The sequence below is a fragment of the Taudactylus pleione genome, unplaced genomic scaffold (assembly GCF_031769625.1).
Source record: "Taudactylus pleione unplaced genomic scaffold, aTauple2 ptg000179l, whole genome shotgun sequence".
NCBI classification, from domain to species: domain Eukaryota; kingdom Metazoa; phylum Chordata; class Amphibia; order Anura; family Myobatrachidae; genus Taudactylus; species Taudactylus pleione.
This window is the reverse complement of record NW_028284581.1, coordinates 9,813,471-9,957,649: the sequence shown is the minus strand read 5'-3', so window position 1 is coordinate 9,957,649 and position 144,179 is coordinate 9,813,471. Positions and strand designations below refer to the sequence as shown.

At 43.2% G+C, this 144,179-nt stretch overlaps 1 protein-coding gene and 3 pseudogenes across 1 annotated transcript; all 4 read left to right on the top strand.

Annotated features, from left to right (window-relative positions):
* Positions 1-9,968: 9,968 nt before the first annotated feature.
* LOC148519898 (uncharacterized) lies at positions 9,969-17,128 on the top strand. Its single transcript, XM_088475826.1, has 2 exons — positions 9,969-10,873; positions 17,104-17,128. The coding sequence occupies exons 1-2, from the start codon at positions 9,969-9,971 to the stop codon at positions 17,126-17,128; spliced, it is 930 nt and encodes a 309-aa protein (XP_088331952.1).
* Positions 17,129-24,701: 7,573 nt separating this feature from the next.
* LOC148519897 (5S ribosomal RNA) lies at positions 24,702-24,819 on the top strand (annotated as a pseudogene).
* Positions 24,820-33,595: 8,776 nt separating this feature from the next.
* Positions 33,596-128,519, top strand: LOC148519896 (uncharacterized; annotated as a pseudogene).
* Positions 128,520-128,573: 54 nt separating this feature from the next.
* LOC148519895 (Y-box-binding protein 1 pseudogene) lies at positions 128,574-129,398 on the top strand (annotated as a pseudogene).
* The last annotated feature ends 14,781 nt before the right edge of the window (positions 129,399-144,179 follow it).

The following is a 144,179-nucleotide window of genomic DNA, read 5'->3' as shown; positions in this document are numbered from 1 at the left end:
CTAGAAATTGTTAGGTAAGGAAACTAAACATGTAAGTAATATCTGGCATATATTTGTGTAATGTTACTGCAGAATTCTTAATTGTTACTTATCTATATACACCCAACACATAACCACTAAGAGCCTAAGAAGCTTGCCTAGACACCTGGTAGACCTATTGTACCCAGCATTGAGTCCTTGCTCAGTTTGTAGCTTATTGTTCCCAGATAGCCTTGTATCTCTAGCTGTTGGTACAGATCTCTTGGTAAGGGGGATATTCAATTAGTAGCAATGGGCGTAATTTGCAACCATTTTCCAGCAGTTTATTGATTAAAATGCAAATCTTAAAAGTAATTTATTTTATAGTATGTAACAGTATGCAACTGTTAAATATTTTATAAAGTTGTTTAATGTTAAATGTATGCTTTACATGTTTTTTTATTGTATAAATTGTTGTTTGAATGCATACCAGAATGCAATGAATATGTCTGTATACAAATCATTACGAATAGTATGCTCCAATAAATACAAACTGAAATGTCTATATTCCTTTCCCAGTGGACCACAATGTGAAAGATTCCATTTAAAAGGACTTTCAAGTATTTGGATCACATATTGAACCATATGCACCATATTTGCATGCAAGTTGCAATGCATGCATTAACCCTATAGTATAGAAGCAATAGGAGATACCAATAGGAGTAGCTTAAAGTTTTTTGGACTGTATGTGTCGCATCCAGTCGTCGATTTTGCCTAGGAGCTTGAGGGCTGCAGCCCCCCCATCAAAATCTGCCACCTCAGTGTAGTCAGTGCAGTCTGTGACTGCACTGGCTGCACTGTGACTGGTAGTGGCTTCCTATTAGAAGTGCTACCTGCCAGTCACATATACTGTACAACAGGCATTCTCAGGGGGAGGTGTCTCCTCCCCCTGGGACTGCCAGTCCGGTCTGCTACTAGCAGAGAGCGGCTTCCAGTAGGAAGCCGCTTCTCTTCTTTTCCACCAGCCCTACCCAGCTCCATGGGGCTGCAGATGATGCAGCCCTTTGCAAGCCAGTGATATGCGCATGTGTGGAGCGGCACCCTGCTACTACTGCGCTTGCGCAGGTCACAGCACCTGTCAGTTTGATTATGCTGCAGGTGCCGAGACTAGCCAGGGTGAGTGGTTTTCAGCGGCGGCAGCCCCCCTCATCTAAGAGGGTAGGAGCCGCCACTGGTCGCTTCTGGTTGTGATGCATGCATCTACCTCCAGAAAAGCAAAGAGAACATGTGGAAATTATGAGGAATGGAGAGCACCAGTGATGCTTAACACATGAGTAAATAAATGCTTCAATATTGGTCAGGAACCTCACAAAGTAGCAATAAGGGATACACTCACCAACTATCTTTTGATAAAGATATAATTTTATTGAAATGCGTAAAGAAATACGGGTGAGAGCAGCATCAAAGGCATTCTGGAGAAGAAAATCTAGTGGCTGTCAACAGAGATTGGGGGGACCCCATGAATAAACTCTAATTTTATTTGGCGTGCCTCTTGATTGTCTCTGGTAGAAGTTCCAACTTTAATAATACATGCTTACATGCTGTATTTGTTGAATATAAAATGTGAGTCCAATATATTGATTGACATCATATTAAAACCAAAATACAGTGTTACAGTAGATGTTTCTTGTATTTTCTTTATTGCATAAATACCTTCATTTTGGAGGAATTTGATGAGAAGAAGATTTATCGGATAGACTTTCATAAATTTGTGCTCAAGTAAGGGTATTCAATATGTGCAGTGGACCCTTGTGATGCTAGATAGTTAACTGATAAGCTAAACACGTTATAATTTGAAGTAAGGTTTTTTATTTCACAAGGATGTTGGTGCATGGGAATATTTATTGAAAGGAACTTTATCTGGGATCACTTTTGGCTTAATGTTGTTCTAGTTATGAAAATGCACTATTTATTTTATTTTTAAAAGTTTATTTTTGTTATAATTTCAAACACAGCACTGGAGGAGTAATATATACATATAAAGAATTGTTCAATGCTGATGTAAGTGCAAACCGTTTTTACTTTATCTAGCTGAAATGTAAGGATGCGCTGATTTTTTTTAACACTATTTTTATACTATTTTGTATATTGGCATAGCAAAGTCCATGAGGCAGACCCGATGACAGGGGACTACAAAGGGGACACCTGTCCCCGGCTCCAAAGTTCAGAGGGGCCCCTGGTTAAGAAGGGGCACAAAGCCAAAATCCATAAGGACCATGGTACCAAATGCTATTTGATGTAGAGAAATGTATGTGTTAAAAACAAATTTCAGCAGATGATGTTAACTTTGAGAAGGATGCATGTAAATTATTGGTCCATTTTAGTAAGAGTGGTGACAATCTACTTGTAAGTATATACATTCAACAATCCAGTTGTCAGTATATACATTCAAGAGGTTTGCAGGATGCAGCATCATCATTTAATAGGAGTAATAGAGAATATTAGCTGTTTATACCCAATGTAAAGCACAGATTAGAGCAATTTCATCTATTATGATAATCCTCCTAGTTTCATTATATATTGTTAAAACTATTAAGGTTATGATTTATTATAATAAGTTGATTTTTATACATTTGTATTCTGATGAAAGATTTATTAAACTGAAACATTGATTACAGCAGAATGCGTACAGTAGGTGTTTGCATCACTAAATATTTTTTTTTTTAAATCTAACCACAATATTTAGGCAAGCAAATGTACATGTAGGGGTAAATTTACTAAGAACCATGTTGGTCCTGATTTCATCTATTTTTAAACATGGATAGTATCGATCGAAAACAGCCTTTTTTTTTCCGAAAAAATTTGGGAATTTACCATGCTTCCGTGTTTGACAGGATTGTGTTGTCCGATGATGTATTTGATTAATCCTGTCCATGTTTAATCCCTGAATTTCCTTCCTTTGTTTCCCTACCAAACAAGCAGCTTGCACATATCAGAAAAATATGTGCAGGCTGCTTGTGTGTGTAATATAAATATTAAATTTTTTTTTTAAATAGACATAGGGTTCTCCCACCAAAAAAAAGACATAACCAGCACCGGGCTGCTCACCCAGTCCTGGTTCTTAAAAATACAAGGAAAAAAATGAGTAGGGTTCCCCCATATTTTAGGAACCAGCACCTAGCTGCTGGCCAGTCCTGGTTTTAAAAATAGGGGGAAAAAATATGTAAGGGTCCACCTATATTTAAAACCAACACCATACCAAAAGCCTACAGGTGTGTAATGCCACAGCCAGGGGACCCTATCACCAGGTCTCCCCGGCAAAAGCATTCACACCCCAAGCTGGTCACCCCAAGCTGTGGATTGCAGGGGAGGTGGGGAGCCCCCAATTAAATGGGTCCCCTTCTCCTAATCACCCCATTCTTAGTCCAAAGCTCAGGGCTTTTTCCCGCACCTCTGGACTGTGGGTATGGGGGTATTAGTAGTGTAAAAATAGAGAAACTATTGTAGTTTGCAGTGGAACTACAGGTGCCAGCATGCCTGCCCTTTGGCACTTGTAGAACTACAAGTGCCAGCAGGCAGCCAGCACCCATACCCCCACTGTAAAATAAATAACTAAATAGCCACAACACTCACATACCATGTCAAGTATGACTTTATTACATACACCTACCTATCCCACTTACACCTACTTACCTGCTGCCCGACGATTGGTCCACTTCTCCAAATCCAATAGGAGTACCTGGAAAAAAGATAATTAGCTAAGATACATGTTGGTCACAGCCAATGAGCGGCTGCTACATATAAAGTGGCCTCTGACTGGCTGGCAGCCCATGGGATTTCAGATGACTGCCTTCATCTGTCATTTTGCGAGGTATAGGTATGTGTGGTATACCTATACTTGTCCGGCATGGAATGGTATTCATTTTGTTTTTGGCATGTATCGTGGATGCTATTGAGACCAGAGCCGGGAAAGAAGATGAGTATGTGATCTTTTTTCCAGGTAGTCCCATTGGATTTCTACTTGGAGAAGAGGACCGATCATTGGGCAGCAGGTAAGTATGTGTGATTGGGATAGGTAGGTATATGTAATAAAGTTATACTTGACAATGTGTGTGAATGTTCTGGTTATTAAACTATTTATTTTTCATTGGGGGTACAGGTGCCAGCTGCCTGCTGGCACTTGTAGTTGCACAAGTGCCAAAGAGCAGGCATGCTGGCACCTATAAGCAAGCATGCTGGTTCCACTATAAAATACAATAGTTTATCTAATTTTATATTACTATTACCCCTATACCCACAGCCCAGGGGTGAGTGGAAGAGGCCCGGGTTTCAGACTATGCCTAAGGTGCTCTGGAGGAGGGGGACTTTATTGGGGGTCCAGCTTGGGGTGATCATGATTTGGCCATGGAGACCTGGTGATAGACTCCCCTGGATGTGGCATTACACCCCAGTAGGTTTTTGGTCTGGTGCTGGTTTTAAATATAGGGGGACCCCTACACAATTTTTCCCCCTATTTTTAAAACCAGGACTGGCCAGCAGCCTGGTGCTGGTTACTAAAAAATGGGGGAACCCTGCATGTTTTTCACCCATATTTTGAGGAACCAGGACCTGGTGAGCAGCCCAGGGATGGTTATGTCTTTTGGAGGGATCCTATTTCTTTTTTTATTATTTTTAACCATTTACACACTGTTTCCATGCTGAAACATACACAAATCACAGTTATCTGTGTATGTTTCAGGGAAACTTGCAGTTCAGGAGGTGGTGCAACTTCTATTTACTCCCCGATTTGCATGCACAAATGGCCAAATAGAACAAAACAAATAATGGTAAATTCATGTGTTATGCTGAGTGAATGAAAAGTACATTCAAACTGAGTTGATTGTGTTTTAATTTTTTAGTGCAAAAATGGCTGAATTTGTGAGATTAATACGGCTGAATTCACCCCTCTAAATAAAAAAATCACACAATTTTAACATTGTGTTTGTAAATAATGAAATTTACACCTGAGAGTGCAATCTTGGACCAACAGAAATCTTAGTAAATTTACCCATAATCTTTTATACATACTCGTATGGCTATAAAATAAGCCAGAGTTGCATTGCAAAAGCACAAGCAATGTATTACAGTAGGAAATATGCTACAGGAATTAGTAAGATTGGCCATACCTAGACGTTCTAGTCACTACGTATTAAGCTGAACAAATGAGGAAGCATTTTAAAAATGAAATGTAAATATCCCCTAGAGAAAATTCTACTACAAAAATAATCATGGTGGATCAAATATCTGAACAATCTCCAACCTATTTAATTATTATTATTTATTTTTATCTGTTAGGGATGCGTATAATTGAATCAGTGTTCTATAAAGTTGTGCTGGCTCTTAGTGGGTACAATGAGGCAGGAATATTTCACTTGTACTGTAGCATAAACATGCGTCCTAACAGGGGTGGACTGGGCCGACAAGACACCGGGCCGGTTCCTGTTGGGCTGGCCCCTGTGATCCCTCTAGTGGCCTCAGCCCTTCCTTCACTCACCCCTGCTCAACTACTAGTGGCCGGGCTTGCACAATTGTAGCAAAGCTCCGATGGGCAGCTCACTGAAGTAAACAAAAAAATGGCCACCAGAGAAGCTGCTGCAATATGCCCAGCCGCAGCAGCTCCTCCAACAAGCCTTTGCGGAGCCTTTGCCACTGAGGGCTCTGCCTACAGGCTGTCTGCAGCCCATCCCCTCTTCGGCATCTGGCATCTGCAGCACTCTGCCTTGCCCTGCACACACACAGCAGACAGCACAGGAGGACTCAGGAGCCCGCACTGACCTGCCAAGCTTTCTTGCACCAGAGCTGCCTGCCATAGCCCACATCTAAGCCCCGCCCCTCCCAACATTTGTTCCTGCCCCCTTTTCAAAGAATCACAAATCGGGCCAGTAGCCTGGACCTCCCCCAGAGCCCTCCTTTCTCTCCTCCTCCCAACCTGACCTGGCTCTCTTCCGCACCTGACATAGCTCTACTCCCTACCTGACCTGGCTCTCCTTCCCACCTGACCTGGCTCTCATTCCCCTCCATACCTGACCTGGCTCTCCTCCACTCCTGACCTGGCTCTCCTCCCCTGCCCACCTGACCTGGCTCTCCTCCCTATCTCCCTGACCTGGCTCTCCTCCCCTCCCCACCTGACCTGGATCTCCTCCGCTCCCCACCTGACCTGGCTCTCCTCCCCTCCCCCCCTGACCTGGCTATCTGAATAAAGGCAGTCTCCAGTGCCGATGGAGTCCAGCTGAAGAGGAGAAATTGATAAGGAGTAGAGAATACAGGAGAAGCAAATAGTTGCAGAAAAAAGGTAAATGTTTTATTCTAAATGTTTATAATATATCTATTTAATAAGGTAATATGTATATGTGTATTCGTTTAATAAAATAATATATTTAATATTTTAAATTAAATATACAAAGTGTATATTTAATTCAAAATACTAAATATAGTATTTATTATTATTTATTATTGATGCGGTCATATTCCCAACTGTGGGGATTTCGGTGGTCAGAATGCCATCCAGGAGAGGCACTGACGCTGCCTTTTCCATTTCCCGGGTGCCTGCCGAGACTTTGTTACCAACGGGCACCCAGCAGCTCTTTCCCTGAAGCAGCAGCTGGAGGCTGGAGCTCACTCCTGAGCTCCACCTTCCTGCTCCCACAGTGGGTGAAGGGAGATATGTCATGACATCTCTACCATATTGCCCAGCACGAAGACTGGACGCGGTAGTTAGACAGTGGCAGACACAGGTGCGGGGCTTCAGGTAAATATAGTGATGTGTGTGTGTCTGTGACTTTATGTGTAAGGGGCACCACTACTGTGGGCACTGCGTAAGAGGAACTACTACTGTGGCCACTGTGTAAGGGGCACTACTACAGTGGGCATTGCATAGGGGGCACTATTACTTTAGGCAACATTGCAAAAGGGACACTATTACTACAGGGTGCATTGCAAAATGGGCACTATTACTACCGGGGGGCATTGCAAAAGGGGCACCACTACTACTGTGGGCATTGCAAGAGGGGCACTACTAATGTGGAAATTGCATATCAACATCGACAGCCTCCCCATTTGTAGCGAGCCCCGGAGCGAGATAATTTCTCTCTTGCTCCGGGGCTTGCGCACACGCATTGTGCACGTCACATGTGCACAATGCCCCACCATCGACCCACTTGCGAGCGCATAGCGCTTGCGAGCGGGTCTGAATCAGGCCCTATGTGAATAAGATTGTGCTACTGTGTGGTTTAATTTGAATTGGGGATACTATTGTGTGATCCCACCCCCTTTTGTAAGATCATGCCCCTTTGTGCACTATGTGCCTACGGTGCACACTGTCCCATTGTAGAAAACTGGAAGGAAGGGTGCAAATCTAATAGTTTATAGGATGGCGCCAAACATCCTAGCACCTACCCTTCACAGAAATAAAGAGTATGTTCACTGACTATATAGACAACACCAATATGACAAACATGACTTTAAAAAAAAAATGATGAAATTCAAAATTAGAACTTGCAAAGCAGCATGCGGATTTCCCATTGATGATCTCCATCGATGATGCCATTGGTGCCGTGGCTGAAGCCATGACTCAGTGGGTCACTCAGTTGGTGAGTTTCATCAGAGTCAGAGCTAAGGCCCTGATTCAGAGCCGGACGCTCTGACAGAGCGCTCGCTCTGAATCAGGGCCATCTTTCCTGATTTTAGAGTGGCCTCCTGGCCGCTCGCATAGCTGTGGGTGACAACCCACAGCTATAGCGAGTGGCCAAAAAAAGGTCACGATGGTCAAGACCACCACGACCATCGGGCTTGCGATGAGACCCTTGTGGTAGGGTCTCATTGCCGCAAGCCCTGGAGTGCTTTTGGCTCTATCAGAGCCAAAAGCACTCCCACTGACATCACTTGTGATGTCAGTGGGGCCGGCCCCAGATGGTAGGCATTCCCATGGGAACGTGGAAGGCTGTGCTGGGATCACGTGTTTGATCCCAGCATCAGCCGAGGTGCAGGGGCAGGCAGGGGGGATGTATCCTCTGCGGGACACATCCGTTGCCGGCGCTGGGACAGTAATGTCCCTAGCGTCGGTGCAGATACCGCGGGCACCTGGTGAAGGGACCGCCTGGTCCCTTTCACCAGTGCCGGCGGTACTTTGGCGCCGGGAGAAGCTTGGCTCCGGGCACAAGCTCAGCGGAGCTTGGCGCCCGGCAGCCAAGAAGCGGCGGGTAGCCGGCGCTGGGAGAGAGTACCTGCTCCCAGCGGCGGTCAGGCATTGGGCGCGGCGGGCATTTGGATCTGGCCGCGAGCCAAACCTGGCTCGCGGGCCAGCAACCAATCAGAGGCGGACGCGATGAGCCAATCGCACCTCGCCGCATCATAGCCCCGCCCACTCACGCCGTCTTGTATTAGACGGTGCCCAGCGGGAAAGTTCAGTTCGGCGGCGGAGAGGGAGGAGAGAAGACCTCCCGAAGAGCAGCAGTTCGGCGCGTGAACAGGGGCGTGGAAGAGGCCAGAAGACGCCGCTGTCAAGAGAGAAGACAGGCGGCGCCGGCTGGAAGAAGAGAAGAAGAGGCGGCGCCGCTGGCCAGGACTGGCCAGCGGCCGAAGAATGCGGCTGAGGACCGGAAAGGACTGTGGGGGAGGAAAGTAAAAGAGCGTCACGAAGTTCCCCCCCGCAGCCTCTTCCAATGTAGCAGGTAGGCCCTCCGTGAGGCCCACCATATACCCCCTCCCTAGACCGCCAGGATTGTCGGGCGCTAGGCCCATGGAGCATTGTCGGGCACTAGGCCCGTGGGCAATTAGTCAGGCACAAGGCCCGGGGGACAGTAGCGGGCATTAGGCCCCATAAAAGGATTGGCCCGTAATAAGGTGTGAGAGGCCTGGGTACTAGGCCCAGGCCACTAAATGATCGAGTAGGCGGGCACCAGGCCCGTGGCCATAAATCAGGCGTAGGCCTGTACCCATACAGGAGGGCACTAGGCCCTATATCTGAGCCCCAATAAAAGTGGTCTGGACATTAGGCCCAGGCCACTACCAGTGACTACCGTTAGGCAGGCCACTAGGCCTGAGCTGCAAAATAGAGCGGGACTCTGGGCAGTAGGCCCAAGTCCCTTGAGTACCCTGCAGTAGGCAGGCATAAGCCCTGAGCCGCTGGTAAGACCCTAGGCATTAGGTCCAGGGCCCTGAGCCCATTAGGTAGCCCCTGCATAGATGATTAGAGGTGTGAGCAGTGGTGGAGAGCTGTACGGCTTCCACCCATGAGGTAGTGGTTTCCCCAGTCACCAAGAAGAGGAGCTGGCCAGCTCTGGATAGGTAGCAGACATTTAAAGAGACAGTACCGTGTTTTACTCTTGTATATTTGGTCTGGGATTGGTGTTCCGTGCAGGGGCAAAAGTTTAGTTGTTGTTATATCTGTCGCACTACACACACCGTAGGTTGAGGGTGATGCCGTTTAGTATGTGTAGCTGCTTGACATAGGTTTAGGCCCTGCACGGCTGTGTTGTGTATCTCCTTACAGGGACCTGTAGGCGAGTGAGCGGACAAAGAGCAAGAGTGGACACGGTGAGAAATATCTGTGTGTACTGTCTCTCCCTGTTTGTTTGTCACTATCTATCTCTCCTTCCTTCTGGGCGGACGGTGAACCTTGCAACCCGGTGCAAGGACGGATCTTCACCTGGTGCGTGAGTACCGATAGGTGTAAATTCGGGATCTGAGGCCAAAAGTGCCAATGATGATCTTCACTTAAAACCTGAATTTATCCCCCAGTTCGGTAGGGCGCGTCGGTCGATGTGAGGAAGGACGGTACTCACCTCGTCTCCTTCCCCCTAGGTCATCGTGTCCGTGTTCTATTCGGAGGTTCCAGGACCGTCTGCTCAACACACGGCCTGAAGGTGAGAGGGTGCGACGCAAGGTAAGTAACAGATGTACACCTGCACGGCAGCAGGCATTGCACCGCACCGCCTCTCACATTTGGCGTAGTCGGCAGGATCACGGACACGATGTGGACCACCGGCAAGAGGACCCCCTTACGGACAGCTCCGGAGTGGAACCATCCCCGGGCATATGAGGACAAGAGAGACTGGATTACGGTGTCGGGAGAAGACATCATGAAGATGGTGCAGCGGTCGGTACTGCGCGGCAAGGAAGAGCGCCGGGAGAATGGGCCAAAGAACTCCGCTGTGACCCCCTGCAAGACGTGTCAGCGGCTGGGACATGATGCCAGCAAATGTCCCTGGCGTGAATTTAGGGCAAGAGAAGAGGAAGAAATGTCCCCGTTGGAGATCACACAGATGGCCCAGCAAGCGGTCCAGAGATGTGGTCAGAAGAACTCGGTGAAGAAGAGACTCTGGTGTATGCTCTGCGGAACCTACGGGCATGAGCATAATAGCTGTCCACGTGATGAAGAGTGGCACCAGGAGGATGAAGAATTCCGGTGTGAAGGATGTGGAGATCCAGAGCATGAGCTTCGAGACTGTCCGTGGGACGAAAATCAGATGATCTTGGATGGCAGAGCCCAGAATTGGACAGAAGAAGCCAGGGAAGTGGAGCAGAAGAGCCTGCTGGAAGTACGTTCGCAGGTGCCCATTGTTCCTGAGCAGGAGCCGAAGGGTAGAGACCCCTTTGTGATGAAGATGGCAACAGCACCCCCGTGCTGGAAGTGTCGGAAGCAGGGACACTTGGCCCATGAGTGTCCCTGGGAAGATGCAGTGGCACTGTTATGCCCCGAAGAGGTCCCAGTGAAGAAGAATCCTTGCCCGCAGAGGACGGATGTGGATGACTGGGAAGTGAAGATGCCGCGCTATAAAGAAGAGCATGAAGAGCCAGTGGCAAAGAAGTCTAGGATCTCCCCATGCTGGAAGAGTCTGAGACCTGGATACCCGGAGATGTCAGCGGAAGAGATGGAGTACGCTGAAGAAGGAAAGTGTCGCTTGCTGCAGGAGTCTGTGGAGAAGAGTCCAGACTCATGGAAAATGTCGGCGGAGACCAGGGAGGAAGAGGATGCCCCGGAGGAATCGACTATTGGGTGGTGGTTAGTGCCACACCCTGAATTCAGTGAAGATGCCCCAGACAAGTTGGAAGAAGAGTGGGTGGCTGCGGCACCCTTAGAAGAAAATTCCCCATGGTGGCCCATCGTGAGTGGCACTTCCGAGTTGCCACTCCCACAGAGGATCCGCAGAGTGAAGTCAGGAGGTACGAAGATGGAGAGCCCGGAGCCAGTGGAGAAGGAATGTGGGGTCATGGTCGGTCCCGGCTGGGCCCTTGAACAGATCCTTGCTGGAGGGACCATAGAATACCCTGACCCGCGGACGATGGAGATGGAAGAAGACTTTGTAGGGACTACAAAGGAAAAAGGGGGGGGAAATGTGGAAGGCTGTGCTGGGATCACGTGTTTGATCCCAGCATCAGCCGAGGTGCCGGGGCAGGCAGGGGGGATGTGTTCTCTGCGGGACACATCCGTTGCCGGCGCTGGGACAGTAATGTCCCTAGCGTCGGTGCAGATACCGCGGGCGGCTGAGGACCGGAGAGGACTGTGGAGGAGGAAAGTAAAAGAGCATCACGAAGTTCCCCCCCGCAGCCTCTTCCAATGTAGCAGGTAGGCCCTCCGTGAGGCCCACCATATACCCCCCACCCTAGACCGCCAGGATTGTCGGGCGCTAGGCCCATGGAGCATTGTCGGGCACTAGGCCTGTGGGCAATTAGTTGGGCACAAGGCCCGGGGGACAGTAGCGGGCATTAGGCCCCATAAAAGGATTGGCCCATAATAAGGTGTGAGTGGCCTGGGTACTAGGCCCAGGCCACTAAATGATCGAGTAGGCGGGCACCAGGCCCGTGGCCATAAATCAAGTGTAGGCCTGTACCCATACAGGAGGGCACTAGGCCCTATATCTGAGCCCCAATAAAAGTGGTCTGGACATTAGGCCCAGGCCACTACCAGAGACTACCGTTAGGCAGGCCACTAGGCCTGAGCTGCAAAATAGAGCGGGACTCTGGGCAGTAGGCCCAAGTCCCTTGAGTACCCTGCAGTAGGCAGGCATAAGCCCTGAGCCGCTGGTAAGACCCTGGGCGTTAGGTCCAGGGCCCTGAGCCCATTAGGTAGCCCCCGCATAGATGATTAGAGGTGTGAGCAGTGGTGGAGAGCTGTACGGCTTCCACCCATGAGGTAGTGGTTTCCCCAGTCACCAAGAAGAGGAGCTGGCCAGCTCTGGATAGGTAGCAGACATTTAAAGAGACAGTACCGTGTTTTACTCTTGTATATTTGGTCTGGGATTGGTGTTCCGTGCAGGGGCAAAAGTTTAGTTGTTGTTATATCTGTCACACTACACACACCGTAGGTTGAGGGTGATGCCGTTTAGTATGTGTAGTTGCTTGACATAGGTTTAGGCCCTGCACGGCTGTGTTGTGTATCTCCTTACAGGGACCTGTAGGCGAGTGAGCGGACGAAGAGCAAGAGTGGACACAGTGAGAAATATCTGTGTGTACTGTCTCTCCCTGTTTGTTTGTCACTATCTATCTCTCCTTCATTCTGGGCGGACGGTGAACCTTGCAACCCGGTGCAAGGACGGATCTTCACCTGGTGCGTGAGTACCGATAGGTGAAAATTCAGGATCTGAGGCCAAAAGTGCCAATGATGATCTTCACTTAAAACCTGAATTTATCCCCCGGTTCGGTAGGGCGCGTCGGTCGACGTGAGGAAGGACGGTACTCACCTCGTCTCCTTCCCCCTAGGTCATCGTGTCCGTGTTCTATTCGGAGGTTCCAGGACCGTCTGCTCAACACACGGCCTGAAGGTGAGAGGGTGCAATGCAAGGTAAGTAACAGACATACACCTGCACGGCAGCAGGCATTGCACCGCACCCGCCTCTCACAGGAACGCCTCCATCTGGCCAGCCACGCCATCGGCACACCCACCAAAGGGGGCATGCCATCACTCACCATCGACAGAACTCCCCCTTTGTAGCAATACCCATAGTGACGGCTTGCCCGTTGCTATCTGGGTCTCGTGCAAGCGTGCAACAGAGCCGGGTCCGTCATGCGCATGCGCACTGGCCCAAAATCGACCCACTTGCGAGCGCTCAGCGCTTAGCTCAGGTCTGAATCAGGCCCTAAGTTCCATCCTAATCAGTGGAAAACCATTAATGGTCAATGGCCATCCCTAATGCTACAGTAGTTGCCATTTGTATAGTCATCAGTGGCAGCTACCAATCAGAGTGCACTTTTGCTTAACTTTGCCTAGGTAAGAACACATCCCATTCTGCCTCTCCAGATCTAAGTGTAGGTAAGGTCTAAGGGGGTCATTCAGACCCGGTCGTTAGCGCCGATGCGCTCGGACCAGGTCGATGGCCCCCCACAGAGCATGCGCACGACGGCACTGGCACCGTCGTGCGCATGCATGAGACCCGCTACGACCGTCAGTGCTGGTCGTAACGGGTCTTGATCCAAAGGGGGTGAGTTGTCGATGTTGATTGACAGCTTGCCCCGTTTAGAAGGCGGGCCGGGGGGGTGGCAGCCCAAACGGGTGCGTTCCCATGGGTATGCCTACCATTTGGGGGCGGCCCCACTGACATCACTAGTGATGTCAGTGGAGAGCTTCCGGCTCAGACAGAGCCGAAAGCTCTCCGGGGCTTACGACAAGGTAGACCCTACCCTAGGGTCTCGTCATAAGCCCCGATGGTCACGATGGTCTTGACCATCGCGACCATCACCTTAGGTGGTCGTAAGGCTGTGGGTGTTAACCCACAGCCTTACAACCACAAAGGAGGACGTCTTGAAAATTCAAGATGTCCTGCCCTCATTCAGACCAACCGCACGCTCTGTGCGACCGGCTCTGAATGAGGTCCTAAATGTGTTTGACTCTTAATTATTGCATTTGTGTACACTCATCTACTGAACATATGCAGAGTAAATTCACGGAAGATATGCTGGCAAACTGACATATGTTCAACACGGCATCAGCCCAATTGTGTGTTGTAATGCATTATTAAAATAAATTATTTAAAATAATCAAATTGACTAAATATTTTGCACTTGTTGGGAAGCATGTACAGTACTTATATAAATACTGTATATCTTTGTTAAGTAATCCCAATTGGAAACACAAAACATTGACAGGATTAATATTGCTCAGCTATTCAGTTTTTGTTACATTTCCTATGTTGTACAAAGACATCTAGCAATAGCAACAGCTAGCTGCTGACTAGATAAATAAAAACATAAGGGGCACCTAAAACCCATATTTTAAGTCACAGCAATTAATGCCAACAAGATCTTATTACCTATAAATTAGCTGTAATAAAATAATAATAATAATAATAACTTTTTATATAGGACCTTTATACCAATAACACTCAACTCTCTTTACATTATGCAGAGAGCCATCTTGTAAGGGAGAAATTCAATTATCTGAGAGACTCATACACTAAGGAGTATGTTTACTAAAGTGCTGGTTTTTAGAAGTGGAATTGTTACTCATAGCAACCATTCAGATTCAACTTATCATTTATTTAGCACATTCTAGTAGATAATAGCTACAATCTGATTGGGCGCTATGGGCAACAACTCCACTTAAAAAAAACCCACTTTACTTAATATACCCCTAATAGTACACCTGTTATTTTGCAGGAAATAAGCAAATTTTTGCTTACATCCCAGATAGTTGAGGGCAGAAAAAAAACAAGGTTTTCCTCCCATATTAACCCAAATATGCACTCAGCTGCACATCACATGAGAATCAGAAAGAATCACATAGCCTATTGCTTCTAAATTCCTTACCACAGACACACTAGGATCCATTTTGTCTGAATTATTAAACTACAAGTACTAATTACCAATATGTTTTTGGAGTAACTGGAGTACTCAATGTTATCACCGGGAAAATAGACAAACTCCATACAGTTGGGGCACTAGCTGAAACTAAACCCTTAATCCAACTTAGTGAGCCCGGAATTCTAACCCCTGTGCCACCATTGAGAAATTAGAATTTAGGCTGTATGCCATAGGTGCTGTGTTCAAATTATCGAAGTGCATATTTCAAAGTGTGATTCGAATTCATGCAAAAATTTGGCATTTTGCCATGGTTAAACCAAAGAAGAACAGAAGAAGAACATGCTCTCAGCCATCTCTGCTTCAGAAGAACAGCTTTGAGACAACAATTGTGAGCTAGCTGACACTTCAAAACAAAAACCTACTGTCTGCATACAGGGACGCCGAAAGGGGAGGAGCGGGTACAGATTACCCGGGCCCCAGGGCATGGCAGGGGGCCCGTGCCGCTGGAAGCACACTGTGATTTTTTTATCAACTTTTTTTTTTTTTAATAGTCCCTTCTCAAACCAACCATCGCTGTCAGCGGGCACCGGGTGGGCGCTGTCAGTGGATGTCATCATCTTGCGAGGCTCTCATCACCAGAAGGCAGCACAGCTCCATTCGGCAGCGGCGGGTGGGGCCTGAGGGGATTGCACAGATAGAAGAGGTGAGCGTTGGGCACGGTGCGGGCATCCATGTTTGTGTGGTGCAGGGAGGCAGCACTCAACTGACAAGGGAGAGGGTGACTGGTGTGGGACAGGCTGCACTGAAGAGAAGAGCCTGACTGTCCTTGCTGTGCTGTGAGCCTGTGTGTGAGTCTCAGAGTATATATATGTGTGTGTGTGTGTGTATGTATATATATGTGTATGTGTGTATGTATATATATACATATATGTATATATATATACATATATATATAAAAATGAAAAAAGAAAGCACCTACTAGTGTCCAAAAATAAACCACAAGTGAGACCAGAAGTGAGGATAAATACACTACTTATCTGTTGTGGAATTCTTCGGTCATATGACCATTAAGAGAGATATGTAGAAAAAACAAAAAAACAAAACAGTGTGTATTGTACCGCACTGTATGTTATTATATAGCACACAACAAAAACTTAAGTTAGACCCTTTTTTTTTATGGAAAACAGTCTTTTCCCAAATATAGCTCAAGCAAGTGGTCATAGTAAATTTTTCAATGTAATAGAAAAAGTTTTTAATAACACAGTGACATAAAATGGTAAAAAAACACAGGTTCAAGAAAAATAAAAATTATATGCTTATCTATCCATTTAAGGAGGATTGAGGTACAGCAAAGCCCAAGGTACAGCAAGCCCAACACGTTTCGTCTCTAGGACTTCATCAAGTGGATGTAAACTATATGATAAGAAGCTGTATTTATACCTTGGTAAGATTGAAAATGAGAATCACACGTGTAGAGCAATTGTGATGTCACTTCCTGTGACTAAATCTTGTCAGGACTAAATAAAGTTAAAAATGGGATATTATATATACCTATGAAATCATCTAAGGTAGCTGGTATATATACAAGTATAAATAGATTAAAAATAAAACAGAATAAATACAAATAAATGTGAATTGACCATTAGGCATTCCACTTCTGGTATCGGACTGCCGGTGGAACGCAGGTGGCACGCAAACACGTCATTTCCAGCATCAAACATTCCAGAGGGACGTTAATAACATCCAGAATCTATCACATAGAACATGAGGACACTAAAAAATAATCTATACAAAGTAAAGAGTCAATCAAAAGTGTTCAATGGGCAGTATTGAGCCACCCGTGGAACGCAAGCTCACGTATATCCACGTCATATCCTATGACAGGTGGCACGCAAACACATCATTTCCGGCATCAAATATTCCGGGGGGACATAAAATAAATCCAAAATCTATCGCATAGAACATGAGGACACTAAAACATAGTCTGTACAAGATAAAGAGTCAATCAAAAGTGTTTCAGCGGGCAGTACTAAGCCACCTGTGGAACGCAAGCTCACGTGTGTCCATGTCCTATGACAGATCCTTGAGGAGGCGGATCCACGATCATTCCTCGTCATTTCCGGCATCCGATATTTGAGTGGAACACAGAAAATTTTCCAAAGTAGATCGCTGGTGGAATGCCACCGCCATCTTTGACGGAAAACCCCATTCCCTGTACTGGATCTTGTCCGTTCCGGCATCGAATCACATATTGATGCAAAATACTTATTCTAATCTTTTATATCAGAGTTGGTTCGAGAATTCCACCATAATGCATAAAACAGTAAAGTACTTCTTTAAATGCATGACTGTCTCTTTTTCTTTGTGCAGATCACAAAATTACTTAAAGGCATAGGACTTCCATATTTCCTTTTTAAAAGGATAAGGGTTACCTAAAAACAAGCAACACATTAGAATAAAATTAGGACTATAAATATATGTATAAAATGATACCACTAGTACATAAATAGTAAATTATGTAAAACAGACTAAAACCAGAATAGAAAGGCAGCAATAAAAAGTAAATAATAAAAAAATTTCATAAAAAAGGTGCTATCTCAAAATATTCATTAAAACCAAGAGGAGAGACAGTCTGTTGCTCATACATCCAGAACATCTCTCTTTTAGATAATTTATTCAAAATATCACCTCCTCTTTCACCCGGTTTTACTAATTCAATAGCTTTAAAAGTCAAGAATTCTGGGTCAGAGCGATGTTCATCCAAAAAGTGTTTAGATACTGCATGACTGGTGACTTTATTTTTTATATTTCGCACATGTTCTTGAATGCGCAATTTTAGATTTCTCTTAGTTTTTCCAATATATTTAAGTCTGCATGGACATTCTAACAGATAAATCACCATGGTCGAATTACAGTTCATGAAGTCTTTGATCACAAACTCTTTGGAATTATTAAAGTTCATGAATTTCTTCCTATTCGGATGAAGATATTTGCAGATGTTACAATTGCCACATTTAAAACACCCTTTACATTTCATAAAAGAATTTGAATCTGATGATGGATTTTTCCTATACAAACTAGGAGCTAGAATATCTTTTAGGTTCTTATTTTTCCTGTATACAATTTTAGGTTTAGATGGTAAAATCCCCTTAAGGATTGGATCCATCAATAGCACGTTCCAATGTTTGTTTAGGGATGTTCTAATAAGGTTCTCTTGACAGTTATATGTTGTGATAAAGGGGATGATGGATTCTTCTTTCTTTGGCAACTGTTTTTTGAGTAGTTCTGTTCTGTCTGTCTCAAGAGTCTTTTTTAATGCCTGGTTTATTACAGATTCTGGATATTGTCTTTCCTTAAATCTTTTTGCATAAATATCTAGTTGCAGATCACAATCCTCTTGAGTACTGCAGTTCTACTTAATTCGATGGAATTGCGAATAGGGGATATTAGTTCTCCATGTTTTAGCGTGACAACTTTTGAAATGCAAATAACTGTTTGTATCGACTTCTTTTATGTAATTGCAGGTATGGATTTCATCACCTTTGGCCGAGAGAGTAAGATCCAAAAAATTAATCTTGACTGTATTCAACTGGTATGTAAATGTTAAATTATATTCATTATTTGATATCCAATTAAAAAATTCTAAAAAAGTAGCCTCATCACCTTCCCAGATACTCAAAATGTCATCTATATATCTTTTAAAAAGAATCAAATGACTTAAAAAAGGATTATTAGAATGAATAAAATCTTCTTCCCAGCTACCCATAAGTAAATTTGCAAAACTGGGTGCAAAAATAGTCCCCATTGCCGTCCCGCATATCTGTAAATAAAATTGTATCCTGAAATTTAAAATAATTGTGGCAAAGAATAAAACCAATAAAATCACAGATTGCTTCTTTATGTATACTGGATAGGCCTAAATCTTCTACAGGCCTCAATACCCTTTTCATGTTTGATACATGTATAGAGACTTTGAACATCAATCGTGATCCAATAATATGATTCTTTCCACTTAAATTGGGACAATATATTTAGCACACTATTGGTGTCTTTTAGAAAGGATGGCAATTGAGTAACATATTTTTGAAGAAAAATGTCAATATACTCAGACATATGAGATGTCAGGGAATCGATGCCCGCAATTATGGGTCTTCCCGGTGGATTAATAAGGGATTTATGAATCTTAGGTAGGAAGTAGAAAATTGCTATTACTGGGGTGAAAATCATTAAATACTGGAATTCTTCTTTTTGAAGTACATTGTTATGAAGGTATTGGATGAGTTTGTTTCTAAGTTCTTCAATAAAGTCATTGGTTGGATCCTGTGACAATTTTTTATATGATGTTTCATCATTCAGTAGTCTATAAGCTTCCTCTTCATACTCTTTTTTATCCAATATTACCACACTTCCAACTTTGTCCGCCTGTTTTATAATGATCTCTTCATTTTCTTGTAAGTGTTTCAGTGCTTCTTTCTCAGAATTTTTTAAATTAGAATAGACAAATGGTTTTATCTCTTTATCACATAGATCTTTTTTCACAAGATCATAGAATACACCTATGTGATTGCCCTTCGAATCTAATGGATAGAAATTGGACTTTCACTTTAATCCTGATTTTAATGTTGTAGGGGTCTCCATCTTAGTATCTTTATTTAAATCTTTCTTGGCAAAATGTCTTTTAAGTGTTAAAGATCTTGTGAATTTGTTTAAATCGATAAAAGTTTCAAATTGGTTCATTTGTCTACTAGGGGCGAACTTGAGACCTTTTTGGAGTAAGGAAATTTCGGCGGTTTTCAAGGGATATTTAGATAAATTAAAGACACCGTTTAAAGAGGGATCCATTACTGGAGGTAGCGCCTTTTGTTGTGCCTTCCTTCTGCCTCCTCTGGTTCCTCTTCTTCTGGGAGGATTCTTTTCATAGGGGATGCCATTTTGAATCTTTCTCGAAAAAAAGTTGTTCTTGTTGGATTTTGTCTCTCTACAATTGGGTCTGGTGATAAAAAATCCGAGCTACTATTTGAGTCCAACCGTTGTAGAGCTGAAAATCTGTTCTTTGTATTGATATCTCTTGTAAAAGGTGAATATGATGAATCATTAAGATGTAATCTCTTTGGTTTCATATGGAATTTCTTTCTCTGATGTGGTGCAATTCTCCAATTTCTATTAGCATTTGTTGTAAATTGTGGGTTTCTCTCTTTTTGAAACCTACTCCAGTTGGTAACTTTATTGTTTAAATAGTCTTGTTTGTCTCAAAGAAATTTTTTCTGTTTACCTTCTACAACCTCCTCCTCAATTTTTTCCAATTTTTTAGTAAGAATAATATAATTTTCTTTAAAATTTTGTTTCTTCTTATGTGGTATTAGAAGTACTTCTTTGGCTTTGGGATCTTCTTCTATTTTGATCAATGTTTTCTTCTTCTCTGAGATAATCAGTTTCATTAGAGTAACCGAACAGTTATTCAGGATTTCATCCAAGGTATCAATGAATACTTGATCGTCCTACCCAAATGTTGGTCTTTTGTTTATTCTTAGCCCTCTGGGGATCCTGTTAACTGAAATATATTGTTCAAGGCCTTTAACTTCCCACCATGCTTTAATCTCTTTAATTAATAGTTTCTCCACATCCCAGAAGAGCGTGTCTATATCATCAATATTAGTCGTGATATTTGGTGCATTAAAGCCTTCTTCATTGAAGATTTTTTGACAGAGGTCAATCCTTTTCTCAAACCCTCTGTTTTTAAACATTGTGTCAAAAAAAAACAGGCAGCCTCTGGTTTTAGTCTGTTTTACATAATTTACTATTTATGTACTAGTGGTTTCATTTTATACATATATTTATAGTCCTAATTGTATTCTAATATGTTGCTTGTTTTTAGGTAACCCTTATCTTTTTAAAAAGGAAATATGGAAGTCCTATGCCTTTAAGTAATTTTGTGATCTGCACAAAGAAAAAGAGACAGTCATGCATTTAAATGCCGGAAATGACGAGGAATGATCGTGGATCCGCCTCCTCAAGGATCTGTCATAGGACGTGGACACACGTGAGCTTGCGTTCCATGGGTGGCTTAGTACTGCCTGCTGAAACACTTCTGATTGACTCTCTATCTTGTACAGACTATGTTTTAGTGTCCTCATGTTCTATGCGATAGATTTTGGATTTATTTTATGTCCCCCCGGAATATTTGATGCCGGAAATGATGTGTTTGTGTGCCACCTGTCATAGGATATGATGTGGATACATGTGAGCTTGCGTTCCACGGGTGGCTCAATACTGCCCATTGAACACTTTTGATTGACTCTTTACTTTGTATAGATTATGTTTTAGTGTTCTCATGTTCTATGTGATAGATTCTGGATGTTATTAATGTCCCTCCGGAGTATTTGATGCCGGAAATGACGTGTTTGCGTACCACCTGCGTTCCACCGGCTGTCTGATACCGGAAGTGGAATGCCTAATGGTCAATTCTCATTTATTTCTATTTATTCTGTTTTATTTTTAATCTATTTGTACTTGTATATATACCAGCTACCTTAGATGATTTCATAGGTATATATAATATCCCATTTTTAACTATATTTAGTCCTGATAAGATTTAGTCACAGGAAGTGACATCACAATTGCTCTACACGTGTGATTCTCATTTCATATAGTTTACATCCCCTTGATGAAGTCCTAGAGATGAAACGCGTTGGGATTTCTGTACCTTGGGCTTTGCTGTACCTCAATCCTCCTTAAATGGATAGATAAGCATATCATTTTTATTTTTCTTGTACGTGTGTTTTTTTACCATTTTATGTCACTGTGTTATTAAAAACTTTTTCTATTACATTGAAAAACTTACTATGACCTCTTGCTTGAGCTATATTTGGGAAAAGACTGTTTTCCATATAAAAAAGGGTCTAACTTAAGTTTTCATTGTGTGCTATATAATAACATACAGTGCGGTACAATACACACTATGTTGTTGTTTTTTTGTTTTTTCTACATATCTCTCTTAATGGTCATATGACCGAAGAATTCCACACCAGATAAGTAGTGTATTTATCCTCACTTCTGGTCTCACTTGTGGTTTATTTTTGGACACTAGTAGGCGCTTTCTTTTTTCATTTTTTTATATTCACTTTGGGTACCAATCCCTATCACTAATTGGGAGCAGTCACTTAATTATTATTTAAGGTGTGTCACCCATAGATTAATAATTAATCTTCCTCTTTTTGATGCAATTAATTATTTGGAGTGTCACTTTACAAATCAGTGCGCCCCTATATTCCATACACTATATATATATATATATATATATATATTTATTAAATATATATATTTTACACACATATTACATATATACTTATAGAAATATGATATATACGTGTATATTTGTATAATAAGTATAAATGATATATCACATACATATTTAGAATATATCACTTTTATATAATAAGTATTTATATAAACATGTGTAAAATTTGTGTATAACATATATATATATATATATATATATATGCAAGGTCCAGTGCATGCTGCTGAAATAGTTAAATACAGTGGGATGGTGGCACAGATTAGTAATGCTGTTTCTCATGAAGGCACAATAAAGGCCTGAAACATATCTTGTAATGTTGCAGTGAGTCTATTTCTAATCTGGAGTGCCACCATCCTACTGTATTGAGATATATATATAAGAAAATTAATATCCGGCACTCATATGCTCCTTGAAAACGCGCGCCGGTGCCCTCCTGAATCACCAGCCCTATGGAAGGATGGAAACACGAATATCTTAAGATGCCTGAGTGCCGCCCATTTTGCTATATATATATATCCACACCCCCTCCATGGGGGGGCCTGGGAAGTTACTGTACCGGGGCCCAGGATTTCTCTTGGCAGCCCTGTCTTCATAACCTGGCCACTCCCCACTGAACTCCCGACTTGGACACTGCAACAACTTACCATCTTGCTAGACAGTATATGAACTGACCTCTTGCTTTCATAAACAGATGTGACTTCTTCCAGCTTTCCCACTTTGACTGCAAATGTATGCACACTTTGCACCATGTGACTTGCTGTACACGTGTGCACCATGATATGCCAGCCTGGGGCTTGGTTTGCACTATGCAATTGTATGGATTACGGGTGTGAATGCAGCATGCATACCCAACTGCGGAGGCATGACTCACACCCAGGGCCGCCATCAGTGGTGGACTGTCGGGACTGAAGTCCCGGGCCCAGACACTCAGGGGGCCTGCCCATCCACTTCTACCCCCTGCCGCTGCCCAAGCCCAGGTAAGTCCTCCTGCCCAGCCCCTTACACAGCCCCGGCCAGACATTCCGGGGGCCCACCTGCCGCTAACACCTGCCGTTGCACAATGGTAGAAGCCGGACTCTCTGGGGGCCCTGCCCGCTCCTAGTACCGCACCACCTGCCAACGTCGTACATCAGTCAACATTATTAACTGTGTCACAGCAGGAACTGCCACTGCTCTACTGTCTTGCTCAGCAGCGCAACGGCAGTTCCTGCTGTGATACAGTTCCTCATACTTGAAGGACTGCTGGGAGCGCAACGCTGACCTCGTGACGTCACATCGCGCTCCCTGCCAAAGAGAAGAGCCTCCGGCCATGTGGGAGACCCAGACCAGCTGACAGAGGAAGAAAAAAGATTCTGCACAGAACTATTTCTTAGAGTAAATTAAGGGAGGAGGTGAACAAGCCCTCTGCAGGGCGAAATGCGCATCCTCATCGTTATTTACACATTGTTGGACTTCCAGCCAGTGCACGGGCTGGACGCCTCAGAGACTGGGATGCAGGAGTGGTATTGTATTCATTTACACGTTGTTATAGCAGGACCTCTTTGTCCTTGAACCCGCTTCATTGCGGGGATCTGTATACAGGAGGCTTACTTATTTATTCATACACTGACACAGTAGGAACTTTTGTGTCCTAGGACCTATCTTTACTGCCCATTTATCGATTCATATGGGATCTCTTTATGCCACTTGCTGATCACAGCTTTAATAATATATGTGTGTATATATACTCCAGAGATCATCTGTCAACTGTGACCATTTTTTATATTCTACATGTTCTGTCAATTCTGTCTCTGTCATACTTACAGGGTCACTTGTTAAACTGGTACTTTTGTTGACTGGCTGTGATTTATTTTTCTATCTTTTCCTGTGTATCTTATTTCTAAGCCATTCTATAGCAATACATTTCTTCATATCTCTCTCACTTTGGAGAGATAATGTGTATCACCTAGGATTATTTTATCACTTCCCCTTTTTTTAGATATACACTAGTCAGTTTGACCTATAAATCTTTTTCTTCTACTGGTGGATTCAATTACGTTAATTGACTAATTGATGTATGTGCAATAGGACCCTTTGGTCCAGGATTTGATGTATATGTGTTGTGATTTTTCACTAATGTTTTTTTCTTATCTAATTACCAATTTATGTGGACCTTTATTATTTAGCCCACAATAATTTTTACAGAGACAGTGAGTTCTGATTCTTTACATTCTTTGATGGTCTGAGAAGACATAGGTTGTGTCATTTTATTCTGGCTCATTATAGCAATTATAAGCATCAGGTGGTGACATATATATGTTTCCACCTAGTTGGCATATACAATACTGCTCCCAGTTTGACTGATCATGTTATTACAGCTTACCTCAAGATATTACAGTTCATCACAAGATATTCTGCCGGACTAACTGTATATGTCCTTTATACAGCTTCAATATATGCATAAATGTTTATGATTTACCTTCTTATTGAATAAAAGGGGTTTAGAAGCACATCATATTATCTGCATATTAAGTCTGGCAATTTCCTTTGACTGATTTATATGGTACATTTAAGGTTTGCCTGTGCATTCCTTCTTTGTAAGCTGTCATTAACCAATAAATGGACTATCAACAATACTAGTCCTACATATATATTGCTTTGACCTGGTAACTATGCAATTTTCCCAAAATATATCTACAGCCATACAATACGTGATTGCCCAAACTCGTCTGATCTTGGAAGCTAAACTGTATTTGGCCTAGTTAGTACCTGGTAGGGTGACCCCCAGGGAATACCAGGTGCTGTAGTTTAAGATACACATTTGGGAGTGATTTTTTATAAGGACAAGCAATGTAAAAGTCTATATTATTATTTTTGTAATATACCCAATTTCTGAGTGTGTAATGAATTATTAATTCGCCTTCAAACTTCATTATGATTCATGAAGTTTGTTTCTCTATGATGGACTCATACCATCTGAATTTCTGAATAAACAATATGGTACATGTTTATTATTTTATTGTTACTAATAAAAGTTATGTCTTAATTTAATTAGAATTAATAATTAACAGTGCCCCAGACAATAGCCATACTTTTTTCTTTTTTGTTGTTTTTTTTCAGCTGACAGAGGATCAAGCAAAAGGTTAGAGAGGGGGACATAGGGCCTGATTCAGACCCACTCGCGAGCAGCTGTCTGCTCACAAGTGGGTCGATGTTATGGACTGAGCATGCGCACGACGGAGGGAGCTCCGTTGTGCGCATGCGCCAGACGCGACGAGCGAAGGAAAGTCCTTCGCTCGTTGTGTCTGATCAAAGGGGGTGTGCTGTCGATGTTGATTGACAGCACGCCCCCTTTGGTAGGCGTGCCGGGGGCGTGCCACCCTGATGGGGGCGTTCCCATGGGAACGCCTCCTGTCAGAAGCCGGCCCACTGACATCACTATTGATGTCAGTGGAAGTGATTTTGGCTCTGATAGAGCCAAAATCACTCCGGAGCTTGCGGTTGAAAACCTCAACCGCAGGCTCCGGCTCGCAATTTCGATGGTCACGATGGTCACGACCATCGCGGCCATCAAAATGCACACTCGTATAGCCTGTGGGTGGTGACCCACAGCTATACGAGCGTCCAGGAGGACGCTCCATTTTCATGGAGGCCGGCCCTCATTCAGAGCGTGCGCTCTGCTCAGAGCGTACGGCTCTGAATGAGGGCCATAGAAGGCTAGAATTACAAAGGGGGCTGAAAGGGGGCAGAAGGCTGGAAAGACAAGGGTGCTGAATGGGGGCAGGTGGCTTGAAGAACTAGGGGATGGAAAGGGGGCAGAAGGCTTGAAAGACAGGGAGGAAAGTGGGCAAGGATCTGGAGATGACACAGGACAGAGAGGCTGGAATGACACAGGGATCTGGAGGAGAGGCTGGACAGGAAGCTGGAATGTTGCAGGAATCTGGAGGTGACACAGGAAGCAGGAGGCTGGAGATGACATGGGGTATGTAGCTGGAAAGACAAGGGGATAGATGGGACATGGAGCAGGATGCTGGAGGGGACACAAGTGTCGAGTCTGGTTGAACCTTTGTTGTATGATAATGACATTAGTTATATTCCTACACAAACAGGCATTTTCTGGACAATGGGATTTCCTACATGAATAGTGAATACAGAGTGAAGACAGGAATACGTCTGCTCAGGGAGGATCAATTTCTTCAGAGGTTCCCCATCGCAGAGAAACCACCATACAGGTAAAGTCAGGTGTATTTCTTATTTCTTGTGCACATGCTGTGCCTATGCCAAATATATTAGAATTGTACATAGCACATGTGATGGGAATTTGGAATTGCAGAGAGAGTCCATTGAGCTGCAAAACAAATGATGTGGAAAAGCAGTTCTACAGATGACATCTCTTGTGTTGCAGCTCATTTCTCTGTTCTCTCTCTGCAATTCCAAAACCCCAGCACATGTACCATGTGCAATTCTATTTGGCGCAGGTACTATGCAAACAGTCCAGTCACAGTGATCCCCCTTCTCATCCAGCCCAGTGTCCCCCACCATCTCACTGATTTCCCCATCCCAGTGTCTATCCCCTTCCCTCCCCAACCAGCCCACTGCCTCCATCTAACTGCCCCTCAGCAAGAACCCCCCAGCCTGTCCAGTCACAGTGTCCTGCAAGCATTCAGCCCAGTGTACCCTTCTCCAGCCTAGTGTTCCCCCCTCCCACCACCATCTCACTGCCCTCTTTCCATCCAGCCCATTGCCCCCCTATATATCACCCGCTGCTTCTCCCCAATATCCTTTACCTGTCACCCACTGTCTTTCCTTTTCTCCCTCTACTGGCATCACCCGCTGTCTCTCCCTGTCACTCGCGCTCTGCCATCACCCACTGGCTCTCACTATCACCCTCTCACCGTCACCCTCTGCTTCTCTCTATCACTCACTGCTTTTCTCGTCACCCTCTCCCCGTCACCCTCTGCCTCTCCCCTGCATCACTATCTATCCATCACCCTCTCTCTCCTCTGCTTTCTACAAAGCATCACCCTCTCCCCGTCATTCTGTGCTTCTCCCTATCATCCACTTCCTCTCCCCATCACCCTTTCCTGTCACCCTCTACCTCTCCATCTCCCACTATATCTACCAGTCACCTATCTCTCCTGCCAGCCACTGTCTCTCCCGTCATCCTGTGGGGTGGGGGGGGCTGCCTGTTTTGGTAGTCCTGGGCCCCATAATTTGTGATGGCAGCCCTGCTCACACCATACATGCCACAATTTGCTGCACAAGTTACAGATACAAGAGGACACATCTGTACTTTCTACTTCATATCTATACCAATGCCAATTTTCCTTAATGCCCCTCTAAGCTCTGTCTGAATTACCATTGCTTTTATTCTTGCTTTTTCATAATTTCACTTTTAACGTTATCTGCTTTAGTATCTACTTTCTGCACCAATAAAATTTCCATAATTATTTGGATTCAGAATAACCTTTTTTTATTTCTCTGTGTTTTCCTTTTCTTATTTACCTCATCCAAACAATGATCATATTTTCTTCATATCCTCCCCTCACTCAATATCAAAATTATACTTTATTCTGCCCTCTATTCCCACTTCTATCCTTTTCCCTAGTCTCCTCCCCCTCTCTCCCCTACTCTGCCTTCCTTCCAACCCTCAACTTCCCTCCCCAATCTCTCCTCATCTCCATCAACATCACACCAAACTCCCTCCCTGCCCACCACATGCAATTTCCCTTCCTAGACCAGCTGTACGCAACATCTCTACACTCTTTCCATCACTTTCCTCCAAATTAATCTCCATGCTCTAGCAACCCTAATAATCTTATACACATCTCTCCCACAAACTCACTCTCCACCAGTGGTATAACTAGGTGGGGGCAGAGGGGTATGTGTCCTGGGTACCATAGCAGGCCCAGCAGAGGGGGGTGCTGCCAGCTATTGCATCATACCCACACCACCCCACCACTCCACCCACTGCTGCCACCATTGCACTCAGATGGAATATTTTGATGTCAGATGATGGTGTGGCTGATAGTGCCGACATTGTGGGGAGGTGATAGTGAACTGAGAGATGACTAAGTGTAACATTGCTTCCTAATCCTCCCTGCTCAATTCACTTCTCTCCCCTATTATTTCTCTCTCTGGTCCTGAACAAGCCACTTCCCTATACAATTGCTTCCTTACTTCTGCACTTGACTCTGTTGCTCCAGCAATCACTACTTATAGATCCACACCTCAACCCTGGCATTCCAAATGCATTAGATACCAGAAAAAAAGGTTCACAAACCGCCAAGCAACAGTGGTGGAAATAACTATCTAAGGCAGACTTTCTCAATTTCAAATGTATGCTCTCATCCTGCAGTGATGCTCTTTCTCTTTCTAAATTGTCATATTTTAAGAACCTTATCTCCTCCCAGTGCTTAAACCCTCAGCATTTATTCGCCTCTTTCAACTCCCACCTCAGAACCCCCTCTCCTTGCCTACCCTCTTCACTCTATGCTCTTGATGTTGCCATCTACTTTACATCTAAAATTGACTCCATACATCAGAATACTGCATCCCACCAGACTCTCAGCACTCTTCACCCTCCTTTTCTAGATCACCCCTCCCCATCCATGTTACCAACTCTGACATCTTTATCGTCATTCCTGGAGTGGAAGTCATGGCCCTTATCTAGTCCTCCCCCTTCCACCTCTCCCTTTACCCTATCTTCTCCCACCTTCTCTGTTACCTCTCTCCTTCTGCCTGTTCAAATCTTGCCCATCTCCTCAATCTTTCCCTCTAATCAGGCATTATCCCATCTGCATTCAATCATGCACTTTCCCCCATTCTTAAAACCTACCCTTGATCCTAATGTGGAAGGTTCAGGGCAGAGCGTCCCTTCTCCCACGAAGATCCTGGCTGTCCGGGCATGCCCACGAGGTGTGGTGCATCATCACCATCAATCCCAGAAGGCTGCACAGTGGGGTATTTAAACCGCTGCCTGCGGCCCGGCGAGAGAAAGGCATGTGAGAATTCCGGAGCAGATGGATCGTCGCTGGAAGGAATCCAGGACGCAGGTCAGCAGAACAGGTAAGCCCTCAGTGAGGCCCCCTTTGCTTACTTTGCGGTGCCATTATAGTCTATTTGTTAGATTACTGTGCATCACTGTGTATCCACTGTACCACCACCGTGTGGTGCTAGGCTGAGACCACTACATCTTTGTTAGGTTACTGTGCATTACTGTGTACCCACTGTACCACAACTGTGTGGCGCTAGGCCGAGACCCTTGTTAAGCCACTGTGAAGCATTGTTCCCATACAGCGCTAGGCCGTAGGTACTGTTCACTTGCGGCACTAGGCTGCTGTGCTCTCTTGCAAGGGCGGAGACCAAGACTGCTCGCTCAGCAAGGGGATAAGGGGTATTCCCGGTGAGCGCATTCTGTGTGTTGCATCATTGTCGTGTGTCATCCACTCTCCCCCTTCTCCCTTTTTGGGTGTTTTCATTTGGGTTGCACCCCTGTGCACGTGGGTGTAAATCAGTCTGAGGCCAAAAGTGCCAATGATGACCATCTTCTAGTCCCCATAAGGTCTGTCTGTCAGCCAGTATTGTGGCACCAAGGTCCCGTCTATAGGCTCAGCATGTCCAACCTATCTTACAGGGTAGACCGTCCTCGGCTGTGTCAAACCAGAGAGATGCAGGACCATCAGAAGGAGTAATCTAGGTGGCCTAAAGGTGAGAGTCATGGGATGCAAGAGGTAAGTGCCATGCCACACATGCATGGCAGCAGGCACACACAATAGCCCAACCCTTTCCCCTCTTACATTTGGCATAGCCGGCAGGATCCCAACGCAAGCCAGAGGACCCCTGTGAAGATGACTGATCCCGCCACCGACCCATCGACCAAAGAACAATCAGCCGGGATGGCAGAGCCAATTTTTTACCCCCGAAGTTCGATGGACAGAACATGGAACTGGACGACTGGATGGACCAGGTGGAGACGGCGATCCGACTGTATCATCTCCCCATGATGGTACAGGTAGACCTGGCTCTGCAGCTTCTCCTGGGGAAGAAAAAAAATATGTCACCAACCGCCCCCTTGAGCAGAGGAAGGACCTCAAGGGGGTGTTCAAAATCTTGAAGGCCACATACGGGGACCAGTCCACTCCGACCAACCTCCGGAAATGGATTTTCACTCGGTTCCAGCACGAGGATGAGTCGATCTCTCAATTTGCCAATGCCCTCCAATGTTGCGCTGACATGATACAGGATCGGCAGGATGCCGACTGGCTGGCCAGAAACCCTGACTTCGTCTTATGGGACCTATTTGTGACAGGTCTGAAGAGTAGGCCCCTACGCCACCACTTACAGGACAAGATCGAAGGGGACCCCCACCTTCTGTTCCACAAGGTGCTGGAGAAGGCATTGGCCAAGGATCAGGGCTAGGAGTTAGGTTCCGGCTCTGTGTCTCTCCAACCGACACACCCAGGCACCCGCACCCACAAACCACCCCTCAACCCACTGGAGAGTTGCATCAAAGAGTTGACCAATGTGCTCCTGCTGGTCCAGCAGGAAATATCCCAGCTAAGGCAGAGAGTGGAGCAGGCAGAGGACCGGCGGGATGGGGCAGAGATCCGTGCCGAAGAAAAGCGGGCTGAGGCCCCACATCGGAAGCCCCTCGAGCAACACCCACCCAGGCACTGGGAGTCTACAGGAATGTGCTGACATGACACCAAGGATCCAGCCTGCTGGGAGTGTGATCGACACGGCCATTTTGCCCGTGAATGACCAGGACACTCACTGAAGACCTTTAAACTAACGTTCCTCATGATTGCGGGCCAAACCGTGAGGAGGAGAGATGAACGAGTGGACATTACCCACTCATCGAATCTCATTGGATCCCATTGGAGAGTGCCCTACAGTAATAGCCCAGCTGGCGGGAAAAAGCCGGTGCTGTCTTCTGGATACTGGCTCCCAAGTGTCAACCATGTCCCAGCGATGCTTCCAGGAGAACTACGCCCACCTGCAGTGGACCAACATGGGAGATTGGGTGACCCTTATGGCCGCAAACAACCTGCCAATTCCCATCCTGGGTGTGGTTTGGGTTGATGTGGAACTATACACCCAGTACTGGGAAAGAATGGCATCATGTTTGTCACGGGGGAAGACTTGAAGCACGGGCCTGTCATCTTGGAGATGAATATACTCCATTGCTTGGACCAAACCCTAGTCCTGGAGAAGGGCCACCGGTATTGGAGACACCTAGTGGTGCAGAAGCCTGTGCAGCAGGCTCTGCAAAGGGTGATGCTGCTGTGTGAGGGACCGTCTCCAGCCGCTAACACAGGCCCTGGGACGTATCGAGACTGGCCATAACCAACGGGTGAGTATTCCCACCAGGCAAGAGGTGATCGTGGACCTGCCTATGCGGGTGCAATGGCCCCTGGAGGGTAGGGAAGTCATAATAGAACCCTGCTGGTTTGGCCAGACTGATACCGAATTGATCATGTCTCAGGCATTGGCAATAGTTAGGCATGGGGTTTCCCCCTGGACCACCTTAGCACAGGTAGAGGCTGTGCCCGAGGGCAGCATCGAGTTAAGGCGGAATGTCCTCCTGGATCCTGACATGCAGAAACCATGGATGCTGGCCGTGAGGGTGGAAGAGCGGGAAGATCCCACTGAAGACTGGAACGGGCAAATAATACTCGAACTAATGGACATGCCCCTGGGAGAGTTCGGCCCAGCCGATGTCAAGATACTCGAATGGCTACTGTGGAGGAGACAACAAGCGTTCTCAATCAGCGAGGAGGACTTCGGTTACACCTGACCGTTGGAATACGAGATCAACAATGGGGACCAGCCACCCATCCGGTAGTGATACCGACCCATTCCACCAAAGTTGTACCAGGAGGTAAAGGTCATGATCCACCAGATGCTAGATAACCATGTCATCAAAGAGAGCAAAAGCCTGTGGGCAGCACTGATTTTCCTGATTAAGAAAAAAGGATGGGGCCTTGTGCTTCTAGACTATCGGAAGTTGAACAACTGTATTGTGTGGGATGCATACCCTCTACCCCGCATTGAAGAATCATTTTCAGCCCTGGGGAAGTCACGCTTCTTCTCCACCTTGAAGTTGGGCAGCGGCTATCGGCAAGTGCCAGTGGACTAAATGGACCAAGCAAAGACGGCCTTTATCACCCCCATGGGCATATACGAAGGCCCTTTGGACTCTCAAATGCACCAGCTACCTTCTAAAGGCTCAAGGAACGGTGTCTGGGGGACCTAATCTTCAACTCGATCTTGATTTATCTGGACGATATCATCGTATTTCACGCCGATGCTGGACGAGCATTTCCATAGGCTGGACCAGGTACTACAGAGGCTGGAGCAATATGGGCTCAAGCTGAAGCCAAGGAAATGCCACCTCCTCCAATCCAGCCTTGAGTACTTGGGACACGTAGTATCCCAAGATGGGGTGGATCCTACACCCGACAAGCTTACCGCAATTCAGTGATGGAAGACACCTACCACCATGATGGAGGTACGAGCCTTTCTTGGGCTAGTTGACTATTATCGACGGTTCATTCGGGGCTTTGCAAAAATAGCCAGACCCCGGCATGAGCTGCTAAGAGGTGTGGTGATGGATGCAAGGAAGAGGATGGTGGCGTGGGCCTGTGCCCAAGACGACTCATTCAACCAGCTGAAAGACACTGTCACCCAAGCTCGGTACTCTACCTATGCCGACTTTGACAAAACCTTTCTGGTCTACACTGATGTCAGTCACAAAGTACTGGGGGCAGTTCTCTCCCAAATCCAGGGGGGGCAGGAACAGGTGATTGCCTACGGGAGCCGGAGTCTGCGGGACTCTGAGAGAATCCCTGAAAACTACAGCTCCTTTAAACTCGTGCTGCTGGCTGTGGTGTGGGCCGTGATGGAGAAGTTTGCTGAGTACTTGACTGCAGCGGAGTTTGAGGTCATCACAGATAACAACCCCCTGGTGCACCTGGACACGGCCAAGTTTGGGGCCCTGGAGCAGCGTTGGGTTGCCCGTCTGGCAAATTTTTCCCCAAGATCAAGTATCGTCCAGGGAAGTACAACACCAATGCCGATGCCCTGTCCCTTTTTCCCATGGAGGCGCCCAAGAGCCCATCCGATGAAGACCATGAAGGCCTGCAAATCCCCAATATTGCCAAGGTTAGGCCACCCACCAGACCCCAGGAAGCCACAAGTTGCGACCTCCAGCTGCGGAGAACTGCCCCGAGTGGGCCGTGCAGCAGAATCAAGACCTGGACCTGGGAGCCCTCCATGGCTGGAAGGACCAAGGACATTGGCCCTTCACCTGCGAGAGAGGCCAACTCAGCAGGGTGGGCTAGAGGGTGCTTAACCAATGGGTTTGGTTGACAGTCCACGACAGGGTGTTGTGCTGACGCACCTATCTGGAACAAGAACTTTGCGAAGTCAAGCAGGTTGTACTCCCAGAAGGCCTGGCTTGAGGCTTGGTAGTGGAGGCCCATGACCCACCTTGCGGTGCCCAAGACCCTTTAGTGGATACGCCATCAGTATTTCTTCCCAGGGCTACAAGGGTTGGTAGAGGCCGTGTGTCGGGCATGCCCGATGTGCGGAGTCACCAAGACCACTGAACAGAGTGCGCCGGTGCAGACCATCAAGACAAGGCGAGCCTTGGAGCTGTTGATGGTGGACTACATGCTGATAGGGGAGTCAACAAGCGGGTATCAGTACGCCATGGTAATGACAGACCACTTCACCAAGTGGTGCCCACCCGTGACCAGACAGCGGAAGCAGCTGCCAAGGCCATCGTGGAGCACTTCATCCAAAGGTATGGCAGCCCTGAGCGCATGCACACAGATCAAGGAGCATGTTTCCTGGGCCGCATGATGGAATTACTCTGCCAGACCTACGGCATGCAAAAATCCAGGACCACACCCTACCATCCCCATGGAAATGGCGCCTGTGAACTGTTCAATCAGACCCTGTTACAGATGTTAGGAACCCTGGAGGCTGAAAAGAAATGCCAATGGCCAGAATTCGTATAAGAACTGGTGTGGATATACAACAACCGAGTACTCCGGACCATGGGAGCTTCCCCCTACTTCCTACTGTTCGGTAGACCAGGGGGAAGATGAGTGGACCCATAGTGGGTGGATCGAAGAGCAAAGGCGATGGCTGAGGATGGCAGGGAAGGTGGCCGATTGCAATATCGGGACCACCAAGCACCCCCAGCCTGGGGGGGCCGTGGGGGAGCCCGTCCCACTTGGAAAATGAGTACTGGTCGCGAGAAGCGAGTCGGCGATGAAAGCTACATCATGCAGCAACAAGTTTTTCCCAACTTAAGCAAAGGGGGCCTCACTGAGGGCTTTCCTGTTCCGCTGACCAGCGTCCTGGATTCCTTCCAGCGACGATCCATCTGTTTCAGAATTCTCGCATGCTTCTCTCGCACTGGGCCGCAGGCAGCGGTTTAAATACCTCGATATGCGGCCTTCTGGGATTGATGATGCGGTGGGCTCTCATTTTCCCGCTGTGTCGCCTGGTGATGACACGCCACACCACACCATGTGGGCGCGCGTGGCAATGGATTATGGAGCAACCCAGTGCTCCATAATCCTTCCTCACTGACTACCCCATCTGTGTCACCCCTGTCTGTCAGCCCCTCCCCTTTAGAATATAAGCCTTCTTGAGCAGGGCCCTTTTTCCTCATGTGCTTCTCCTTCCCTTACTAACAATATCACTTACTCCAAACTCCCCACAACTGCACCTAACTAATGGTCCTTCTCCTGCATTGTTTGGAACTGTTTTCTTGTGTGATCATCATATACTTTGTAAGGCACTGCAGAATCCTTTTGGTGCTATAGATATAATAATAATAATAATAATAATAATAATAATAATAATAATAATAGTACTAATTTAAACACATTCAAGCCATTTTCGCTGTGTTCAGGATGTTTTCCACTTGTACAAGTTCAAGTAATATTTAAAAAATTTGTGGGGGGTTTTTCATTGCAAACTATAAATGCAAACCTAGAATAGATAACTTCAAACCCAGGAGTACTTGTAAGCTCTCAAGTAAAACACCTTTGGTCTCTTGTGTTGGTTACTAGAGTGAACTTTGCATTGAATACTGAACAGCTCTTTGGAAAAAAATGCAATTATTCTATTGGCTCATTAAAACCGTTGTTACAATGCATATAATAAAGCAGAAATAAATACTGCACTCATGTCAAAATAGGCACAAATTGGTGAATCGAATAGACTTTTACTTGAATTATTAAAATCACATAGGCACAACTCCTAAATGAACAACTATTCATATCTGTATTTGTGGCCAAACCTAAAGTCAAAATATTGTGTAGTGCTCCAAAAGAGAAACTTGTCCCTCTAAGTCACAGTTGAGGTTGTGGCCAAACTTGTCAGTCGGAGTACTCATGCAGCACTCTGATTGTAAAGAATTTAATGTTGTTAAAGGTGAACTGCGGCGTCGCGCTTTTCCCCTATAATGAAAGTCTATTTGGTATATATATTAGCTGGTCATATATTAGCTGGTCAGCCTTGGATGCCTGGGGTGTTTTCAAGACAGGAGATAGGAGCTGGGCCAGTAGTACAACCATGGCCTAGGGAGAGGATGACACTGGTTTGTGTTTGTGTGGGACCTTACGCTGGGCACCCCCTCCCCTTAAGAGACTAATCTGGTGCCTCTTCCATCATTCTGCTCCTTCTCCCTCCTGCTGCCTCACAATGCTGGATGCAGTTGATGCTGCTGGATGGAGCGCCAGTGTCTTCACTGTATGGCACTTCTGGGTGAAATAACTAGGCTCTGGTGATGGTTATTTCAGCTGGTTGTAGTTGATGCCCAGATTTCTACGTGTAAGGCTAGGTTAGCACTGCAGCACACCCAAAACAAGACATCTGGTCCTCAGTACTCAATTGCACATTATGTTTGTGTTTACATTACACAAATCATAGATTTTTTTCCCATTTATCACTTTTTTTAAAGGCATACCCATGTTTGCCTCAGTTCAGCCATCTCGGGGATCTACCAAGATTGATCACAGCATCCATATAGGGATAAATGTTGCAGTAAGTGCCATATTGGTTTAGACTGTAAAAAAATATAAAATTTCATAGCAGATTATCTGAAATCTTGGAACTTGCTGTAAGTAGCAGACTATTACATTTGGCCCAATTGTCTTATACTACCATATTGAAACAATGTCCCACTTGCTAAGTTCCCTAGCATCTGATATCCCCAAATAAAACAACTTATAAATATATTATAATTAAAGACAATGAGTCATGAGTTTGGCAAAAATATAATTCATTGAATTGCGTGCAATGATTTTTTTTAACTAATTGAAGACGGCCTAAGCACAATCAAATAGTTTATACCAGGATCATGCTATTCAATATTCTTCAATCAGCCCTTGAGCAGTATGTTCCAGAAATAGGGCCCCTGACTCTTCTTATCCAAACCTGGATAAACCTGTTGGTAATATCTAAGCCTCCTATGTGGGTGTACTCTATATCATTTACTTCAAATACACCTCCACTTCCCATCACATGTACCTACTGGCCCTGTGCGCAATGCTTACCAACAAAACATCTAGCACATGAGTAGGAAAATACAAGGGGCAAAGTGGCCTCAGACCTCCAGCTCAGCCTATAATTAACTTTTCCCACTCACCAACCCTTAGTGGTACATTAATAAAGTGCATTTTTATAGAAGTGGAGGTGCCCATAGCAACCAATCAAATTCTACAAATTATTTATCTAGCACCTTCTAGAAGATAATCGCTGTAATCTGATTGGTTGCTATAGGCAACACCGCCACTTGTATAAATCCGCACATTAGTAAATATACCCCTTAGTATCCCATTGGCTCCTGTAAAAACACATAGCTCCCAGGCAAAAGCTTAACTCTTTCAGCTATAACTAGAATTGTTGTTGGTTCAGGGATCCAGCATCTTGGTTTTCTGACTCTCAAGCCTATGTGGCCTTCTCTTATACTTTTTTAAACTACAGTATACTGACAGGGATACCTAGAATACAAAGCTGTGGCATACATGTTGGACTGTGTGTTGATAGAGGAAGGACATTCAGTGAAGTGACACCCATCATACTTATAATCAAGGGGTGACAGTGTTTTGTGGAAAATATTTTGTAAAATGAACAACCTCATTAATCTTTCTTCACTGTGGCTAAAGTGATAACGGACCAAAATTGATTTCTCAAGCTATGGCATATGAAACTGATTTCTCAATCTACACTATACAAGATTGTAATATATTACTGCATGTTATTAAGGTAGCACAAGATAAGTTTAACTCTTTTAGGACTTCTAGTGCACCATCTGTAAATATAATGTGTGTGCGCCATATTATAAGTTACTAATTATCATAATCATAGTTGCCTGATAATATGAAATTGAGAGTTTTCAGTTATCCATAATTATGGTTGTTGGATTATATTAAGATTGAGAGATATAAAAATCTTTAGAAGCACAGTTTGGATTTTCCTCTAACAAAAACGTTAATTGATGTAAATTATACATATTGTTTGAAAATAACACTTATGTCTGTTTTCCATATTTTAATTGGATTCCTGAAAAAAATACTCACGGCTGAAGTACAGTTTAGTGTTATGGTATATGGTAATCTCTATGCTGCCAGATGACTAAACTAATGCAGTATCAGCATATTTACTCACAATATGCTATTGACTACCTTTGTGATACTTAAATACAACACAAGACTTTTACAGCAGTTGTCTAAAACATCACATTGTAGGCATAAAATATTCTACAAGCAGATGACGAAGTTTTAGTTGATAGATGGAGCATCCCTTCTCTTTTGTGTGCACTAATCGGTACTTACGGCATTGTTCTTTACTATGTTCAATTTAAAGACAAAGTCTGACAAAATGTAAGTATGCTGTATGGCTTACTAGGATTTTAGAAAAAGCATTTCCTACTATGTATAACTAACAGTGAATTTCTTTTGAAGCTTCAGTAATTTTTTTCCATCACAGACCTAATCTTTTCCATCAGAAAGACACACTATGCCATTCCAAGAGAACTGTGAAAAGCTTTTGTGAAAAAGAGAATTGCGAAGCTAAAATTATCTGTCTATCCATTTTTATTTTCCAGGTAGTCTTTTTTTTTCCCTATAATTCTTTATACAAACTCATCTGAAGCACAATGGTTTTGTATACAGTATGCTACTTTTACTCTAGTACATGTCACATTGTAGATACACCTCCTGTTGCTATTCCTTATGATGCATAAAAGGGAACACTATGCAGGCTTGCATATTTCGAACAAGCCAGTTGCTGGCAAACAACATAAATGCTTCTCTACCTTCACAATATGGTACCTAAAGAGGTTTATTCGGTAACAATTTTTTTTTCCATTTTTAGTAAAGAAACACCAGGAATCATCAAGTATAGGAAACATAGTAAAAACTTGTTTAATCTTTGACATGAACAACATGCATACATGTATGGCAAGGTTGTTTAAAAGATCTACTGAATAGCATCTCAGTTCAGCTCCTGTGCCAGTAAATTTAAAAGTCATTGCTGTCAACTGTTATCGCTGTTGCCACCCCTGTTCCTCCTAGATGTATCAAACCTTAGAGCCATAAAGAGGAGACATTACCTAAAGCAACCAATCAGCTTCTAGCTATCATTTATCTAACACAGTCTATAAAATGGCAGTTAGACGCTAGTTTGATTGCTATGGGTAACGTCTCCCTCTATCTCTCTATAAGGTTTAATATATCACTCCCTAAATGATTTCTGAGGGTTTTTGGTGACAGCAGCTGCCTTTAAACATGGTGAGCATTACACCAGATAGCATATCTTGTGTTAATTTTTTGTGTGTAATCAGGTTACCCTTTTACCTGAATTAAGTTATTGTATTTGAGGTCACAAACAGTTACTACAATCTTCCTGTAGTGGTGTCTCAACTTGTAACCTTTGTTCACCTTGGGTCTTACAGAAAGAGCAGGGGTACAGTTCAAACTCAAGGACAGAATAAACTGTCCTTATCCTATCAGTGCCTCCATCCATTCTCTACACTACTAAAAATATCAATAAGGGGTCAGCTCGGGTAAACTCCTAGATCCCACTGGATAACTTTATCTGGACACCTACCCCTAAATTCGGGATCAGACGAATGGATATGATATATTTAGTCAAACGTGGATCTCATCCTATATAAAGAAAATGTGGGTAAACTGCAAACTGTAAATTATTCCAACACAAATAAAAAAGACAGTAAATAATACAAAGAGTTTATTTCTTTTTGCCTCCTGTAAACAACGTGAAGGATAACATCATAATGAATAATGCAAGTGTTCACAATTTATCCTACAATCTCACAGTGTAATTCCACATCTCTCAATTAATGGGTGGGTAACAAGTCAATAGACATGGAAGTATCAAAATATGTTGATTTACTATCCAATTTCCTATTTAAACTTCCTAGTATACCCTTGGGCAGTTCTAACTTCTACAATAGAAGATCCTTCTCCCCACTTGTAGTTTCTAAATTCTCATAACTTGGAAGGATATATATGGGTCCCACCAACACATTACAACAATAACACGCAATTACATTTACACCTAAATCCCTCACTTCATGCAAAATACCCAAAAATTACAATTATATAAGTATATACAGATCAAATTATAACCTAAAGCAGCTTATAACCCTGCACCTTGTGTTCTTAACAAACTACAGTAAATAGCACTATAACTGTGAATATCAGTGGTGCACATTTTGTTGTCAGTCCGGGCTGTGTGGACTTGGATTTATCCATAGGAGGGGAACAATTATCAAGTGAGTGCAAAAGTTTTCTGGTGGCTGATGAAGATATAAGCTGTAGACTGAGATGCAGATATCAAAGTCTGATATTTTATTTAGTTACTCTGCAGCAGGATAATTATTCACCTTGATAGGCAAGGAGAGCTCCTGAATCACTCCCCACTTCCACCCTGGTCTCACTTTCAGCAATCCCACAACTGTTTGAAACTACTTTGCAGGTTTGCTGACACCGTCAAAATAGGAACTGGTCTCCTCTGTTGTATCACCTTCTGTGGGTCTGCGCTTCTCCAGCTGCCACTCGCCTGAGTTGTCAGACTCAGCAAAGGAATTAGTTGATGCTCCTCCCCCCTGGCCTTGGCACCAGCTTATGGGTTTGGTTGAGAGTCCTTCTTGTCTGGATAAGAGTTGGCAAGTCTTTTGGCTCCCTCCCACAGACCAAAACATCACACTTGTGGGCTTGGCGATCAGGTCCAGCCTTCGGGGACCAGCACCATTCGCAGGGAGCAGCAGACCTTCATGATAGTAGGTACACAGCTGCTCTTTTTCAGTCCACCCTCACACTCAGACCATTACAGTGGTCAGCTCCATTTACCAGCTCTCCTTTACGCACTTATTGCTCTCCTGTTCACCACTTGGAGTCATACTATTGCAGGTATTTAGTCCATTCAGGAAACTTCTCAGGCAATTGTGTGTACATAGCCACCTTCTATACATAAATATACAGTATATGGCATAGCTTAAGCCCATAAGTATAATAAACAGTCAGTATATACTATATATATTATATGCATACAGATTATAAGCATACCCATCTATACTATACATATTATCACTAAATTACTCTCTAAAATATAGTATTTCATAACCCCCTATGTCAATGAGGTGTTACATGTGTATGTGCAGGTCTGCATGATCCTGAACCTTATGGAGTATGGAGGAGAGAAAGGACATTCTAGCATATGCCAAGCATACTAAGTGTGTGTTTACATATATGTGAAAACATGCAGATTGGCAACCAGATGGATATATACTGTACATCTGAGAAGTCCTTATTATTTGTTGGTGGCCAGGGGCAGATGCAATGGCAATGATGATGATCATCATGGCTGCCATCTTTAGCAACCTCAAATGAATGAAAACCTTATTCAACGGCGCTAAAATTGTGAAATATAGAATGACATTCATAATTTTAGCGCCATTTAAAGAGGTTTAATTTGCAGTTGTTTTGTTTTATCTGAAGTGTCTGGTGACACTTATTTAGGATTCTTCTCTATCTGACAGCTATATATGCGCACTGGTGATTCCCACTATCATTTTAGATATCATTAACAACCGAATGGACCATTGAGACCTATAGGTGAGATTTCATTGCTCAGGCTCATATTATGCTTTTTGTGTGCATGTTTTAGCAATGCTGTATTATAGAGGCTTTTATGCATTATTGAATCCTAATTGCGAGTGCAGTAACAAAACAAATATTTAAGAACATGGGTGTAAGTATATATGATTATGTCTCGCGTAAAGTGGACATTTATGCTACCAATGCAGAGAGATATCAAGATGTGTATGGTACAACATAAGGCTGGAAATACTGTATGCCCTTTTTTCATGCATATTTTGTTGTTAACATATTTTAAGCCAATTTTGGGACCAACTCTTCCTTAGCCCCTTTGTCTGCTCTTAATTTTAATATTAGCTGTGTTAAAGTTGCATTACAATGCAGCTAATCAAACTGAATGTATGACAAACAGACGTGGTTTAAGCTATGTACACATTGTCTGATTCATTGATCGGGCTGACAAACAGCAAGATATTTTAGCAAACTGAAAGCCAAAATATCAGTGCTACACGTTATGCAATTATTTAATAGAAGTTACAGATTATAGACCACATCGCACTGACTTTGCATATGTTTGCACCCACAAGGAGGATGTAGTCATGTAGAAAATATGGGCAGATTATTAAGAATGCACACACTGGTCGATATCAGGAGAAATAAGCTTCCTACACACTATACAATTATTGTGCGGATTTGTGAATAATGGGGTGATCAGCCTGATTTATTTTATAGTGTGTATGAACGATCGTTTCAGCGTTTCACCAAGAAAACATCCACAAACGCATTCCTTTGATTTCTGGTCTGTCGGTAAAGCAGTGGCGTAAGTTCATCGCAGTCGCCCGGAAGCAAGTTAGAGTCGTACCCCTCCCCCCCGAGAAAAGGGAAAATAAATAAAGTGCATATATATCTATCAATATATATACGCATACATGCGAATAGCGGCAATACAAAATTATTATTATCAGGACTAGGACCTAGTACAGGTTAGTCTCCCATATCCAAATATTCCAAAATACAGATTTTTTGGGGGCATGACTCAGATAAAGAAACCTTTGATTTTTTTATGGTTCAATGTACACAAACTTTGTCTAAGGCCCAAATTATTAAAAATATTGTATAAAATTACCGTCAGACTGTGTGTATAAGTTGTTTTTGAAACATAAATTAATTTCATGTATGTACACAAACTTTGAGCCACAAAATTATTGAAAATATTGTATAAAATAACCTGCAGGCTGTGTGTATAAGGTGTATATAACGCAGAAATGCATTCTGTGTGTATATTTGGGTCCTATTCCCAATATATTTCATTAATACGGAATATTCCATTATCCAAAATACCCCTGGTCTCAAGCATTTTGGATATGGGAGACTCAACCTGTAATTAATAAACATGCCACTTTGGAGCCCCAGATCAATCTATATATAAATACATTAAGTTTATAGATTCCTCACACAGCTCTCCTCTTTCACTCAGATTCCCCCCCTACACACTCACACACAGCTGCCTCAGATCTTTTCATACAGCTTTCCACCCCCTCACTCAGCTCCCCCACTCACACACGCACAGCACTCCACCCTCACACTTCAACCATCTCACACAGACCCCACACACACTCTCCCCAGCTCATAGGGCTTGCACTTACTATGTTTTTCAGCCAAAGTAGCCACTGCTCAGCATCTCCCGACTCCCATCCGCTCCCCAGTGACAGCTGCTGGCCAGACAGGAGGTCTGATACTGATTGGGGCTCAACTCATTAGCTCCTCTGTTCCAGCACAGGCACAGCAGGACACAGAACGGGTGACAATGGAGGAGTTGACCCCTTCCGGGCTGTCACCCAGTGGCAACTGACTCCATTGTCTCCGGGAGTTTCGCTACTGCATTCAATCTTTACCTCAAATGCCTGATATAGAGCATTTTCAATAGTCTGCCTATATTTCCTATGTTTTCCTGTCACTATGTCATCCTCCTTGTGGGTGGACATATGCAAAATCACTGTGGTGTGGTGCAAAATCCATAGTTTCTATGGACAAATTTGCATAATGTGTAGCACAGATATTGGGGCAGGCAATATGCTAAAAAATTGCCCCGTTTCTTGTCACTATCAAAAAAATCTGACAGTGTGTAGCAAGCTTTGGGCTGAGATTTTCTGTCTTGACTAACCGATTGGATAATTGAAGGAATGTTTTTTTGTGGACATTTTTAACAGTTTTATTGGTCAAAGGCCAAAATGATCGTTCACAAACACTATGCAATAAATCAGGCCAATCACTTTATTATTGGCAAATCGGCCCAAATAAATATAGGACCTCATTCAGAGTTGGTCGTTGCGGCCGCACGGTCGTACGCCACCGATGTTCGCTATACTGCGCATGCGTAAAGTTCACAATGCGCGTGCGCAAACTAGCCGCTACGATCAGAAATTTCTCTCTCCTTGAACACAGCAGGTCGGTTGTTTGAGTGACAGATTGAGGCGTTTGTGGGTGGTAACAGGGGAAGGTGCTTGAAAACGGGGGAGTGGAGATCCGAACGCAGGCGTGCCTAATTATGCGAACAGCGTTTTATGGGAGTGCATACGGTTTTATGGGAGTGCATAATTAACAAAGTAGCATCATTGCACGTGTGACATGGGAGGTTTTTACACTGACATGATCGTAGAGCTTAAGAGAGGGTATGGTCAACCTTATTCTCACAGACCAGTTCCGATGGTTCCCGATGGTCTCGATTAATCCTTATATGCCCGGAAATGACATGCAATGCGTACGAGAAGGGGGCGTATTTTTTGAATTCCGGCCGCTTCCTCCCCTTGGCTGGCCAGCTACCGATCCGAACTTAGGGACGCAACTTGCGAGGGAATCATTTGCATATCCGGACCCTTTTCCCGTACGACCGTGCGGCCTCTTCGACCGACTCTGAATGAGGTCCTTAGTGTGTACCTTACTTTAGTTATAAACAGATAACCTTTTTCATTAAGGTATAACTATATTCAGTGGAATATTTTCTGCTCAAGTCGTCAATTACTACTTAGTAGCACAAAAACATGTTTCTAAGCTGCTGCTTTCATAATCTTTTTTTTGGTCAGTTTAAATGTGCTCAAAGTCTGGTTTGAAATAAAGGTTTTAGTCCCATGTGCACATGGTTATATCTGTTACTGTATACCAATTTTTGTTGTCTTTAAGTTTTCATAGTTGGAAATTACTGTACTATAATTTTTTTGTATGCACCAATGAAGTGTTAAACTTTTTTGTTTTAAATTAATGTGAAACTTTTACCCAACTGACACTGTAATATATGTTCATAAAGTTTACAGAAAACAATTCTGCATTCAAGATGCCTGAGGCTGACATACACCTAGTACTTTCAAATGCAAAATCAGTGGAGCTGAATTCTGCTGTATGTTTTCCCACATCCAGGAGCAGTAATGGGATTAGTAGCCCAGCAAGCAACACTTATGCAGAGCCCAACTCTTTTAGATACACAAGATCAATAGTAATTGCATGCATTGTGAGCATCAGTAAAGGCATTTCTCATGATGTTTTTGCCCTTTGAACCTGTAGAATCACAAGAATTGCAATGTGAACCTGAATGCCCTTAGCACCTGATGTTCACAGATGTGCAGATACCATAAACCTAATTCCTCCTTCCACCAAACCAAGAGAATCAAAACACCCTAATGAAACCTACTGGGAATTAAAGCCTATGTTCTCCAGATTTAGTTTCAAAGCCGTAATCGCGTTCATAAAAACAGGGTGAAGTTTGTGGAATAATTCCTAACCTTCCAGAAATGCTATCTTTTTCATTGCTTTCATGCTTGCTTTTAACTGCTATCAGTACCTCAAAGCATTTCACATTTCTTTTTGCTAAAATGCTAATCTTTGGTGTCTTTTTGACTTTTACATGTACATGGTTAGATCATATCCAGTAGATAATAACTTAGAATGGTATGTCCATAGGCACTTATTGCATTAGACACCAACATATTTACTATACTTAAAGCAAGTTCTATTAAACAGAGTAAAAAAAAAAACCTCAAATCAACTAGCAGCAATCTAAGACATCATTATTTATTTGGTAACTGCATTTAAATATTGTGATAAAATCGTTAAGATTTAATATAGTGTAATCATGTTTATATTAATTATGACATTTTAGAAACAATTTTGCTTCCAATTAATAGGAACTAAAGCTGGGTACACAAAGAAACGATTTGCCGACCCAGAGACGCGGCAATATGATGCATGCTACACATTCTGTCGCAGAATGGCGCAATATATGGTTACATGGCTAATGTAACCTAACTAAGTTGTACATCGCATTGATCCAAATGATGTACAGAACATCAGATGGAACAATGCGACCACACAATTCATCAAACGATGAATCACACGCTACAAGATGGTCATACACAGGGCTGTGTTAAGGGGGGCAACAGTGGCGGTCATCCCGGGGCCCCCACTCACAGAGGGGCCCACACCACTAGAGCACTCTGACGGAGTAATTTCCCCTGCTATCGTGGCTGAAGTGGGGGCGGAGCCAATACAGCAAGCCCTGCCCCATATGACCCGTGAATCGCGGCAGAGCCTAATGAAGGGAACAGCAGCTGCATAAAATGTAAGTGTATGTGTACTTTTTTATTGTTTGTGTATATGTGTATGTATGTGTTTATGTGTATGTATGTATGTGTTTATGTGTATGTATGTGTATATACGTTGTAATATGATCGGTGTAGGGGTCCCTCTCCTGGGGTAGACGGACACATCCTTACACACAGCAGCCAGGAAACAGCAGTAGTCACGGGTTTTCGTGCAAGCTGGATGGCACCAGTTTTTATTGTGTGACACCAATAATCAAACAAACAAAACATGAAAATAAACCCTATCCCATCTGGGCTCTAACTAGACAGGTAACTCACTCTCTACATGTGGCAGGGCCTACTGCCTTACCACAAACATAGTATATACCAATGTCACAGTGTCTCAGAACAAAACCTCAATGTCTGTTCTCCCCAGGGTGTGTGAGACACTGCATCAAAACTCTACACAGCTCTTGTGAACCACTTCCAGGTGTAATCATTAATTAGCCTGGTCTCAGGCTGAAAAGCCCAACACCAGAAGCGGCCCTGTGGATGGAGCCCTCCCTTCTCTCTCACACCCACACCCCCAGGTCCCATTATCCGGCTTTTACCAAAAGCTGACACTCAAATCTGCTTGGTAAAAGAGACTTTTCCTGGGGGTTTAAAATACATATGACAGGAATCTGGGACACACATGCATGCCATCCCCAACTTCTCCAGTGCCTCTATCTCAATGTGTATGTATGTGTTTATGTGTATATATTTGTTTATGTGTATATATGTGTATGTATGTGTTTACTGTAAGTGTATATATGTGTATAACTATATATGTGTATATATGTGGATGGTTGTGTTTGTGTATGTATGTGTTTATGTGTATATATGTGTGTGTTTATGTGTATGTATGTGTTTATGTGTACATATGTTGTGTATATATGTGTTTTTGTGTATATGTGTATGTATGTTTTTATGTGTATATATTTTTATGTGTTATTGTATATACAGTATGTGTATACTGTATGTGTCAGGTCAGTGTGTATATACAGTATGTGTTAATGTGTATATATGTGTTAGTGTGAATGTATGTGTTTATGTATGTGTGTATACTGTATATGTGTGTATTAGTGTGTATGTTATATATAATATATACGTTTGCTACATATATTATATATATATATGTGTGGGTGCGTGTTTAACAGATACGTGTACATATAAATCTATATATGATTCATTACCCCTGAGGAAGTCCATGAGATAAGATATAGCTCTACCCAGGCGAAACGCGTTGGATCTATCGGCTGATCTAATCTTCTTCAGATAAGCTATTATTTTCTCTAAATTATTGTACAAGCAATTTTATACATATTTGTGTTGTTACTATTGTAAAAACCATCTTGCACTATGTATGTTTTTTTTTTCTTGTATGTATTTTTTGGAGTTCTATAAAATCCATGAAAATAAACCATACTGTGGATGACTTCATGTGGACCTATTTAAAACTTTGAGATAAGTCCAATTATTTTATCCATATAGTACGGGTTCATTAATAAGTTGCATTTAATTCACGTTGGTGGCATTTGCACTTGATTGCACTAGGGAGCACCTTCGTCATTTATTGTATATATATATATATATATATATATATATACATATATATAATGTGGAAAACCTCAGAAAATCCTGCCCAGTGGACCCTGTTCCCAGATGGGGGCTGAGCTGCTGCTAATCTGTGTTCTGAATGCAACAGCACAGTCAGCATTGCCGCATAGAGCGCAGAGCGGGTCCCGAGTCACCTCATTAGCATCATGTGACATATCTTTTCCATGACACTGATCACTGATGTCGGGCTTCAGGAGCCGCTCTGTGCTCTATGCAGCAGCACTGACTGTGGTGCTGCATTCACAACACAGAGCCAGAAGTTAAGTAATCAGGAGGGGTAGGGGTAGGCTTTGTGTGGAGGGGGAGGAAGGGGGTAGGCTCCATGTGACTTGGTGGGGGTCCCCACAACTTAGTTGCCCCAGGGCTCCCACAAGCCTTAATCCGGCCCTGGTTGTGCAGAGTGGTTGCAGGTACCTTAATTGCACAACAAATCATGTAGTGTGTATCTAGCTTTAAGTGCAAATTTTCATCTTTTGTAATGCATATTATGTACATTCAGTACACAAAATGGTGGAGGAATAGGCCCCTGGTGGATAACTGCCATAAGCAGATGGCCCACTTCCATGCCCAGAAGGAGATATCAAGCAGCCTGGGCCACCAGCTAAGCATCCAGTCACTTCACTGTAGCTGGAACAACCTGTTACAAGGGAGCCAGGCCTCCTGTGGGAGATAAGAGGCTGCATACAAAAAATCTGAATGTAAGTGTATATGTGTATACAGGCTTTTTAATTCTGTATTAGAATTTCACTGTACTGTATCGTTAATTACTGTAAGATTTTTGTATTGCAATTAAAATACAGTGGAAAATTAATTTTTGTGGTCACTTACAGTATATACTGTTACGCTTCTCTTACAGTATTTTTCCATATGTTATGTTATTCTTTGTTACAGTGCTGTATTTCTTTGTATTAGTATTGAAGTTTGTTGTTAGGAATAGAGCTAAGGGCCTGATTCAGAGCCACTCGTAAGCGGCAGCTCGTTCGCTCCGAGCGATGTTTGCCCAACTGCGCATGAGTACGGATCGTTATACGCATGTGTGAACCAGTCAGTGCGGCCGAAATTCATGTGCTCGCAAAATAGCGATTGCCTGTTAATTTGAGTGACAGATTGAGGCGTATGTGGGTGGTAACAGAGGATGGTGCTTGTAAACGGGGAGTGGAGATCCGATCGCAGGCGTGCTTAAAGGTCAAAATGGGCATTTTATGGGTGTGCATATTTAAAACAGCAGCATCATTGACCACGTCACTGGGTTTTTTTTAAGCCAGAACTGCTCGCAAAATTGTGGTAGCAAAAACCAACCACAAGAATAGCGAGCAGCTCATACCCTGTTCGATGTACTCGATTAATCTAATATATAGCGGACATGACGTAGGATGCGAGCGGACAGGGGGCGTAGCTTCCCAAAAAACGACCGCAAGTTTTGTACGCTCGTTCAGACCTAGAGGCGAGAACAGACCGCAAACAGCGAACGGTTCATTTGAATAGCCACCCCTATTTTCTGGACGAGCGAGCGCAAATAGCGTCCGGCTCTGAATCAGGCCCTAAGTCTCGGAATACACTAGGGTGTTTTCTCTTTTGGTTGGAATTGATATTGAGGCCCACTTACAGTGTGCATTTTTACACATGACACAAGCGTCAACTAGAGAGGCAGAAAAAAAATCACATCAGATGACGCAACTTGTCCCTTTCAGGACCCTTCTTGCAACTAAGAGGTCACTTGGGGACACTCTCCATAGGAATGGAAAGCACCGTACTCATTGGTTAGTGTGGAAGCTGCCTCAAAACTGACCAATCAGTGTGGCCACATTCATTCCTATGAAGACCGTCCACAAGGAGTTTGCAGTCACTCAAAAATTATCGCACATCATTTAAGAAATTATTGCACATGGCTTTATAATTTGTTGCAGGCACAATTTATCCCTATGGAGTAACCGCAAGTTCTTTGTCATTTAGAAATTGTCGCACATCACTCCAGAAATTGTCGCACATGCAGTGCATTTAGCCGCTGTATACTGTATAAATAAATGATCAATAATAATACAAAAAATTCTTGTGGATTAGGCGCCAATATCAAGCTGAATTGTGAAATAAGAGATACCAATTTCAGTATAAGTTGCGGATGAGCCCAATATCAATAAGTGGGCGTCAGCTCCCTGTCAACAATAGGTAGTTTTGAAAGGGGGAAAAAATTAAAGGGGGAAATTGACTGCGAGTGACAGTTCCGCTTGGTCAGTGTAAAATTGCAATACTGTGCAAATAATTGCATGTAATGTGCTAATTAGTTAAAGTGCATAAATGTGCTGAATAAAATCTCGTGTAAATGAACACGAGATTTTATTCAGCACATTTATGCACTTTTACTAATTAGCACTTTACATGCAATTATTTGCACAGTATTACAATTTTACACTGACCAAGTGGAACTGTCGCTCGCAGTCAACCCTGAATATGTAAAACAAGAAATATGTAAATGAAGACCTGTTGATCAGAAAAACATGATTTAATCATCAACATACATTACAATATAAACATAGGCCACTTAATGGACTGGTGGACATGCGGATGTTCCAATGCCGCATGCTAAGATGCAGCTTGGATCAGTAATGCATGCAGGAGGCATAACGTCTCCTGCTGCATTACCATATTAGTGCTATCGCAGCTGCTACCATGCTAACAGTTGCAATAGCAACTCTGTCCTCTGCTGCTTCAGGTCCACTGAACACGGACATGATATACCACACTCCAAGTTTTATGTATGCAAAGGGCAGCAAAGAACAGAACTACTGTACAGGACTTGCAAGTGCATTCACAAGTTGCAGAGCAAGATGCACACATGTAAAAGATTTACTGGAACAATCTCACTGGCTTATCCAAGTACAACTTGGTGACTTCCCCTCCAAATACTAGTATAGCCAGGATATGAGAGACTCTCAGAACACTGGCAATGTGTTGTTCCCCCAGACTTTCTTCAGAAGTGTAACTTCAACCGCTACCTGACTCTGGCCATCTTGCTATGAGAAGGTCATTACAGAATATTTCTACTGGTGTCTCTCCAAACACAACCCACTGTCCTTTGCATGCTTACACTCACTCCACCTCTATACTAAAGTCATACAACCTCAGTGCAAGCCTTACCCAAAATGCAATCTTTTCCCCTAGTAACTGCTGCATGAATGCAATAAGCTTCACCCAGAAGATTGCCATTAGGTCAGTTTAATATATTATGTGATACCCTGCAACAGTGGGGTATCACATATTTACAATGTAAACTAATGATACATTTATTTTATGGGTACAATACTACATACATAAACCTTGATTATGTCAGCAATAATCCTTACAATAATTTGTCATTTGTAGACCTTTTATATCCTATCCTATTTACATGAAAACACACAGTACAAAGCCATCTACAGTATTTCACTCTCAGTTCTAGATGCAAACTACCACCAATCAGGATTACATTTGCGTTCTGATCTATGAGGTAATTTCACTTAAACAGTAAGGTGTGTGCTTGTATAGTATTTGAAATATCAGATCAATTTGTAAGATAGCCCATATATTATATTGTGTTTTTTCAAGTATATTTTGTTTATTACCACATCATTCAGATTTTTGTCTCTTTTAATAATGTTGGGTTTCAATGCCAAATAAACTCCTCATGGCCGATGGTATCCTCTGTCACCCCCTACATACACACACACCAGCTACCACAACTTACATATCACAATAACTTATCTAAAAATAATCAGACCAGACAAGTACTGGCGGGGCAAAAAGGTCAACATTTATTTAAATATAATTAAATCATGTTATTAAATCATGTATGATGGTTAAGAAAGAATGGGCAATTGCTACACTAAAACTTCACCTGCCTGGATATTTAACAAAAATTTGGACAACAATGTGGTCCTTCTGCCAGTTCATCAGCCCAAATTGGGGGCCTTCTGTCAGCAAAATTAGAAGGGGGCCTTCGGCCAGCTCATCAGACCAAGAAAATATCACATTTTGTAGCTACAGTATCCATACTCCCTTCTAATGACATCCATGAGAGGCCTATATGGACAGATGATGCTGCTGACCCCAGTAGAGTACAAATCAGCTTAAACAGAGTGCCACTTAGATCTATAGAGCACGATGGCCATATTACTGGCAGACAATCTTTAAAGCCACATTATTCCCCAGTAGAGAACCAAACCTCAAATAAATGACCAAACACCCTCCTCTAAGCACTAAGCAACCCTACCTAAAGCTACCAGGAAATGAGTTAAGGCCTATAACTAAGTGAAATGCTAGCAAATGTACACTAAAACAACTTTTAACTATCTAGATGGTAACTTGGCCCGAGGTAAAAACTAAAAAACTTGTCATAGCACCAGGCCCATCATTGCTGGTCAGGGAAAAAGAGCAAAATCCCTTGAGGCCCCCACCTGAAAAGTGAAGAGGCAATAGACCCAAGTTATACCATGCAGCAAATAAGAGTGTGTAAAACTAGATTACATTTTAAATATAAAAAAAACAAATGAAATACAAAAAACAATCTGACAAAGTAAATTAATAATAACATCCTGCTACTGCCTGAGACATGTTCAAGCTAATTAAGATAGCATGCCATATCCGAGGCATCTATATTAACAAACGTGCACAAGCAACTTCAAGGCATATCCAACAAATGAGTTTCTAATGAAAACTATACACTTAGATTGACTCACATAGGAAAGTGGCAATCATCATCAGCAAAGAATATTAACAAAGACAAAAAATGTGTTAGAGCAAGGAAGGGTAAAGGGCTATAAGACCCAATCAGCTCCCAAGTGGGTGAGAAACTGATGAAGCCTTGTCACAAGCAGAAGAAGATACACAATGAGAAGGAACCAAAAAGAGGCCATCAGGAAAAAAAACAAGAGACTATGATGATAAAAGGAACAGAATGGCCAAAGGAATAAGAAGACTAAAACGATAGCCTCAAGAGCAACCCAAAACCTGACAACAAAAAAACAAACCACAAACAAAAACAGTCAACATAAAAAAAATCTGTAGCTAATTGCCGTAAGGTATGGGACACAAAATACCATCCCATGCTGAGCAATGCACTCTGAAGACAAAACCTGCCTCTCTAAAGCACAGGATGGAAGCCCGATAAACTAAGCCCTCCACTTAGGCAAGATCACTTGCCAAATATAAGAGGGCAAATAAAAAGTATAGTGGTCAGTCACATCAGCTTAATGATATTGCACAGGTGCTTGTAAAGGGTGGGGTTTACACTGAACCATAGAAAAAAGGGGATATTCCCTCCAGCACATTGCAGCAATATCAGCAAGAATACTTGAATCTTACATGATAATATAAATTCAGAGGTATTAGTTGCATACATTTGCAAATATATGATTAAGCACTGAGCCAGCATCAAGGCTCCTCTATAACGGCATCCCTAACATTCAGGGGTTCACATCTAAGGCACTGGGCACCCCAAAAGAGTCCAGTCAAGGACCTTCTCCAGGGCATCACACAAAAATGCAAAAAAGGTGATAGTGAAGTGTAAAGTTAGATATGTAAAGATAATCAATAAGTGTTAATATAATAAGAAAGAGTTAAAATTACATAAAAAATAAACAAACAAAAAGGTGATGAAAAAGTATCTATGTGAATTAAGTGATAATGCAATGAAAAAGGCCCAGCCAGCGCAACTCCGGGGCCCCAAACCCAAACACTCACCCCAAAATAATTATTAGGACACACAAGCAACTTCTGCTGCTTAAAATAATAGGCATGATGCCTATATTCTGTGAGCAACTGCAAGTGTATCTGCATGCAAAATGCTACAGTGTCATAACCACTGACATTGTAATGTAGTATTTCACATGCAGATACAACTGCAGTTGGGTAGTAATATTCGTACAATAGTATTTATTCTGGGAGAAGGTATTCAGATGGGACTGATGCAGGCAGGGGCGGATTGGCCATTACCTTCAGCGGGAAAATTCCCGGTGGGCTGATTGGTCTGTGGGTCCACTTGTCACCTGTGACACCCCACTCCCTTATTTGCATCACCGGCCACGGCCAGCTCCTGTAACGACTTGTTATTTGTACAGGCACCCAGCTGCCTGTCAGTTTTCTATGGCTGTGCCTTAGCCTCTCTCGCAAGAAGAGAAGCCAGCGGCATCCTATTTAAGCCCCGCCTAGCATGCCATCGGCATCACATGCCACAGAGGAGTCAAGAAGACGGGAAGTGGCGCGTTCTGCGGGTGACAGTGGCATGACCACGAAGGAGGTAAGTTGCGGCGGGGTAGGGGGCTGCCCAGGCAGTCTGTTAGCCCGATCATCTCCTCTTTACTCTTCCCTCCCCAGGCTGTGAAGTGTGAAATTTAATTTCACAGCCTGGGGAGGGGGCAGAGCGGAGAGGAGACAATATGCCTAGCTGCAGCAGTGCAGTGTAGGGCAATGGGACTTCTTGGAGATGGAGTCTGCCAGTCTAGAGAGACTTGGATGTCTGGGGTGGGGGCCCTGCTAAGAAGAGATCATCTGTCTGTCTAAGAGAGGGGAAGCCAGGAGGGGAGATGATCTGTCTGACGGGGAGGGGAGAACTGCAGGGGAGATCTGCTGAACAACAGTAGTGGGAGATTGTCTTTCTGTGGGGGAGATGGGGTCTTCTATACTAGGAGGGAGATGATCTGTTTTGTGCCAAGGGGAGATGGTCTTTCTGTGGGGGAGGGGTTATGCTATACTGAGATGAGATAATCTGTCTGTGGGGTGGGCTCATTTTGTTCTAAGGGGAGATTATATTTCTGTGGGGGGTCTGCTATACTAGTGGGGAAATGATCTGTCTGTGGGGAGGGGGCTCTGCTACTCTAGGGGTGGGGGAGATGATGATCTGTCTGTGGGGAGTGGGGCTCTGCTATACTAGAGGTGGGGGAGATGATGACCTGTCTGTGGTGAGGGGGCCCTGCTATACTTGGGTTGAGGGAGATGATGATCTGTCTGGGGGAGGGGGGTCTGCTATACTTGGGGCAGGGGAGATGATGATCTGTCTGTGGGAAGGGAGGCTCTGCTATACAAGGGGTGGGGGAGATGATGATCTGTCTGTGGGGACAGGGGTCTGCTATATTTAGTGGCAGGGGAGATGATCTGTCTGGAGGAGGGGGGGGTCTGCTATACTTGGGGAAGGGGAGATGATGAACTGTCCGTGGGAATGAGGCTCTGCTATACTAGGGGTGGGGGAGATGATGATCTGTCTGTGGGGACAGGGGTCTGCTATATTTAGGGGTGGGGGAGATGATCTGTCTGGGGGAGGGGGGTCTGCTATACTTGGGGCAGGGGAGATGATGATCTGTCTTTGGGGAGTAGAGCTCTGCTATGCTAGGGGTGGGGGAGATAGTGATCTGTCTGTGGGGAAAGGGGTCTGCTATATTATGGGTGGGGGAGATGATGATCTGTCTGGGGGAGGAAGGGCTGCTATACTAAGGGTGGGGGAGATGATAATCTGTCTGTGGGGGAGGGGGAGTGTGCCATACTAGGGATGGGAGAGATGATCTGTCTGGGGGAGAGGGGGTCTGCTATACTAGGGGGGAGATGATGATCTTTGGGGAGGGGGGTATTCTGTGCTAAGGCGAGATGATCTGTGTGTGAGACAGAATCGCTATCCTGTGTTAGGGCAGGGAGACACCACTGAGGAGACGCATGATGATGTCACTGGGGAGGCGCAGGATGATTGCTCCTGGGAGATGCAGGAGGATGGCACTGTGGGGAGACACAGGCGCATGGTGCCAGCGAGAATTGGGGGTGGCACTGGAGAGGCACAGAGGAATAGCGCTGAAGAGAGAGGGGATAGGCTGGAGACACACCAAGGCAATTGTGCTGGAGACACACATCTTCAGATAACAATTCTAATGAAATCATATTCTAATGCAAATAGAACCAAATGAGCAAATATATTTTATTAATATTAAATTGTTCAATATAGGAAACTCCCATTTTGTCCTTCCCCAAAACATCTGTTACTGTGTATTATCTTGTTAAACCTCTGTTGCAGGATGATGACATTAGCTTTACTGCTACACAAACAGGCGGCTTTGGGACCATGTGATCTCATCAGGAATAGTGATTACCGACTCAAGAAACTGCCTGTCCAAGAAGGATCAATTTCTTCAGAGGTTCCCGCTGCAGAGAATTCATATAGGTGAGAAAATACTCATTCACATGCTTTCTGTGCTTATTCACTGGAGAGAGGGATTGGGGGCATGGTTATCATCTCCTGGAGTTGTGGACATGCCCCCAGCATGAAAAAATGGGGGGAGTGGCTTGTGAGCATGGCATTTCTCATTAGGCCACACCCCTTGTAATTAGGCCCCACCCAGTTTTTTTTCGAGGGCCACTTTAAATTCCCAATCCGCCCCTGGATGCAGGAGACACACTTATCAGTTGAGATACACAGGGTAAATATTTTGAGTACTGAATATGTATGTGTATATATATATATATATATATATATATATATATACCTGTATATATATGCAAATCATCCAGAATGGTAGAAGTGGCAGAAATAAGTAAAGCCCTTAATTGATAAATAAATAAACAAAGGATTGTAGTAAAAGTTTCCCTCTACAGGCACAAATGTACATGAGTTTATAATAAAAGTATACACAGGAACAGGTATCCAGAGGTTTTGGCAAGGCAGATCACAGAAGATCATGAGTACACAAGTCTAGCACGGGAGACATTAATGACTCAGCAATGAGAGCTGGGACCATGCAAATTTAAATAGGCCGTCATCAGTTGCAAACCATAATGGTGATTAGTAGTAACCAACTGACCCCTAGCCACAGAAATACCTGGGAGAGCATCACCTCTGTAATTTTCCTGATAGGCAGCTCACATAACTAGAGTCCTTGTAACCCTGATGGCAGGGAATGATTATTGTTATTGTCAGGTAACATGACAGAACAGATGCCCTGATTCAGAGCCGGAGGCTCTGACCAGAGCGCTCGCTCTGAATCAGGGACATCCTAGTTAAATTTGGAGCGGCCTTTTGGACGCTTGCATAGCTGTTCGTTACCACCCACAGCTTATGCGAGCATCCATGATGATGGTCACGATGGTCAAGACCATCGCGACCATCGGGCTTGCGACGAGACCCTGCGGTAGGGTCTCGCTACCGCAAGCCCTGGAGTGATTTTGGCTCTATCAGAGCCAAAATCACTCCCACTGACATCACTAGTGATGTCAATGGGGCCGGACCCAGACTGTAGGCGTTCCCATGGGAACGCCTCTGTCTGGCAGCCACGCCCTCGGCATGCCCACCAAAGGGGGCGTGCTGTCACTCACCATCGACAGCACGCCCCCTTTGGTGCGAGACCCGGAACAACAGCTTGGCTGTCGCTATCCGGGTCTCGGTCATGCACATGACGGAGTTCCCTCCATCATGCGCATGCGCATTTGGGTACCATTGACCCGCTTGTGAGCGTCCTGCGCTCGCGAGCGGGTCTGAATGAGACCCAGAGTGCTAACAGGGATGTGGTGCTCCACATCTAAGGCAAAAATGTTAGATTACTCATTGTTATAAGCAAAACACTTACAGTACCTAGGTGACAGACAAGGAGACAAGGCCAAACGACAACCCTGGTAAGGTTCTGAGGATGTCCAAAGAGGCTGTGTGACATCCTGCAAAACCAAAACCTCAACACCATTGGAACTGAAGGGCATGATAGCGTTGCTATGCTGTTTCTTGAGAATCTCATCATACTTTCTCCAGAAAGTGCCTCCTGTTAAAAGGTACAGACTGTTTATCAAATGCAGATACCATATCATGTTCATGTACTGTGCCTGATGAGTTTTGACCTAAGCAGTGGAAAAACTATACATGCCATTGAGTCAGTTGGTATAGGACTTGTAGTTGTCCTCACCCAGGGGATCTGGTCAAAATACTAATAGTCAGGATGCCAGTGCTTTGAATGCCAGTGCTTTGAATGCCGGCAACTTGAATCTGATACCTTTCAGAATCCCTCTCTCGGCAGGGGGGAGGGTTAGGGGTAGGGAGAGGTCGAGGCTTAGGATACTGACTGACAAGTGTTAGGATTCCAGTGTCAGGATTCTAGCCATCAGGATCCTGAGCACTGGCATCCTGTACCCAACCCTCAGCTAGACTTCTGAAGAAATTCTCAGCAGAGAACGAAATGCGTTAAGGGTGTCCCAGCAAGCTAACCTGCATTCCTGCCTTGCTGAAGCACTTGTGGAGCCATAGTAGAGCTTGTTTCCACTCCAGCCAGCAGAGCCTATTGTCTTCTGCTGTGACCACAGACAGCGGTATGCTCCGGAGTTGAAATACTCCGTGCGAGTGCCTCCGTAGAGCTACAGCCTTCAACCACGGCTCAGGATTCCTCACTTTACAGCCGCAGCTAGATCTCAGCTAGCGCACTATGAACCAGCGCTGACACGGGAATCATTCCCCTTCACACTGCGCATCGACGGCTTTACTGCTCTACTCTCCACAGCTCAGATCCCGTGCACAGCAGCATTTACCTAAGAACACTAGGTGAGAGACATACTTACATGTTGTCTCCCAGCCTAATTCCTAGGTGGGCTAGAGGAGGATTTATATGAATAAACACTCACCCTTTCTTTCATTGGAAAGAAACATATTGTTGCTAACATTGGCTCCATCATCTGTTACAATATTGCAATCACAGCTAACGATTGGATACAAGATTTTATGTCAGCATGGATTCCTATTAATGGAACTGACATTTTGATGCAAATAATAGGCTATTTATTTATTCCTGAGGAGGATTTTATTCAATTAAATAGAGGTGTATATTAACAGCTTCATTAGTCTGATTATTTATGTGATTGGAGCTTACAGCTGGTGCTCTAATCCTAATTGTTATATATGTGCAATTCTCTCTTTTTTATCATCATATCAAATTCACTGCAGCAAATCTATTGTTGTTATTGACCATTTAATCCATCATTATTACTGACCATCTATTTTATTTGACATTTGTATGTTTAATTAAACAATTTATTTCTTTTTACATTTTGTGTGTCTTCTGGGTCTGGTTAGACCTATATGCGCCGTCTTTATTTTTTTCAACCCTCAACTAGACTAACCTTCTTCCTAGCCATGGCCAACTCCACTCTTTGAGTCACCTTACCCAAACATGCATCGCTACTATGCCTGGATCTGCCCTTTCTGTGATGCTTTAAATGTTGATCCGTGTCCACAGAGGAGATGGATATGTGGTTAGGAACCAGGAGATACTGGAATCCAACTCCTCAGGATCATAAGCAACTGTGGGAGAAAAATCCAAGTCAGAAGAATCGCAATCCAACTGACGTGACTCCACACTTCCCTGCCTTGCGGGATCAGACTCTATCTGACTCACTAACACAACTATACTGGGAGTCCATTAAACTCTTTGACAGCACAGCATCACTGAGGTCCATGACCTACAAGAGGTCATCCATGTCCAGGTTCACAACAGACACAGTGGAGGCCAAAGAAAGCTGAGAGGCTGAAAGGTCCCCTTCAAAGTCAGTAGCTAAAGGAACCTCTATAGCCGGGGGGACTTTAGCAGAGGGCAATGGTATGCTCATCTACCCAAACAATTGCTTTCAGGAACACAATCAATGACTCCAGCTGTGACTGCAGCTGAGGCCATGAAGAGGGAATAGCTTGGTATAAAAACAGTGAAATCAACAATGACCCCTGTCTCCCAGAGATTCTCTAGCTAACAACAAGACACAGGCCAGCCTGACATCAGCACAGCCACAGTAGAAGTGCTATTCTCCCCAAAACAAACTGTGGGACCCCAAAACCTAATGGCTAGAGCAAAAGATACCAAACTAGTTCCTCAAGGCACACTAACAGTCCAGATGTTAAGGATATCCATGGTTGAGCACAGATGGTTAAATCAAAAGACTAAGGTGCTAATTAAGTCAACTGTGCCCAAGCATGGTTATCCCTAAAACTTGGACTATTATGGTTGCTTGACTACCAAGTTTAGGAACCTCTAGGCTAGAGGATGTAGCTAATATGCTCCTGCACCTGGCAATAAACATGCCCACCAACTAAGTGACAAGCCAGTAGACTAAGGGATTCAGATAAGCTGGCAACCTAGCCATATGACAATAGCTAATGATTCACCCCTTCCCTGTCCTGATGCCCACTTGCCTTCTCACAGGCAGTCCAGGGACTGCAGAAGACCCTGCTCTGTCATGGTAGCCAGAAGGGGCACCCTGTTTAGACTTGCATCACCACACAGGACTATTCCTAAGAGGGCCAACAATAGGGTCATCAGCCCCCTCTTTATTGCTTCATTGCTGCCAGCAGCTGCATCAAACTGGTGGGTTATGATTCATGCACTGATGCTACTGCAGCCTCACCAGCACTAACGCAGGTTCCAGCCAGAATGGGTGGCAGCATGCATGGTGGCTAGAAGCACCCCCAGGAGCAATGCCAGCAGCAACCACAAAGGAGTCACCCTTTACTTCCACTACCATAGCGGGTGGCTGGTGCTGTGCCATGTGGCTCCCATTTATAGAGGGGGACAGTGCATTGGAAGGTGACAAAACTGCAGGCACTGCTCCCTGTGCTGCAGCCACACTAGCATGAGCACCAGTTCCTGGATCTAGACAGAGCATGTGGTGCCATTCCAGGTGGCCAGAAACATTTTCAGGGGCTATGCCACAAGCAGCTACATAGGAGCCAGCTCTGCTTCCTGTATGGGTGCACTTTCAGCAACTATTTTAAGAGAGAAATGGGAAACTGCAGTCACTGCTTCCAGTGATGAAACTGCACCAATGCAACCACCAGTTTCCCCATACAGCCAGAGTGGATGGCAGTGTGCTCAGCAGCTGTAAATACTTCCAGGTATATACTGGCAGTAGCCATCTACGAGCCATTCTCATTTCCTGCAGTCATAACAGATAGAGAGTGGGGTGCAAGTGGCTCCTATGTGCAGAGAGGGACATTGCAGGAAGAGGAGGGGAAGCTGCAGGCACCACTACAAGATGCCCAACAGGACCGTGAACCATGGTGCAGAGCATCACTGTGCAGAATAGCCTCCTCTGAGCCCAGTGATCCAATGTTGCCAACCAATCCAGAAATCATCACAGGCAGGCAGCATTGACCAGCTATACAGCTGGAAGACACAATGGAGAAAGAGGCTGGAGCCATGATGTCAGATTCTGGGCTTTCGTGAAGCAGGCAGGGGGTCTACACTGCGGCAGAGATGCTGCTATACACCATGGGACATGTTAAAGCCATCTGAATGGAAAAAAAAATAGAGGAAAAGGGAAAAAAGCTTCAAGAAAAGAAAAATTTAAAAAAGGAAAGAGAACAAATGAGAAAGAAAGAGGACAGTAAAGAGGATGATCTGAAAAAAAAATAAGGAAAATCGAGTAGGACAAGAAATTACAAAAATAAAAATGTTAGAAATTCAAAGAGAGACAGATAAATGTAAGTACACAAAACCACCTGGAAATGATCAGAAGAAAAAGGCTGATTGACTGCTTGCACAACCCTATAAATGTTAACAACCTTCCCTCTAAAGACCTAAGCTACTTGCTAGGTACACTTACAAGTGATTCAGAGTCCCGTCTCAGGTCTTTGCTTTAAGTTCAGATCCTAAAATGAGGCAAAACATATTTAGATCATGTGTGTTTTGTATTACATATAAAATTCCCTCCCTCATGATTGAGTGCCATTTCACCCAGGAGAGAGGAGGGAAATGGTGTTGGACTGTGGGCTGGAGAACTGTGAGGCACTGTAAGAAATAAAATGCCATTAGCAAGCCATCAGGGTACCATTAGGATGCCATTAGCTTAGGAGGAGTTGGTTAAATGTATGTTTAGGGTTTAATAGGTAGAACTGTAGACAGGAGTAGGTGTCAAGGAAGTGTGACTGCTGGCATCTTTGTCACTTGTCAATGTTTCCTGTTTTCAAGAAGTTGTTTGTTCAGACAAGTAACACAGCGTATATTACTGTTCTGTGTGCAGTTGTGCCCCCCCATCATCTGCACCCCAAAACAATTATCACAGAGAAATGTTCCTTTAAGTGTGTGCAAACAATTGCCAGTGATGTCTGTGTCTAAAACAACAAGGACATTATTACCAAAATATGTGTATTGTTTTTCCAGTGTATGCAGTGGTGTCTTACCCTTAATCTGCACCCCAAAACAATTCTGACAGAGACCTGTTCCTCCAAGTGCATGCAAACAATTGCCAGTGTTGTTTGTGTCTAAATAACAAAGACACTAGTTTCAAAAAATGTAAATAGTGTGTTATCTTTACAGTGTAAGAGATTATGTGTGCGGTGGTGTTCCCCTATCATCTGCACCCCCAAAACAATTCTGACAAAGATACAACAATGTCTCCTGATTCAGTTTCTCCAGCAAATGATGCTGCCTGGAAAAAAATGACCTTTTTCAAGATATCCACTTGCGATCCACTGGTGAAGAGGATGAGTCAATTCAGTGGACCAATATGGAGCACCATAATGACATCTGTTCGGGCTTAAAATAATTGCTCAAAATTATAGACATCTCTACTGTGACTCAATCTGATACAGTAAGCATCAATAGAAACGATAATTTTAATTTCAATGTGCAAATTAGCATGTCACATACTCCCTTTGAATATTGGGGGAAAAATGCAATTTGGAACTGCTTGTACAAACTAGCTGTACTTTGATTAAATAAAGTGCCCACCCTCCAGTGTATAATCAGAAAAATTGTGTTTGGCAGAGCTAGGAAACTTGAGAGCAATCGGCATAGAAGGCTACTTCCTAAAAATGTGGAAAAACTGATATTCATAAAAATGAACTACAAATTCTAAGAGGAAGTACCTTTGTCGCCAACTATAACAAAGTACAGAGACTACTGTAACAGTGGTTTCCAGTGTGGATGAGCTAATATTGTGTGGTGATGATGATATGAGCAACAAAGTTACGGGTAAGGGTGAGGACATTAATAATATATTACAACTATAGACATGATCAATAACAACACTTTTAGCCACCTTAAGTCCATTTGTAGCTTGTTTTGTGGGGTCCAAACAAACCAATCACATTAGCCACAAAAGTGGCAGTACCTGTTGCTAAAGTGCATGGTTGGTTAAGCTGCATATCCTTTCTAAGTTACAACATAAAGGTGGATGGGAATTTCCAAGAACAATTACTGTACATCATGCACTACTTTTAATTATAGGTGTTGCCAAAATTTTGTGTGTTTGAGAGGCAATATATTACTGTACTTTTACTGGGTATTTTAGTCCTAAATCAAAATCCTCTCATTTGGATTTTTATTTTTTAATTATTTGTTCAATATATTAAAAAAATGTATTATAGTTATATTCTGTAATACATCAATCAATCATTCAATCTTATTTGGATTCTTATTTTTTAATGATTTTTTCCATTTATCAAATTATTTTTAATTTATAGTTATATCCTGTAATCAATCATTCGAACTCAATGGGATTTGGATGCTTAGTTTGTAACAGTGCTTTCCATTTCTCTGATTTACTTTTTAATAGTTAAATTAGTAACACTCAGTCAATTAATCAGTCCATTAATTAATCAACAAACAATCATATCGATAAATGCTTTACCTGGCTTCCACTGATTAGTGCTCCTCCACGATTACCTGTGCTGGCCTGTGGTCTCTGGTCTACTGTTGTTCTTGATTAATGAAAACATTCTATAGCATTGTAAAGTTTATATTAAACTGCCACCCTGTCTGCTAATGCAGTGAACTATGGCCCTCATTCAGACCCGGACGCAAGTGGCCGTTCGTACGTTCGGCGTACGTAAAAAAATATTTAAATTCAAGCACTCGCTCGTATTTTTCGCATGCAGACAAACATCCTCCCCAAACTCAAGCAACCCCTCCTCTAACTAACGAGCGTGGCAAATAGCGAGCGTACATCCCCGAAGTGGCTTGAAGGGAATGCACGCACTAGTACTACCCGGAAGTTGGACAGTCAGATTACGATTAACTGCTCGTTTATTCTGCCTACCTCCCTCAATCGTATCATGCCAATCAATATATCAATTCGCTAAATTGTTGTTTTTTTTTTTTAACACAATGCAATAAACTTTATTCATGTCCATGTTTGTGTTTACCCGCAGAATACGTACGGCTTAAACATTCGCTTTTAATTGTCAAAATACTAGGGGTGAGCGATCCGAGTCCGATCCGAGTCAGGCTCGACTTTTCCTGCCTGACTCAGATCTGAAATCGAGGCAAAACGTCATCATCCCGCCTTCCGAGTCTCGCGGGTTTTGGATCCTACATAAGGTACCCGCGTCGGCGCCATTTTCTCACTCGGCTGTGGACAGTGAAGAGGGAGGGTGGGAGTTAGGGCTGTGTAGTGTAGTGTAGTGTAGTGCTGCTGTTGTCCACTACTTCAAAGTCCATAGGGGCTGGCTGTGTTGTGCTGTGCTGCTGTTGTTAATAGGGGCTGTGTCCACTACTTCAAAGTCTATAGGGGCTGGCTGGACTGTGTTGTGCAGTCAGTTCACCATAGGGGCTGTGTCCCCCGAAAGTACTGTGCAGTGTCCCAGTCCTAAAAGGGTGCTGTACTGTTGTCCAGGGGGTGCTCTGTCCATCAGGGGTGCTCCCCCCAAGTGCTAAAAAAATAATATATTTTCTGTGTTTGTGAATTGTGTGCGCAGTAGCCGCACGTGCATCAACAAAGTAGTGCCAAGCGTGTGCCTGTGTCATAAGTAAAGGGCCGGCTGGCTTGACCATTAAAGGGTGCTGTAACCCACAAAGTACACTCCAGTCCAAACCCAAAAAAAAATATTTTCTGTGTTTGTGAATTGTGTGCGCAGTAGCCGCACGTGCATCAACAAAGTAGTGCCAAGCGTGCGCCTGTGTCATAAGTAAAGGGCCGGCTTAAAGGGTGCTGTAACCCACAAAGTACACTCCAGTCCAAACCAAAAAAAAAATTATTTTCTGTGTTTGTGAATTGGGTGCGCAGTAGCCGCACGTGCATCAAGAAAGTAGTGCCAAGCGTGCGCCTGTGTCATAAGTAAAGGGCCGGCTGGCTTGACCATTAAGGGTGCTGTAACCCCCGAAAGAACACTCCAGTCCAAACAAAAAAAAATTATTTTCTGTGTTTGTGAATTGTGTGCGCAGTAGACGCACGTGCATCAACAAAGTAGTGCCAAGCGTGCGCCTGTGTCATAAGTAAAGGGCCGGCTGGCTTGACCGTTAAAGGGTGCTGTAACCCCCAAAGTACACTCCAGTCCAAACTAAAAAAAAAAATATTTTCTGTGTTTGTGAATTGTGTGCGCAGTAGCCGCACGTGCATCAACAAAGTATTGCCAAGCGTGCGCCTGTGTCATAAGTAAAGGGCCGGCTGGCTTGACCATTAAAGGGTGCTGTAACCCCCAAAGTACACTCCAGTCCAAACCAAAAAAATATATATTTTCTGTGTTTGTGAATTGTGTGCGCAGTAGCCGCACGTGCATCAACAAAGTAGTGCCAAGCGTGCACCTGTGTCATAAGTAAAGGGCCGGCTGGCTTGACCGTTAAAGGGTGCTGTAACCCCCAAAGTACACTCCAGTCCAAACCAAAAAAATATATATTTTCTGTGTTTGTGAATTGTGTGCGCAGTAACCGCACGTGCATCAACAAAGTAGTGCCAAGCGTGCGCCTGTGTCATAAGTAAAGGGCCGGCTGGTTTGACCGTTAAAGGGTGCTGTAACCCCCAAAGTACACTCCAGTCCAAACCAAAAAATATATTTTTTCTGTGTTTGTGAATTGTGTGCGCAGTAGCCACACGTGCATCAACAAAGTAGTGCCAAGCGTGCGCCTGTGTCATAAGTAAAGGGCCGGCTGGCTTGACCATTAAAGGGTGCTGTAACCCCCAAAGTACACTCCAGTCCAAACCAAAAAAATATATATTTTCTGTATTTGTGAATTGTGTGCGCAGTAGCCGCACGTGCATCAACAAAGTAGTGCCAAGCGTGCGCCTGTGTCATAAGTAAAGGGCCGGCTGGCTTGACCGTTAAAGGGTGCTGTAACCCCCAAAGTACACTCCAGTCCAAACCAAAAAAATATATATTTTCTGTGTTTGAGAATTGTGTGCGCAGTAGCCGCACGTGCATCAACAAAGTAGTGCCAAGCGTGCACCTGTGTCATAAGTAAAGGGCCAGCTGGCTTGACCATTAAAGGGTGCTGTAACCCCCAAAGTACACTCCAGTCCAAACCAAAAAAATATATATTTTCTGTGTTTGTGAATTGTGTGCGCAGTAGCCGCACGTGCATCAACAAAGTAGTGCCAAGCGTGCGCCTGTGTCATAAATAAACGGCCAGCTGGCTTGACCGTTAAAGGGTGCTGTAACCCCCAAAGTACACTCCAGTCCAAACCAAAAAAATATATATTTTCTGTGTTTGTGAATTGTGTGCGCAGTAGCCGCACGTGCATCAACAAAGTAGTGCCAAGCGTGCGCCTGTGTCATAAGTAAAGGGCCAGCTGGCTTGACCGTTAAAGGGTGCTGTAACCCCCAAAGTACACTCCAGTCCAAACCAAAAAAATATATATTTTCTGTGTTTGTGAATTGTGTGCGCAGTAGCCGCACGTGCATCAACAAAGTAGTGCCAAGCGTGCGCCTGTTTCATAAGTAAAGGGCCGGCTGGCTTGACCGTTAAAGGGTGCTGTAACCCCCAAAGTACACTCCAGTCCAAACCTAAAAAATATATATTTTCTGTGTTTGTGAATTGTGTGCGCAGTAGCCGCATGTGCATCAACAAAGGAGCAGTGCCAAGCGTGCGCCTGTGTCCCATAAGTAAAGAGCCGGCTGGCTCATTTCTTAAAGGCTGGTGTAACTCACAAAGTGCACTACTTTCCAGCAAAAATATAGAAATATTTTCTGTGTTTAGCAGCACGTATATATCAAATCGATATAACATAAATGGAGGACCAAACTTTCTCCGATAAAAATAAAATAGAGAAAGATCAAGAACCACTTCCTCCTAGTACTGAAGCTGATGCCACTAGTCATGACATAGACGATAACATGCCATCAACGTCGTCTGCCAAGGCCGATGCCCAATGTCATAATAGAGGGCACATACAATCCCAAATGACAATGTTCAGGAAAATGACTTTGAAAAAAACATTTAAATCAGCTGAAGATAAACGTAAACTTGCCAATATGCCATTTACGACACGGAGTGGCAAGGAACGGCTAAGGTCGATCCCTTGTATGTTCATGACTAGTGGTTCAGCTTCACATGACGATGGAAGCCCTCCTCCCACTAAAAAAATCAAAAGAGTTAAGCTGGCAAAAGCACAGTGAAGAACTGTGCTTTCTAAGAAGATATCACAAATCCCCAAGGAGAGTCCAAGTGTGGTGGTGGTTGTGATGCCTGACCTTCCCAGCACTGGATGGGAAGAGGTGGCTCTTTCCACCATTTGCACGCCCCCTGCAAGTGCTGAAAGGAGCACCCACAGTCCACTTGCTGATATGCAAATTGAAGATGTCACTGTTGAAGTACAACAGGATGAGGATACTGGTGTAGCTGGCGCTGAGGAGGAAGTTGGCGAGGAGGATTCTGATGGTGATGTGGTTTGTTTAAATCAGGCTCCAGGGGAGACAGTTGTTGTCCGTGGGATGAAAAAGCCCATCATGGTCATGCCTGGGCAGAAGACCAAACATTCCACCTCTTTGGTCTGGCAATATTTCTATCCAAATCCGGACAACAACTGTCTTGCCATATGTACCTTATGTAAAGGTGGAATAAGTAGGGGTAGGGACGTTAACCACCTAGGAACATCCTCCCTTATACGGCACCTGCAGCGCGTTCATAATAAGTTACTGTCAAGTTCAGAAACTTTGGCTAAGACCGTAAGCAGTCCAGGGACACCTAAATCCCGTTGTCCTGTTGTATCCAAGCGCCTGCAAACCACACCGTCAGCTCCCTCCTCATCAATTTCCTCCTTAGTCAGGATCAGAAGTAGTCCTGCAGGCCATGTCACTGGCATGACTGACTCTCCTATCCCGGATTCCTCCGGAGGATCCTGCATTGCTACGCCTCCTGCTGCCGCTGCTGCTGTTGCTGCTGCTGGGAGTCGTTCATCATCCCAGAGAGGAAGTAGGAATACCACTACTTTTACTAAACAATTGACCCTCCAACAGTCCTTAGCGAGGAGGATGAAGTACGACAGCAGTCATCCTGAAGCAAAACGTATAACTGAGGCCTTGACTGCTATGTTGGTGTTAGATGTGCATCCAGTATCCGCCATTAGTGCAGTGGGATTTAGACAATTGCTGGAGGTAGTGTGTCCCCGGTTCCAAATCCCATCTAGATTCCACTTCACTAGGCAGGCGATACCGAGACTGTACAGAAACGTCAGAAAAAGTGTCCTCAGTGTCCTGAAAAATGCCGTTGTACCCAATGTCCACTTAACCACGGACATGTGGACAAGTGGAACAGGGCAGACTAAGGACTATATGACTGTGACAGCCCACTGGGTAGATGTATCACCTTTCGCAGCAACAGCAGCAGCGTCACCAGTCGCAGCATCTCAGAAACGCCAGCTCGTTCCAAGGCATGCTACGCTGTGTATCACCGGTTTCAGTAAGAGGCACACCGCCGACAATCTCTTAGTGAAACTGAGGGAAATCATCGCCCAGTGGCTTACCCCACTTAGACTCTCCTGGGGATTTGTGATATCTGACAACGCCACCAATATTGTGCGGGCATTACATCTGGGCAAATTCCAGCACGTCCCATGTTTTGCTCACACAATAAACTTGGTGGTGCAGAATTTTCTGAAAAGCGACAGGGGCGTGCAGGAGATGCTTTGGGTGGCCCAAAAAATTTCAGGCCACTTTCGCCATTCAGCGACTGCGTGCCGAAGACTGGAGCTCCAGCAAACACTCTTGAACCTGCCCCGCCATCACCTGAAGCAAGAGGTTGTGACGCGGTGGAACTCAACCCTCTATATGCTTCAGAGGATGGAGGAGCAGCAAAAGGCCATTCAAGCCTATACATCCACCTATGACACAGGCAAAGGAGGGAGTATGCACCTGACTCAAGTGCAGAGGAGAATGATTTCCGTGTTGTACAAGGTTCTCCACCCCTTCGAACTTGCCACACGTGAAGTCAGTTCAGACACTGCCAGCTTGAGTCAGGTCATTCCCCTCATCAGGCTTTTGCAGAAGCAGCTGGAGAAAGTGAAGGAGGAGCTAAGACGGAGCGATTCCGCTCGGCATGTGGGACTTGTGGATGAAGCCCTTCATTCGCTTTGCCAGGATTTCAGGGTGGTCAATCTGTTGAAATCAGACCACTACATTTTGGCCACCGTGCTCGATCCTAGGTTTAAAGCCTATGTGGTGTCTCTCTTTCTGGCCGACACAAGCCTGCAGAGGTGCAAAGACCTGCTGGTGAACACACTGTCAGCTGAAGCGGAACGTGACACGTCAACAGCTCCTTCTTCATTTTCTCCCGCAACTGGGGCTGCAAGGAAAAAACATAGGTATCCTAAGCAACCCGCTGGCGGTGATGCAGGGCAGGCAGGACCAAGTTTGGACATCTGGTCCGGACTGAAGGACCTGGCAACAATTTCTGACATGTCTACTGTCACTGCATATGACACTGTCACCATTGACAGAATGGAGGAGGATTACATCGGTGACAGCATCCAAGTAGGCATGTCAGACAGTCCATACCTGTACTGGCAGGAAAAAGAGGCAATTTGGAGGCCCCTGTACAAACTGGCTCTATTTTACCTGAGTTGCCCCCCCTCCAGTGTGTACTCCGAAAGAGTGTTTAGTGCAGCCGGGAACCTTGTCAGCGAAAGGCGTAGGAGGTTGCTTCCACAGAATGTGGAGAAGATGATGTTCATCAAAATGAATTATCAGCTCTTCCAGGGAGACCAGCCTCCAGAACGTACAGAGGGACCTGTGGTGGTGGATTCAAGTGGGGACGAGTTAATACTTTGTGAGGATGAGGATGTACACACTGAAGAGGGTGAGGAATTGGTGGATGAGGAGGATGAGGATGACATCTTGCCTCCGTAGAGCCAGTTTGTGCAGGGACACATTAATTGCCAGCTTGTTTTGTGGGGGCCCAAACGAACCAATCATTTCAGCCACAGTTGTGTGGCAGACCCTGGCGCTGAAATGATTGGTTTGTTAAAGTGTGCATGTCCTGTTTATACAACATAAGGGTGGGTGGGAGGGCCCAAGGATAATTCCATCTTGCACCTCTTTTTTTTCTTTGCATTATGTACAGTTTGGGGCCTAGTTTTTCAAACTGCCATCCTGTCTGCCACTGCAGTATCACGCCTAGATGGGTCACGTGTTTGTGCCGCCCACTCGTGTCGCTTAGCATAGTCATCCAGCTACCTCGGTGCAACCTTTTGGACATAAAAACACTATTGTGAGGTGTGAGGTGTTCAGAATAGACTGGAAATGAGTGGAAATTAAGGTTATTGAGGTTAATAATAGCATAGGAGCAGAAAAACCTACAAATTCTGTGATTTTAGCTGTTTTTATGCTTTTTTAAAAAAAAATACAGATCCAAAACACAAAACCCAGAACCCAAAATACGGAAGGGTGGTTTTGGCAAAACCAATCCTGATCCAAAACACGAAGAAAGATCCAGATCCAAAACCAAAACACAAAACACGAAAAGTGGCCGGTGCACACCCCTACAAAATACATGTTAGCCCCAATTAAATAATTGTTCTATTTGTTTTTCTACCCGCAATTTTCCCGGAGTTCATTTCTTTATTTAAATTTGCTTACGCATGTCACTGCATCAAGCCTATCATGTCTCAAGAGATTTCTGGCCCTGTCGAACACATGACTCATACACTAACCAATAGAATTGGTCCTGTTAATTTCCCAAATACATTAGCCAATCAGAAAATTTTGGGGCACTTTATTAAAAATGATTTTTTATAAAAACACCAGTGCCATCATGAGAGCCTCCGCATTCACCAGGCGCGAGCTGCTGGTGCTAACGGAGGTCATGGATAGGCGGATCACCAGCCAGCCTCCACCCATCACCAACCGCAAAAAGCGTTCCGCATATGCGGAGGTACGGGCCCGCCTGCCCTCCTTCGGCTCACGCCGCCAGATCGGGCAGCTGGAGCGCAGGTGGTCGGACCTGCAATGGCGGACGCCCCGCTTGCTGGCATGCTTTCGCATGCAGATCGTCGAAAGTAAGTTTTATGGATTGTGGTTTTCATGTTTGTCTTTGTGGCCCTAACTGCGTGTGCATGTTTTCCCTTTATTTCATATTTATTAATTGTACTCATATCTGCATGGCCATGTTTTCCCTGTATTTCATATTTATTCATTGTACTCATATCTGCATGGCCATGTTTTCCCTGTATTTCATATTTATTCATTGTTCTCATATCTGCATGGCCATGTTTTCCCTGTATTTCATATTTATTCATTGTACTCACATCTGCATGGCCATGTTTTACCTGTATTTCAGATTTATTCATTGTACTCATATCTGCATGGTTCTTTTTTTGGGGGGGGGATTTGAAAATGGTGTTTTTCGCGGATTTGTGTTGAAACTAACCACAATTTGTTTCACATCTTTTAGGGGCCCAGCGAAGACTACGCCGTCATCGTCCGGCCAGACGGCGCTCACGGCCACTCTCCCCTACCCCCAGCCAACACTCCACTCCCACTAATTCCCCTATTTCCCACTCCTCCCCAGCCTTCCAAGACCCTCAGGCAGAAATTTCGGAGCTCCTTCCCCTCCGTCCCAATTCCCCCTCTCCTCCAACCACCCCTCTTAGAATTACCCCCTCCCCAGAGTCGGTAATTACCCCGCCCCAATCTTTGGGGAATGGAGGCACCTCCGAGGAGGACGATGGAGGGCCTTCCGGAGCTGGCGTTGTATCTTCCGGTATGTTTTTCTTTGCGTTTTTTTATCGACACAAACTGTTTGTATGTAATCATGTGTGGTTTCTTTTTTGGGGGTTTTTGGCTACACTTTTGGGGATTTTGGCGATTGCCTTTACCTGTTACTGCTGATTTCAACATACACATATCACACCTGTCGGAATTTGTACATTGGCCTTGTATTTTTGGCCTACACCATTTTAGTTTGATGTGTTTTAATGGTGTAATTATGTTTTTTTTTTTGTTTGTTTTTTTTTGGGCTTTGGTTTTGGCTTGTTTTTTAATGTGGTTTCAGTATTGTTGTATTAATCCCCACACTTTTCTCACCCACAGAGGAACAGAGGCGTCGGGCAGAATTATCCGCCTGTGTGGCCCGGATGCGCCACAATATAATCGGTGTGCTGGTGGTCCTTGACCATATGTCGGTCCTCCTTAGGGATTAGTTTTTTTGTTTTTTTGCCCATATTATAAATAAAGTGTTATTTTCTAAGTAACGTTCTGGCTCATTTGTTTTTTCTAAATCACAGATTGTTTACCCTGACATAAGTAGACTGTTCCTGCAAGGATTTCCATTTTTTGACACTAAGATTGTGTGTTGTATTTTTATGTAAAACAGCCACAAGAAACACCTAACAGTAACAATCTCATTTCCCTTTTTTGGTGTAGGCACAATTAGATATTACTACATTTTACAGGTTCCTAGTTGGGGTGCAAGCTGCTTAGGCCAATCTTACAAAGCCAAATGATTGTACAGGCTTCCTTTGGGTGTTGGTTTGGACCCTGAAAACATATTACATTTTAGCTCAACTGGCGTCAGTACTGGATTACCCCTTAGGCAAATGTAACGTGTGTGAACCTGGTTACACTTGCTTGTAACGTTCCAAAAATGGTACAACATTTCACTCTCAAAACATTTATTCACAACATAACTGAAAAATCAAAGTGGTCACTCACAAACAAAACACACAGTGATAATTACAAATACAACACATACCAACAAAACCAAATAAAAAAACAACAAATCAAGAACTGGTTGACGAAGGACCATGCCAACATGATTCCACAAATATGACATTGCAATATGGGTTCCATAATATATCCCCAAAATTTCCATATACAGGTTTTTTAAGGGTAGCAGGAAGTAGTCATCATTGGAGTGCCAAAGATTATGTGAAAAAACAGAAGATGGAGAAAATAAAAATAAATAATTAGATGTTCTCAAACAAACCCTACCACATTAGGTATAAACACTGTTGTTTTGTCAATAATTACCTAAAAAATCTGGCCACCACATCACCGCGTATGGCCCCCCCACATACTGACCTCCGACCAACCTCGGGGGGGCCATCCTCAGGTAAGGCATCCTCTGGCTGCATTGGGACACCACTCCTTATGGCAATGCTGTGAAATATCCCACACTGGACCACAATTTTCGAAACCATATCTGGCAAATACATGAGCTCGCCACCAGAGCGGTGGAGGCATCTGAATCGGCCTTTTAAAAGGCCGATACAGCGCTCCACCACTTGACTGGTGGCTGTAAGTGCGGAATTATACTCACTTTGTGGCCCTGGTGTGGGAGCCAAATAAGGAGTGAGCAGCCAGGGCGTGCAAGGGTAGCCACTGTCTCCTGTGAAAAAGAATAGTCAACATCAGGCTCACTCTGTATGAAGCTTAACATTGTTATGTACTAAAGGTCTCCACTTACCCAGAAGCCACGCATCACCAGCTTGTAGGTTGGTTAATTTGTGCCATATCCCTGATTGCCGGATGACGAAGGAGTCATGTGCACTTCCTGGTAATTTTGCATTCAGGGACAGGATCTGGAGGGAGGCATCACATACCACCATTACATTGAGGGAGTGATAGTGTTTCCGGTTTCTAAATATTGCCTCCAACCATGCTGGAGGCTGAAGTGGTATGTGAGTACCATCCACAACCCCTATGATGTGTGGGAAGCCAGCTATTTGGTAAAAATTGGCCTTGGCCACACTAAGGGCACCCATATCCAAAGGCATTTGAATAAAATGATGGAGGTGCTTGAAAAGTGCCTCCATCACTGCCCTCAGGATCCGGGAAAAGGAGGATTGTGATATGCCCGTCACTATTCCCACCGTTGTTTGGAACGATCCTGAGGCACAGAAATGTAACACCGCCATAAATTGCGTAAGTGGTGGTATTGCTGTAGGACTGTCAATTTGCCGCTCAAGATCACTCTCTATTAATGAGAGAGTGTCTATGATGATTTTTGGAGGAAGATGGTAGCGTCTTAAAACCTCATCATCGGGCATTCCAAAAAGGGTGACACGTGTTCGAAATATCTGGGGCCTTGCACGCCTACGATGCTTACGCCTGGGACGAGATTGAGGTTGGTCGGCTTCCGGGAGCAGGGCCAGAACAATCCGACCCAGATCAACCTGAAATGGCAAGATTTGAATGTCAGGCTTTTTACCCCCCCCAAAAATTAAAATTTTTACTTAGCTTGAAGATACCATCCATTGATGCTTACATGCCGGGGTATTGTCATGATATGTTGAAACTGGAAATAATCACAACATAAATATACATCATTTTATGCTGGCCATTTCTGTTTCAAAAATTTAAGCAAATCAAAACATAAAAGGGGACACACACACATTTGGGCAAAGAGCAAAACGACGTTGCGCACACTACATCAAATTGAGGCCAAATGTAAGCAACAAATGCTACCGAGAAAACACAAACAATTTTAAGGGATGAATAAGCATTTCACAAAGCGCTAATTAGTTCACAAATACAAGTCACAATAGTAAGTAGTAAAAATGCGCTAATTAGTTCGCAAATACAAGTCACAATAGTAAGTAGTAACAATGCGCTAATTAGTTCGCAAATACAAGTCACAATAGTAAGTAGTAAAAATGCGCTAATTAGTTCGCAAATACAAGTCACAACAGTAAGTAGTAAATATGCGCTAATTAGTTCGCAAATACAAGTTACAAAAATGCAGCATAAATAATTAAAAAAAAAAACAGATTTCGGATTTGGAAAATCAAAGGTTACATGTGTAAGGCCAACAAAAGTTGCGTAAAGACAAACAAGAACATTTCCAAAACAGTTTAACAAATGAACTTACCAAGAGATAATATATAAGAATCCGGATCAAAAGGTCTTTGGGGCAGAGCCAAAATAAAACCTAAGAGAGATGAAATGATGGGAAAAAAATATTAGAAAATTCTTAACCAGAATGAGAGACAAATTGACCCAAAGTTAGACTTCCCCAAACTTACCAAAACTGGAAACGACCAAAAAAATAAAAAAAATAAAAAAACGAACGGAAATCAAAAAACGAATATATCTAAAAAAAATACTTCCAAAAACGCAAACTCCTACACCAGCCATCAATCAACTCCAACCAACATAACCTCCAACATTCAAAAAATCCCACCTCGAATCGAGACGCCCCAAGCCATAAATAGTGTTTCGTTTCCCGCACAAATTAAGGAGGGATCATAGGAACGCACAATCAATGATGCGGCTGCAAAATAAGGACGCATGTATAAATACGTCACGAGACAAAAACAAAATTCTGCTGTATTTCTTGTTTGGAGCTCAGACATGGCTACAGACCAGGGAAACAATGGACAACAGTCTGGCGGTAAGTATTTCATGCATTTTGACTCAATGATTAATTAGAAACATAATATTGTGCAAGTTGTGAAGTTGAGAATTCTCCAAAATTACACAAATAGGTGAGGAGGATGACATGGAAGAGGCTGCTGGGGCCAGTATTCCGGGCAAAGCTGCCAAAAAGAAAAGGCAGCCACAATTCACAAGAAAGGAGATGGAGGTTTTGATTCAGAAGTGTGTGGACATCCTGCCACAGGCAGACAGGAATATGAGTTCAAGCCAGAAGTGCAGAATGTGGGAAGAGGTAGCCATTGAGGTCAATAGGATGGGTGATTATGTCCGTCTAGCCCGGGATGTCAAACGGCAGTAAGTAAACACTTGACCACCCTAAAACCAAAAACAAAATCAAATAAAAAATAATGGTTCCTTTTTCACCCACAGATGGCAAGACTTCAAATATCGCCTGAAACAAAAAATGGCGGACAGGGCTAGGCATGCAAGGGGGACAGGTGGAGGTCCCACCCCTGTGTCATTGGAGTTGACTGATTTAGAAGAGCTGGCACAGGGGTGTGTGCAGGCTGTGGAGGTGTTTGGCGTGTCCAACATGGATACGGACATGCCAGACTTTGCGGCTCCACATGTTGTCCCAGGTAAATATTGTGATGTCACCAACTCTGAAATGTTATTGTGCCAATATGTAGATTCTAATGTGAGTCTTTTCTCATTTTTCCAACAGAGACACAGGCGGATGAGTCTGCTCCAGAGGGGAGCCTTGGCCGCAGAATTTCGGCAGGCTCTGCAGGGGATGAACCAGTACATCCGGCTGAGGACCCTGCAGAAGCCAGTCCAGGGCAATCCCCCTCGCAGGCAGTGTCCCTCCTCACAGAACTCAATTTTAAATTGGATTTCCATACGGAGATTCTGCAGAGGATGGACGCCAGTCTGGTACGGGTGGCTGAGGCCCTGGAGCAAAATGCTGCGGCCAATGTGACCATTGGTCAGGCCCTGGCGGAAAATACCAGGGCCAACATCCGCATCGCCACTGCCCTGGAGCAGCTCGTTCGCCAGCACATGGTGGAGCCGACCTCCCTTCCTGCCGGAACATCAGGATCCTCCTCCTCTGGCACAACATCAGCCAATCCTCCAAATGTGCCTAGCCCTGTGCCTAGTCCAGAGGCCACAACATCTGCCTCTGGACAGGCCAGCCCGATGACATCCCGGACCCTGTCTGGCGCCCTCCCTCCCCCAGCCAAACGGCCGAAAAAATGGTGACAGCATTGGCTACTTTTCCCACACTCCTTCTGTGCTTGCCTCATATTCCTTTCAGGCCAAAACTTCCCTCTCCTTTCTTGTGAATTGTTTTTAATTTTTGCATTTACGTTTACCAAAAATGTATTGTTTGCACAATTAATAAATATTGTGGAATGAACACTGCCAAAAATGTTTTGGTTAAATATGTGCATTTATTTTTTGGGGGATACCAATACATTTTCAACAAATGTACGACTTTGTATTCTGACATTATTGTAAAAATGGGTTACATTTAATCCGGGCCCACAAGCCAACAATGTTCAACCTAAAAAATTACACATTGGAAAAAAAGGGCTCGTTAAGGAACGTTTAAAACATTACCTAAGGAGGAAAAATCACCTTGCAAACACAAAATGAGGCACCAAACCTAAACATGATGACATTATTGTTACAATAGTCCAAAAACAACAGATTTGCGGCCAAAATACACCCCCACAAATGTACGCTAATTGATTGTGTAATCCAGACATTAGCAGCTATGATTTCCACCTGCGTTCGGTTTTGTGCTATCCAAAAAAACTGCTTTCCAAACACATACCAAGCCGGGTTTCAATCAAACAGTAATTGATTTTCTGACAAGCCGTGATTAATCGATGCTACATCGTGGAGTAACGGGACGGAGGAGAAGGCCATTGCCACTGTGGTCGAGTTATCCAGCCACTAAGCTGTGCGAGCATTTTGAACGGAAAGAGGATCATCCAGTGACGTATGAGTTGGTATAAACACATTTGACGTTCGCATTTGTTAATGTATGTACGGCCAAAAAACGTCTCGCCACACCTGTGTTTTTCCATCTCCTCCCCCGTCAACACCCAAAAAACGCCCTGTTCTGTCAATCACATTTGACATGTCACTTCATGTACGCTATTTGACGAACGAGACAAAATAAGCTCGCAATCTGCTGTACGCACATGCGCAGTGTAACACCGACGCATGCGCGGGTAGTCAACATCGGAACGCAACGAGCGTACTGCTGGTAACGAGCGGCTCTGAATCAGGGCCAATGTTTCTAATATTTCTTTTACATCTGATGGCCAGGTCACACCTGGGATTATGTTTACACTGCTATCCCAAGAGCAACCCGGCTGAGACCCCTTTCAGAAGGGCAACCCGACCCGGGACAAATGCCAGGTCGATGATGTCATTGGCATCACCTGTTGAGCCAGTGCTTAGAGATGATCTCATCTCCAAGCCCTGGCTCTTCCTATGCCGTGAACAAGACCCGGATTGCATTGACTCAGGTACCTGTTCACACTGCATCACAAGCAGGGTTGAACCCTTCTCGTGATGAGGGTTGAAATGCCGGGTTACTCATTAAGGTTATTTCAACCTGGCCCCTTCACACTGAACAGTAACCCGGGTTATTGCTGCAAGTGTAACAGGGGTATTAGATGTGCTACTGTATATCCTTTTTTAAACTGCCATATGTTTTTGAAGCTGCTCTGCAGCTTAGTTTAGCCAGTCAGCTTGCTGCAGCCTTTGACCAATATGGGTGAAAACTGGAAACAATATTTTGAGCTGTGAGGTGGTCAAAATTGACTGGAAATGAATATTATTGAGGTTAATAATACTGTAGGAACAAAAACAGGCCGAAATTACATGATTTGGGCTGTTTTTATTTTTTAAGAAGTCCAAATTCAAAAGCAAAACACTTGAGAAGGTTTTTTGCAAAATCAAAACCTTTGAGGGTGGTTTTGCAAAAAGCAAAACTAAAAAACAGAGGTCTGCACACTTCTCTAACAGTAACACTGCTTGGTCAAACTTTGTAGTGTTAATTAAAGTAACTTGAGGCAAAAATCTAGTGATAGGACTCACGGGGACAGATGCTTTTTGGGGCAGCAGTCCCTGCACTGGAGCAATATTGAGTTGCTATGGTAGTTTAGTATCCACCTCTGCAACTCTGAGTGAGTAAGATACATAAATAATAGTGGACTTTGGAGGCTTAATGATGAATATATACCCCCCAAGTCTCTTATTATGTAATGTCAAGACAGGAAGAATATGTATAAGTTTAATGGTGTAGATTTCAGTCTTGTCAGGTGTCTATGTCTTCATTTTTCTTGTTTAACGCTGCTCATCTGATCCAGCTGCTGCCTGCAAGCAAAGTACTTATGACCTCATTCAGAGTCGGCCGTTGCGGCCGCACGGTAGTACGCCACCGATGTTCGCTAAACTGTGCATGCGTAAAGTTCGCAATGCGCATGCGCAAACTAGCTGCTACGATCAGAAATTTCTCTCTCCTTGAACACAGCCAGGTTGGTAGTTTGAGTGACAGAATGAGGCATTTGTGGGTGGTAACAGGGGAAGGTGCTTGAAAACGGGGGAGTGCAGATCCGAACGCAGGCATGCCTAATTATGCGAACGGCGTTTTATGGGAGTGCATAATTAACAAAGTAGTGTCATGGCACACGTGACATGGGTGGTTTGTACACTGACCAGATCGTAGTGCTTAAGAGAGGGTATGGACAACCTTAAGCTCTACGACCAGTTACGATGGTTACCGATGGTCTCGATTAATCCTTATATGGCCGGAGATGATGTGTAATGCGTACAGGAAGGGGGCGTATTTTTTGTCTTACGGCCGCATCCTCCCCTTGGTTGGCCAGCTAACAATCCGAACTTAAGGACGCAACTTGCGAGTGCATCATTTGCATATCCGGCCCCTTTTCCCTTATGACCGTGCGGCCGCAACGACCGACTCTGAATGAGGTCCTTAGTCCTATGGATATGCAAACCTTGTGTGAGCTGGACTATTTTGCAATTGTAATAATTTTTGTGTACACTTTGCTTTGCATTAGATGTTGGTGATTTATAAATTAAAAATAATAATATTGTCAGAGTTCTTTTTGTGTACATATTCTTACTGCACATCAAATTAGTTGTACAATGCGCAACAGGTATTCTGTGCGATAGTATACAATGCTAGTATGGCTATCTCTAATACTAAAACATTTCATCCAGTCCTTAATGTATGATAGAGATGGTCTACACTTGTGCTGCATATTACTTGCCCTGTGACACCTTTATTGATCTGTTTTAATCTTAGTTATACGATTACTTACTTTAACATCACAGTCCCTCATGACAGTGATTTATTTACCATTTCCTTGCATTCCTTCTACATGTTGAAAGCACTGACATCATGATGTTTGATTTTCTGGTGCCAATTATGTCAGATTGTTTATAAGGTCTCTTTCTCATAACTTTACAGCCTTGCCATATGATAGATACCATTTAGTATGTCACATTAATAACCCATAAATGTACTAGTCCTTTAATCCTTAATTTGTTGCATAAAGCAATTTTTTTATATATTTTAAGTACTACATAAATCAGGGCTGGCTCCAGGGGGAGCTGCACCCTGTGCAGAATGGGACCAAGGTGGCTATTACCTGCTTGCAGGCAAAAATTGGGCTGTGACCTAATTACTATAGACCATGCCCCCTAAATGACATTATTTCGATGCGTGCCCGTATGGGCAGATATGTGGACAAGCCGAACAGGGACATTAAAAAAAACTTAAGTAGTGGCCTCCAAAATGCTGTTGTGCCCATTTTCCATTTAATTACAAATATTTGGACAAGCTGAACAGAGCAAATGCAACATTTAAGATTTAAGGTTTAAGTCTTACGTTGTGTCTGTCTTGAGAATCCTTGAGCACTATGCCTGCTGCTGCTGGGAGTGGATTTTCATCCCATAAGGGATGAAGATGTTGTGTCTTTCTTCCCAATGTACACAGATCTGAAGAGATGCAAAGACCTGTTTGTAAGCAAATTGTCAGCTCAAGTGGCACGTGATGCAGCGGTGGATTCTCCTTCAGTTTCTCCAGGGAGAGCATCTGCTGAGAAAAAACTAAACTATCCTAAAAATAAACACTGGTGATACAGATGAGTCAACACAACCAAGTTTTTTTGTCTTGTGCCCAGTCATGACAATGGGCTTTTCCTTATCATGGGTAACAACTGTTTCATCCACTGGTGCATAATTTACACAAACAACATCCTCATCAACAATATCCTCACCATCAACATCCTCATCATAAACATCCTTATTAGTGTTAGCTACAAAAATATCCTGCTCATCCTGGTGCACTTCCACAGAAGCATCCTCGATTTCTATGTCAGCATTTTCATTTGTGCTTACATCATCATAAGAGGCAGAACCACCAGTCATAAATAAAGGCCATGACCTTAGCCTTTCCTTGCCACTTCATGTGGTGAAATTGGCAATTTTGTTTTTCTGCAGCTAACTTTCCCTTTGATGTTTTCTTCTTTACCACTGTAAAAGATTGGTTCTTGATTTTAGATGCTCTGACTAAACCCTTTATCCACTTGGGCAATGGTTTTAGTAGATTATGTAGATGGACTAGTATCATCATGACTGGTGGCACTGGCAGCAGCTCCAGCAGTAGAATGTGGTTCCTGCTCTCCTCTCAAGTCTCAACTGATTGTTCTCCATATCAACAAACATGAATGAAGTGGGGTACAGCACACACGGCAAATTGTACCATTTTAAATATTACACTGCGTTATCAATGACCTGCAGTGTCACAAGATTTTTTATGAATAAGAAAAGAATAACACACTGTGCTGACACTTATAGTGTCACAAGATTATTTATGAATAAGAATATCACACTGCACTACCACTAACAGTGTCACAATATTAATTATTTATGAATAAGAATAACACACTGTGCTGCCACTTACAGTGATGTCATTATGTTTTATATAATATAACGCATGTTATTTTGCACTTTGTTGTGGTCTTGTAGTCGGCATGTAGAGTAATCATTTATTCACAATTGAGGCAAGAAGAGAAAAGTTGAATATTAGACTGCACTACCACTTACAGTGTCGCAAGATTAATTATTTATGAATAAGAATAACACACTGCGCTACCATTTACAGTGTCACAAGATCAATTATTTATGAATAAGAATAACGCACTGCACTATGACTTAAAGTATCACAATACGTGGACAATAAACTGCTGTCTGGCTGGCAGTGTCACCAAACAATAATAGTGCAGCTAAGTTGCTAATGCACACACACATATATATATATATTTTTTTTGTGGATTGATATTGATATTATTAATTTAATTTCACTTTTATTTTTTTTACACTGGAGAAGAGCACCCCTGAATGAGGCAGCAGCCCCTTGATGAGCAACACAGAACAACACCCCTGCCGAGTGCAGACAGACCACCTGCAGAGTCAAAAATACATGGATGATAAACTACAGCAGTGTCACCGTACAATAATATTGCAGCTAAGATGCTAATGCGCACACACACAAAAAAATGCAATTTTATTTTTATTACACTGGGGAAGTGCATCCCTGAATGAGACAGCAGCCCCTTCTTGAACAACACAAACAGCGCCCCTTCTTTATGGACAACAAAGCATCCCGTGCCGAGTGATAACAGACCACCTGCAGTGCAGAGTCACAAATACGTGGACAAAAAACTGAGATCTGGCCGGCAGTGTCACCAAACAATAATAGTGCAGCTAAGTTGCTAATGCACACACACACACACACAAATGCACTTTTATTTTTTTACACTGGGGATTAGCACCCCTGAATGAAGCAGCAGCCCTTTGATGAACAACACAGACAGCACCCCTTCTTTATGGACAACAAAGCATCCCTGCCGAGTGCAGACAAACCACCTGCAGAGTCACAAATACATGGACAATAAACTGCGGTCTGGCCGGCAGTGTCACCCAACAATAATAGCACAGCTAAGTTGCTAACACACACAAAAAACACTTTTATTTTTTTTAACACTGGGGAAGAGCACTCCTGATTTACAGAGCACCCCCCTGGACAACAGAGCACCCCTTCATGGACTGTAGTCCCCGCCCCTTGATGGACAGGACATCAACAGCAGCCATTATGTATAATAACGCATCAGCAGCCCCTTGATTGACAGGACAAGTGACACAGCAGCTGCAGCAGCCACTGAAGCCTCCCCTTTATATACTGCAGCCCCAGCCCCTTTATGGACAGCACAGCAGCCTTCAGCCTCAGACCCCAACAGGACAATTTGGTCAACACACTGACACAGATAGTGACAGCAACACATCTGTTCAGTTCACCATCCAAACCCAGAGTGAAAATGGCACCGATCACCGGAAGCTTTAAAGAATCCAAAACCCATGAGAATCCGACATCGGGAGGATGATATTTTGCCTCTTTTTGAGATCCGAGTCAGGCGGGCAAAACTGGGCCAAGCTTGGTTCTCACCTCAGATCTGGAAGTTCAGGTGGGTCCGGTTCTCTGTGAACCGGACCCGCTTATCTCTAATTCAGACCCAGATTGGCCAGATCCATCTTTCTATGAAACAGGGCATTTAAGGGTGTGATCTAGGCAGTGGAAAGTGATTGACCAGAACCACCCTGACTTGTGGGAGTGTCATGGTTTGTTATGGGCATGTATCCAAAGCTCTGTGCAATTCTGATTTGTGCATACAGGGATGGAAAACCTGTTTCTGATTATTCTCTTGCACCTAGTATAGGGCTGGTGCAAGTGCAGATACTAATGATGTTGGTTGCCGCAGTGAGTGTAAACTCAATGGGCGTCACTGGTTTCTGCTTCTGAAGCATGATCCCCTGCTATAGTTGAACAGATGCTTGCATAAGGTAGTAAATCAGGCTGTGTGGCTGCCCGCAACTACAGTCACATGGCATACAAATCAGAATAATCCCTGTCCAACAATTGCTAGAATATGCCTTATGGTCACGACACAAAACACACATCTCAAGTTTTTGTGCTTAACCCTATTGTACAGAGTTTCTTGTGTGCTTACCAGGTACTTACCAGGCCACTCAAAGTATATTGATGATGATGGTAATGGTGCAAGTATATTGATGATATTGGTAGCGATGGTAAGGAAGAACTGTCCATTTTAACAGATAATAATGTACAACATATGTTCTTAGCAGGCTAGAAAGATGGAACAATTTGCCACAACATCATCTTCTAAAGATGCTGTTTCAATATATTATAGCCATGCTAGAAATGCTGCACAAGTAAAGAAGTCAATAACATTATTATGAAACATATGTTATGTTTTGTCATTTTTATTATTTGTTAGAGATGAGGATGAGCTGTGATAATAGTTAGGGTGATCAATGAAAAGAGCCGCTGCCATCTCCAAACCAGTGTTCAAGCTGTAGGGAAAATAGTGATAAAAAGGTGCTGGTTAGATTAGTATTGATGATGATAACCGATGAGGATGAAACATAGACAAAAGATGACATTATACAGTAGGTGGTGAAGAATTAGCAGATTTTGCACAGTATATGCAGATAGACATTCAAAATGACATCCATGCTGGATCTCTATTACATGCAATATATGGAAGAATTTTTTGCCAACCAATTCCTCCCCTTAAGGCTGGAATATGGTGGAAGCTTAAATAAAAAGTACAGTACTATAGTATTTTCTCCTGGTTGTACATTGTCTGAACAGTTTATTCAGGGTTGCTGGTGGAATAGTCACTGTAAAGTGCAGTAAATTTCTATAAAAAAAATGTTGAAATGCTAAGTTTGCTAAAAAGTCATCAAGAGTAGATTTCACTGCTGAGGGTTTACTCACCACTGTGCAAAGGTAATATTTACACATTTATGTTCTAAGTATGCATTAAAAATTCCAGTGGTCGAGATGCCGAAGGTAAATAGCGGGGTGGGGGGGAGGTTTAGGATTGGGTTTTAGGTGTATGGGTTAGGCACTAAGGGGAGGGTTAGGTTTAGGGTGTGGGGAGGGGAGGGGAAGATTATATTCAGGCACTGGGGGGCAGGGTTAGGGTTAGGCACCAAAGAGGGACAGTTAGGGTAGAGATAGGGGGAGGGTTAGCATACTGACCAACAAGTGTCGGTATGTTATCCCTGTCGGTATCCCGGCATCGGGATTCTGACCACCAGGATCCTGACTGTCGGTATTTCATACCAATTGTGTGCTCTTCACATTTCAACATCAATATCAATGATTGTACCCACATAAATGATACCTCTTTTTTACAGAAGACTTTGTATTTTCTGAAAATCAAATAAGGTAGTACAGGTGCACTGGTCCGAATACTAGGATCTAATACTGGCTACATACTGTAGCAGCTCACAAAGTGGGAACTGCAGTAAAAAACTATACAGGAAATAAGCAATGGAGCACTGATAGTCAGTATATAGGAGGACTGATATTTTTATATATATTTAATTTAAACATACAATACAATGCTATAATAGGAAAACAAACACAATAATTCAATATACAAGCATACAATGATATTGATAAATATTGTTCCAGGAATATAATTAGGACAATCACAAGCAGATTCTGAGACAAATTATCATGGATATGTGTCCACAGTGTGTAATGAATTCCAAAAGTAGAAATAAAGTCTCACCTTATATGAGGCAGAGCGGGAAGCTTATGATAGTTGTCCTTTATGAGAAGGGCCAGTTCTCATTGATAAAATTAGAGATGAGCGGGTCCAGTTCCCTGAGAACCAGACCCACCCGAACTTCGGGGTTCCGAGGTAGATACGAGTCGGCTTGGGTTTTCCCACATGAATCGGATCTGAAAACGAGGCAAAATGTCATCATCCCTTTGTTGGATTCTCTCAGGTTTGGATTCTATAGAGGTCCCGCGATTCGCCACCATTTTTCATTCCGGCTGTGGAGAGTGAATAGAGAGGGAGCTGGGAGATGTGCTGCTGTTATTGTCAATACTTAATACTTGTTACTGGCTGGCTGTTGTCTATAGAGGGGCTGGTTGGCTGTCGTTGTCCTGTCCATAGGGGCTGTCTGGCTGTCATTGTCCTGTCCATAGGGGCTGGCTGTTGGACTTCTCCTGTCAATAGGGGCTGGCTGGCTGTAGTGCTGTGTTGTCCAGGGGGTGCTCTGTCCTTCAAGGGTGCTCTTCACCCACCCCCAGTGTGAAAAAACAAATAGTGTTAGCCATACTTGTCATCAGTGCAGGGGTGCTGTGCTGCTCTGTTAATGGGCTGCTGCCTCTTTTCAGGGGTTCACCACAGTATTTAAAAAAAAATAAACATTTTTTTTTGTGTGGCATGTCAGCCACACCGGTCATTGGCGTAGGTGTGCAGGGGTGCTGTGCTGCTGTCTGTCGAGGGGCTGCTGGCCAAAAAAAAAAAAATTTGTATGTGTGTGTCAGCCACACCTGGCTGTCACTGTCATCAGTGTAGCTGCGCAGGGGTGCTGTGCTCCTTTCTGTTGAGGGGTTGCTTACAACAAAATAAATAAACAATTATTTTTGTGTGCGTGTCAGCCACACCTGGCTGTCACTGTCATCTACGTAGCTGTGCAGGGATGCTGTGCTGCTGTCTGTTAAGGGGAATATTGCAATGAAAACTTTTTTTTTAAGTTATTGGGTTAAAAAAAAGTTTTTTTTTTAATCTTAAACATAGCTTTAAATGTTATCCTAACAGCTTATAAAGTTATATGCTCTAAAAAACTAAAGCCTATATTTATTTACAAACCTATATAGAGTGGACATCCTTAATTCTAAAACTGTTCTATTAAAAAACATAAACAAAAGCAAAGACTATAAGTATAGTGTGTTATAGTCTAATATTATGATGTTAGAATGTACAAGGCCAAAATTGGGTGGACCACACATGGCTAATTGATCAACCATGGTGACTGGATTAGTGTCATAAGGAAGAGGGTGCTGCAAACTGGTTGTCATGTTATGAGTTAGCCATATGGGGTATGTTCCTATTAAGTGATCAGGCTGGTTATCACTTATCAGTGGACACATTATTATTATAGTTGTTGTTATTTTGGGTTGCCATCTCCTAAAGGGTGTTCACCAACAGACAGAGACTACCTATCAGCTCAGGCATAGATACTTCCTGAGGAACAGAGCTCTGTTCTCTGGAGGGAAGACAACTAGGTGGGAGCCCCTGTTTCAACATCTGAAGCTCTTCTTTCTCCACATCATCTATTATAGATGAAAAAAAATGTCATCGGGGACATCTAGATCCTCTTTCTGTACCCTGCTCACCTTTTTTAGACAGGAAGTCCAGGATGGATAATTTGGAAGAAGAAGGCCTAGCAACAGATGGGGATGGCCATTATCAAGACCTGGTCCCCCCAGTGGGTATAGTCTGGGGAGGTATTGGTTGGCATGCAGGCAGTGGAATAACAAAGGCTTCCATGTTGTCTGTGCTCACTATTCCGTATTTCGGTTTGCGATTGAGGTAGGAATAAAGTCAGCTACAGAACACAGAATCACTGGATGTCTTAGTGCATTCAGGCCAGACAGATTCTGGACAGATGAATCCTTTGTTTGTGATAATCTTTGGTAATTCCTGGCAAAGGTGGGTGTTATAACCAGACACTATGAAGGCTGTAACTTTGAACTGCTTTATAGAAAACATGTGAATTAAACCTTTCCACACTGCAGAACATGATTGAGAAATCCCTTTAAGTTCAGCACCTAGATCATCTTTTTTCATGTTCTCTAAGGCCTCTCCTGACTGTGAAGAAAGATTCTCTACACTGTAGTCTTCCATTGTGACTTTTTAATGGTGATTTCAATGTTGTACACTGGCTGAGATCCATCTCATCTGAGGGTTGGGTTTTCCCTATGCAAATGAGGCAATTCACATGCAGAAGGTGACTCTTATGTTTAGCCATGGTGTTAGTCTCTCTTTTGGTAGAATTTGCACAATCTTGGTCTTGGGGGCACCATAATGAATCAGACAGATCCTCCAGGGTAAACATCTGATCTGGTTTTGTATCTATTTCTATTAAACCTTTGTGTGTGAGTTTAGTCATCTGCTGCTTGTGGTGGAGCTCTTTTTCTGCTTTCTAAATGATCTCCAGACACAACGTAAAACTTAAACCTTAAACTGAAATGTTGCATTTAATGCTCTGTTCCACGTGTTCACATATCTAAGAAGTGGACACTGGGAACAACAGCAATTTGAAGGCCACTAACTAACTCTGTTTTTTTAATGTCCCTGTACAGGGTGGGAAATTCTTTTTACTTTTGGAAAGCACACTTCCTGGTCCCCTTCTGGGATGAAAAAAATCCACTCCCAGCAAGCAGGCATGGTGCTCAAGAAAGAATTCCTAAGAAAGACACAATGTAAGACTTAAACCTTAAATGTGAAATGTTGCATTTAATGCTCTGTTCTGCTTGTTCACATATCTGATATAGTTAAGTGGACAGTGGGAACAATGGCAGTTTGAAGGCCACTAACTAAATCTGTTTTTTTAATGTCCTTGTATAGGTTGGAAAATGCCTTTACAGAAGGTTTGCAAAGGATTATTTATGTCAATTGTTATTTTGAAGCACTCTTCATGGTCCCATCTAGGATGAAAATCCACTCCTACCCGCAGAGGCAGGCGCAGTATTCTCAAGAAAAACACAACGTAAGGCCTTAAACCAGGAGAAGCCAACCTCGATCCTCGAGAACTCACAATTTTAAAGAAGACCTAGCTGGTGCACAGGTGTATTCATTACTCACCAAAAAATTTAAAAAGATGCACAGGTGGAGTTAATTATAGTTGTGATTCTGGGAGGACATATGGAAAACATGCACTGTTGGTAGCTCTTGAGGACCAGGGTTGGCTATCCCTGCCTTAAATCATAGATATTATGCTTGTCCACTTATAGTATCTGTTCTGGTTAAGTGCCACTTTGAGGCCACTAACTAACTATGTATTTTTATGTCCCTATACAGGTTGGGAAATGCCTTAATAGAAGGTTTGCAAAGGATTATTTAAGTCAATTGTTTAATTTTTTTTTTTGAAAGCACTCTTCCTGGTCCCCTTCTGGGATGAGAAAATCAACTCCCAGCAGCAGCAGCCATGCTCAAGGATTCTTCTGTGGCAAGGACTGATGTGAATGTATCAAATTTTTTTGTAAATGCCTCCTCCCCTTCACTTCTCCCTCATAAATTTTCTATGGAATCAAAAAAAGTAAATTAAATTTACTACCAATCAACCTTCCTGTCCCTGCCCTGCCTTCAACTACATACATACTCCAACTCCCTCAGGCCTCTCTTGAATAATAAAAGTGTTTTCTGATGTGCCATGTTTGAAGTTGAATTGTCATGTGTTTGTGCCACCCACTGCTTCAGCTTAGCTTAGTCAGCCAGCTATTTTGGTTCAAATTTTGGGCCTAAACTAGATGAAAAAAATCAATATTGTGAGCTGCAAGGTGGTCAAAATTGACTGAAAACGAGTGGAAATAAATGTTATTGAGGTTAATAATGTAGGAACAAAAAAAGGACAATTTTATGTGATTTTAGCAGTTTTTATGATTTTTTAAGAAAAAATCCAGATCCAAAACTAAAACTGAAAAACAAAAAATAGAGTGGAGGTTTTGGCAAAACCAATCCAGATCCAAAACCAGGGGAGATCCAGATCCAAAACCAAAACCAAAACACGAGGGTCCGTGCACATCTCTAGATAAAATATGTTGTTATATTTATGATAGATTTATATAGATAGATGGAAGCAAATGCCAGGTGCTTCTGTTTTAGTGGTTGAATCTGAAAGCTGTTTACCAGTAAGGGGTGGCTAACCTCTAAGAATGAAAAACAAGAAAAGCAATAATTGGGAGCTCTCCCAGTTGTCTCCAGGATTACAACAGTTAAACAGAGAATTGCAGGTGTATGCTGATGTCGGAACTCTGGCAGGTCAGTGACAGCTCTCTTTATTTGAAGGCTGCTCGAATCCTGGCAAGTCTGCTCTGTGAGTCAGATGACTGAGCACTGAATGTGCAGGCTTAATCTCAGCAGGGCAAAAGCGTAACAGTGTCAGTGCAGTCCACGGAGGCTATAAATACAAAAGTGTTCCACAATGTATGCGCTCGGAGTATGGCAACAATATAACAATTGCCCCAAAGCACCTTGACAGATTTCTCTGAGTTTCCAACCCCCAGTTTTATCAGGAGGGAATTCTCTGATCACCAGACAATAGCTGCTAAGGAGACCACATGATTTAAAAGAGGGAGACTCCTCTTTTTCAGGTGTGGATGACCCCACATTAAAAGATAATTAAGGCCATGATATATTTAGTGCCCTCTTAGTCATATACAGCAAACATGTTTTTCGTAGCACATGGTAATTTTGTCTGGTTATTGCAGATGATTACCAAACAATAGCTTCTAGTGTAACATATAATTTGAAAGTGGAGACTGCCATTATGTGGGGTGAAACGGCATGTAGTTACCTCCCTCCATATACAGAAAATGCATGCATGCTGGCATAATTTCCCAGACGGACCCGGCGGCTCCCAGCAGTCACCAGCGCTCTTGGGGTCTGGTGAGGAAGAGGTTAGTTCATTTTTATCTTTGTTTTGCCCCTCACTGTGGAGGACAAGTGTGGCTTGTCCTTTGCATTCTTACTGTATCTCTGGATCATGAAGCCCTCTTATCCTCCGCAGTGAAGGAATTAAATATATTGCAGATATACAATACAGTACTCTTGTACAAAAAATGAATGTGCAGGTCCCTGAAATTTAACACCTTATCTATTTTTTTAATGACATACAAAAAACAAATTCTTGTTTAAGTTTATTATATATTACTTATATTAAACAACCTCTCTATTATATAATGAGTTAAGGCATGTGTGTAGCGCAAGTCAAGGAGAGAGCTGGAGCTAGACCCCATCCATTCCCTCCCAGCTGTTTCCTGGATGCCCAGGATGTGGTTATAATACCGACTGCAGGGTTTCTGTAACTCAGAATGACACCTGTCAGAATCCTGGCACCAGCATCCTTACTGCCGGCAATCCAAATGTAAGTAGTGGGGTTAGGGGAGGGCTAGCATTAGGGTTAGGGGTAGGCACTAGAGGGAAGTTTAGGGTTAGGCACTAAGGGGGGAGGGTTAGGTTTAGGGTGCAGGGAGAGGGAGGTTAGATTTAGTCATTAGGGGGGAAGTTTAAGTTTAGCCACCGGGGAGGAAGGGCTAGTGTAGGGAGAGAGAGAGTGTTAGGACACCAACTGACAGGTGTTGGTATCCTATAGCTGTCGGGGTGCCGGCATCGGGATTCTGACTGCTGAGATCCTGAGCGCCAGCATCCCATATCCAATCTGCCCGGACATAGCCTCTCCTCTCCCCTGGCCTCCTGGACACAGTCCCGCACCACAGAAGAATGACAACTAACCGTGTACATACATTACCTTATTATGGCCCTCAACATCTTGCCAGGATACAGACACCTGACCTTGAGGTGTGCATCCAAAATACCCCAAAAACAGACATTATATAATAACAGGGACATGCAGTCAGGGTAGGCAGGGCAGAGCCTCCCCTGTTATACTCCCTGTTCTATCATATTCCCATTCATGCTCTGGAGTTTTGATCTAAAAAATGTGTTTTTATACATGTATGCCTTCCCAGCCATTGACCTCACCCGATGTCACTGTATAATATCAGTATAATACCAGCCGCCTGACCACCCCCACCCACTCATGTACCTTGTAGAAATGTGTCATTGGTTACTTGCAAATATATAACTAACTATGAATCGATTAATTTGCTTCATGATTCCAGCAATTTCCGCAATCTGTGCTAGCTATTGAGTGCAAGGTAGTTTCTGGAGAAGCCCAAGGTCTTTCCCCAAGTGGTTACGTAGCCACAAAGCTCAAAGATCCCATCAGAGGATGATCTCTACATCAGCTTTCTGAAGAGTGCATTAGGTGAGGAATTGAGAATCTGAGGGTAGGGCTGATATTAAAACCACAGCTGCACAGGCACCAAATATTGTAGGGGATACTTTTAAATTTGTCATGGTACACAGTAAATTGTTTAGCACTTGTCAATATGCCATGATCTTTCTGTAGTGAAGGGGGTGCATTAATGACCATATATGTGTACCTGGCAGATACAAAATTATATGACATAAACCACCCTTCATAAAGGTCATACTTTACAACATATTTCATATTGAGAACTGAACACTGGATACAAATTAAATTAAAAGTACTATATGTAGGATTTTATATTGGTAGTTCTGTTAAAGCTGAATCAGCCTGCTGTATAGTGATATATTCATTATTCCAGAGGGAGGCAGTGTACAACACGTCTGTATTGCTCAGAAACTATACAGAGATAACAGTGTCAGTTTTATGATGTGTCATCTTCCTTACTCCGTGCACCTGCTCTAACTGTAAGTCAGGTTTTGTGTGTTTTTCTCCTGGCAGATATTGGTGTAACTGCATTAAGTTACAGTATGTGTGGGCGAGGGAAGTGGCTAGACCTGCTTCTGCTTGCTGCTCTGTTTAAGAACTCCAACCTAGAGTTACATCATATACAGTAGGAAGAAAAAAAAATTCTAACTACCCGCAGGGGCAAACAGTCAGTTTTAAATATAGCTTGCAGATGGAAATGCTGTAGTTAAACTAAATTAGCATCAATAAACGTGCATGACAACTACCAGTGTGAAACATTTATTTTAATGAAAATTTATATTAATTGAGTTTTTGTGGCTGTAATAAGTGACACCTGCAAACTAAGCAACAGTATATGTCACAAAATGTTTTTTAATACTTAAAAATGCTGCCAACTATAGAAAATTGTCACTGAAAAACACAATTTAAAATACTGATAATAAATGCTGGCTTCTTATCTAAATAATCCCTATTGTGTTTATTATGCATTTATTTAGAATCATTCTGTACATGTTTCATTTGTTTAGTGGGATAATGTAAGGTCCTCTTACTGGCAATGCCAGCAGGTTTCCATAAAGCAATGCCTGCCAGCTGTCTAGTATCACATTACTACTAGAGATGAGCGGTTCGATTTTGCTGAAATCCAAACACACCCGAACTTTGGAGTCCCGATTTTAACCAAAAAGCGACTCGGGTCACTTTGGGATTGCGTGTAGAACCGAGTCCTGACTTTGGTCTTCTCACCAAGTTCGGATTCACATCTAAAAATTGGATCATATGTGTTTTGTTTTGCATATAAGACCCTCTCTGGTGATTTCAGGTGCTGTAAGGTCGTCAAAATTGACTGGAATCAACTGGAATACTAATACTATAGGAACAAAAACAAGTAAAAGATTTATGAATTAATCTGTTATTATAAATTGTTTAAAGAAATCTAAAATTATAACCTAAACTGAACCAAAACAATTGAGGATGACTTTGCCAAAACCAAAACCATCACCAAAACGTGATGATAATTTAGAACCAAAACGCGGAGGTCTGTGCTCATCTCTAATTGCTACTATACCACAATAATTTTAAATTACTGATCACAGTTACTAAGCTGACACAAACCTTACATAACTTAAACTAGCCTAATCATACCCTTTGGAGAGCCAAGTATAGCTGACTTGACAACAATAATATAGCTAGTGGCCCCTGTGTGTTCAAATAAAAAAACCTATGCCAGGGTGTCCTTCACTCATCCATAAACACAGCAATCCCAGACGTGTAACAACACCCATCACAATATTATACACCCCATTGACTACCATAATATGCAGTCCAATGGCCAGTATTATATGGGATAATGTAAATCATTAGGCTATTAGAGGTCACAGAGATGTTCTGTAACCATATAAAAATAGGCTGCATGGGAATGATTTACACAGCTCACTGATCTCTGTGTCTTCTAATATCTGGAATAATTTACAGTAGGATGCACATTATTCCTTATTAAAAATACACAAGTTCTAATAAAAACAAAATACCTTTGTTCCTTAATACACAGATCCACACCTCTGTAGTCAGACACACGTGCTCACATATACACAGATTAACACAGAGATAGTTTAAACTAGAGATGAGCGGGTCCAGTTCCCTGAGAACCGGACCCACCAGAACTTCGAGGGTCCAAGGCAGAAACGAGTCGGCTCGGGTTTTGCCGCCTAACTCGGATCCGAAAATGAGGCAAAACATCATCATCCCGAGAATCCCTGTGATTCGCTGCCATTTTTCATTCCGGCTGTGGAGAGTGAAGAGAGAGGGAGCTGGGAGCTGTGCTGTTGTTATATTGTCAATACTTAATACTTGTTACTAGCTGGCTGTTGTCAATAGAGGCGCTGGCTGGCTGTTGTTGTGTCCATAAGGGCTGTCTGGCTGACGTCCTGACCATAGGCTGCTGGCAAAAAAATATATATATTTTTGTGTGCGTGCAACAGTGTCAGCCACACCTTGCTGTCACTGTCATTGGAGTAGGTGGGCAGGGGTGCTGTGCTCCTGTCTGTCGAGGGGCTGCTACCCAGAATAATAAGCAAACAATTTTTTTTCTGTGTGTGTCAGCCACACCTGGCTGTCACTGTCATCAGCGTAGGTGCGCAGGGCTGCTATACTCCTGTCTGTCGAGGGGCTGCTGCCCAAAATAATAAATAAACAATTTTTTTGTGTGCGTGTCAGCCACACCTGGCTCTCACTGTCATTGGCATAGCTGCGCAGGGGTGCTGTGCTGCTGTCTGTCAAGTGGCTGAATATTGCAATGAAAACTTTTTTATAAGTTATTGGGTTACAAAAAGTTGTTTTTTTTTAAACTTAAACATAGCAGATATGTTATCCTAACAGTTTAAAATGTTATATGCTCTAAAAAACTAAAGCCTATATTTATTTACAAACCTATATAGAGTAGACATCCTACATTCTAAAACTGTTCTATTCAAAAACATAAACAAAAGCAAAGACTATAATTCTAGTGTGTTATAGTGTGTTATTATGATGTTAGAATGTTGAAGGCTGATTGATCAATCATGGCGACTGGATTAGTGTCATAAGGAAGAGGAGGCTGCAAACTGGGTGTCATGTTATGAGTTGGCCATATGGGGTATGTTGCTGTTAAGGGATCAGGCTGGTTATCACTTATCAGTGGACACATTATTATTATAGTTGTTGTTATTTTGGGTTGCCATCTCCTGAAGGCTGTTTACCAACAGACAGAGACTACCTATTCTCTGTAGGGAAGACAAATAGTTGGGAGCCACTGTTCCTTCCAACATCTGAAGCACCTCTCTCCACATCATCTATTATAGATGAAAAAAAATGTCATCGGGGACATCTAGCTCCTCTTTCTGTACCCTGTTTGAACAGGAAGTCCAGGATGGATGGGTTGGAAGAGGAAGACCTAGCAACAGATGGGGATGGTCATTATCAAGACCTTGTTTCCCCCAGTGGGTGTAGTCTGGGAGGTATTAATTGGCATGTAGGCAGCGGAAAAAGGCCTCCATGTTGTCTGTGCTCACTATTCCGTATTTCGGTTTGCGATTCAGTTAGGAATAAAGTCGGCTACAGAACACAGAATCACTGGATGTCTTAGTGCATTCAGGCCAGATATGATCCATGAATTCCCAGACAGATTCCGGATAGATGAATCTTTTGCTTGTGACAATCTTTGGTAATTGCTGGCAAAGGTGGGTGTTATAGCCAGACACTTTGAAGGCAGTAACTTTGAACTGCTTTTTAAAAAACATGTGAATGAAACCGTTCCACACTGCAGGCAATTATAGAGAAATCCCTTGAAGTTCAGCACCTAGAGCATTTTTTTTCATGTTCTCTGAGGCCTCTCCTGACTGTTAAGAAAGATACTCCATAGTAGAATTCACTGCAGTCTCCCATTGTGACTTTCTAATGGTGATTTCAATGTTGTCCACTGGCTGAGATCCATCTTATCTGAGGGTTGGGTTTTCCCTATGCAAATGAGACAATTCACATCCATAAGGTGACTCTTATGTTTAGCCGTGGTGTTAGTCTCTCTTTTGGTAGAATTTGTACAATCTTGGTCTTGGGGGCACCATGATAAATCAGACAGATCCTCCAGGGTAAACATCTGATCTGGTGTAGTATCTATTTCAATTAAACCTTTGTGTGTGAGTTTAGTCATCTGCCGCTTGTGGTGGAGCTCTTTTTCTGCTTTCTAAATGATCTCCAGACACAACGTAAAACTTAAACCTTAAACTGAAATGTTGCATTTAATGCTCGGCTCTGCTTATTCACATATCTAAGTGGACACTGGGAACAACAGCATTTTGAAGGCCACTAACTAACTCTGGGAGTCATTCAGACCCGCTCGCGAGCAAAGGACGCTTGCAAGCGGGTCGATGTTGCCCCACTGCGCATGCGCACAATGGAGGGAGCTCCGTCGTGCGCATGCGCGAGATCCGGCGAGTGATGAGGAATACGTCGCTCGGGGTCTCGCACCAAAGGGGGTGTGCTGTCAATGGTGACTGACAGCACGCCGCCTTTGGTGGGCGTGCCGGGGCATGGCTGCCAGACGGAGGCGTTCCCATGGGAACGCTTACCGTCTGAGTCCTGCCCCACTGACTATCACTAGTAATGAGTAGTGATAGAGCCAAAATCACTCCTGGGCTTGCGGCAGCGAGACCCTACCACAGGGTCTCGTCGCAAGCCCGATGGTCACGATGGTCTTGACCACCGCGACCATCTTTATGGCCGCTCACATATGCTGTGGGTGGTCGCTCCATTTTCAGGTAGGAGGGCACTGATTCAGTGCGTGTTTTTTTTAATGTCCGTGTACAGGGTGGGAAATTACATTACAGAACAGAATATTCTTTTGGAAAGCACACTTCCTGGTCCCCTTTCTGGGATCAAAAAAATCCACTCCCAGCAAGCAGGCATGGCGCTCAAGAAAGAATTCCCAAGAAAGACACAACGTAAGACTTAAACCATAAATCTGAAATGTTGCATTTAATGCACTGTTCCACTTGTTCACATATCTGATATGGTTAAGTGGACAGTGGGAACAATGGCAGTTTGAAGGCCACCAACTAAATCTGTTTTTTTTAATGTCCCTGTACAGGTTGGAAAATGCCTTTACAGAAGGTTTGCAAAGAACTATTTGTGCGGAATTCAATTGTTTACGCGGTCTGGATCTCCCATTCTACAGTGACAGGATATTGCAGGCCATTATTCAATTGCTGCCGTTTTTCGTGCTGATCATGCAAAAGTGGTTATGTTTAGTCGCGTAAAGCAGCTACCCCCAACCAAAGTGCTTGGCGCGACCGCTAAAGTGATGTTTGGGCACCCAAACAGGTCAATTTTTGTGCATTTCATCTCGCACACCGACGGGGCTGCGAGCTGAAATTGGGCGCATTGGCAGCTGATCGCACCCGACAGGAGCAACAATTGAATAGCTATGTCGGGCACGAAGGGGAGTAGAAATAATTGAATTCCGCCCTTTAAGTCAATTGTTTTTTGGAAGCATTCTTCATGGTCCCCTTCTGGTATGAAAATCCACTCCTAGCAGCAGAAGCATGTGCAGGATTCTCAAGAAAGACACAACGTAAGGCCTTAAATCAGGGGTAGCCATCCTCGGTCCTCAAGAGCTCACGCCTCCAGGTGGCGTTATTATCACAGGGCTTCCCCTGGTATTTTTTCACGTTTCATTTTTAGTAAATCCCAGGCAGATCGCATTTCCCATTACAATTATGGGAAATGCAATCTGATTACTAAAAATAAGTGATAATTAGGGCTTGGAGTAGAATTTTACGAATTCTACTCCAATTGCCCTTTTGTGAATTTAGGTGAATCTAAAATAATGTGAAAAGGGTGTGAAAAAACGCTTTTTCACTTTATTTTAGTAAAAATAATGTTAATAAATAGAGCCCTAAGACTGACAATAACTAGCACACATTGACTGACACAGACTATCAATGACAAATACTAACATACAAATGGCATATCAATTATCATTATTATTATTATTAACAACAATACAACAATCACAACAGAGCGGCCGGTCAGGTAAGCTATACACACTTACTGATTGGCCGCTCGATGTGTCAGCGCTTACATCACAACTGGGCTGGCAATTTGCCTGCTCAGTGAGATGACAGTCACCAGCAGTTCCTGCAGTATAAGTACAGGCAGTTGGCTGACTGCCTGTACACACAGCTAGATGAGCCGATATATCTGCAGAAGTATCGGCCATCTGCTGTGCTGCAGAGCAGATGTGATATGTCTGTGAATGATGTAGTTTACAGGCATATCGAGGGTACAACCTGATGACGCACTCTCGATATATTTGCAATTTGATTGAACAGCCGATATATCGCCCAGAGCGTACCCAGCTTTACCTTGTAGATCACCAGTAAAACTAATGAAGACATTAATGAGTCAGGACCCAGGACTGGTTCCCCAAATACCGCATTGGTTATCATCCATTGATTTGGATGCATTTATGTACAACATGAACACATAAAATGCATAACACAAAAATTGTGCATTTATGTGTTTATTTTGAACTGCATATATATACTATATCTTATGATCCAGATCTTATGCTATCTTGCTGCATTCAAGACACCAAATAATCATCATTCATTTAATTATTTCTGGAGTTTTAGAGTATTCAGAGTTGCATGCAATTCCACTCTGCAGACAGATCTTTAGCATCTGTGTATAAGCTGTAGTCTGCGTATGTAACTTTGTGCAACTACTAGCGATTCAAAGTCTTACACATTTCAGTCAAATCTTTGCTTTCCACTGAGTGGGTGTAATTGGGTGGCAATTGGGCATCTGCACATAGGATAAGTGTGTTGATGGTGTGTAGATGGAATTGACTGTTTTTTTTAGAGGTGATGGTATGCAGAGATCAGGCAGATTTCAAACATATCTCCTGTACCAGAGATTGAGCTGGTACAAGCTCTTTGTGATAGTGATGATGGCTACTTTCAGAAGCAATGAAGGTGATGCAGCTGTAAAGATGCAGCCAATTCTGAATACAGGCGAATATTTGCATTTATTACAGAGCAGCATGTATAATTTAAGAAAAAGTAAGACTGTTCTGGCCAATGGGTGAAACGAAAAGTGTGGGCTCACCTCATAAAAGCTGCAACCAAGCCTTGTTCTTTGACAGACCTATTTCACTTTATTAAACATCTATTTGAAAAGGGACTTGTTTGTTCTTTTTTTATGTAAGTTCAAAAGAAATAAAACATGATAGTCCAGGTTCCTCTTTGCATCTAATTGATCCAAAGTGGCTTTGGTCTGATTGATTAGGACATGAGGATACTGCCCTCATTTGTTTGTTGTGGCTTAAGCTGGTTACACACTGGAGCGATATCAGCATGATATGTAATTTCCGGCCGAATCGGAACTACATATCGGCCAGATCGTTCAGTGTTTATGGCCAATCTGCTTGCTGCAACAGTCGTTAGCAATATCTTTGGGTCGGCTGTGCTGCAAGGCCAGATGATATTGCATGCGGCACCATACAAAGGAATGAAGGAACGAATGAGGGAATGTTCTGTCCTTTATTACATAATTCTAATAAGTACCACAGATATGATATGTCGGCTTGTCGGCTGTCCTATCATCAGGGTACACTCAGTAAAAATTCATTATATCAACAAACAATCATGCAAACATATTTAGACAAATATCAAAAACCTATTAAACACATACAAACAGTAAATATTTACTGTTTGTATGTATTTAAATTAGGGGTGAGCGGGTTCGGATTTCTGAAATCCGAACCCCCCCGAGCCCCCCCCGATCCGAGGCCGATCCGAGTCACGCCCGGCTTTTCCCGCCTGACTCGGATCTGAAATCAAGGCAAAATGTCATCATCCCGCCTTCCGGGTCTCGCGGGTTTTGGATCCTATATAAGGTACCCGCGTTGGCGCCATTTTCTCACTCGGCTGTGGACAGTGATGAGAGAGGGTGGGAGTTAGGGCTGGCTGGGCTGTGTAGTGTAGTGTAGGGCAGATTAGTGTTGTGCTGTGCTGTGCTGCGCTGTGCTGCTGTTGTCCATAGGGGCTGTGTCCACTACTTCAAAGTCCATAGGGGCTGGCTGGACTGTGATGTGCAGTCAGTTGTCCATAGGGGCTGTGTGAACGCCAAAGTCCTGTACAGTGTCCCAGTCCTAAAGGGGTGCTGTAGTGTTGTCCAGGGGATGCTCTGTCCATCAGGGGTGCTCCCCCCAAGTGCTAAAAAAAAAAAAAAAATTCTGTGTTTGTGAATTGTGTGCACTGTGGCTGCACGTGCATCAACAAAGGAGCAGCGGTAAGCGTGCGCCTGTGTCCCATTAGTAAAAGGCCGGCTGGCTTGTCTGTTAAAGGGTGCTGTAACCCCCAAAGTACACTCCAAACAAAAAAATATATATATTTTCTGAGTTTGTGAATTGTGTGCGCAGTAGCCGCACGTGTATCAACAAAGTAGTGCCAAGCGTGCGCCTGTGTCCCATTAGAAAAAGGTCGGCTGGCTTGTCCGTTAAAGGGTGCTGTAACCCCCAAAGTACACTCCAAACAAAAAATTATATATTTTCTGTGTTTGAGAATTGTGTGCGCAGTAGCCGCACGTGCATCAACAAAGTAGTGCCAAGCGTGCGCCTGTGTCATAAGCAAAGGGCCGGCTGGCTTGACCACTAAAGGGTGCTGTAACCCCCAAAGTACACTCCAAACCAAATAAAAAAATATTTTCTGTGTTTGTGAATTGTGTGCGCAGTAGCCGCATGTGCATCAACAAAGTAGTGCCCAGCGTGCGCCTGTGTCATAAGTAAAGGGCCGGCTGGCTTGACCGTTAAAGGGTGCTGTAACCCCCAAAGTACACTCCAAACCAAATAAAAAATTATTTTCTGTGTTTGTGAATTGTGTGCGCAGTAGCCGCACGTGCATCAACAAAGTAGTGGCAAGAGTGCGCCTGTGTCATAAGTAAAGGGCCGGCTGGCTTAACCATTAAAGGGTGCTGTAACCCCCAAAGTACACTCCAAACCAAATAAAAAAATATTTTCTGTGTTTGTGAATTGTGTGCGCAGTAGGCGCACGTGCATCAACAAAGTAGTGCCAAGCGTGCGCCTGTTTCCCATAAATAAAGGGCCGGCTGGATTGACCACTAAAGGGTGCTGTAACCCCCAAAGGGCACTCCAAACAAAATTAAAAAAAATATTTTTTTTGTTTGTGAATTGTGTGCGCAGTAGCCGCACGTGCATCAACAAAGTAGTGCCAAGCGCGCGCCTGTGTCCCATAAATAAAGGGCCGGCTGGATTGACTGCTAAAGGGTGCTGTAACCCCCAAAGGGCACTCCAAACAAAATAAAAATATATATTTTTTTGTGTTTGTGAATTGTGTGCGCAGTAGCCGCACGTGCATCAACAAAGTAGTGCCAAGCGTGCGCCTGTGTTATAAGTAAAGGGCCGGCTGGCTTGACAGTTAAAGGGTGCTGTAAACCCCAAAGTACACTCCAAACCAAATAAAAAAATATTTTCTGTGTTTGTGAATTGTGTGTGCAGTAGCTGCACGTGCATCAACAAAGTAGTGCCAAGCGTGCGCCTGTGTCATAAGTAAAGGGCCGGCTGGCTTGACCATTAAAGGGTGCTGTAACCCCCAAAGTACACTCCAAACCAAATAAAAAAATATTTTCTGTGTTTGTGAATTGTGTGCGCAGTAGCCGCACGTGCATCAACAAAGTAGTGCCAAGCGTGCGCCTGGGTCCCATAAATAAAGGGCCAGCTGGATTGACCGCTAAAGGGTGCTGTAACCCCCAAAGGGCACTCCGAACAAAATAAAAAAAAAAATTCTGTGTTTGTGAATTATGTACACTGTGGCTGCACGTGCATCAACAAAGGAGCAGCGCCAAGCGTGCGCCAGTTTCCCATAGGTAAAGGGCCGGCTGGCTCATTTCTTAAAGGGTGGTGTAACCCACAAAGTGCACTACTCTCCAGCAAAAATAAAAAAATATTTTCTGCGTTTGTGTGCGCCTTAGCCGCACGTATATATCAATATAACATAAATGGAGGACCAAACTTTCTCCGATAAAAATAAAATAGGGAAAGATCAAGAACCACTTCCTCCTAGTGCTGTTGCTGCTGCTGGGAGTTGTTCATCATCCCAGAGAGGAAGTAGGAACACCACTACTTTTACTAAACAATTTACCCTCCAACAGTCCCTAGCGAGTAGGATGAAGTACGACAGCAGTCATCCTGAAGCAAAACGTATAACTGAGGCCTTGACTGCTATGTTGGTGTTAGACGTGTGTCCGGTATCCACCATTAGTTCAGTGGGATTTAGACAATTGATGGAGGTAGTGTGTCCCCGGTTCCAAATCCCGTCTAGATTCCACCTGCATCCTCAATGCAGCAACGACAAGCGTGCATCTGTCTGTTAAAGGGTGGTGTAACCCTCAAAGTGCGCTCCACAAACAATAAAAAAATTCTTCTTTTTTTTCTGTCTTTGTGAAATGTGTAGGCTGTAGCCGCACCTGCATCCTTAAAGCAGCAGCGACAAGCATGCGTCTGTATGTTAAAGGGTGGTGTAACCCTCAAAGTGCGCTCCACAAACAATAAAAAAATTCTTCTTTTTTTTCTGTCTTTGTGAAATGTGTGGGCTGTAGCCGCACCTGCATCCTTAAAGCAGCAGCGACAAGCGTGCGTCTGTCTGTTAAAGGGTGGTGTAACCATCAAAGTGCGCTCCACAAACAATAAAAAAATTCTTCTTTTTTTTTCTGTCTTTGTGAAATGTGTGGGCTGTAGCCGCACCTGCATCCTTAAAGCAGTAGCGACAAGCATGCGTCTGTCTGTTAAAGGGTGGTGTAACCCTCAAAGTGCGCTCCACAAACAATAAAAAAATTCTTTTTTTTCTGTCTTTGTGAAATGTGTGGGGTGTAGCCACACCTGCATCCTTAAAGCAGCAGCGACAAGAGTGCGTCTGTCTGTTAAAGTGTGGTGTAACCCTCAAAGTGCGCTCCACAAACAATAAAAAAATTCTTTTTTTTCTGTCTTTGTGAAATGTGTGGGCTGTAGCCTCACCTGCATCCTTAAAGCAGCAGCGACAAGCATGCGTCTGTCTGTTAAAGGGTGGTGTAACCCTCAAAGTGCGCTCCACAAAAAACAAATAATTCTTCTTTTTTTTCTGTCTTTGTGAATTGTGTGGGCTGTAGCCGCACCAGCATCCTCAAAGCAGCAGCAACAAGCGTGCATCTGTGTGTTAAAGGATGGTGTTACCCCCAGAGTGCGCTCCAACAAAATAAAATAATCTTCTTTTTTTCTGTGTTTGTGTGTGAAATGTATGTGCAGTAGCCGCACCTGCATCCTCAAAGCAGCAGCGACAAGCGTTCATCTGTCTGTTAAAGGGTGGTGTAACCCTCAAAGTGCACTCCACAAAAAATTAAAAATTATTTTTTTTCTGTCTTTGTGAATTGTGTGGGCTGTAGCCACACCTGCATCCTCAAAGCAGCAGCGACAAGCATGCATCTGTCTGTTAAAGGATTACATCGGTGACAGCATCCAAGTAGGCATGTCAGACAGTCCGTACCTGTACTGGCAGGAAAAAGAGGCAATTTGGAGGTCCCTGTACAAACTGGCTCTATTTTAGCTGAGTTGCCCCCCCTCCAGTGTGTACTCTGAAAGAGTGTTTAGTGCAGCCTGGAACCTTGTCAGCGAAAGGCGTAAGAGGTTGCTTCCACAAAATGTGGAGAAGATGATGTTCATAAAATGAATTATAAACTCTTCCAGGGAGACCAGTACAGAGGGACCTGTGGTTGTGGATTCCAGCGGGGAAGAATTAATACTCTGTGAAGATGAGGATGTACACAACACTGAAGAGGGTGAGGAATCGGTGGATGAGGAGGATGAGGATGACATCTTGCCTCCGTAGAGCCAGTTTGTGCAGAGACAGATTAATTGCCAGCTTGTTTTGTGGGGTCCCAAACGAACCAATCATTTCAGTCACAGTCGTGTGGCAGACCCTGGCGCTGAAATGTTTGGTTTGTTAAAGTGTGCATGTCTTGTTTATACAACATAAGGGTGGGTGGGAGGGCCCAAGGACAATTCCATCTTGCACCTCTTTTTTTTCTTTGAATTATTTACTGTTTGGGGCCTAGTTTTTCAAACTGCCATCCAGTCTGCCACTGCAGTGTCACTCCTAGATGGACCACGTGTTTGTGCTGCCCACTCGTATCTCTTAGCATAGTCATCCAGCTACCTCGGTGCAACCTTTTGGACATAAAAACACTATTGTGAGGTGTGAGGTGTTCAGAATAGACTGGAAATGAGTGGAAATTAAGGTTATTGAGGTTAATAATAGCATAGGAGCAGAAAAACCTACAAATTCTGTGATTTTAGCTGTTTTTATGCTTTTTTTAAAAAAAATACAGATCCAAAACACAAAACCAAGAACCCAAAACACGGAAGGGTGGTTTTGGCAAAACCAATCCTGATCCAAAACACGAAGAAAGATCCAGATCCAAAACCAAAACACAAAAAGTGGCCGGTGCTCACCCCTAATTTAAATTAGAGATGAGCTTTTCGGTTTTGGTTTGGATCTTCCCACCAAATTCCGATCTCAGGATGAGGCAAAACGTCATTTTATGGACTTTTGTTCAGTGATCACCATGAAGACTGACGTTTTTCCTCATTCTGAGATCTGAATTTGGCAAGAAGATCCGAGCCAAAACCATACTGCTCATCTCTACTAATTAGTGGCAAAAGTACAGTGATTAGGATTGACTAGACAGCTGCTTTTTGGAGCTGCTGTGACTGCAACACAGCAATACTTGGGATTTAGCAACTCAATTCATGGTGAGTCGAATATCGATTTACCAGGGGTCAATCAGGTTTGTATTATCTATATACCCCTTCATGAGGCTGTAAAGATATATAAATTAATATTCTGGCTTGCACCCTAACAATAGTTGGTTTTAGTGAGTTAGGAGCAGAATGATTAGCAGTTAATGGCAAAAAGTTGGAACCAGAAGAGATCCTAGATAAAACCATGGAATCAAATAGAGAGCAAGGTCTGAAATTCAGAAGTATCAGATATCCGCAAGTTCAAGGTATAAGTCAAATTTTTGGAAAATTAGTTAAAAAGTTCTGCAGCAGGCTCAGGTATTGCAGTACATGAAAAACATGATATACAAAAGGCCCAATTTTAAAGGATAACACTCATGAACTTAAAAAGAAAACTGACAGCTGAAAAATACACACTAAGCAAGCTTTGGTAACAGGAAACTGAAGATTTATCTGTTCTTTTTACAGGTTCAGGACTGTGATGTCTGGCACTATCAGTTGTTTTTCTTTTATGCTTTAGTTCAGTGATTCTCAAACTCGGTCCTCAGGACCCCACACAGTTCACGTTTTCCAGTTTACCCAGCAGGAGCACAGGTGTATTCATTACTCACTGACACATTTTAAAAGATCCACAGGTGGTGCTAACTATTTCACTTGCAATTCTGTGAGGAGACCTGGAAAATATGCACTGTTTGGGGTCCTGAGGACCGAGTTTGAGAACCTGTGCTTTAGTTTATATGACAATATCACTATAATTAACATTTACTGATCCAGATATAGCTGACATTGATCACTTTGTGTACCCAGCAGTTATACCAATGTATAAACAATATTGGTAATTACATATTTTTATGATTATGGAAGATGAGAATCCCTTTAAATTGTAAATTGAATTAATATTTAAATACTTGTAGTAAATGCTGTTTGGCAATCTAAGACAGTTACGCAATATTGGACAACATTATTCTCAGTTTATCTCAAATAGGCCAACAGCTGGTCTAACTTCCTCAGACATGTAGATAAAATAGCCAATTTTCCTGCTAAAGAGGTGTTTTGTGGATTCTCCATGCAATCTGGAAGAGAAAGAATTTACACACATGCTCTCCTCTAGCCAAAACTAGAGTTTAGTCAGTTGGTTCGCAAACATTGCATAAGCCAGTCTGCTTTTCTCATATATTTAGTTTAGACTAATACAGAAAGAAAACAGTTGCCTTGGCATGAATTTACATTTACACAGTGACTTATTAAATTAGACTTTACTTTAATAACTTGAACTTGGAAAATTGGCTGAATGGACTTTCCAGTCACTACATTTCAGTATCTAATTAGAATGCACCTATCCATGGATCAACCAGTAAAATAAATTTAGAGTTGATGTCCTAGGTGTTAAAATGAAATGTGTCTAGCTAATTTCTGAGTATATTGTTGTTGGAGTCACCAAACATAATGTAAATTCATGATATGAAAGGCATATTGTAAAAAGTGTTTGCTACTCATTGAAAATTCTTATGCTTATCAGAATTCCAGTTTTTATTTTGCACTAATAACTAATCCTTTTGCACTAATCAATCCTTGTCTCTCTACTTGGTGACTTTGAATTGAGTAAAAGCAATATCTTACGCTGGCCTGAGGTGCACAAAAACCACATGTGATGCTGAAGTTCACATAGTACAGCATTTATTTGCTACTGTGCATCCACAAAATATTCTGAAACCCCCAAGGTGTACGTGTTACCCTGAGTATAGGCACATAGGCACTGTTGCGTATGAGAGAGATTCTATCAGAAACTAACAGGCAAAGCAAAGGGCGTTCCTGGGTGATGACTGGGATGTGCCCTGAAGTGAGCGTAAAAAAGTATTTTTTGTGGGCGTTGTAAGGGAGTGTCAGTAAAAGCGTCTGTGTTCTCAGATGAAGAGCCACAGCCACAGAGGCCATGTTCAGATGGAGAAACTGCACATGCCACGGGGGTGGTGCAAGTGTTAACGGTGCACGTGATGATGGAGTGTCAGGAACCACCAGCGGTGTTACAGTGACAGTGACTGTCTTAGAGCTTGTACATCCTGGCACATGCTAATACACAAGGGGAAGGCCGAAACAAGCATTTGCATATTATTGCTCCCTCAACTCCGGCAAAATAAGCAGCCACGACTGCATGCACCTTTGAATAAGGCTCACCGTGTCTATAAGCAGGAAAATAGAGTGAGGGACATTTTTTTTATAATACCCCCATCCCCTTTCACCGCCTTATGACACATTCCTACCAAGCCTCTGCTCGCACTCCATATGTCTCTTGCATATTCCTTATGAAATCTACTGGACTTCCACTTCACTGTATGGTTTTATGTGTAGTTTACAGTATATCCAGTAGAGGATTATCCTATTGTAGTTTGGCATTAGTGTGACATCATCACATAGTGCTCTATCATCACAGTGCTGCCAGGTATATACAATGTTAAAGTCTACTGTTGTAGCATGGATGGTGTAGTGGTTAGTATTACTGTCTCCCAGCACTGAGGTAATGAGTTAATTTCCTGACCAAGGCACTATCTATGTGGAGTTTGTATATTCTCTCTATGTTTGGTGGCTTCCCTCTGGGTGCTCCTCCACCTCCAAAAAACATCAAGTAGATTAACTTGTTTCTGATAGAAAAAAATGTCCTAGTGCTCGTTAGACCATGTGAGAGGGAATACAGATTGTAAGTTTCACCAGAGCAGTGAATAACTAAATATTCTCTGTAATGCACTGCATAATAAGTGTACACTAGATAAATAACTGAAGATAAATACAATAATTGAACTCTAAATGGGTAGGCAAAAGAGAGAAGTGTGGAAGACCAGGAGACCAGAAAAGGACAGTTTAGTGGAAAATGGCAAATGGCGGATGAGCAGAGTCTTTTTGGGCACTAGAGACAAGGGCAGGAAAAATATGAATCCAAAATATAGGGCACAGAAGACAGAAAGAAGACAAGGTGCAGACTTCTCTGTGGGTAAACTGGCACAGGAATAAGAAAGACTTAGGGATGGTATGTTTAGGGAGATATGGGGGATACATTAGGCAAGGGAGTAGTTGGCATGAAAAGTATAGAGCAAGTGGCCTGGATGATATGCCAGACAGAGAGAATGCACAAGATGTGGGGAGCAAGAAGAAGTGGAATCTGACAGGAAGTAGATGGCATGATTATTCAAGGAGAAATTCTTGCAGTGTAAACACAATTCACAGAAGAGATAAGTTCATGCAGACATGATATTAAGGGCCTCATATTTGGCAACAGGTCAAAGAGACATGGGGAAGTGTTGAGACGTGAAGAAGAAATTATAATGCAAAAATGGACAGAAATTAAGAAATGTGGCATTTGGAACATGCAAAATGGATTAAGACATGATGCATTGAGGAAGCAAATAAAGGACAAATGGGAGACTTTAGGGGTTGGATGGCAGATATGGGCTCAGTCTCCCATCCAATTGAGTGAATGTGGCAGAAATAAGCCTTTGAAATGTGCAAAGCACAAAATCCCAAGTACTGTAGCCTCCAGAAAATTTACAAGGGACACCCAGGCCTATGTATTTTGTACTCACTTTCCCCTCACAGCACCCAAGGGATTTAAAAACAGTAGGGTCCTAAAGAGCACTACAGTGCCAAAAGAGAGTCTTCTTCAGAAAAGATACCTGTAACCTGCCTATTTGATGCAGCTAAGCAAGGCTTTCTGGAGCTTGGTAAATGGGTAATTTCCCCAGTTCTCATAAAATAAACTTTCGATTTGCAATCATAAAGAGTGGGACTTCAGCATCTCTGATATACAGTATGTGACGGTAGAACTTTATTAAATGGCCCGATATTTAAAAATGGCTCTCTTGGGATCGCCAATCACAGCCACCCCCCTGCAGTGACTATAGCTAAGGGAAGCTGCAGCTTCCCTGATCCCCCTGACACCGGAGTTTCGTCCTGTAGCTGCTGGTGGGTAATCCTTTTTGGATCACAACCCCTCCTATAGCCAAGTTGGCAGGAAGAGGCAATCGAGGAGATTAGCTTCTAGCAGCTGCCACAGGTGACTTTGACACAGTTGCATCAGATGCAACGTGTCAGGGAAAGCCCAGCTTGGCGAGGTCACAATTTATGCAACCACGCCAGACAAGTGGTTAAGTGTGCCAAGATGAGAGCAAATATTATGCTCCTGATAAGAAGAACTTGGCAGATTTGGAATGTTTCTTGTACGTACAGTATGAGGGCTCGTCATAAGAAAAAATCCCTCTCTATGCACACATGCAGAAATTACATTTTAAATTGGAATAAGTTTGTTAAAAGAACTTTAAGGAATTTAGGGGCCTATTCATTAAGCAGTGAAAAGAGTGGAGAAGTTGCTCATGGCAACCAATCAGCTGCTACCTATTATTTTACAGAATGTACTTGATAAATTAATCCTCAAAACAATTGGTTGCCATGGGCAACTTCTCCACTGGCACACTTCTCCACTCTTTTCACTGCTTCATGAATAGACCCCCGAAGTGTGAACATTTAGTTGGTGGCTGAAGATCATCTTTCCTCCACACCTTATTGTCAAGTCCTTGGAGATCGCAGTAATTAAAATTCTGGCTATATTTTCAATGGGCCATCATCTAGACCAGGGGTGGGGAACCTTTTTTCTGCCGAGGGCCATTTTGATATATATAACATTATTTGCGGCCCGGTGCAGGACACACACCACCCTGTAATGTCACATGGGGGCAGGATCACAATCGCTGGTGATTACAGCAATGCCCAGAGCATCCTAAATATGCTCCAGGGAGCTGTAAGGGCAGCGGTGTGGCCATCTGAAGCATCCTAATGATGCTCCAGGCAGCACTGCTGCATAGATTCTGGCTGCAGGGTGCCATTCTAGGCAACCTGCTAGCTAGATGAGGCTAGCAGAAAAAATCTCAGAGGGCCAGCCAAATTATTCTGAGGGTCTTATACGGCCCCCGGGCCTGAGATCCCCCATCCCTGGTTCAGACTAACAAAGCACACTATACATGTGAAATGCAGATTTTGAGCACACTGAAATCAATGTAATAGAAACATTAAAATGTCCAACAGGGGCATATTTTAAACCTAAATCTCATTATAACATCTGATGAAAAGTGTAAAAAATAATTACTGACATGATCTTTAAATGATAGTAGAAAGGATTTTGAAATGTTATTTGTACTTTTTTACACTACCTAACTTATTTATGCTCACAAATAGAAGTCTAATAAAATGAAAAATACATTGTGATGAACATTGAGATGGACAGGCTCCTCAAGCATCTTTTGAGAACCAAGCAATACACAACTTCCAATAATCTAACTGACACTGCATTGTGTCAATCAGTATTGTGACTTTTTTGCATTAATTGTGTTCTGTATATCAGTATTTCACAATAGGAAATGTTATCAAAATAAATTTACATTGATTAGAGGATTTTAGGGAAATAAATCTAATGTCTTGACCATCGTATTATTTTTTATGAGGATAAAGTTTTTATATTTAATGTGTTTATTGGAATTTGGGGGCATGGCCTGGACACAGCTAAGGATAGACACAGTGTCCCCTTGTGGCCAATGGCACATACACCTACTGACATGCTTCTGATGTGACTCTTGCCACTGCCACCCTTGCATGACCTCTGGTCACGCATGCGCAAAGCCAGCAGGGAGGTAGTAAGGAGGCGGCAGAGGGATCCGCTCGGATCCATCTTTGCATATCCAGAACTTCTTTCCATAGGAAGTAGCCGAGCCATGAGACAAAGCGCCGTCTGAAGATGATGCTTGTTCTCAGGAGCAAACTCCAAAAACTTTCAGTTTTCATTGTTTGCTGAATATCAGGGGGTCCTATTGGACCCCTGATGATGAATAGCCCGGTAACCTAAATATGCGGAAGCTAGCATTTCTGCATGGTTACCGGGCCATTTATCATTTGATGAATAGGCCCCTCAGTGCCTAATATTGAGCTCCAGGATTATTCTCTTTTTATCTTATGCAAGCTTCTCTCACAGACAGAGATTTGCTCATTGATCCTGTCCAATGCCTAAAAGAACCCTTGACCACACCTGATGCCTACCTCAGGGACAAGCTGATGCAGGTCCATTTCTTTCAGTTAAAAGAGTGAAACCTTAAGGTGGCAAGTGCGGCTCAAGATTCAGGCATCATTGGATCTATACAAATTGTTTCAGACATTTCTGCATTCACACTGGTGAAATTATGATCTTTCCGCTCAGCTTTACACTCCCACGATGATGATACAAGTGGGGATTTTTATTCAAGTTTTTGGTCCACTATGATTCGTCATCATACATCATATCGTCCCTGGGAGTGGGAGTTTAGCTATCAGCAGTGTGGGACATCATTGTCATGGTACCTACAATGCAGCCTTCTTTCTGTGGTGGATCTGGCCTGATCGCAGATGACCTGACTTTGTTTTGATTCCTGCATGACCTACATGTTTTAAAATAGCTTTGGCCTACATTGCTTAACTCCAAAAGCTTAAACTTGGGTCTGCTGAAACTTTTGTATGGGACTGAATCTCAATTTCAGATAATATTTCTTTGCCAGTTTCTGTAGTTCCATTTATTCCACTATTATCACATGGTCCCCCTTTTTAATGGTATGTATTTATCCTATTATTTTGGACCATTCTGCTGTTCATTGCATTAGGCTGGTAATTTTTTGGTTTCTTATATTTTGCTTTTATCAATACCTTCAGTTATTTTAATTGACTGTGTACTTCTCATTGTTATGCTTTTTATTATCTCATTGTAGCTATTTTTTTATTCTGTTGCTGTTCTCCCTTTCTAATATGTTAAGTATTGCAAGGTTGCGGTTGGTGGGTTGTGGCTTGACTCACCATTTCATGTTAGATTTGGTCTCTGGCCTCTGCCCCATTGCTGACTGGCTGATTTATGTTCACTTTGTTATTGTGTGCTGTATGGGTGGCTAGGTTCAGTCCACCCCACACAGGTTTTTTATGTTAGTGGTTGTCCCTTTAATAGTAAAATATTTTTGCCTTGGCTTATGGGTTAGTTTTGTTAATCATTTCCTGTATGACCTTTTCCCCTTCCCTTGTTTAGCACCAGAGATTTGATTATGCTTACTGTATACATCTGTTTGATTATCATATCACTCTTATGTGGTTTATATTAGATTTTGTACATTCACTTCCGTCTTAATTGATTGTGGTTACGCTCTTATCTATGAATGTCAAAGGTTTAAATTCCCCTAATAAGAGATGTTTAGCTCTGTCTTATTTTCCATAAAGTTAATGCTAGAATCATATTGCACTTCAGGACACTTACTTTAAATCCTCAGTCCCTCCACTATTTAGAGATAATAGGTACCCTATCAGATATTGCCCCAATGACCCTCTTAAGAGATGTGGTGTGGAGCTACTGTTTCATGCTCCTGTTACTTTTACATTAGGTTGGAAGCTGGAAGTTGAAGCTGGGAGATATTTGATACTAACGGGTAAATTAGAGGGTAAGTAGAGGGTAAGGAAGTCACCCAGTTTCTATACGAGGCAATGTGTTTTTGAGGAAACACTGAGGGTCCAAATAGGCCATCTTATTGTCTATGATGATTTTAATCTTATGTTAGTCCCTAGAATAGACAGGTCTTCTGCTGATCATATGGTAGGTCTTTCCATAGCTTTTCGCAAACTCTTGACTGAACACAATTTATATGATGTCTGGCAGACTTAACTTCCCCTCGAAACAGAGTTTACCTTTTACACTCCAGTACACAGTTATTATTCCTGGATCAATTTGATTCTGGTAGATAACAAATGATTCCTTCAACAGACTCACAGACTCTTGGCTCACAAAGTTCAGGGGAAATAAGCCAGAAAACATATTAAACATATTTTTACCCCACAAGGTACTAAATTATTTAACTTTGCTGCTATAGACAATACATTTGTGAAATATTATGCTTGGTTTTATAATTTCTGAGAAGATGGTGATACTTGTCAGCCATCTATTATCACAATTTCAAACTACCTTCATGATGTCCCCTATGCTTTACTGTCTCTTAATGTCACTTAGTCTGCAGTAAAGGTTCTTACCACTATGAAATCACTGCCCACTGACAAGGCCTATGGCCTGGATCGATTTATCAATAACTTTTATTTAAAGTATCAAGTTGTCTTAACCCCTACCAATACCTCCCTATTTAACAGAGCCACAGATCTTGGATATTTCCCAACTGAAATGCTTGAGACAATAGTCATCACTTTTCTCAAACCAGGATCCAGGAGATTGTAAACATTTTGACCAAATGCTCTCGTTAATACGGATATCAAACTATATGCCTAATATATTGCAACTAGATTAAGTCAGTATATTCCATAGCTGATTCATCCGGACCAAGTGGGCTTCATTCCTGGTCATCATGCTTCTGACAATATCCATAGAGTCCTTGACATAGTGGAGATGGTCTAACGTATTAATGAAAGTTTTTTACTTCTCTCGTTAGATGCAGAAAAGGCATTTGACCATCTCCATTGGTCTTTTCTCCATGAGGTGTTGGATAAATTTGACTTTCAAGGTGATACTTTTAGACCTTACCACATGCTCTATATGGGTCTTTTTGTTAGAGTATTAAGCAATGGCTTCCTTTCCGCTCCTTTTCCCATTATAAATGGTACCCTGTAAGGGTGTCCACTGTCAAACCCTATTTTTCTCCTGGTTATTAAACCACTGGCCTCTAAGATTCAAAAGTGTATTGATGTCCCTAGTGTTATGGTTTGTAGGGATTTCCATTAACTATGTATTTTTCCCAATGATGTGCTACTATTTGTTACCTACTAGGAGACCTAGTTGCCAGTCTTGCATAAACAGCTTCTTCATTATAGTGAAATCTCTCTTTATAAAATAAAAACTACCAAGACTGCTGTCTTGCCCATCTGTATCTCAGAACAAAAGCTTCAAAATATTTGATCAAAATATAAATATGTCTGGAAGTCTGACCATCTTTCTTATCTGGTTATAAATATTCCAGTTTAGATAAGGTATTTACATGTAACTACAGTATGTAACTATGTATTTATATGTAACTATGACTGTCAGTTTTCTGAGTTGTTAGGATCATATACTGGTTTAATGGTCTCCTGGCTAGGCCATCTAGCATCATTTATGATGACTGTTTTACCCAACTGATGTCTCTGTTTTGAACTATATTATAAATTACCCACGTTTATATATGTCTCAGATTTTGAAACTCCTCTTAGTTTGCTTCTGGCTAGGGGAAACCACCTCATATGGCATATGCTAACATGGCTCATCCTAAATTTGATGAGGGATTGGCCATGCCTGACATTGTTCAATATCAGGAGGCTTCCTTATTGGCCCACCTAGGTGAATGGTCTGCCCACCCTTCCCTCACAAAACCATGGGTTGACCTAGAACAATCTCTGTCCCCCTCTTTCCCATTGGTTGACCTATAGACCCCAAAACAGGCTCATATTGTACCAAACCTTTTGTTTCTCCTCCTCTGTTTTGACCTCATTAAGAGTCTATTGCAGATTTACTCCAATTCCATTCACTCTTTCTCAAGGCTCCAAACTGACTACATATTACCTCCAAGATATTTTCAAGTATTGTCAAATTCTTCATTGGATAATTGCCACTCTTTCTCTTAGAGGTACTGTACATCTCTTAAAAGGTACTGTACACTTCAAATACCCCCCACAAAAAAAAAAAAGTCTAATATTACCTGTGGTGGCAGGAAGGGCTGTGTCACCTTTTGGTATTTGATTACTGCTTTCTAAGAACAATGGTCCTCAATCTATCTGTACGCCTACCAATTAGCTTGTTGTTCCAAGCAAATTGAAACACAGTTCAAAATTGCCTGCAAATCCTGAGGTGACAGGTTCGAGTCACAGCTATGACAGTATTATGAAATGTGTTAAATTAAGGAGAATATGACTGGAGGGTCAGAAGGGGAGATGGTCCCAGCAGCAGAGGTGAGGGGGAAGGGAAGGAAATGTGATCAGACACAGAGAGGAGATGCCAGGACTCACAGAGCAGGAAGCTTCATGAAAGAACGACCGATGCAGCAGAGCATGGAACAAGCCTCTAGAGCTTGGCACCTCCCTGCAATACATATGCCGCTTATCGCATTCTGCCGGCCCTGAACAGAAGCTAACTTTGTTTACCTAAACCACAAGATATCTAGCTAGGTGTAGTGCCCCCATCCCTCTTGTTCCAAGTCTAGCCAGGCAAGTGCTATGCTTAAAGCACAGTGGAGTGAGTAGCCAATGTTACATTATGCTGTAACCATTGATATAGACTGTAATTATTTTACCTTACTATGACATTGCTGTTTACCCACACATTACAGGCTGCCAATGAGAGAATGTAATGCTGGGTACACACTGACAGATATATTGGTCGATCAGTTGACCAGCCAATATATCTGCTGCCTGTCAGCCAGTGTGTACCCGCAATACTGTATGTCGGTGAACATCGTCATTCACCGACATATCACATTGGTTGTGCTACACAGCCGATGGACAGATATATGGAGAGGAGCCCTAGACTGCACGCCCTAAATATGCTATGGGTTGATTTTTGGGGCGTGGCTCCCCTGGATTGCTTTGGATAGGCTGCTTCAGGGCATCGCATTATAATCACATTTTTCTTTTCTTGCACTTTCAGCACCATTATTGTTTGTATAATATATATGTATTATTTTCACATCTTTATTTTTTCACCTTCCTATATGCAGCAGCAGTTGCTCTTATCTATATAACACCTTCTTACACTTCACTTTTCCTCATTAGAGTGATGCCCTGGGGTGGCTCAGCTGGGCCTGTTTGGGGGTGTCCTGCGCTCTGGATTTCAACCCCAGTATGTTAGGGACCTACCCTCAGAGGTTACCTGGGCACGGTGGGTAGGCCCATAACCATGGCCATGATTATGCCAAAACCTCTATGTATTTATTGCAAAATACTATTGCAAAATGTATTATATATAATTAGTAATGTTGGAGTTGTGCATCTGTATTCTTCGTATTGCGATGGACAGATATGCCTGCAGACATATCTGTTCATCGACAGGTGTGTACGCCCATACACACACAGCGGCAACCACGGGGAGGGGGATGGGACACGCCCCCACCCACTGGAACATGCCTCGCCCATGACATGCCCCCTGGTCACCGGGACCCGCAGCCAGACACAGATGATGGCTGTTCAGTGTGTATGAATGACCATCATATGCAGATATATGCAGATATATCTGGGCTGGAGCTCACTCATGAGCTCCACCTTCCAGCTCCCACAGTGGGTGATGGGAGAGACGTCATGACGTCTCTTTCCCATAATTTACAGTGGGCAAGGAGGACAGAGGAGCGGACAGCACAGGCGAAGGAATTAATGTAATTGTTGTTGCTTTTTTTGTGTGTCTTTGTCCTATATATGTAAGGGGTATTGCATAGGGGTGGTGGCACTACATAGGGGGGAATACTACTGTGAGCACTATATTAGAGGCACTGCATAGGGGGGACCACTACTGGGGCACTATATAAGGGGTACTACTGGGGGCACTGCATAGGTGGGACTACTACTGGGGCACTGCAAAGCAGGGATTACTACAGGGGGCACTGCATGGGGGGACTACTACTGGAGGCACTGTGTAAGGGGCACTGCATAGGGGGACCACTACTGGGTACACTGTATACGGGGCACTCCATAGGAGGGACTACTACTGGGGCTCTGCATGGGGGGACAACTACTGGAGGCACTGTATAAGGGGCACTGCATAGGGGGGACTTCTACTGGGGGCATTATATAAGGGACACTACTGGAGGAACTGCATAGGGTGGACTACTACTGGGGGCACTATATAAGGGTCACTACTGGGGGCACTGCATAGGGGGGACTACTACTGGAGGCACTACATATTTGGGTCTACTACTGGTGCCACTGCATAGGGGGGACAACTACTGGGGGCACTGTATAAGAAACACTACAGGGGGCACTGCAGAGGGGGCAGTTATGGGACATTATTGTTTGAGGATGGGGGCAACTATCTGACAATTAATAGAGGAGGAGGGACAGTTATTGGGCATAATTATAAATGTGGGTGGAGGGGGGCCGTTCTGGGACCTAATTAAAATTGTAGTAGGGGGGAGTTATGGCAGGGTTGTCTTAACAGCAGTGTGGGCCCTGGGCAAAGCAATGCACTGGGGCCCCTACCCACCCATAGACGGGGAAAAAATTTAAATGGCCAATAAAATTAAACCTTCCTGCATGCCCATCAGACCTTCCACACATGCAGAGACTCTGGGCCTGATTCAGACCTGCTCGCGAGCGCTGAGCGCTTACAAGCGGGTCGATGTTGCCCAAGTGAGCATGCGCACGACGTAGGAGGCTCCGTCGTGCGCATGCACGAGACCCGAATAACGACAGCCAAGCCGTCGTTATGGGTCTCGCACCAAAGGGGGCGTGCTGTCGATGGTGACTGACAGCACGCTCCCTTTGGTGGGCGTGCCAGGGGCGTGGCTGCCTAGACGGAGGTGTTCCCATGGGAACGCCTACCATCTGGGGCCGGCCCCACTGACATCACTAGTCTCTGATAGAGCCAAAAGCACTCCAGGGCTTGCGGCAGTGAGACCCTACCGCAAGGGTCTCATCGCAGGCCCGATGGTCTTGACCATCGCGACCATCATTTTGGCCACATGCTATAGCTGTGGGTGGTACCCACAGCTATGAGAGCGGCCAGGAGGCATCTCCAAAAAGGAGGAGGGAAGGTCCTGATTCAGAGTGAGCGCTCTGTCAGAGCGTCCGACTCTGAATTAGGGCCTCTGTCTGACACCACACAGGGCAGCCCCTGTTAAAATTATTTGGATGAAGGGCAGCTTACGCCACACAGGACAGCCCCTGTAAAAAATATTTGGATGAAGGGCAGCTTACACCACACAGGGCAGCCCCTGCAAAAATTATTTGGATGAAGGGCAGCATACACCTACACCACACAGGGCAGCCCCTGTAAAAATTATTTGGATGAAGGGCAGCTTACACCCCACAGGGCAGCCCCTGTAAAAATTATTTGGATGAAGGGCAGCATACCCCTACACCACACAGGGCAGCCCCTGTAAAAATTGTTTGGATTGAAATGAATATACAGCACAGGACTGCATCACTGGACTGGACTGGACTGATACACCAGAGCAGGTCACCCCCAGACTGATACAGCAGCACAGCACCACTGGACTGGACTGATACAGCAGAGTAGGTCACTCCCAGCTCAGACTGATACAGCAGCACAGCACAAGTGGACTGGACTGATACAGCAGAGCAGGCTGATACAGCAGAGCCACTTTCCCACAGACACTACACTGCACGTCCTCTCACTACACTCTCCAGGACTGGAGTGAAGACAGACACAATTTATAAAGTCTTATGGCAATGTAATGTTTCTTAAGTTTTCAGCTTAAATAAGCATTTTAAAATATACAGATAGCTGTAAACGTATATTTGCCAAGGATAATATGTAACGACACTATTGAACTCAATAATGTTCATTAGATCCGAGGCTAGATATACTGTTCCCGTGTGGGGACTGGTTAGGATCAAAGTTCCCTTTGGACTATACAGCCCTCATTGGGAGATTGTGTAGAAGGTTTGGGACCATCTCCTTTCTGCCCCCCCCCCTCATTTTTCCCCCCTCTCTTCATTTTCTCATATTTTAATTCCACATTTATATCATATTTTTTCATTTTCTATTTCATTTTTTCATTTCATTTTTTTCATTGTTTTTCATGCAACATTTGTTAATATGGGTAGATATATACATATTAATCTAAATCTGGAAGATTATATATAAATATATTATTTTGGTAGTCTCTATTGTATATATTTGTACAAGGTCCAAATGGGTTATTCTCTATTTAACCTATTTACTGTTATTATATTCCCTTTATAATTGGGATAGAATCATATAATCTCTTAAAATATACGGTTTAAATTGGGATTATGGAACATGGACCCTTTTTCTATTTATTCATATACTTATTTTATTTACTCATATAATTAATTTTATTTTAATTTTTATGTATTTATTTTTCCTTTCTGTGTCATTTAATATTAATATTATGTTATGTTATGTGTTCAATGGATATATTGTATGTCTGGGAGAATAAGAAAACAAGATTAAGTTTTTTATAAAGAATAAACTATCTCTCCAGGACATAATGGAGAGCCATAGAAAGCTAAAAAGAAAAAGAAAAAAATACATCTCTATAAAATCCACAGTATGATACATATAGTGAGATTAAAATGAGTTATGATTAAGGAACAAAGCTGCACATGTGTTGATTCTGACAGACAGATAAAAGGAGGGTCCTGCTTAATGCAAGGATATTCTGACTGAGGAAGCCACTGAATTTGTAGGCAGAGAAACGCATTTTATCCCATGCACACCGGCAGATGCACATCTTATTGACTGGCTACACGCTACCCGCAAAGAGGGAATTGCTACCTCACAATACCTAGAGACGAGCAATAGCCCAAAGGAAAGTACAGCGGAATCAATGTCCGGCTGCCAGGTGACGCCGGTAGATACGTATCCACACTGACTGGCTACACGCTACCCACATAGAGGAAAATGTTAACCTTAAGCCCCAGAGACGAGCATTTAGCCCGAAGTACATACAGCGTACTCACCGTCTGCCTGCCAAGTGACGCCGGCAGACACTGATTCATGCATGCTGTCTACACACGGAGAGGGGACAGAATACTATAATCCTTACAGAGGAACAATGGAGTGACAGATATTGGGAGCGGACTTACAGTCTGGTGGACCTTTGAAAATTGCGGGATCAACAGCCTGGTAAAAGAATATTTTTATCCACTTATATATATATTTTTTCTATTTTTCTTTACCACATGGTCATGATGGATATTTAACATAACTGCACATTATAGAGGATTGATACATATTATCCTTGGCAAATATACGTTTACAGCTATCTGTATATTTTAAAATGCTTATTTAAGCTGAAAACATAAGAAACATTACATTGCCATAAGATTTTATAAATTGCTTTTAGCTACTACACAGGTGAAGCTGCTGAACTATTCCAAACGGAGAACATGTGTGCTATCAGACAGCTCGACACCAAATTAAACAGGAGACAAACTGTATAACATTTTTTCCTGAAAAAAAGCAATATTTATTGCTACAAAAGTATCTTTATAACTGATTATCCAAGCAAATACTGCTGCTTTTTTCCTCTCTATCTATGGCTTGTTTTTAGTGGGTATACAAAATCTTATTGAACATCCCTTAGATGCAAAAGGTTATACATATATTTATTCCTTTGGAAATTATTATTATATTTGTGTGTGTGTTATAATTAATTTGTTATAGATCAATAACTAATTATTGGATTGTGTTATTGCTGGCCGGCAATTGCTATATAAAAATTATAATAATAATATAATTTTATGCTATTTTTCTATTTTATTAATAAATATATTTGTAATATTGCTGTTTTCAGCGCTCTCTTCTATTATTTTCTCTGTTTACCTATTAGGCTAGGAGGTTCTGAGTAGATCTCCCACCTAGAGAGCTGCAGAATCAGCATTTATTAATTGAATTTTTTTCTTAATCTAAGTTCTAATTAGATTGGCGCCAGGTATATTTTGTGTTTTATTTTTTTTCCTTTTAATTATGGGATACATGCCCTGCATTATATAAAGATATTTTTTGTATTTAAACTGGAGTGCTGATCGTCTATTATTGGACTGCTGCTATATTTAATTCTTTATGGTCATGCACCCTATTATTGTAACAAGCTTGAGTGTGTAAATGTTTCTATTTTTTTTCAATATACATATATATATATATATATATATATATATATATATATACACTCTATATACACACATACATACACACACTCACACACATATCCGCTGTTCTGCTCCCTCTTAATTCACGGTTCCTCACCCCTCCTTGGATACCCCCCCTAGCCCTCAACATACACATACAAACTCTACCCCGATACCCTCACAGACACATACAGTGCCCACATATCCTTACCTACATGCTGCACCCATAGCCTCACACCTACGCTGCCCCATAGCCTCACACACACCTCTTCCTGCAGCGGCTCCAGCCTCCAGCCCTTGCACTTCTAGGCAGTGGCGTAACTATGGTATGTGGAGCCCAGTGCAAGTTGAAAAATGGAGTCCTCCTTCTATGTGAGCGCAGCAAAGGTGCCATAAAGTGGGCGTGACCACTTCCAGCAAGGGCCATGGCCACTGAAAAATGGGGCATTTCAAAATGACACACCACCATTTCTTGACACTCAGGGAACATTCCTTTCCATTCCATATGCACCTTGATGCCCCCAGTAGTAGTGCCCCTATGCAATGTCCCCAGTAGCAGTGCACCATGTAGTAGTGTCTCAGTATTGCCCCTTGTACAGAGCCTCCAGTGGTGCACTCTTATAAAGTGCACCCAGTAGTGCACCCTTATACAGGCCCCTTATACAGTGCCCCCGTAGTGGTGCCCCTTATACATTGCCCCCAGTAGTGGTGCCCCTTTTACAGTGCCAGTCGTGGTCCCCCCTATGCAGTGCCCCAAGTAGTGCCCCTTATACAGTGCTCTCAGTAGTGCCCCTTATACTATGCCTCCAGTAGTACCTTTTATGCAGTGCCCCCAGTAGTGCCCCTTATACAATGCCCCGGTAGTGCCCCTTTATACAATGCCCCCAATAGTGCACCCTTATACAGTGCTTCCAGTAGTGGTCCCCCTTATGCAGTGCCCCTTATACAGTGCCCTCAGTAGTAGTCCCCCATGCAGTGCCCCCAGTAGTCGTCCCCGCTATGCAGTGCCCCAGTAGTAGTCCCACCTATGCAGTGCCCTCAGTAGTACCCCTTATATAGTTCCCCAGTAGTGGTCCCCCCTATGCAGTGCCTCTAATATAGTGCCCCCAGTAGTATTCCCCCCTATGTAGTACCACCACCCCTATGCAATGCCCATTACAGTGCTAACAGTAGTGGTCCCCATTATGCAGTGCCCCTTATGCAGTGACTCCAGCAGTAGTCCCCCCATTCAGTGCCCCCAGTATTAGTCCCCGCTATGCAGTGCCCCAGTAGTAGTCCCACCTATGCAGTGCCCCTTATACATTGCCCCCAGTAGTTGTCCCCCCATGCAGTGCACCTGTAAGTGGTGCCCCCATGCAGTGCCCCTTATATAGTGCCCCCAGTAATGGTCAGCCTATGCAGTACCCCCAGTAGTGATACCATGCCCCCCGGACAGTAGTGCCCCTTACATAAAAAATATATAAACAGACATGCACAATACACTTACCTGAATCCCCACTTCTGCGCCTGCCACCATCTGCTCCTCTGTCCTCCTGCTCGGCACTATGGGAGAGACGTCATTACACCTCTCCCATTACCCACTGGGAGCTGGAAGATGGAGCTCATGAGTGAGCTCCAGCCCGGCTCCGTCAATGGGCACAGCTTGTCTGACTCTAATTAATTGCTAAAGCAAACACACCGCTGCTGGGGAGTGTACTACCTGGCGCCGCTGATGATGTGTTTGTTACTGTGTAGTGCGGACCGCACTCACTGCAGTCCGCACTACACTGACTTTTTTCACTGACTTTTTTGGACCTGGACAAGATATGATAAGATAAGATATGATATTATTGCCTAAGGGTCTCATTCAGACCCGCTCGCGAGCACAGGATGCTTGCAAGCGGGTCGATGTTACCCCAATGCATATGCGCACGACAGAGCTCCCTCCGTCGTGCGCATGCACGAGACCCGGACAGCGACAGCCAAGCTGTCGATTCGGGTCTCGCACCAAAGGGGGAGTGCTGTCGATGGTGACTGACAGCACGCCCCCTTTGGTGGACGTGCCGTGGGTGTGGCTGCCAGATGGTTGCATTCCCATGGGAATGCCTGCCGTCTGGGTCCGGTCCCACTGACATCACTAGTGATGTCAGTGGGAGTGATTTTGGCTCTGATAGAGCCAAAATCACTCCAGGGCTTGCGACCACTAGACCCTACAGCAGGGTCTCGTCGCAAGCCCGATGGTCGTGATGGTCTTGACCATCGCGACCATCATCATGGACGCTCGCATAAGCTGTGGTTGGTAACCCACAGCTATGTGAGCATCCAAAAGGCCTCTCCACATTTAAATAGGACGGTCCTGATTCAGAGCGAGCGCTCTGGTCAGAGCGTCCGGCTCTGAATCAGGGCCTAAATTCACAACATGGAAATTAACACTTTAGCATGAGTTCAGGAAGAATCTCTTGCCGGGACACGGGTTCTGAGGGCTTACCACAAATGCACATCCATCAGCCAGAGCATTCATTATCGGGTACAGACTGAGAAGGATGTAAAAATCTGTTTTAAAATAGTCCATAGGCTACACTGGGATTCACTTTTCGGAACTTGGTAAATCAGACAGCATAGCATCCATCATAGAAACTTATGGGAGCTGCGTTGTGGTCGGAGATGTCTGCTGCGGTATCTCCTTCTAAAATCATGAGGATGCTTAATATTTGCATGTAGCCCCCTGAAAACTGGTATTTCTCGCTACAGCGCTGGTCACACACCCTGCAGTGGCATACTATAGGCCCTTCATAAATTTCAGCTACAGTCCTATGTGAACCTTAATCTGGCACTGCCTATCTGTCAATCCCCTTGTGAATAATGAGTAATAAAACTAGATGCATGCGACGCAGATTACCGATAATGGCTCAACTGCATAAAACTGCCAATGCGTCCATATCTCAGGTCCATACTGTAGCTAAGCATTGTTTTAAACTGAATTTATTCCTTCAAGGCTGCTCTGTAAATAATTAGATTCAATCAAACCACCATAACTTGAGTCCTACTAGATTTCATTTCCTAGGCAGTTTCATTGCTGCATATAAATCAGGTAAACCTTATATAATATACAGAGTTTATTGTTAAAATATCCACAAGCAATATTATTCATTCTACCATTACCTAAGCCAAACCATATGTAAGAGGAATCTAACATTTACAGTAAGCACAAACTATGTGAAGTTTACAGCTATATTTTTCAACGTATTTATATTAGGTAAATAATATTCCAGAATGATCAGTAATACTAGGGAGATAGGCTCATAAATTAATGTTATGATTGTTGCTATAGTGTGTAACTAGACTAATTTTCATTGTTTTAAGAATCCTTGTTGTCTAGCATGATCTCTGTGAATTTGCAGATTGAAGAGAGGGTGAATATATTTAAAAAGGGAAAAGGTCTAGGCCAGGTATCTAATATGCTGATTAATCAGGATATAATCTGTCTAAATTGACTACTATATGTTAAATGTATCATATAAATACTGTAGGTCTCCACACAGTCAAGGTAATAAGGAAAAGGTCACAGATGAACTTGGAAAACATTATGAATGTCTCTTGCTGGAGCTGTTTACTATTACCATATCTACTGACCGTTATTAAATCTAATTACATTCAGTAAGCAGTAAGTAAAGGTTTCACCAATCAGCAAAAAATGTACTATAAAAATATTTATAGTAAGAGAATGGGTTCTATGGTCCCACTAGTTAAGCAAAATAAAAATGTAGTTAAAACACCATAAAGTCTTTAATTGGAGCTCCCTTACTGGTTTTATGCAAATTTGACTTTTACCCCTATTTATTTTGAATGCAGCAGCTAGACAAACTCACTCACAAAACGTCCTTCTATATTACTGCTGCTCCTCTCTGCCAGTCTCACCTACAGTACTGTATTCAAGTAAGCATATTACATTTTCAAACCACACATGCGCTTTCCCTAGGTTTTTCTACCAGCTTACACCACTGGCACCCTAACACGGTTCTAGCAAACTTGTGTTTATTCCTTTAAACTCACTAACATGTAATATCGTGTTACCATATAACAACCTTCTTAAATACAATGTAACTTAACTTCTAAAAATAAAGACACAGACAACAGTGTTGGCGTTTAAATATTTTGTCAAATTTATTTTTGACAAGTCATTAAATTTTAGACTATAAGTTAATACTAATAATGGTGACGGCACAAAAAGAACGCACAGGACAATAACAACCAAATAGCTCAAACAAACACACACACACACAAGCCCAGCATTGGTGATCAACTCTCCTTTACCTTCAACCACCAGTCCAGGTGGTATAGCCATTTCCCGTCCAGGACAATTTGCTGTCACCTTACTCCACTTTAATGAGAGCGCACCCACTAAGCCTAACTATTAACATAAACTAACTCCAAATGTCGTTCTTTTCCACCAAGCAAGGCCTAAACTGATGCGCCACCACCAAGACTCAACCCTGTAACAAGAAACACCTAAACCAGCAGAAAATTTGCCAATCCTGCAGGACTGAAATGCACGCCATCTCCACTAAACAAATGTGCATCGCAAAATTGAATAAAGATCTGCTCCACTACACCACAACCTTTCTCCACTACACCACCACCATTCTCAAACATGCACCTCACCCCTGCTTTTATTTTAAATTTTTAGCCGGGCACCAGAACCAGCACACCACCAAACACTCCTGTGGACAATAACAGACCACAACACTGGCAGGAAGGCAGAGCTTCTGCTATTAAATGGATCTAATGACAATAGAGCGCAAATCCAATGCAGATCGCTGACCTAAATCATTCCCAATATGGGTAGAGAGGGAAAGAGTTGTCTGCATGGATGCACAGAATTAAATTAAAATAGAACTTTTATTATTTTTTAAAATATGTATATCAATGATATAGTTTGCGAAAAATTTTAAAATAAATGAAAGTGTTAAATATGTAAGAAAAAGTGTAATTAAAATAGATTTTCGGTTCCAATACAGGTGTGTTTTTTTTATATTTTCTGAAATATATGGTAGTATCCTGGATATCTATATATTATCATTTATTTAATCTATTGCAATAAAAATTATTTAAACCAAATGCCACTCTGTCAGTATTATTTCAAACATTAATTATAGCACTGCGTTAAGTGGAGTACATATATGTCCACATATCACAACATAAGTAGATATGTTCATTCACACACAAAAAGGGAGCAAGGCAGAATGAGAAATAGGAGAGTTATGAGGAGAGTGTGAAAGCAATGACAGTAAGTGCAATGGATAAGAAGAAAAACAAGAAGGAACAGTAGGAGAAAAGAAAAATAAAATTAAAGCATTAGGAGAGGTTTATTGAGAGATTTACAACAGATAAAGTGTACTTCTCTGTCCTGGAAAAAAACTGGAACAAAGAAGCAGGTTTCCATACATCACTCCCTTAAATACTCTTAGACCACTCCCCATGAAATATTCATTGGCTGCATAAGACCAGCTAAAGTTAAAGGGGCAATATCCAACACGTTATTAAACTGGCAACACTCAAAACACTTATGGTTTAATGTCCCTCATGCTTAAATGTCAGCCTTCGGGCGTACTTCTATACTCAAACAAACTACTGACTCCCAATCTAACATTACTGTATTACTGGATCTATAACCCTCTATGAACTTTTATTTTTCCTTTTGCAATAAGGGTGGACTAATATGCAGTCTTTGAGACTTAACCTAAAGTACTACAATTTTAAATTTAAATGAGTCTTTTTATGCAGATTATTAATCCATGTACTTAAAGTGACACAGCACAATAAGACATTCTCAAGATAACAGAATAGAATATACAATGCTGATTTTGCAACTTGGGATTCATACAAACAGGGTAATGTATTATGTACTGATTAGCAAAACTGCAAATAAAACACTCAAGAAAACAGTTTTTAGACTTTCTGCATTATTTTTGAATATGATGACAGTAAAAAATGTGTCTGAATTAGAGCTGATGTATCCCAAATACAGCAGCAATAATTTGTGTATTCATGCTCTTATTGTTCTGGCCTTACATGCAAATGCCCAATACCTACCTATCTACCTCTCCAAGAGAGTTCTGAAGTATAAGATATGCTAAACCAAAATCATAGGGTAAGTTGTTTGTCTAGACCAGGGGTAGCCAACCTCAGTCCTCGAGAGCTACAAACAGTTCACGTTTTCCAGAGCACCTAGCCGGCAGCCAGCATCCCGATCATCGGGACATTAACTACATCCCCAAAATTGCCCCCCCCTCAGACAGAACATGTCCTCTTAGTACAGAATAACCCCCCCTCTCAGACAGACAGATCATCATTATCCCACCCCCACAGACTAGTACAGAATAGCCCCCTGCCCACCATCCAAAGGCAGATTTAGACCTCATTGGGGCCCAAGCAAGATATCTCTTTGGGGCCCAACTCCCTCAACTGCATGCAATTTTATACACAGACACTGTCATTATAGCCTCCCACACACACTGCCATTATAGACGCACACACACAGGACCCCCATAGCCGCACACACAGGGCCCACATAGCCGCACACACACAGAGCCACCATAGGCGCACACAGACACACACAGGGCTCCCATAGCCACATGCACACATGGCCCCCATAGCTGCACACACACAGGGCCCCATAGCCGCACACATACAGAGTTCCCATAGCTGCACACACAGGGCCCCCATAGCCGCACACCCACAGAACACCCATAGCTGCACACAGACAGGGTCCCCATAGCCGCATACACACAGGGCTCTCATAGCTGCACACACACAGGACATCCATAGCCGCACACACACAGGACACCCATAGCCGCACACAGACAGGATACCCATAGCCGCACACACACACAGGACACCCATAGCCGCACACACACAGGGTCCCCATAGCCGCACATACATACAGTGCCCTTACTGACAGATACCACTTTCTGACACAGATAAAGACACTTACTGGCATCCACCACTTACTGACACAGATACAACTTACTGACATAGACAGTACTTACACCACTTACTGACACAGGGAGTACTTACACCACTTACTGACACAGACACCACTTACTGACACAGAGAGTACTTACACCACTTACCGACCCAGACCCCACTTACTGACGCAGAGAGTACTTATGTAATACCCCACTATGTGAGTTATTACGTCTAACTTGGAATTACATTGGCAGACATATCCCAGCATTCTCTGCAGCTGCTGAAGAGGTCAGGAGCAGCAGGTCACATGACCAGTGTCAGGCCAGTGACAGTTGGAGCTGTGGTGAGAGGAGAGCTGAGGGGATGCCATTGCAGAGTGAGAAACAGCTGTAGTAACAGAGACAGAGAAATAAAAAATAGAAGAGTGGCTGGGACTTATAGTGCCACATAGTAAGCCATGCTGAGAGTCCTGTCCAATTGTTCACTTTGGCTACCTTTTGAAGAGAAAGTCGCATCCTAATTTTGGTCCTCAGATTTGGTGAGAGGAATCCATTATTACACACAACTTCTATGTGTGATATAGAGACACTGCTCCTAATTTATATATCAACACTGCAACATTGCTGCTTGCCATTCAGTTGTAAATACGCTTTAAGGGCCCCAACGTGTGCACAAGGAGTTATCCGTAACCTGGGTTATAAAGGACATGTCATCTGTCTTAGGTTATTGGGACATTCTATTAATTTGAAAAGAACATTGCTAATTTGGTATAGGAATAGTCAATTAGAAAGCAGTAAGTTTGTTATTGTAATTTATGTGATTTAGTGTGTGTATATTGTACCAAACCTATCATTCTATAACAGTTACCCATTTCAATAATTGTGGGTCTCTAAAAATAAATCTGTATAGCTTTTGCATGAATTTTGTCTCCCATGGTCTGTGTCTGATTGGGAACCCTTTCCTCTCTGTGGGTGTGGTCTGAATTAGGAACTGCCGCCAGTTACACCTGCACCACACCATCTGTATTTTTTCCATTGGGGTATTACATTTTGGCATCCACGAACATGATCGACTACAGAGACAAAAACGGGTGGCTACCCTCAACAAAAAAAAAAAAAAGTCACAGCAAGGAGACAGATTAAACAGAGGAAGTCCTACTATATCTACACTAATTACTATGCCATACTACTTCGAGGCTCCATGGCTGCCAACTTACTCAGGGGATGCATGTACACCAGGCACAAGTGCATTTAAAGAATTTAAGTACAAATTACAATCGATGTTCAGACTGTACCAACTTGATGAAGTGCAGAAAGTGGAGATACTCATCGGGCAGTTAAAAGGCACCGCTTTACGTGAAGTGAAATCATGGCCTGACAGATACCGTAGAACTGTCAAAGATATCTTTGAAAAACTAGTCGCTATTTTCAACTCACGAACTGTATCCGAATTGAAAAGGCACCTTTATGCGAGAAAGCAACAGCCTCATGAGTCTTTAAGAGAATTTGCTCTTAGTTTGCAGGAATCACTGCAAGAATTACAAAACCTTGACCCTATTGGGATCCAGCAAGAGGATGAAACATTAATCAACCTCTTTATTGAGGGAGCACTCGGGGAGGAGGTATGCACTCAATTGCGAATGTGGAGATTTCAGAATCCAGATTGTCCTTTCCTAGAATTTAAAGAGACTATTATGAAAATTCTGGGACTGAATCAAAGTTCTGAAGTTGACTGTTCCGTACTTGCAGAAAATTCGGGGGAAAAGGGTCCGCACGATGTTAGCTACAAAGAAAGACAAGACCCCCTAGCACCTAAAGAGTTCGTCATGCAACACACTCAAACATCCTCCTGTCCTGATCCTATTGGGGTATTAAAAAGCCAGATTGCTGAACTCACATGAGGTCTAACCAAAGTGTGTCAAGAGCTGAAAGAACTAAAGCAAGAACAGGCCTCGTCTAAGCAAAATGAATGGCATTCGGATCGTGGACCACGAAATAACCCTAGATGGGATACTATTAGGAGCTCAGGAAGAATAGAGAGAACAGGTCCATCCTTCTAAGAACAACATCACGAGGATGCAAGTGCAAACACAGTATTGCAGAGCCAGGTTGGAATGGTAGTTGAAACACATGCAGACAATGTTCTGCTAGCCAGTACAAAGAAAATTTCAGGTCAAGTTGTATGGTTCCATGTGCAACGTGGATATGGGTTCATACATCGAGACGACACAAAGAGCGATATTTTTGTACATTACTCAGCCATCCAGAAGAACAACCCAAAAAAATACTTTAGAAGTTTGGGAGATGGGGAGAATGAAGAATTTGATGTAGTCAAAGGAGAGAAAGGTGCTGAAGCAACTAACGTAACTGGTCCTGGTGGAGTTCCAGTCCAAGGCAGCAAATATGCAGCAGATCGCAAACATTATTGGCATTATCCATGTCGCAGAGGTTCTCCATGTAACTATGGACATAGTGAAAGTAGAGAAAGACCAGAAGAAATTGAAAGTGTGATAGAGGGTGCTAATCCACAATGGCCTTACCGGAAGTGTCACTACCCACCGTCCTATCTAAGGAGATCTTATGGACAGAGACCACAATATTCTGGTGTCGCAATGCAGGATGAAGTGCTGATGGGAATGGTTGGCCAAGATGTAGAAAAACAAAATATACTGGTGTGCCAGAACCAACAAGTAATAGTCCGGCCAACAGTTGCTCAAGAACCACAACCACAGAATCAACCAAAAGTATTTGACAGTGCTTCCAATGTGGTCTGCAATCACCAAGAGTCGAGTACAGATAAACATACAGAAGACACAGAGAAAGATCAGCACTTACCCATAGCAGAGAAGTTGGGGTTCCCTGAAACAAATCACGTAGTTTATTCTATGCAAGAGTCTAAATCTATTGATATTGAGGAACCATATATCATACCCAATTAGCCCCTAATGTCTGTGCCCTCAGAATACAAATTCCCAGACCATGAATATACTGAAATAAGTTCTAGGGAGGTAGCATTAATCCTACAGACAGTTTTGGGAAAGTCAGGAAAGAGGAACAAAGGTGCTCCATATTTACAGTATAGACATTAACATGTGAATAAGTGTTTAGATAAATATTCTTCTTCTTATCGTACATATCAGATGTAAATAGCCTTTGTGTAAAAACATGTTAAAGAGACTGTTCTACAGTGGACATTGAGTGTTGCCTTTTGCGTGAGGACACGCAAAATTCAAGTGGGGAAGTATGTAATACCCCACTATGTGAGTTATTATGTCTAACTTGGAATTACATTGGCAGACATGTCCCAGCATTCTCTGCAGCTGCTGAAGAGGTCAGGAGCAGCAGGTCACATGACCAGTGTCAGGCCAGTGACAGTTGGAGCTGTGGTGAGAGGAGAGCTGAGGGGACGCCATTGCAGAGTGAGAAACAGCTGTAGTAACAGAGACAGAGAAATAAAAAATAGAAGAGTGGCTGGGACTTATAGTGCCACATAGTAAGCCATGCTGAGAGTCCTGTCCAATTGTTCACTTTGGCTACCTTTTGAAGAGAAAGTCGCATCCTAATTTTGGTCCTCAGATTTGGTGAGAGGAATCCATTATTACACACAACTTCTATGTGTGATATTGAGACACTGCTCCTAATTTATATATAAACACTGCAACATTGCTGCTTGCCATTCAGTTGTAAATATGCTTTAAGGGCCCCAACGTGTGCACAAGGAGTTATCCGTAACCTGGGTTATAAAGGACATGTCATCTGTCTTAGGTTATTGGGACATTCTATTAATTTGAAAAGAACATTGCTAATTTGGTATAGGAATAGTCAATTAGAAAAGCAGTAAGTTTGTTATTGTAATTTATGTGATTTAGTGTGTGTATATTGTACCAAACCTATCATTCTATAACAGTTACCCAATTCAATAATTGTGGGTTTCTAAAAATAAATCTGTATAGCTTTTGCATGAATTTTGTCTCCCATTGTCTGTGTCTGATTGGGAACCCTTGCCTCTCTGTGGGTGTGGTCTGAATTAGGAATTGCTGCCAGTTACACCTGCACCACACCATCTGTATTTTTTCCATTGGGGTATTACACTTACACCATTTACTGACACAGACACCACTCACTGACACAGAGTACTTACACCACTTACTGACACACACCACTCACTGACACAGACAGTACTTACACCACTTACTGACACAGACACCACTTACTGACAGACAGTACTTACACCACTTACTGGCACAGACACCACTTACTGACACAGAGTACTTACACCACTTACTGACACAGACACCACTTACTGAAACAGACAGTACTTACACCACTTACTGACACAGACACCACGCACTGACACAGACAGTACTTACACCACTTACTGACACAGACACCACTTACTGACAGACAGTACTTACACCACTTACAGACACACACCACTCACTGACACAGATAGTTCTTACACCACTTACTAACACAGACACCACTTACTAACGCAGACAGTACTTACATCACTTACTGACACAGACAGTACTTACACCACTTACTGACACAGACACCACTTACTGAGGCAGACTTATTTATTATACATTCACAAAGCACACAGCCTTCATGATATACACAACAACAACCCCCCCCCCTTGCCAATGGCACTAATCTTTCAGTCAGCATTGAGGGCTCCTCTATCTGGGCACACACAGCACAGAGCAGTGGAGAGGAGAGCTGTGAGACAGAGTGGCACCTGGCAGCTAACCAACAATGTGCTGGCTGACTGCCGAGCTAGAACTATGTAAAAGACCTCCCCTTCCCTCGACAAGCCTCAATTGTCTCCTCTCCTAGCTTCCCCAATAGTTGTACAAACCAGTAACCAGGTCCCTGAATCTCTGAGGCAGACAGCCCTGATTGTTTCCTCTTCACTCTGTCCCCTCCCCAGGCTGTAAAGATACAGTTTAACTTCACAGCCTGGGGAGGGGACAGACTGGAGAGGAGACAATCAGGGCTGGCAGGCAGGGTGGTCCTAACCTCCTCCTCCATGACTTACTTACTGCCGCCGGCCAATACCCACTTCTCCTCTGTGGTGCTTGTTGTCTGGCGTATGATGAAGCAGCAGTGCAGCACCTTCCCTGGGTGGGTGAAGACTTAAAAAGAAAGCCTGGGTGCTTTACTAGCTGTGACAGGCAGCCGACGGGCTGCCTGTCATGCAAACACAGGGACAGTATGTGATGTGATTTGGGGGGCGGGGCAACAGATCACAAGTGGCCCCACAGACCAATCGGCCCACCGGGATTTATCCCGCTGAATATAATGGCCAATCCGACCCGGTTCATAGCGAAGCAGTTCCAGCAGACTACAACTCCCATCATGCACCACAAGCCTGGGTACCAAGAGTGAAGGAAAAAGCAGCACCGGTGACTACAACAGTTTTTGACACCTTTCCAGCAGCCTGTCCTGCTCATGGTGCATTGCACTGGCACACATGGCATGTTACCCAGGGAGGGGGCATCTTCAGGCAAATACATCTAATTCTTCATGGATCCCTGTGCTTCCTATTACCCCAGCTCCCTTCTATTGCCTTCATCCTGGTAATGGACTAACTTGTGATGCATGCATTGGGGGTACACCTATTTCACCCATATAGCTCTGGTGTCACTGCACATGACCCATTCTGCGCATGTGCAGAATGGGTTCTGCGAAATTGCTTACAGTGCCCCCAAACTGCAGCATTATTGACCTGCTGAGGCCATTTGGGAGCAGGCAGGGGGTAACTATGGGGACCAGTTTACAAAACAGGGGCATGTCACCTTGTTTTGTAGGCATACTGGAGCCAGTGTCTGCCTCTTCCATTGCAGATTTCCTGGCCTCGGGTGAGCAGTTTTATTGCCCATTCTGCGTAAGCTTAAGCGATAGTGACCAGATGCTGCTCCTTTAGATGCAGCACTCAGATCTGCTAAGCTGTCAAGAAGCATATTTTGTCATCAGATGCCTCCTGCATCTTTGATTCAGTCGCGCTAAAAACTAAAAAAAAACCCTCTCAGCATGACAGGTGCCATGAGACTCTGCTAGCAGCAATGTCTTTTGCATCTTTTTAGTCGCAATATGATATGACACACCCGCAGATTGTGCTGAATAATTTGATATGTGACACTTGTATATCTGTGTGCAACTGAGGGTAGTATTCAATTTGAAGAGAAAAATCGTTATCAGCGATAATTTATCGCCAACAACATAATTTTCGCCTGTTTGCATTATCCCCGAATTCAATTTCAAAGACTTTTCACCGGTGCGAAAAGTCTTTGTTAAAACACGGGGATAACTTTTCACCATGTTTAAAATGGCGAAAAAAAGTGCAGAATTGGGGTTTAGGGGTGCAGCTTAAAAAAAATAGCCTGCACCCCTGGGAGTGTCCCCTAAAAATAATCTGTGTCAAAAAAGGTTTTCAAAAAATTGTAACACCCCAAAAAATTGGCTTGAATTTTGGGGTAAAAAAAAATAAATATGGGGGACAAAATCAATCCTAAAGTAGCAAAATAGATTCCAGAGGGGTTCCCGAGTATGCGGCAGGTGTTTTCTTCATTGCGGGTAGTAGCGGAAGATGCATTTTAGAAGAATTTTAACAATGCACTTTAGGGACTTAAAACTTAATACTACTACAATAGTATATTGTGAAGAGAAAGAGGTTGGAGCTGTTTAAGTTGCAGGACTATAAAATTAAGATAAATAGTAGTAGAGATGTGCGCCGACCCCCGTGTTTTGGTTTTGGATCTGGATCTCCCCTGGTTTTGGATCTGAATCTGGTGAGGGATTTTTTTTCTTTGGCGTTTTGTTTTTACTTTTTAGATTTTGGTTTTGGTTTTGGATCTGTATTTTTTCCAAAAAATTATATAAATAGCTAAAACCACATAATTTGGGCCTGTTTTTGTTCCTACAGTATTATTAACCTTAATAACAATAATTTTCAGGCATTTTTAGGCATTTTGTAACCACCTCACAGCTCACAATATTGATTTAACTATTTTTCACCAATACAGGCCAAAGGCTGTAGCGAGCTGGCTGGCTAAAGTAAGCAACAGAGCAGCAGCACAAATGCACGGCAGTTTAAAAAAATATAGGATATGAAACATTGCCACACAGCAGTGGCAGACAGGATGTCAGTTTAATAAACTATAATAATGTCAGTCAGCAATGCTCCAAATTGTGCCAAATGTAAAGGAAAGAGGTGCAAGATGGAATTGTCCCTCCCACCCACTCTTATGTGGGATATTTAAAAGGACATGCACAGTTTAACAAACCAAGCACTTTAGCCACTAGGACTGATACTTTCATGGCTGAACTCCTTGGTTTGTTTGGGCCCCCACAAAACATTTTTTGGAAGGACTACCTTCAATTATTAAGGAGGAGGTTGATGATGAGGGTGTTGGTGGTGGAGATTGCATGTTCTGGTCCAAACTGCTGTTAGCTGATACTGGACTGCTTGTTATTAATTTACAAATTATAATTTTGTTAAACAAAATACATGAACTTGCTGCAAATGACGTAACAGGGAGGAGGTGCCTATTTGGTTAATGTCGCTTCCTCTGCTAACTTTGGCTTTACAAATGGAACAGATGCCTTCACAACTGTTGTCAGAATTTAGATTAAAATAATTCCACACCCAAGATGTTGCTTTTCTGGCTTTCTTTTTATCATTAGGAAGAACTGCTGCCACTGGTGGCTGATTTACGCAAACCACATCCTTATCATCAACATCCACATTAGAGTCAGATAGGACACAAATTTCCCCCTCATCCTCCTTTTGCACTTCCTCCACACTATCATCCTCATTTTGTATTATTTCACCATCTAATACTAGCACAGCCGTCATGGGGTCAGTGATCCGCTGTGAAACTGGGTGACAGCTGTTATACTTACTTCCTCTATCAAAGTACTGTTTAATAGTCAATTGTTTTTTTTAAATTACTTCCGATCATGAATGAGGATGTTGGTGATGATTCAGGTGTTGGTGTTGGAGATCGAAGGCGCTTGGATCCAACAGAGAGGGAGCAGGTAGGTGACACTGGACTTGTTACGTTTTGAGTTTTGGAATTCAGCGACATACACTTTGATATTTGATTAGTGCGCTCCAAGTGACGTAACAAGGAGGAGGTTCCTAGGTGGTTTAGGTCCCTCCCTCTACTCACTCTTGCTTTGCAATGGTTACATATGGCTTGACAACTGTTGTCCGGATTGGGGTGGAAATAATTCCACATGAGGGAAGTGGATTTTTTTTGTCTTTTGCCCCGGCATGACAACAATGGGCTTTGGATTTTTCAATCCATGGGCAACAGCTGTTGCCTTACTTACGCAAAGGACATCCTCAGCATCAACATCCTCATCACCAACATCTTCATCATCAACATCCTCATCATCCTTAGCACCTTCAACTACCAAAATATCCTCCTCCTCCATGTGCAATTCCACTGACTATGTCTGCAAGATGTTGACTGCTCTTCCCCAAATTTACAGAGGGCACACAAATGTTGGAACTTGGAGGATCCTCCAGTACACTAGTATTTAGGTCTGGCTCACACATGGCACCCGCGGACACACTTGCACTCTCCTTGGGGATTTGTGATTTCGATTTCTTAGGACACACAGTTGTTTTTTCCAAAGGGCTATCAGAATCAGAACCAACAGTCTTCATAAAGAAAGGCCAAGACCTTATCCTTTCCTTGCCACTTTGTGTAGTGAATGGCATATTGCCAATTTTTTGTTTATCTAAAGTAAAATTTCCTTTCAATTTTTTTTTCTTAATTCAGTAAAAGTAGTTTTACCATATCGATGGTGTGACTTAAGCTCTGGGGCATGGGCCTTCATAGAGGACGAGGAAGTTGATGGCCTTGCATTGCTGGAGGCAGCTACAACATGTGGTTCTTGACCTTGCTCTACTGTCATGTGACAGCCCTCCATATTTTCTGTGGTCTTGAAGCAGTGTCACAAGCACCAATAGTGTAGCCAAGGTGCGGTTACAAAATTCACACACGTGCAGTCGCGTGCACACAGAAAAAAAAAATTGACAAAAAAATACACTGTTTCTTTTTTGTCGGTCCACAACTTGGGCCCAGAGCTCAGATTGATGATGACTGGAGTCGGGCAGCACTAGGTTGTGTTGCCGACTTGCTAGATCTTGTGCGGCTAAGGATAACACGCACAGACACATAGACAATTATTTGAAAAAAAAGACAATATGTTTTTATTTTTTTTCCAGCTCCAGAACTTGGACCCAGAGCACAGATTAATGATGACTGGAGTTGGGCAGCACTAGGTTGCATTGCCAACTTGCTAGATCTCGTGCGGTTAAGCCTAACATGCACACAGACAAATATATATTACACAAAAAAATATATTTTTTTTATTGATGGGTCCATAATTTGGGCCCAGATGGACACAGCAGACAGCACAGCAGACAGCACCAGCCCAGATGGATCAGCAACAGCCCAGATGGACACAGCAGACAGCACAGTGATAGCAGTAGCACCAGCCCTGAAGGATCAGCAACAGCCCAGATGGACACAGCAAACAGCACAACTACAACAGCCCAGAATGGATCAGCACTGTTCCAGGACACAGCAGAAAGAACAGGACACAGCAGACATAACAGCACATCACCTATCCTTAGCCCTACAATACCCACTCTCCCTGTTCAGTCTACACAGCCGGAGTGAAATGGTGCCCGCCGCATTCCTTATATATAGAGACGAAAGCTTGCGAGCCACAAGATTTTGTCTCTATGGTTTTGCCTCGATTTGAGAGATCCGAGTAAGGCGGGAACATCCGAGCCGACTTGGATCTACAAAATTCGGGTGGGATCGGATCTCTGAAAACTGAACCCGCTCATCTCTAGTGTGAAGTAATGGTAGAAATTACAGTGGTATAAAGATAAAATGACAGTTGTACATGATTGATTTAAACAGCACTGAATAGAAAAACATACATATAAAATCAAAATGGAAGCAAGCAAAGTGATAGTTCCTTGCAATGAAAAGTAGGTTGATGCAAAAGGTGTGTCTATGTTGCAATAAAATCTGGAGGCTGAGTTGCAGGATGACTAGAACCATAGCAGTTTGTTATAAGTTGTTTCACAGCTGTAGAAATTTCTGGTTAAATGTGCTCCTTCTGTCTTCCTCCTGTTTAACTCCTGGCTAACTCATTAAATTATGCTGTACATGTAATACCACTTAGATAAAAACCTCACTTTGAAATAAAGACCTATGCAGCCTGTTCCCTCCTTAATATATAGTAAAGCATACATGTGTGGCAACTGATAGCACCCCACCCCCAATAGCCTCAACCCACGCCAAATGCAGCTCACAAAAACTGGATTTTGCAGATATTATTTAATGACAGTTTACCTAGAAATTATATTCCAGACAGCACTTGAATTCATATAATAGATGTCTGGAGCCAATAGATTTTTACCTAAAAATAATATTCCAGAAAGCACTGGAATTCCGATAAAAGATGCCTGGAGACAATATTATATTGTATTGTGTCAACCATTTATGTATGTATATATTTTATGTCCAGTTAAATGTTACCATATGGGAATAAACACACTGCTACTATTGTGTAAACATGCCTTTTATTTGTGCATTGTAATATGCTTCCAGGTTGATGCATCTATACACTTTAAGCAGGCATGTTGAAGCCACATGCCACAGGGTGCCTGCTGGGTGCCTGCAACTGTATTAGATTCATGGGCTGTCCCTGGTATGTGAGAATATTATATGTATTTAAAATAGACTCAGGGGTAGATTTACTAAAGCTTCTAAAACAGACAAGTGATGGTGTTGCATAAAGCAGCCAATTAGATTCTGTCTATCTTTTTCTAGAATGCAATAGAGAAATGATAGCTACAATCTGATTGATTGCTATGGGCAATAGCTCCACTTTTAATTTTGATAAAGTTTAGTAAATCTACCCGTCAGACTCAAGGCAGAATGGATCTCTCTCCTGGACAGTGCTGAAGTGGGGTTACAGCTCCAGCTAGACATGTCACATGGCAGTGAACGTTCAGCTTTAAGTGGATTGTAAAGCATGGACTTTGCTACTTTGCATAACCAACAAAAGTGATAAGACTCTGGGGTAAGTAATTTACCAAAGTGAGAGGTTTTTAGAAGTGGAGATGTTGCCCATAGCTACCAATCAGATTCTACTGAACATTTATCTAGCACCTTCTAGAAGATAATAGCTAGAATCTGTTTGGTTGCTATGGGCAACATTTCCATTTCTAAAAACCTGCACTTTAGTAAATATACCCCTGTGAGCTCAGTCCCTACAAGTACAATATAGGTAGAAGAGAGAAGATGGTGGCTCAGCATTCAGGATTGTACATTTAAATTATTAGGACATAGAGGTGCAGGTAAAGTACAAGAGTGTGTAATTTATCACCATCATCAGTCTTACAGTATATTAGTACATTAATAACCCCACAATAAATACTTCACACTGCTCAAAGTTGCAGAGAGCAAGGTTAGGGAACTCTTGTTTCCTATGTGTTGGGCAAGATATACAGTGCCTTGCAAAAGTATTCACCCCCTTGGCTTTTTACCTTTTTTTGTTACATTACAACCAGTAATTTTTTTTTTATTTTTTTTATCTAAATTTTATGTAATGGATCAGCACAAAATAGTCTAATTTGGTGAAGTGAAATGAGAAAATATATATAAAAAAGAATCTTTATAAATAAAATTCTTAAAATTGGCATGTGCATATGTAATCACCCCTTTGCTATGAAGCCCCTCAAAAAAAAAAAAAAGTTCTGGTGCAACCAATTACCTTCAGAAGTCACATAATTAGTGAAATGAAGTCCACCTGTGTGAAATCTAAGTGTCACATGATCTGTCAGTATAAACACACATTTTCTGAAAGCCCCAGAGGCTGCAACACCACTAAGCAAGATGAATCACACCATGAAGACCAAGGAGCTGTCTAAACAAGTCAGGGACAAAGTTGTTGAGATGTACAATTCTGGGTAGTGTTATAAAAAAATATCCAAATCTTTGATGATCCCCGAAGCACCATCAAATCCATCATCATCAAATGGAAAGAACATGGTACCACAACAAACCTGCCAAGAGAGGGCCGCCCACCAAGACTCACAGACCAGGCAAGGAGGGCATTAATCAGAGAGGCAGCACAGAGACCAAAGGTAACCCTGATGAAGCTGCAGAGTTCCACAGCTGAGACTGGTGTATCTGTGCGTGTGACCACAATAAACCGTATACTCTATAGAGCTGGGCTTCATGGAAAAGTGGCCAGAAAAAAGCCATTACTTAGTGATAAAAATAAGAAGACACAATTTTAGTTTGCCAAAAGGCATGTGGGTGACTCCCCAAATGTATGGAGGAAGGTGCTCTGGTCAGATGAGACTAAAATGTAACTTTTCGGCGACCAAGGAATACGCTATGTTTGGCGCAAACCCAACACATCCCACCACCCCAAGAACCCCTTACCCATAGTGAAACATGGTGGTAGCAGCATCATGCTGTGGGGATGTTTTTCAGCAACAGGGACTGGGAAACTGATACGAGTCGAGGGAAAGCTGGGTGGTGCTAAATACAGGGATATTCTTGAGCAAAACCTGTTTCAGTCTGCCTGTGATTTGAGACTGGGACTAAGGTTCACCTTCCAGCAGGACAATGACCCAAAGCATACTGCTAAAGCAACACACGAGTAGTTTAAGAGGAAATATTTAAATGTGTGTTGGAATGGCCTAGTCAAAGCCCAGCTCTCAATCCGATTGAGAATCTGTGGACAGACATGAAGATTGCTGTTCACAAGCGGAAACCATCCAACATGAAGCAGCTGGATCAGTTTTGCCTTGAGGAATGGGCAAAAATCCCAGGGGCAAAATGTGGCAAGCTCATAGAAACTTATCCAAAGCGACTTGCAGCTGTAATTGCCGCAAAAGGTGGCTCGACAAAGTACTGACTTTAGGGGGGTGAATAGTTATGCACGCTGAAGTTTTCTGTTATGTTGTCCTAAATGTTGTTTGATTCACAATATAAAAAAAACACAACTTCACAGTTGTAGGCATGTTCTCTGAATGAAATGATGCACACCTTCAAACAATCCATTTTAATTCCAGGATGTGAGGCAACAAAACATGAAAAGTGCAAATGGGGGTGAATACTTTTGCAAGGCACTGTATATGATTGAGATTGTCCAAAGTAAACAAAGCTAAACAATGGGAACAGGAAATATTTGTTACTTCTACAATTTCAAAATATCACAGAAAGTATTTTTTTATTTTAGTTGTAGAACTTTACATTTTCATAAATTCAAAGGTATGTTGTGGTAAACCAAATAAGGTTGCTAACATTTGCGTGCAGGTGATGTTTACTGCTGGATCATTAATTTATTTTATTTAAAATGTAACATTGAGTATTAGGTTATGTTATTTGAGCAGTAAAAAATCAGAATGTAAATGCTATGAAAAAAAATAAAATTTCTGAATTGAAGGACCACACAGTGTTTAAGTGAGCAGCTGCAGAAATACTGTATGTCAGCTTATGGCAATAATAATAGTCTATCATTAGCATTTAATTCATGGGTGGCCAATGATCCCTTGGGATAAGATAACTTTGTAATACATGTAAACATAGTATTTGTGACATTTAAACCTTGTTTTTTGCACATCAGTGTTATATTACTTCTACCTACTGTAACAATATTTTTTTACATGATTTCACTTATGTTTAAGATTTTGTTATTTTTAAAGTGCAGTAATCTGAACTAGCTGCATTACAACACAATTAGTACCTTGTTTGGTAATATAGGGGGTAAGTATATCAAGATATAAAACCAATCAGGCCCTACTCTGGGTGTTTCTTACAGGTAGCAGAATAATGGTGAGAGTCAATCTCCAGAATATGAATTCAATATAACAAAGATAAACAGCACACCAGTGGCCTCATGGCCTGAAAACATTAACAAATTACTAAGCGGATGAAATACAAAATAACATTTATTAAAAAATAAAATGTAAGTTAAAATAGTTATAAAACAGTTAGAAAGCAGTATATATATATATATATATATATATATATATATATATATTAGGGGTGCGCTCCGGCCAGTTTTCGTGTTTTGTGTTTTGGTTTTGGATCTGGATCTTTCTTCGTGTTTTGGATCTGGATTGGTTTTGCCAAAACCACCCTTCCGTGTTTTGGGTTCTGGGTTTTGTGTTTTGGATCTGTATTTTTTTTTTAAAAAGCATAAAAACAGCTAAAATCACAGAATTTGTGGGTTTTTCTGCTCCTATGCTATTATTAACCTCAATAACCTCCATTTCCACTCATTTCCAGTCTATTCTGAACACCTCACACCTCACAATATTGTTTTTATGGCCAAAAGGTTGCACCGAGGTAGCTGGATGACTATGCTAAGCGACACGAGTGGGCGGCACAAACACGTGGCCCATCTAGGAGTGACACTGCAGTGGCAGACAGGATGGCAGTTTGAAAAACTAGGCCCCAAACAGTACATACTGCAAAGAAAAAAAAGAGGTGCAAGATGGAATTGTCCTTGGGCCCTCCCACCCACCCTTATGTTGTATAAATAGGACATGCACACTTAACAAACCAATCATTTCAGCGCCAGGGTCTGCCACATGACTGTGGCTGAAATGATTGGTTCGTTTGGGCCCCCACAAAACAAGCTGGCAATTAATGTGTCCCTGCACAAACTGGTTCTACAGAGACAAGATGTCGTCCTCATCCTCCTCATCCACCATTTCCTTGGATAAAACAGGAAAAAGGGATTTAGGTGACCCTGGACTGCTTACAGTCTGAGCCAAAGTTTCTGAACTTGACAGTAACTTTTTATGAACGCGCTGCAGGTGCCGTATAAGGGAGGATGTTCCTAGGTGGTTAACGTCCCTACCCCTACTTATTTCACCTTTACATATGGTACATATGGCAAGACAGTTGTTGTCCGGATTTGGATAGAAATATTGCCAGACCAAAGAGGTGGAATGTTTGGTCTTCTGCCCAGGCATGACCGTGATGGGCTTTTTCATCCCACGGACAACAACTGTCTCCCCCGGAGCCTGATTTAAACAAACCACATCACCATCAGAATCCTCCTCGCCAACTTCCTCCTCAGTGCCAGCTACACCAGTATCCTCATCCTGTTGTACTTCAACAGTGACATCTTCAATTTGCATATCAGCAAGTGGACTGTGGGTGCTCCTTTCAGCACTTGCAAGGGGCGTGCAAATGGTGGAAAGAGCCACCTCTTCCCGTCCAGTGCTGGGAAGGTCAGGCATCGCAACCGCCACCACACTTGGACTCTCCTTGGGGATTTGTGATATCTTCTTAGAACGCACAGTTCTTCGCTGTGCTTTTGCCAGCTTAACTCGTTTGATTTTTTTAGCGGGAGGAGGGCTTCCATCGTCATGTGAAGCTGAACCACTAGTCATGAACATAGGGAAAGACCTTAGCCGTTCCTTGACACTCCGTGTCGTAAATGGCTTATTGGCAAGTTTACTCTTCTCTTCAGATGATTTAAATGTTTTTTCAAGGTCATTTTCCTGAACTTTGTCATTTGGGATTGTATGTGCCCTCTACTATGACATTGGGCATCGGCCTTTTGCAGACGACGTTGATGGCATGTTATCGTCTATGTCATGACTAGTGGCAGCAGCTTCAGCACTAGGAGGAAGTGGTTCTTGATCTTTCCCTATTTTATTTTTATCGGAGAAAGTTTGGTCCTCCATTTATGTTATATTGATATATACGTGCGGCTAAGGCGCACACAAACACAGAAAATAATTTTTTATTTTTGTTGGAGACTAGTGCACTTTGTGGGTTACACCATCCTTTAAGAAATGAGCCAGCCGGCCCTTTACTTATGGGACACAGGCGCACGCTTGGCACTACTTTGTTGATGCACGTGCGGCTACTGCGCACACAATTCACAAACACAGAAAATAATGTTTTATTTGTTTTGGACTGGAGTGTACTTTGGGGGTTACAGCACCCTTTAACGGTCAAGCCAGGCGGCCCTTTACTTATGACACAGGCGCACGCTTGGCACTACTTTGTTGATGCACGTGCGGCTACTGCGCACACAATTCACAAACACAGAAAAACATTTTTTATTTGGTTTGGAGTGTACTTTGGGGGTTACAGCACCCTTTAATGGTCAAGCCAGCTGGCCCTTTACTTATGACACAGGCGCACGCTTGGCACTATTTTGTTGATGCACGTGCGGCTACTGCGCACACAATTCACAAATACAGAAAATATTTTTTTATTTGGTTTGGACTGGAGTGTACTTTGGGGGTTACAGCACCCTTTAACGGTCAAGACAGCCAGCCCTTTACTTATGACACAGGCGCACGCTTGGCACTACTTTGATGATGCACGTGCGGCTACTGCGCACACAATTCACAAACACAGAAAATAATTTTTTATTTGTTTTGGACTGGAGTGTACTTTGGGGGTTACAGCACCCTTTAACGGTCAAGCCAGGCGGCCCTTTACTTATGACACAGGCGCACGCTTGGCACTACTTTGATGATGCACGTGCGGCTACTGCGCACACAATTCACAAACACAGAAAATAATTTTTTTTTTGGTTTGGACTGGAGTGTACTTTGGGGGATACAGCACCCTTTAACGGTCAAGCCAGCCGGCCCTTTACTTATGACACAGGTGCACGCTTGGCACTACTTTGTTGATGCACGTGCGGCTACTGCGCACACAATTCACAAACACAGAAAATATTTTTTTTTTTGGTTTGGACTGGAGTGTACTTTGGGGGTTACAGCACCCTTTAATGGTCAAGCCAGCCGGCCCTTTACTTATGACACAGGCGCACGCTTGGCACTACTTTGTTGATGCACGTGCGGCTACTGCGCACACAATTCACAAACACAGAAAATAATTTTTTTTTTGGTTTGGACTGGAGTGTACTTTGGGGGTTACAGCACCCTTTAACGGTCAAGCCAGCCGGCCCTTTACTTATGACACAGGCGCACGCTTGGCACTACTTTGTTGATGCACGTGCGACTACTGCGCACACAATTCACAAACACAGAAAATATATTATTTTTTTAGCACTTGCGGGGAGCACCCCTGATGGACAGAGCACCCCCTGGACAACACTACAGCACCCCTTTAGGACTGGGACACTGCACAGGACTTTGGAGTGGACACAGCCCCTATGGAGAACTGACTGCACAACACAGTCCAGCCAGCCCCTATGGACTTTGAAGTAGTGGACACAGCCCCTATTAACAACAGCAGCACAGCACAACACAGCCAGCCCCTATGGACTTTGAAGTAGTGGACAACAGCAGCACAGCGCAGCACAACACTACTCTGCACTACACTACACTACACTACACAGCCCAGCCAGCCCTAACTCCCACCCTCCCTCTTCACTGTCCACAGCTGAGTGAGAAAATGGCGCCGACGCGGGTACCTTATATAGGTTCCTAAACCCGCGAGACTCGGAAGGCAGGATGATGACGTTTTGCCTCGATTTCAGATCCGAGTTAGGCGGGAAAAGTCGAGCCTGACTCGGATCGGACTCGGATCGGGGGGGCTCGGGGGGGTTCGGATTTCAGAAATCCGAACCCGCTCACCCCTAATATATATATATATATACACAGTCAGGTCCATAAATATTGGGACATTGACAGAATTTTCAGATTTTGGCCTCTATTCACCACCACA

Excerpts from the sequence above, each read along its gene's own strand:
- LOC148519898 (XM_088475826.1), top strand. The coding sequence starts at position 9,969 with ATGTGGACCACCGGCAAGAGGACCCCCTTACGGACAGCTCCGGAGTGG. Across the intron at positions 10,874-17,103 it reads ATGTCAGCGGAAGAGATGGA|ATCACAAAATTACTTAAAGG; the intron begins GTACGCTGAAGA and ends TTCTTTGTGCAG.